The sequence below is a fragment of the Antedon mediterranea genome, chromosome 7 (genome assembly GCF_964355755.1).
Source record: "Antedon mediterranea chromosome 7, ecAntMedi1.1, whole genome shotgun sequence".
NCBI lineage: Eukaryota > Metazoa > Echinodermata > Crinoidea > Comatulida > Antedonidae > Antedon > Antedon mediterranea.
The window spans coordinates 18116519-18238414 of record NC_092676.1 but is presented as its reverse complement, the minus strand read 5'-3'; the positions used below and the strand labels follow the sequence as shown (position 1 = coordinate 18238414).

Genomic DNA, 121896 nt, shown 5'->3' with positions numbered 1-121896 from the left:
AGATGAGCTACTGCTTAAGTTCTCTTGGAGTGGAGCTCCTGTTCACGCTACAGTATAGACAATAATGACAAGCCAGTGGCGGATCTAGGATATTGAAATGAGAGACCCATTTAATATTTTGTAGTGTGCTTTTTCAAAATGTATCCCTCCCCTTTGTCTATGACCACTAAACAAGAATCCACCCGTGTCTTAATCAAATTCTTATCGATTAGGTGTTATCCGAGTTGAGTGACTTACAGGTAGGGTCACTCTGATCAAGTGTGTATTAGGCCTATATATGATGGAAGTTTGATAAGGTATCTTAAGTGCATTAAATACATAACCTAAATAACAAGTGGACGACTCAGCTCGTAATCACATGTAGCCTAATCTCATGTAAATATTTACTACTTCTGGTATATAACAAAAACCACAGAAGTATCGGAAATACGCACTCATACCATCGTAGCAAATTAATTGGGAAAAAGCCGGCTAAGGTGGGGTTTTATTTTACTGCGTATAATACAGTAGGCAGTGGGCATGTCAGAGGAGAGTTCAAATGTTTAGTTTAGATAACATAATGTATTTATTGAGCACGTAAAATCTTCAATACTACGTGCTGATTTATAGACTTATGGTGAGAAAGTATAATGTAGACGATTTTTATAAATCATACCTTTTTTCTCATTCCGGATTCAACACGTTGGTTTATAATTTACATTCTAAAAATGAATATTATTAATTTATGTTTTTAACAATTGTATATTTCAGATGTCGCACATGTACGAGAAAGTGGTGAGTGTGTTGTCGGCGCACCCCCATGCACGCCAGGAAAAAGACATCAACATTCTTGTGCCTTGGTTCAAATTAAAGTCAGACATATTCAAGAAATTAAAGACAGGTATAGGCCTCAAACGAATAATTTAGTTAAAAGTGTGGCATGCCTTACTGTTGTTAACAAGGCAACTTAACTAGATACTTGCATGCCTCGCTCGCATTCATTGCATAGCATAATAATAATGCCAGTTTTTTGCCCTATAAAGACACCAAAAATACAGAATACCGAATGTTACGTCAATGATTTCAAAATAAATTACAACATACTCTGGACAATTGATGTAATTAAATCGTGTGGTAGGCCAGTAGAGATATTAATTTATAGTAATAATAATAATATCTTTAAAGGTATACTACTAATCACCGACTTCACTCAACTCATCACCCTTTTTAGACGTGCCTAAATGGCTACCGATATAGAGGTATATTTCAGAAAACATCCGTAAAGTGTCAATTTATAGGCCTACATTTAAAATACTCGTGTTAATTAAATAATTTACGTATTTCCAGAAACATTAAAGGATATTATTCGAAACTGCGAGTTCAGAGAATTTGAGCCAGATCACGTAATAATTCGACAAGGAGATGAAGGTCATAGGTCAGTTAATAATTATTACAATAGTTTTACCGTAGAATACCATAACTAATAAAGGTCTGTTTTGATAGGTTTTTTTGATCAGCTATTTTAATAGATGGTTAAAACGATATAACGTTTTCAAACGCGATTTACACGTCAGTCTGTAAATGAATAATCACGAATGGCCGGTCTACATACCATGGAGTATAAATTACCTCCATCAATAGGCCTACATACAGCAGCAGTATTGACTAAACTAGGCCTATTACTTTAGCTAGGGCTAGCTATGCCATTCTAGTTAGTAAGATGGCCTACTTAAAAGCTAACCACATAGACATCTGATATTCAAAACATGCAATTATAATTCATAGATTTTACCAATTTAGTCAGAATTAATTTGGCCTGGGCATGGGCCATGACTAGTTATACTAGGCCAAGACCTACTACTGTAGTTAGCCTAGGACACACGATATAACACGTGGCTCACATCGCGCCATCGGATCGGAAGAAAAGATATGTTTTTGAATATTTACGCATGCGCATTTTATATAACGAGTTTAAAAAACCTGCCTGCTCCACGACAGGATATAATAATGCTCTTATATATTTTTAAAAGTAAAAGCAATGCTATAATGTTCAATCAATGTTTTGTTTTGATACTTCATACTGTTAATGGAATTAATTTGCGCACCAATTTAATTGAGGAATTGTTTCATGAAAACAAACATTAGACCTAAAGTCAATATGAATCAGAATACTGAAATACACATACTTAATAGAGGCAGGAAGAAACCGTGCACATATTGTTTAATTTTGTTTGTCAATCTACTTAACAGTGTAGGCATTTCATTTATTGTTAATACTGATTGCTTTTTATATACCGACTGATTAAGACCAGAAGAGTGAAGTTAAGAATGTGTTTAGTAGATTGTTATTTATGGGACCAAATCAAAAGAAAATTAATTACAATGAAAAATTAGTCTTATGTCTGTACAGAAGAAACGATCTGCGAAACAAAGGATAAAGGCCTATCAATGAAGTAAATCGAATAAGAAAAGTGGATAAACCAACCGCAGATTTAGTAATTCACAATGAGATATTGTTTTATATGATACAATGTATTGGTAAAACGAGGGAAGGGGAGATTCTTTCATGTCCATTTGAAGTGTTAAGTTTTGCCAAATGCAGAATTTACTGTGTGTACAGTGAGTACGTTTAGAATAAAATAAAACAACAAAACACACACTATTAATAATATTAATTAAAACATTCTTTATTCAGCTTTTATATAATATTGCGTGGTACGGTATCAATTTATATTAAATATACAAATGATGACGACAGCGACGATGGGGATACAGAAGCCTTGAATGATGATCGAGAAGGCCACAGGGAACGAGGGGGAGGAAGAGGAGCAGCAGCAGATACAACTGATTATACTGAAGCAGTGAAGACCAAACTTAATAGAACAGTATATGGCTCTTATATAAGAACACTAGGTAAATATTGATGAAATGTTGATAATGATGATGATAATGATCGTTTATGATGATGATGATGATGATGATGATGATGATGATGATGATGATGATGATGATGATGAAACGTGATGTGACGAGAATGATGGCATTTCTCAAGGATTTTTATGACGAGTAATTCTAAAACATGTCACTCGCCCCTGTTTTCTATAAATGCTTTAAAAGCTTTTTAATAAGGGTTGAGCTGCAGACAACATTGTTATATACATTAAGCAATATGTGTAGAGATCATAGATTGAATGTTTCATGCAGCGAATGTGGTTTCTTATTTTTTGCACCAAAATGATAAATCATATATAATAATTGTCTTGGTTTGGTGTTTTTTTTTCGTTACAGATAGTGCTGGATTAAGTTTTGGAGAATTAGCTCTCATAAAAAAGAGTAACACTAGGAATGCATCTGTGATAAGTGATTCTAAAATGCACGTAATCATTGTAAACAAAGATCTTTACAGTCGATCTTTACAGCTTAGCCAACAAAAAGATCTAGAAGAGCGTACTAGCTTTGTTGATACATATCCGCTATTCAGGTAAGGCCAGGACGCGATTTATTTTTCGTACATAAGTTGAGGACTCCTTATGTGAAAGATAGCCGAGCTACTTCCTAAATATAACTTAACCTAACCCCCTAAATAATCTTTCTCACTATAAAGTAAAAAGAAATGGCTAATAGGATTCGAACCCGACATACAAAGTCCATAGTCTAATCCACTCGACTACACAGACGGCTCGACGAAAAGCGTTTGCATTAGCGAATTGTAGTTCTTACGTCACACCTTATGGATATGCCTAAGGAATATTCATGTTTATTTCGTGACGTTTCATGAGGGGTCCCCAACTTATGTACGACAAGAAATATCGCGATTAGAACACCCTTTCTTGTTGATACTCTTGGTTTCCACTAGAGACGCAACACAAACACTACATTATTTCTCCCACCACCACTCTTTTCAAAGACATATCATGCAACGCGAATTGTAGTTCTTACGTCACACCTTATGGATATGCCTAAGAAATATTCATGTTTATTTCGTGACGTTTCATGAGGGGTCCCGACAAGAAATATCGCGATTAGAACACCCTTTCTTGTTGATACTCTTGGTTTCCACTAGAGACGCAACACAAACACTACATTATTTCTCCCACCACCACTCTTTTCAAAGACATATCATGCAACGCGAATTGTAGTTCTTACGTCACACCTTATGGATATGCCTAAGAAATATTCATGTTTATTTCGTGACGTTTCATGAGGGGTCCCGACAAGAAATATCGCGATTAGAACACCCTTTCTTGTTGATACTCTTGGTTTCCACTAGAGACGCAACACAAACACTACTTTATTTCTCCCACCACCACTCTTTTCAAACACATATCATGCAACGCGTTAGTTCTTTTTGTTGATATTTGTCATTGTTTCAATGGATAATTTGTTAATCTCGATAACAATAAACAGATAATGATACAATCCAAGAACAACTTTTGCACGATTGAATTATTTCTAATTGTCACAAAAGACATTACACATGCTCTTAAACAAAAAGTTGAGAACATTTCTGTGGATATCAACTATTTAGACATTTATTAAATGCTTTTTCGATAAACAACGGTTATTATACAGCATTCTTGCTTGTTCGAAAGTCGGTTTTTATTGTATTACAAATCTTCTGGTTTAATTGAAAGGCTTCCAGCATTCAATAATTATTGAATAATAATCGAATACTTAGTACCGCAGCACAGTTTGACATACCGTATGTGCAGAAATTTGATTACGTAATTAGGGAATTTCCCTTTACCGCAGAGTTTATGGAACGCTGCCAAAAATTCAGCCATCAAATCCGATTGACTATAATAAATAATAATCCTATCATTCAGTTATGGAAACCAATAGAATTAATTGAATTTAAAACGTAATGGAAATTTTGTGATGAAATACGCAGATGCAAATGCACCTAAAATACAGTGTGAGTATTTTCATTGAGAAAATGAAATGGAAAATGTGCAAAAACAACAATCAATGCTTTTCATTTAGAAAACGTAACCGAAAATTGCAATGACGAGTAATACTTCCATTATGAGTTTTTTTTTATTGAGAAAACGTAATGGAAAATTTGTGATGAAAATATACAGATGCAAATTTACACTTATGCGAGTGTTGAGAAAACGTAACGGAAAATTTACAATGACGAACAATACCTGCATTATGAGTGTTTTTATTGAGAAGACGTAATGGAAAATTTGTGATGAAAATATACAGATGCAATTTAAAATTATGCGAGTGTTGAGAAAACGTAACGGAAAATTTACAATGACGAATAATACCTCCATTATGAGTGTTTTTTATTGAGAAAACGTAATGGAAAATTTGAAAAGAAAAACAAAATGCATATCATATCCTATAGTGGAAAAATGTTAATTGAGAGAACCTTGACTTTATGGAAAATGTACAATGATAATAATAAGTGTGTTAATTACCCATTTACAATGGTTTAAATGAATGTTTTAATCGAGGGAATGGAGAATTTACAACGATGAGAGAAAACTGTTTGATGATGATTACGTTATTTACTGTTAATACTGTTAATAACTGATAATGGGGTGATGAGAATAATAAAATTATGACGTAATAATATAGTGATGCTATAGTAGCGACAATGAGATAAGTAGTAATAATTAGTACAGTCTTTTTAATTAATTTATATGTAATTTTACTTTCTATGGACCACAGATTCCGAAAATTCAATGAATGAATGAATGAATATGAGGCATATAAGGGGGATATGATGAAATATTTATAGATTCATTCATTCTTTATTTATCCTTTAACAAATCACATTACATTAAAGCATTGGTAAACAAAAACAAGACAGGAAGCTGGAAATCTAATGAACAAGGATAAGCGAAAGCAATTAGAATCGCTGTAGCTCACAGGCTTGCTTTTCCATCATCAAACAACCAGCACAAATAGATAAATAAACTATGTTGATGATTAAGAAAATGATGATGATAATGGCCATTATCATGACGATGTCTTTGATGATGACGATGATAAAGTAATAGGAGGATGGTACAAACAACGCAAACGACAACAGTAATGGTTTTGAAAACCGTTTTTCTTTATTAGGGACTGGCGTCCAAGGTACCGGTCAATGCTTGCAATGAGTCTTCGGCGAACCACTATCGAGTTTAATAACAATCTTGTGAGGCAAGGTGACCCAGTGAACGCATTATATTTTATCATGGGTGGACTAGCTATAATGTCGACTGACACTTCCCTCCATCGACAGCAGTATCGGGACAAACTTGGTGCTGGAATCGTCAGGTGAGCCTAACATGCAAGGTGCTTAGTTTGGGCACATATTGCCCCGCCCGCCCCTCCTTTCAATTCTCAAATATGTACATCCACGGGGGATGACTGACATAGGTTAAATATGGATGTCGATTCATACCGGCTGAATAAATGTGTTTCCGAATGTCTTTTTTCATTTACAGGCCAAAATATGGAAGACGGTCAATGTCAAAAACTTACTCATCTAGGAGCGTCTATGGCGCGTCAAACAGAATTGATCTTTGTGTCCTTGGAAAAGGAGACATAGCAGGTGGAGTAATCTCTCTCTCTTTCCTTTCGGTATCATTTCATTGTAGGCCAAATGCCAATTATGGTCTGTTGTAAAAATGTTAAGCCAAGGAAATCAACAGGATGATGAGCTCAAAGGGTCTATTCTGTGGCTGCGACACGTACAGTTCCACGCCATTTAACAGGCACCGCGCGCCTCGAAGAATAATGTGCATTACATCACAGTACTGTGGGTATTTGCCGCAGCCAGACATAAGATCAAGGGCTGTTCGAGTTCCTATCTTAGCAAAGCGAGGTCAGTGTCCTGTTGTTAGATTACCTTGGTTAAACAAACCTATCCAGTTTTCCACTAGGCGAAATTATACGCACAAGTCAAAAGTGTTCAATAATGCGCCTGCATTAATATTTTCGTCTACTTTTTGTGACGAAGAAAAACACTCATAATTAAGGAGTGTACTATTCGCGCTAATATATCCGCTAATGGAAAAGATGCTTAACGTGGCTTAATTTAGCGCTAAACACACAAAAGAACTTATTTTTTTCTTTAAGGTGACATTGAGTTAATCTTAAAAATACCTACAAACATGCAGACAATTCGATGTATCGAAAAAGTGGAAGTGTATGAGCTGGATCTGAAATATTATGATAAGTTGATACACCGTAAAAACCCGGGAACACTGAATATTATTCAGAGGTTGGCAGAAATAAAGATTGAACATAGGCTCTCAAGAATACCAAAAGATGTTGAGGTCAGTGAATTAACAGTTAGTTTTGTAACTTTATAGGCCTACGAAAGTTTCCTAATGACTTGAAATATTGCATATTACAAATCTAATATTCTTTCAGTGGCCTCGGGCATTATTCAAAAAATTATTCCACACTTTCTACGAAGGCCCAATTTGCACATTTCGACACAACACACATTCCAACACATTTCTTGTTTGTCAATCATGTTTTTTTGGGTGTCTGTCGAAAATAATGTGTTTTTAATAGTTATCATGAGTCCCGATGTATATGCATAGGCCCTAATGCTCATTTTGAAGTAAAATCAACACCGTAAACTTACTTTCATCGGAGTTTTAAGATTCTGTACTCACTCCATGACATTGTAAAGTAACAAAATTAACATACAGTAAGAAGTACAGTAAGAAAACACTGCATTGATTGTTCTTTATTAATTTTATAATGTAATATAATTTTATTTCAGGCTCCAATGCTAAAATGGGCTTTAACGAGGCTACGAGAAATAAACACAAAAGACAAAACTCCAAATTCAGAGGAAACACAAAATAAAAAGCTGAATCTTTGGATGACAGGAAGAAGACCTGTAGTGGATAGAACTGGACCCGGGTCACTTTTATATCGATTGAGACATGTTGAGAAGCAGCTTACCAGAAAAAGACGTCAACGACAACAGAGAACTGTCAATGACGCCGGTTTCCAAATAAGGAGTGTCAACAATCCTTCTTCAGACGTTTTCAAACCTACTGATGACTCAGAGGTTTCTAAAGAAGTTGACCAATTGAATGCCCATTACAAACCAACAGCTTTATCATCATTTATTAATTTACCGAATACGTTGGATTTGCAATTACCTAAGCTTTCACAAAGAGATTATTCCCAAGAGGGAAACACGAACGATGATTCCGAACAAACAAATGGATCGGTAAACTCCATATCAGAATCACTTTCAGATATCAATATACACAAACCAAGACAACATAAATCGTTTCCTTTGATTATAGCAATCGATGGACCTTCTTCCCGAGAGGAAGTCGTTAACCGATCTGAAAGTCAGTTATCGGAAAGCGGTTATTCATCCAACCCAACCCATTCATGGAATGATGATCAACCGGATAGACTGAAGTTACTATCCAGTTTACGGTATAAATAGAAACTTTTATTTTTGTATACTTTATCAATATTAGTATATTCATTGAAAATGTATGGTTATAAGTACGTCCAAAGCCTGGTTTTCCACTAGGACGTAAGCGCAACGAAAGCGAATTGACCAATAACAAGTGACAGTTCAAATAATCCATCGCTTGATTGGTGGTCAAATTGCGTCTGATGGGAACCAAGATTTTGTTGCATCGCATGTTTGTTTGAAGTTGTTGTGGGTACAATTTGGGTATATTTAACATAGAAAACATAGTATAGTACTAGTAAAGTATCACTTTCGTATTGCCTCAATCATTATAGGCGTTATTGTTTGACTAATCCACTTTCTAGGTTGGATTCCAGATTGTTAAAACTAAATTACTGGCAATTTTGAATGAGTGTGATTTAGTGATAATTCCCTTCCCACAAAATTGAAAGGAAACAAAGGAATTGACAAGCGGGCGGGTTTAGATGTTTATTAAATAAACAATACTATTATTCTGCCATGGGCAGATACATATTGATATAGGCTAATTCATGTCACTTAATTATAAACCAACTCATTATTTACCATTATATTATGTATGAATACTCTATTCATGTTTTCATAGAATAAGCAACATTGGTATTACAATGTGTTAGGAAGAAGGGAGTTGAGAGTTTTAATTGGGAAATAAACGTAATTCGCTCAGGAAAAAGATACGGCCCGACGCAACATTAATTCAAAATAATAGAATTTGGTGCCGCTGGGAGGCAACGCAGGGCCAGGGGGATGAAGTAAATGCAGCGAAAATTTTGACCAATCACGACGCATCTGAAATGTCGCTTGTGATTGGTCACTTCACTTGCGTTGCACGTAGGCTTCACTAGCAGCTGAAATAAATGATATAGTTCATTATTAAGTAGATACTCGTATGGGAAGTTCCCTTTGTCATACATTATTTTTAAACTTGCTAAAGTTCACATCAGGTATTTATGTAAGGCTCACCGGATAGAGTACCAGAAATAGACAAAAAACAAACCAGAATACTGGATCGAGACATTTCACGCCTCAGAGAGCGGGTACATGAAACCCACCAATTTCTAATTGAGAGTGTGAATTACCCAATACAATTCCGGTTACTTTTATTCTCTCTGTACTGTAGGCCTATCTATTTTTCATGACATTTCACTCAATCGCGTAATTTGAAAGTTTGGAAATGAAATGTTTGTAAACATAATGTGGCATAAACAAGAATGGCTAGAAATTGAAAAAGACATTATACAATGGGCGAAACAGTAAAACAAAATAAATTTAATATATTGTTATCTTACAGTGGTTCAAAGCTGAAGTCGATATTGCCGAATTGTTTGGACGAAACGGCAAGCAGTGCATCTATATTAACCAGTGAAACCACTTCTAGTATTAGTTCTGATGAATCTAGTCAACAGTTTATCAATCGTAAGGAAAATCTACCAGACCAACAGGACGCAGAGCCTATTTCTGACAGGAATAATACGGTATGAATTTAGTAGTACGGTCTTGACCCGCCTCAGCGGATACATAAAACCCACCAATCGAATCCAAGCTAACCGAAAAGCTTGAATTTCCTAATATATTTCCGGTTACTTTGATTCTCTCTACTAGGCCTACACCCTAACTCCCATCCCTCCTCGGATACGGTTTAAATGTTTAAATCTTTCCCAGTACAATTCCGGATACTCCATTAAAACCCCTAAACACCACCCCTTCCTCGGATACAGTTCAAATGTTTTTAAACATTCCAAGTACAATTCCGGATACACCATTAACAATCCCATCCTCTCCTTGGATACGGTTTAGATTTTTAAAACTATCTCAGTACAATTCCGGATACGCCATTAACAACCCAAACCCCATCTCCTCCTCGGATACGGTTCAAATGTTTAAAACCATCTCAGTATAATTCCGGATACTTCATTAACACCCCGACTCCTATCCCCTCCTCGGATACGGTTCAAATGTTTAAAACCAACCCAGTACAATTCCGTATACTCCATTAACACCCCAGAAATACGTGTATATAGGGATGGGGGATGTAATATAACTTGTCCATACTGTATTAACATGCTGGCGATTATGATAAATTATGACATAATGACGATGATAATAATCTTATTTAATCTATGACTCTCTATTTATAAACTTCCGTTGTTTTAATATTATCATGGAGCTATAAAAGCTCCATGATATTATTAACAACTTACGGTCAAATTTGATGAGCAATATTATAATTTCTCTTTTGTTAAATACAACTTAATCACGTTGTGGTAATGGAGTGGTTAATTAAAAACTTATATTTGTTCCTCTCTCAAAATGCTGTAATAATGGACTATTGTGTTTGGGTTATGATTAAAATCATGACTTACAGTTCCAATAACAACAATTAGCTAACTTCCTGAAGTGTTTTTTTTTTTTTCCTTTGACAAAGACATATTGTTCTCAAATATCCTGGTCACAAGTCTATATCCTGGTTAAGTTGACAATGTAATATTATTGTATAATTTCATATCGGCCTACTTTTAGTACAGGTTTAAAAAAAGAGCAGTATTTACGTTTATTGGGGTTTTTTCACCTAAACACATTCCATTATTTATAGTATGCAGGAATTACATATTGTTTATTAATAATTTTAACACACAGTAAAAAAATGCCTTTTATTTAATATTGAAACATGAACTGTTTGATGAATAGATCATCCCAGGGTCTTTAAATAGATGTTATATGCTTTCATCTAAATTCAAAAGGCGGAATTCTATAGATAATTTTTTTTTTCTGGTTGCGGAAATTCGGTACGGCATTTTGGATGGTTGGTCGGTAGCCATAGCTAAAATAGGTACACACGAAACAAAAATGTCTCATCATAAAATTGAAGAGTTGCCATACGTTGGAAAAATAGCTTTTTGATGTAGTGTGGCAAATGATGTAATAGGGTCCATGGTATAAGACAGACCATGGGAAAATACTATTTCTATTTGAAGTACACGGTACATTTATTACACAAAACAGTTGATCATCGTCGTGGTGCCACTAGTCATTTGATTAGTCACGTGCGGTGTATTGTTTTTATGCGTTTCTTTCAGACAATCCCAAACCTTCCAATTGTAAAAGTTGAGTAAAGTCATCCGTCGAACATTTTTTGTTAGACCTACTTAAAGGAATTATTAGTAGGAACTGAATGGCCTTAATGAACTTCCGAAAGTGAGAGTCTATTACAATAGGCCATCGTGCAATCATTTAAGATATATAAAATGATAAAATTAGTCAAATATTGTTCTATTGTGGCAACTGACTTAAACTTCTCTTACTTTTGTTTGATGGTATAATCATACAAAAAATACAATTTTTGTTGTTTTTTTAAACAGATCGTTCGCAACTCTTCCAATCGACGTTACACTGTGTCGGAGTATACGATTTTGAAAGAAGCACTTCGTAGAAGACAGAAACGACATACAAGATACTTGGAATCAGTTTGGTCACCACAATAGAACGTTCACAACGTTCTGTCCATCATCATCAGCAGCAGCATCATCGCCGCACGCCGTTTAACCCATTGTTCATTTCAGTCTTGATTCTTCAACTGTCACTAGATACATCTTAACTGACCAGCGCAAGTCATTTAGATACGGGGTTAGGCCTACGTACTTTTAATATTACGTTATCTCTGTTTCAGACTCCTGTTGCAGAGATAAAAGAACCAGACACTGGCTTAAGATGATACCTTTTCTACATAACTAATCAATTAAGATACACTTAGGCCTATATAATATTATTTTTTAATATAACATAGTGTACAGTACACAGGTTAATTATAAACTTGTAAAATTGAACTACATAATGAAAAACACTTGCTTGATTGCTTAATTATTATTAATTAAACTGTATAAATATGTTATTTATTATCAATATTATAATAAAAATATCGAAAGTAGACAATATTGTTATTATTAAATGGTTGGTGTTGTTGCTTATTCATCGTGATTGCATCATGAAACCAAATAATGTTTAATATTATATGTTAACTAAATTTGACCGAATGAGCATTAGGATGTTTATGTTTATCATCTGGGTTGTTTTTATTTTCCGTACCGGAAGCAATATAATGTCTCAAGGTTAATATGTTTTTCAAGTCTTACCGGTAACTACTACACTGTTACACTGTATCACAAGTTTTTTTTTTTCATTTTCATTCGTAATTTCCGTCAGTCGTTAAACCATTAAACATTTATCAAATAAACAATTTAATTTATATTATTGGGCCTACTAAATTGTTCCCTTTTTCGTTTGTGTAAAGAATACGGTAATAATCTCGTGTACTGGTCAGTAAGTGCCTATTGGTTGAAAATTGCTATTAGTTATATTCAGTAAATTTAATCCATTTGAACGCAATGCAAATGCAATTATGACAAGGGCCGTCGATTTATAAACATGAGACTAATTTGGTATTCCTTAACTTTACTTTTTATTTTGTGTAAGCCTAATCACGATCTATTTTGAAAATTTGAAACACATCTGACCCCTTGGTGAATTTTATTTCATGATTTTAATTTCTTTAATTATACAGTAATTATTTTCATTGTGTTGGAATTTCCACATTTCTATTAGTGAATAATATTATTCAATAATAAACGGTAATTATGCAATTTTTTGTCCTAATAAGGGACAGTTACCTCATTATGACAATCGATCCGCGGTGTGATTTCCACCTCCTACGCTTTACCGGACATTTCCTCTAACATGGCGGAAATAATATTATAGGCCTAACTAACTACTCTCTCAAATAGGAATACTTTTTGGAAGCATGTGTGTTTATTACGATGTGCAGCAACGTTCATTTCTTAAAACTTATCGCAATTTTGTTTTTGTGATTTTTCGCAATTGTTTTGTTATGCGCTGTTATTTGTTATGTATATATATGCGCTGCATGCATGCTTACTGTACTAAATAGCTTAAAAAAAGTTATTGTGCAAACGTCCATTGGTGGCGCTCTTTCCAATCAATATAAAAACAATTGTTTTTTACACCCAAATATTGCAAAATGAACACAATTTCAGAGACGGATTTTCGGCGTTTTCAATGCCAAATTGGCGAATTTCTTGTTACTAGATATCCTTTCTTTTCAGCTTTGTGCTTTGCATTAGTTTGTTCTGAAAGAGCATCTCATGAAAGGTCAGATATAATGATTACTTTATTCTAGTAGGCCAAGGTTAAGCCTATATAAAACTTCAGCTGGGCTAGAGGGCGGTTCTGCCCAGGGACATCTTTGCGCAGAGACGTTTCGGCCCAAATAAGAGGTGTGAGATTTGCCTTAAAGTTTAAAGCTTTGAGCAATACAACTAGCAAGTAAATGTTTTATTTCTACAAGACTAATAAAATCAAAACAGTTAAACAAATTTCAACCAGCTTAATTTAAGCTCTGTCTACATTATCATATTATTATCAACCTAATTTTACAAAAAAAATGTGTGATGAGTATGGTAGTTATATGCCCAAGTATGGTAGTGATATGACATCATCATGTCCATATATGGGCACATTATGTTTTTTTAACATACAATTTGATAGTGTAGACAGAAATTTAGGCCTATTAATATAATATTGAATATGAAAATGAATATTAATTATTATACTATTACTAGGCCTATCCTATGCTTGTTAAAAAACCGACTAATTAATTACCTAATTTAATTAATTAAAAATCTACTACTAGGTCTAAGAAATTGCTAGTTTTCTATGACAAATTTCGAATCTTGAGTTTGTGCAAATGTGATATGGCCAAAAACTTGTTTTCTTTCAAAAATATTCAGCAAAGTTAAAAATACTCTAAAAATGTATTTTATTGATAAATTGTCTATTGTTTTTAGGTATGAAGGGTTTCCACGTGAATACATATTTATTTACTGTATAGTAAGTGTAATAATTGGGAGTATGATGGGATCAAAGACGCAACGCTCTTTGTTTGCGTTGATAGGTTCAGCTCTTTACTTGATCAATTGTATTCTCACCCAAGGTGCTGATTTACAATTGAGCGAATGGCTTCGGGTAAGTTTGAAAGTTTATTTTTTTAACAAATAGAAAAAAAAACTCTGTAGAAACAGTTTTTCCACTGTCCCGCATTGTGCTATGCCTGGAATTCCAAATGATGTACTGTAGCTGTATACAAATGCATTTTTTTTGGTAGGATGGAAATAAAGCTCTGTCTACACTATAAAAAAAAGTGTGATGTGCCCAAATATGGTGGAGATATGCCCAAATATGGTAGTAATGTGACATCATCATGTCACATAAAATTTGATAGTGTAGACAGAGCTTTAGTTGTATTTTTCTGGAGTAATCACACTTACTACCTATCTCCACACACGCTTTAACTTAAGATAAATTCCTTTCTCCTGACATCATTAACTAAAATTTGATATTTTTTGAATTTTGTTTATGGGCCTTTAATTCAAATATTTTACTTTACAGGCTCGTCTCATATCCAGGGACACTGCTCTTATTGGTTGTAACTTTGTCATCGCAAGTCGCGCACACGAAAATCTAATACGACGCTACCGTCTACGTAACTTATATCCTGCTGGAAGCCGTCTACTCGCTCTTCATATTTTGTTTTATATTGCACTACTGTATTACAGTCCACAGGATAAGAAAGCGTTTTTATCACTCGTGCCACTTGGGAATATCACACTACCACTGTATATGTGCATTGGATTGACGTGCAGCATAACACAACTGTCTGACTTAAAAATTTCACTTACATCAACAATAATTATCATTCTACATCTGATCTTGGTAGTTTTTATAGATCTTGATTTCCGATACTGGACGTCGCGCAAAGTCGACTACTGGATGCAAGTTGAGATAGTTGCCAAGGATGTTACCATATTTGGTGGACTAATGCTGATAAATTATACCTCAAATTTGAAGAAAAAATCTTAGTTTAGCAGTTTCTATAATAATTATATTGCCCTGAAAAAATAATTTAAAAAAATCTTTTTGTTGAATACGCCATTTTAATGTCACATAATAGTTATTGACTTTGATCAAAAATTGGATTGAAAAAAAACAAATTATTTACCTGAAAAAACTGTAATTTAACACAAAAAAGACTGGAAGTCAATGAGTTTTTGGTTGAATTTAACTGTTTAATTTTGTTTTTTTTTATAAATGAAAACATTTTTTTCCCTACAGAAGTGATTAAATCTATGAAATGGCCTATTTAAAGTCTTTTTTTATTAATTTTCATTTTTCATATTTTTTAGGCCAATACATAGATATTTAAAAAGAGATGTGATTTTAAAGACTGGTATTGGGTTGAAAGGTCAACAAGTTTGAAACATAGTGGAAATACAGCATCCTGCTTGGTTTTTTTTAAATATTAATTCTCTTTTTAGCCTAAAAATACCATGCTAGAAGGCCTGTGATCGTATTTATTTTAAGTGGGAATTTTTTCTAAATAAATACTAAGTATTTCATTTAAGTCAATAAATATTTAAGGATTTTTTCTTAATTATTGTCCACCATAGTCAATAGAAAGTTCTTTCTATTGACTATGTGTTTACTTATGGTAGATTGAATTATTCAATTTGAAGGGTATTTTCCTTAATTTGGAAAGGTAAAGCATGAAAACCTAATGTTCTTTTTTCGTCATGTTTTGTTTATGACATGTCTTGAGTGGTTTTGCTTATCAGGGTATTTCCGAATAAATGTTTGGATACTTAAAGATATATTGTCCCCCTAAAAAGATATATTATTTTTAATATGCCATTTTAATGTCACAAAATAGTTATTCACTTTGACCAAAAACTGGAACAGAAAAAAAAAATTGATTTACCTGAAAAAAATAATATAAACCAAAAAATACTTAAATTATCTGTCAGACAATCGTTTTTGGTTAAAATTAACGTTTCTTTTGTCTTTTTATAATTTAAATAATTATTTTTTGGGTTTTTTTTTTTACAGAAGTGAATAACTTTATTAAAACTGAAAAAAAAACATATTTAAAGCCTGGTTTAATTTATCTTCATTTTTCATGGTTTTTGGGGACAATACAGCTTTAATATTTTATTATTTTTTATATCTTGATTTTTTTCTACATTTGTTCTGTTTTGTACTTTATAATTTTTGCAACTTATAAATCTGACGGGTCATTAAATTTGTTGGTTCTTTTGTTCACAAAATAAATAGTAATATAATATAAGTGAAAGGTGAAAACAATATCATATCTTATGCTAAAATAAACTTGTCTTCCATCAAGTCTTTATATATGGTTTCAGTATAAACTGAAGTGTTAACTACCACAACATACTATCTATAATAAAGTATATAATTTTTTCAAAAATCTCAATTCATAAATGCTTTGTTTATTGCATGTAAACCTTTTAAAATTATATTATACTAGAGGGTGAGCTCGCTTCGCTCGCTCCCCCTCTAGGAAGTGTAGACGATGGTTCTCGGAATGATAATGTTCTCCTTATACATTTTCTGTCGGTTACCATTATTGAAAATGCTTGACATTCGTAAAACTAAACTACTTTGTTTCACAGTGTTTTAGATGATTAATAACATTTTAAAGTATAGTTTTTATTGTTTGGTAGGGCCCTTTGGGGAGGCGGAGGTCATTTGAGGGAGGTGCTTTTTCGAGGGATATATGTTAAATTTTTTAGTTTTAATAATATGGTAACATTTATAATCAAATGAAATCCTCTCATAGATATGAAAAGTGGTAAAAAAGAATAACAAATGCTTGGTAAATTGCAGATAACAGTGCGGTGAATTCTACTACAAATAGTATAATTGTGTTATTATAAATATGTGGATGGACGTTTATTAGATAGTTGGGTTGTGGGGTGGGGGGGGGGGGGGTTATTATTCAAAGTGATGTTTTATTGGAGAGGCGTTTATTCAAATGAATACCATCCTAATAATTATTAATACATTATTTAATTTAATCATCTTTTGAAACTAACTGCCGTGACAGAGTGGGCCCAAGAAAGAAGACATTACGGCTTGCAACATGGGCAGACACCCGGGCAGACATCTCGGTCCTAACGGGACACAGGAAGATAGCCTACAGTTATTCCTGCAAGCTTACTCAATAAAACTCAGCTATCGGGATTTCACTCGAAAAATGTCTTATCAAATCTCCCTATGTAATTTTATAATACTATTCCCCACAATATATTCTGATTCTTTATGGCGTATATTTAATTTGATCTTTATTAATTTGCAGTATAATTCCTATTATTTAACTACTGTACCTTCACACACGTGTGGTATGTTTTAAAATAAACAAAAAACTGAAATGGCTATGATTAATGGCCAATTTTTTTTTCGTCTTCCAAAGGGACACTGTATTGATTGATGGAAAGTGCCTGTTTCCAGTCACCTTTAGGGTCAAATCTATTATTTTAACTGCTCCCTTGTGTATAAAAGAGAGAAAATATTTGAAACTAAGGTGAACTTATCTTAAACCCGGAAATTACTTTGACCGGGAAGAATTGAAATTGAGAGGAAAATCCAATGTTGAAATCATAAATGTTGTTAAAAAACTCTTTATAATATCTTCCTAAGATATAAATATGGAACAATAGCGTCGGCGTGCACACTAATGTTATCAAATCTACGTTTCGCGGTACATATCGGATAGATAAGGTAGGTATCTAAGGCGGAGATTTGTAGAGAAGTTTTTGCATTGTGCTCGCCTATGTCAGAATTAACCATAATTTATATATAGATTACCTGATTTTCATCACATATATTTTTTCATACTATCTTTATCAAAAACATTTTTTACTATTTTTATTATGAGGCAAAATTACAGTATATATATATTTATTATTAAAGGTTTCAATATAGTTATACTGTACTCACTTGGATGTTCTTTTCCTATTTTCTACATTTATTATATATTTTTGTTTTCTTCTATTGCAATTATAAAATAAAAAAACAGTTATTCTGACAAGAAGAACAAACATTGTGTGGCGTGTACTTTCAGTTCACTATGCTTAAGGACAAATTTCATAATAAAGTTACACAATATCTGACTCAGCGAACCATAACATATTTCCTCTGAACCACCCCCCAGCATACAGACCTGGCTTTTTAACATCTATTTTGCAACTCAAAATGGCGCCACTGATTCTACATATATCCGATATGTGGCAAATGAATAATGATAACAATATTGATACATAATTATAATATAATAATTATAGCTCCACTCAACCCTTTGAGTGTGCCTAGATGGTTTTCCACTATCTTATAACACATACACACAAGGAGAATCTTTTTACTCTGTTTTTAACAAAATATTTATTTCATATTCAAAATGTTTACTGTACATCAATTTTTTAATTACTGTCAATATATATATATATATTGATTTTTTTTTTACCTTTTGTTTATATTTCTATAAATACTCTTTATCTTTCAAAAATTTAATTGGCAGTTTTAAACAATAAAAGTACATTAATTCATAAAAATCATAATCTCCAATTAAAAATCTTTAAATCCTTGTCTGATAAGGTTGCCAGAAAATGATTGTTATTGCTGTAAAATGGGCAAACGTCAAGTACATTAGCATTCACTTGAATTTTTTGAAGTAATCTGCCGCTACCCGCATCCCACAGGTGGGCCTGAAAAAAAATATAAATATTATATTATTTTTGTTATGTTTAACTAATGTGAAATCCCTTTTTTTTTTTTTTGACACAATACAAATACCACTTGTACAGGAGGATGAAAATAAAACCCAAAATTTCTGAATTTATATCTTGGTCGCCATTTTTATTGTTTTCATTTAAATCTTATTTCTGATTGAAAACATGATTTGAACCCACACCCTTGGTAACTGGCATGTTAAACACCAAACTATAGTGTCACATCTGTTCATTTTGAAAAAAAATTAGTGCAAAAGGTACAAGAAATATACCATTATTGGAATGCAATAAACTGCCCAATTACAAATATGACATATTTCCTTAAGTTAAGCTCTATCCACACTAGTTTGACAAGAAAAAATGTGACGTGCCCAAATATGGTAGTGATATGACATCATCGTGTCCACATTATGGACACATCACAGTTGTTTTGTTTGTTTGATACAGAGTTTCAGGTTTAAAAAACTTTGAACAATTCTTACAGATCCACTGGCTTCGTCCCCTCCACAAACAAGCAACTTGTCAGCCCCTGCAGGGCTAGGGAAGAGTCGTGAGCGCGTCAGTTGTTTCATGGTTGACCCACCGTAGAATGTTTCTATAGGAGTACATGTCACCATTCTTGTATCTGTAGCACCAACAGATTGGCATTGAAAGTTATACATCTGTAAAAATAAAAATAAAATATTATATATAAATATTATTTATTTAATTTAGGGATTTTTCAGTGGGACCCCTTAATAGATGATGTCATCATTCTACAGTATTGTAGTAGTGTGATGTACGAACAGTTGAACTTGTTTGTTTTAATATCGTTTCGATCATGGAAGCAACGTATGTATCGTGCACACCGCACGTAGTTAAAAAAGCGCATTGCTATGTAGACCCTTTACTTGCAATGACCGTCGACCATTTTAAAAATATTTATTGTCTAATAAATATAACTCTAAATTTACCATTTTGTTTTTCTAATTTTTCTGTACAAATTTGATAAATTTATTCATGTTTCGTTAACATTTTGGTCAACTAAGGTTTTGACCAGATCTTGCATGTCATTATATAGGAATTACATTTTCCCTGAAAACTCCCTGAAAGAGTAGTTTAAACATAAATAGAGTTGTGCATATATAACTCAGTAACTCAAAGTATCCCAATGAAGTTTAGATTACGTAGAGCCTCCTGCAGATACAGTATGTTGTCTTTTTATGTTAGAACTACTTTCCATTTGTTGACCACCGTGGTCCCTAAGTAATTCATTGTAACAATTCCAATGTTTTTTAGGACATACCACGCGTCTTGTATGTCGTACTCCATCACTTGCACGGTAAGAAGCCAATAGATGCCGTGTTCGTTTCTCGAAACTCATCCCAGTGCATCTCCCTAACGACAAATTAAATACAACATTTATTTAGAATTTATATGAATAGAATTTAGAGATTGAAAGACTATTAATTTTCCTGAATTATTTTACTTTTAAACAAGAGATTGAAATAATAATTGAATGTAAGACTTATAAATAGATTATAAAAGGTTCCTTTAGGCTTATCTTCAACACTACTGTATGCAGCAACATATATGTATCAAAATATAGCTTAAATTCAGTTTTAGTAATGGCCAATTAGTTTGTGGGAAGACGTGACATGCTTGATTGCTTCTTACCACTTCCCAAGTACCTCTAACGCTCTGTCTATACTATCAAAGTTTATGTGAAAAAAAATGTGATGTGTACATATATGGACATTATGTCATATCACTACCATACTGGGTAGTTTGATAGTGTAGACATAGCTTTAGGGATATAAACAGAAGCAAAGAACAAGAATCTCCTGTTTGTCCTGAAAGTGTGCAACATAAATTTAAAAATGCACTGCGGGATAGAATTTCAAGTTTGGAGAGAGCACTGTGAAAATGGCTCTGAGAAATGGGAAATGACGGAGGCCAATGTAAGCTAAAATCACCCTGTACCTTCGATACAGCGTTTTGAATGCGAATTGATGGCGCGAGGAGATTCTTGCATAATATATTCTCTCTCATACCTTACATCTCTGCTATGAGCTTTTTATATATGGTATATCAATGTTAATAGACATAGGGATTGAAAAGAGCACTGCTCCTATTATAATAAATGAGTTTTAGTAATGGAACTCACTATCCATATCCAGATTGTGGCAGAACCACTCAGCACCTTCCTTCTTTTCCCAAAATCCATTCGTTTCCAACGTATTCATTAGTAATCCAGAAGCCCTATATTTTAGAAAATTAATATTATGAATGAATATTGTATGATTCAAATAGTTAAATAGTCAAATAAGTATTAAAATGTATACAGTACCAAAGACTATAGGGACTTTGATTTGAGTGAACATGGGTCGTAGTCGACTGTTACTCATCGACAAATATATGAACGTTTAGATTAAGTGGACACTAACGTTGACGTGCCAGTGAACGTATGACGTAATGCTCTTTGGGTCTGACCTTCAAATCTCTAGAAGCCCTCGTCCATGGAGCTATTTCACCGCTGTGTTGGTGGAAGTACACAGACTTAGGCTAATTGTGTAGCTTAGGCAGCCTAGATCTTTAATTTTCTGTACAATGGTTGGCATCCTAGTGATCCAGGTTATAACCTGTTCTCAAATTTGCCAGTCGATGTACCAGTCGCCTAGTGCATGCACATATCATGAAAATGGCGTCGTACAGTAGGGTAGCAGTCGACATAGTGGAGGCGCAAATCTAAAAGTCCCTAATATTATATGTAAACTTCTTTAGGCTTTACTATTTGTATTAGTATTTTCATTTCTTTTCTCACTTTTGACTTTAATAGATCTGTAATAAAAGTTTTTTCTTTTAGAATATATAATACATTAAACTTACGAAGATGGTCCACCAACGGGTACATATACCAAAGACACCATAGGAGTTGAATAATTATTATTGTTAAGGACTTGAACTGCCTGATTGGCTTGCCTTGTATCATAAACCAACACAGACCCATTCTGCAAGCCACCATAGATATAGTTCACATCATCTGTGTTCCATGCACATGCCCAGAATTGGAAATCAGATTGGAATCTTAAACAAAAAAAACAACTTTTTCAACATAATCCTTTATAACACATCATTTAATCTCTGCCATACGATTGGTTAATTTAGCATTTTTCTCCCATTTCAATAATTAAAGGTACTATTGCACCAGGATGTAAAAAAAACGACAGGGCCTAAAAAAATTGTGGAATGAAGTCCTGAATGTAATATTTTGCATTATAATTTTCGAAATTAAATCAACTTATGTACACTATCAGCTTTTGTAAAGAAAAAATGGAGTAGGCTTGAATATGTTGTGATGGGAACACGGGAAAACACCTGTGGAGTGCACTGTCTATAACTGTGCTTCAAATATTTGTGGGGCCTAAGCTTTCAACATTCGGTTCAAGATGGATGCAGCGAAATAATTGAATAAAAGTTTACTCTAAGAACTGTAGGTGTGTTATAAAACAAATAAAAACAGAGAGATTTCTCCCCATTCATTATTTGTATACAGTAATAATAATAGGAAGGAAACCCCTAAATTGAGGTACCACTTTTGTTGTTTCTCTACCTTCAATTGAACAATTGGTATAACATGCGCATATAGAATTGAACTTTGTACAGATTAAAACAACAGATTTTGGAACATACGTTTGAACAGTGTTGAAACTGCTAATGCTGGTTATCTTCATTGTTTTATCCGCAGATGCAGTCAGTAGCAGGCCATCTTGACGTGTGTTACAGCAAAGATCTCTAATCAAATTCTTGTGTATTGAAATATAGGCATTGCTGTTATCAATTGCACTAATCTATATAAGTAATAGAATTCAAAATAAAGAAATTAAATATTTAATGAAAGCACTCAGAAACTTGGAAGTACTTGGCAAAATATTGCTACAGACGCATGTTGATATTTTGGCCCGTGTTAAAAGAATACAAATTGTTCTGTTTTTTATTTGTGATGTAATTAAAGAACCAATTTTGTTAAATTTCAATAGGCATTGATCTGTAAGGATATAACTATTTTACACCAAAAAAATTCAGAATTATTAAACAAACAAAGCAAAGCAAAAACAAAAATGCAAATATAAAATTAAACTTTTTACAAATATTAAAACAGATTTTGGAACATAATTACAGTATTATTCCTATAGGGGATACCTTCAGGACTCAACAAAGTGTCTCCACTAAATAGAGGTTTGCTGTAGTGTTAAAACATAATAGTTCCCTGTTTTGTTTCATGGAAAGTGTTACTATTAATATGGGTATTCTCAAGGAGAGGTTTTAATGGAATTAAATGAGTAATAAACACATTGATGATTTAGTTTTATAATTTTTGATAAAAGACTGGGATAGTTATCAGTACATTTTTTTGACATTGTACACTGGTAGAAAGTAGTAAATTTAGGCACTCCAGTTTTGTAATCAATCTGAGAGAATTAGAGGTATTTTTCAAACCTTTTTGACACCAAAGCCTGGGAACAGTTGCTGTGGTGATGGCAAGGAAACCAGAATGGCATCATATGTACTATCAAAAGTCATCACTCTACATTTTCCATTCTAGTAATTAAAAAACAAAAACAAACATTTTTTTTTACATCTAAGTGCAAGGGTCACTCAATACCTGAGAACTGATATTTTTTTACATCTGTTTTATTTATGAGTAATTACAATATTATTACAGAATTGTATGCAGAAATAGTATTATGAATAATATTTTAGTTTCATTCCATAAACTATACAAATTCTACAACTTTATAATCTACTCTGTATATCTTTATCACTATTTACCGTATATTTCGGTGTATAAGTCGCACTTTTGACACGCAAATTTGACCTCTAAATTAAGGGTGCGTCTTATACACCGAACATAAATGCCTCACCACACACAGAGTGTACATATATATCATCACCTCGTTGGCTAGGCCTAGCTACAGTGTACTAACGTAACGGCAACCTGCTTCTGCCTAGTTTTCAAGGCATTTTAGCGTGATGTTATACTAAATATGATGAAAAGATTTGTTTATTATGGAGCTGTTTTAAACGCTCCGATAAAATTTCATTTGTAAACGTTTACGATCGATTGGAATAGTATTTATTTATAGTTATTCGCACGATCGCCGACCGCCGTACCCCCAGCGCAAGCCCTTCTTGGCGGCCACATGTTGTACGGTATTCGACTAATATTCTCCAGGTGATTATAGCGTGGACCTAGCGTACACACTTCTCGGATACATAGATACTAATCGAATACGATTGTCCGTGAAAACGTGCGCCCTCTCAAAATGATCGAGCGAGGCTAGCCCACACACGTGCGTGTTACACACTCGGTCGTGCACTCGATGTTGGGGGTGCGAAACTCATGAATAACAAGTTAGAAACAACTTGTTTAGGCTGGGCGCGGCCGAGCCTAGGTAAGAAAAAACCTAAATAAAGGACGTCGTTGTAGATATAACAAAATATATTATTACAATAATATTGATTAGAATTTTAAAAAAACATTGTTTTGATGAAATATAAGGTGCGTCTTATACATCGACAATATAAAAAATACCGATATTTTACTCTCAGTTAGGGGGTGCGTCTTATACACAGGTGCGACTTATACACCGAAATATACGGTAGTATCTATTAATTTGTAAAGAATTTTCAAAAAATATGAAAAGATTTTTAAAAAATGAAATAAGTTAATACATAGTGATAAAATAAACTTTGATCAGTGCTTGTAGTAGGTCAAGTGTAGTTGACACTTAAAATATCCATACATTAAAAATTAAAATGTGTATTGGTTTTATAAAGGAGCAAATAACCTACCGGAGATACTTGAATTGTCTTTTGTAAAACGTATTTGCAGACAGCTTCTGAGGATGACTTGCTATTAGTTGAATTATGCACCCTACTTCTAAAGAAAATGGATATTTAATTGCATTTTCCCATTTGTATTAATGCATCAAAAACAATACTTAACTGTTGCATTAGTGGTAAATGAAATACCCAGTACTGGAAGAGAAATCAATACTCCTTTTCAGTACTGTGTATCAATCAAATATAACAAAAGTCTCACAAATAACTGTCTATTTTGTTTTTAAATTTATACTAACAAATATCTTTTTATTAATATTATAATAATAATAATATATCAAAAATGTATTAAATAATATTTCTCGCATAATATACAATCTACAATAATTTAATTAATTGATATAAAAAATTTATTAAATAAATAACATCATTTGAATAAAATAATCAATCACACATCTACACATAATCAAACATCGTATACTCTATCTCTAACAATTTTTTCAATCTTCTATCGACTAAAGCCGAAGTATAGTCGTTATCTCGGGACCGTTCTATGGTTACCACCAGGTAGGCTTTCTTCATTAAAGGTTCTATGAATGGATGTACTTGCTGGGAGCAGGAACGCTAGTAGACCATACCCAGTACCGTTTTGATTACGATCAATCGGGAAATTACCTCACGACCTTTAATAGCAGTGTCCCCTTAATAGGGGTTGACTGTAGTGTTATTAACATATTGCACCTCATTTGTGTCCCTGAAAAGAGGTGTCCTGAAGCAGGGATTCTTAATAAAATACTGTATAATTAATATTTCTATGATATAGCCTTATACCTGTACGTACTAATTTTTTTATTATATTATTATTATATTATTTAACGTTGTTTTATATCTTTGTATATAGTGTCTATAAGATGTATATAAATGGTATGAATTAAAAGGGTATGAAACAATACGGTATGTATATTGTCTGTGTACAATGTGAATAATAACAAACCATGAAAGCAGGAGGATAATATTAGAAACAATATGTGAAAAACTAAAATTTACAAAAATTACTGATATTTTTTTTTGAGCAGAAAAATATAAAGAAAAATGTAGAATATTAACGGAAAACAATATAATTAAAGAAAGAACATATGAAGACAGATATTACTGATTTATTTGTAATGTATTTAATTATGATATGAAAGAATAAAGGTGGTGGTTCACGCCACAAAAGAGAAAAAAATTTTTTTTTATTATAAAACAACAATTGGGTAAAATCTTAAACCTGAAGTATGAGAGCAACGTCTGAGGGTGACTGTATCCCTGCACTAGATGATAATAATATTTCATACCACAACAAGCTAATACTCACTTTTGATTTAAATGTATACCACTTTCATATGCCTTCATCTTCATTTTCATATTTTTACTCTCCTCAATTGCCATCTGATATTTCAAACGAAATTGTTCGGCCTTGATTTCAGCGCTTCTCCGCATTGATTTCTCATTTTCAAGATCCTTAAGTGCCCTGTCCCGTTCAGCTGTGTCCGTCACTTTCAATGCTTTAACATACAAGACACGAATATCTCCCTTTTTGGCCTTTGCATTGCATTGTGGGCATTTTCCATTATTTCCTTTCAACCATTTTTCAATACAACTAAAAAAATAAACCATGTTTTATATGAAAAATATCATATTTTATTGCAACGATTACAGTATCCTTTTTGAATATATAATATCTGACATAGTGACAGATAATTGTCGCTTGGACATTGAGAACATTTTAATTTTTTGCAGTTTTTGCCATTATACTCTATGTAAATCAGAATATAACAGGCCTGGAAAAGTCAAACAATATTTGTGTATAAATATTTTCTGCTGCCAATATTTTTTTTTTATCTTATGTTGTCTTTGAACGCTAATGTTTTTTAAGGCTAACTCAAAATACAAGCAAATTCTCACCTTTGACCAAAGACATGACCACATTTGAGGGAAGCAACACGATGCGCTCCAGAGTTGGTCCATGCTTCGTAACAAATGATGCAGCATTGCTGAAAATAAAAGACGCATTTTATTATGTTGTTTTTTTCTTTGCTGAAAATCAACACATAAATCACTACTCTCTACTCACTCAGGTAAGATTGTAGGCGGGTGATTGACTGAGTGGTTAAAACAGTGCAACCCAAATCCATAGCCATAATATCGTTAAAAAGAGTCCGAGGCTGACGCTCTTTATGGCTCTGGTGGTAGAACAAGTCTTCTCCGATAAGGACTATAAACCATAGGTCCATTGTACACAAAATGCTCACATGCACTTTAAAGAACAAAATACATCTTTTGGGACGAATAGAGGGTTACACCAGTGTACTAGTTCATACTGTACACAGCCACTGTTACACACATCGGTTTAAGGGATCGTCTCCTCATCATCATAGTCCTGTATGTTGGGCTCTCTGGGAGAACAGTTTTTGACTGGAGAGGTCACTCAGTATAAAGGTAAATAAATAAGAACCAATAAATATGTAGCTATTCAATGCTGTCTTGTGCTTTTGTATATGGAAAAAAAAAAGATACAGTAAGTAATCAATCAGAAACTATGGCACGATATGGTCTCTCATTTTGGGACATTTGCTGATATTGTATAAAATAATATTGCTATAGCTACTAACCCCTTCATCATCGCTACTAGTGTCCTCTTTTTCTTTCTTTGAATCTTTCTTCACTGCAAAATCTAACAGTGACTCATTTACAGCTGTGTTTACTGGAGCATTTACTGGAATATTCTCAACCTCCATTGGTACTTCAATTGGAATCTCTGTGATTTCTACCCGATTTTGATTTACAATAAGTTGCGACGACATCGGCGGGTCAACAGTCAAAGGTTGAGAAATATTAAAACGTCTATTGTTAACAGGCATCATACTATCCCCAACTTGCCCATAATTGTAGGCCGAGGATGTTGTTGCTGGTAACCTTGGAACAGACTGAACATGGGTAGACTGAGCAGGTACAATTAATTGTCTAGCTGCTATTGAAAAATTCTGTCCTGGGACAAACGACGAACCAGAAGGAAGCATGGGCTCCCTGACTTGCTGCTGAATGACAGGCTGGTCCGATGGTGCTGCGTTTCTACTAACAGGTTCATCATCAATGTCAGTCTCATCAGATGAACTCTGAAAGAGATCCGTTTCACTGCCAGAATCTTCAGCATTATTGTGTGGTTCTATTATTTCTACGTCTGTATCAGAATCTATAAAGATTAAAACATATACTTAAACTTACAAATACACTTTGAGCGCTGCCTTTTCGATTGGTTTAGGCCATCTAAAAGTAGGTGTGTTAGTTAACAAATAATGAATGTTTTTTATTCATACAATGGTACAAATAATTGCATTCAGTGAAAGATTGTTTATATTTCATCTTTCACCTCATTATTTGTACCATTGCAATAATAAACATTTATTATTTGTATATTTCATGACCTGAGTGGGCTCATGTTACCCTGAGCTCTCAAATAAAAATAAATAATGTGTTTTATTTCTCTTGATTGTAATTGCGGTTTTGTTTATCAGTTGTCATCGATGCCCAAACACAAATTGCAAATAAAACAATTATTTCCACACCAGTCTATAAATGTTTAGAATAACAAATATAAAGCATTTTCTACACTATCAAACTAGTTTGACAAAAAAGTGTGATGTTCCCAAATATGGTAGTGATATTCCCTAATATGGTAGTGATATGACATCATGTCCATATATGGGCACATCACATTTTTTTGCCACAAAAAGTTTGGTAGTATAGATTGAGCTTTAAACAACCTGAAGATTGCAATCGTCTTGATGGGCGTGTATATAATCCTCTGGTTTCGCCAATCATTAAGACGCTGTCACTATCAGAATCAGAATCTTCATCATCTGGTATTGTGATGACCTCTTGCTGACCTTGTTCCATTTTAAGAACATCTCTCAATTTAAAAACTCTTCAAACCTCAAATAAAAAAAAAAAATGTATTATTGCAAACAAAATATAGGTGGGCATTATTATTATGTGGGTATTCTTGTTTTAAATTGCCCAAAACCAAAACACTAACAAAGGTTTTTGGAAAAGTGTGTTACATACTAATCTATGCCTGGGTTTTATGACATAAAATGACATCAAGTACATTTTATTAATATGTTTTAGTGAGTGGTAAATTTAACTTATTATATTTATATTTTTCTTTTTAGAAATGAGTTAAAAAATCAAAATTTTCATTCGACGCAACATGTCAACAAAACATCACTTATCACAGAGGGCGGTCTTGAGTTTCAGAATAAACCTTACATCATTATTTTTACATTAAAAATGTAAAAAAAAAATGTACAATTAAATATTACAATAACTTAGAATAATATTAAATATAAATTGTTAGCATGTACAGTATGTAGTATAGTAATGTATAACATTTTATAAAAAACCACCGGACGATGATTAGTACGACGCTACCCTACTAAACTACTAGAACTCACTAACTAATCCGCCTGGCCCTAGCTAGTAGTAGAGTAGAGTCTAGATGGCCTCCTAGACATAGGGTAGTTTGGCCAGATCCCGCCTAGCTAGCCTACTATAGTACTACTTCTACTACTAGCTTGTTTGTATATGTTATGCATGATTTGAACGATTTGCGTAATTTGAAATTGCGCAATGATTTTCTTGCGCAATTTAAAATTGCGCAAATAATTCCTTGCGCCATTTGAATTGAAACATGTGTTTCAAATTGCGCAAGCAACGTATTAAATTGCGCAAGTAATCTGCAAATTGCGCAAGGTTTTTCGACAGATTGTGAAATCATGCACACCCATATTTTTTTAGTAATTTCTAAGAATGATTCAAAATTGAAGATAATATCGCTTTTCCTTACCCTCCCGGGAGCCTCCCTCCCGTATTTTTTTTCCGAATAAAAAAAATCTCGAATTCCCAATGGTTCTATAAAATACCATATTCACACATAATATGAGGAGAAGGCATAAATAAATACCAATAGTAATATAATAATTTCAATTCAAATATCAGTACTAATGACGATTATAAGACTAAACGATTGGATTTTTTTTAGAAACAATAATTATTACGAATTATTAGACGTTTACTATTTAACTTAAAAATTAAATTTAATGACAAAAAAGATCGACCTTTGGTACCATTCTCAACAACAAATGAGTACAATAATAAAAATAACAAACAGTTCGTTTTCAAATTGCGCAAAGGTGTCATATTGCGCAAGTTGATTGCGCAATTTAATATTGTGCAAGAAAATCCTTGCGCAATTTTAAATTGCGCAAGAATTCTTTGCGCAATTTTAAATTGCGCAAATCGTTCAAATCGCGCATAACATATGTAAGCTAGCTAGGACTAGGTTCTCTCCTATGGGTGCCTAGCTAGCTAGTAGGTTAGGCCCAGCCAGGGGCCGCCTTACTTTTTAGTACACACAGTTCAGTCAGTAACTTTGGCCTGGGCAGGGCCTGGTTCTACCCTCTGCCAGGCAGGGGGGCCTGTCTAGTAGGCTAGGTGGGCCTACCTAGCAATTAGGCCTAGGCCTAGGCCTAGGCCCTAGCCTTCTTAGGCCTAATTAAGGCCCTATTTAGGCCTAGCTAGTAGTATTAAATTATTAGTTAGGCCTAGACCTAACCTAATTTATTTTACTTCCCTACTACTAGATCTAAAAAAATATTGGTCCTTGACTACTTTACTTCATTTTGATTTAACATTAATTTTGTAAACAGAGGAGGTGACTTTAGCGCGCTAAACAGCTATGGATGACTGCACAACAGCATGCATCCATGTTGTTTTTAATTTTAACCCTCGGACTTGGCTAGGCCTATATTTGTTTATTATATAGGCATACAAATAACTAGTGTATCACTTAGATATGTATTTATAGATACTAAAATAATATTTTCAATATAAAATATATTTTAGTATACATATTAGTATTTTTTATTGTAAAAATCGTTAACATTTATTTCTATAAAAACAAAGTTATAAAAGCGCCGAAAAGTTCCACCATGGCGACTTCCAATGATTGGTCTGACGTCTCAAGACAGGTAAATAAAAACATGTTTGTGACCTTAATACGATATACATTCTCCTCATTTTCAATTTGGTATAATTAGATAAGATAATTTTATTCGGTGGTATATTTGTTGGCTATTTTGGTACTCCAAAACTGAGGTAGCTAGGCCTACCAGACCTCTCTGCTGATGACGGTGTGAGTGCGCAGAGTGAGTGGGCGCGCCAGTGAGTGTGTGAGGCCTATTAATTAAGTATTAGTTAGGCCTAGCTAGCAGCTAGAGTGCTCCTATCCGGATGCTAGTCAAGTCGCCCATCGCAAAGTCACCCCTTTGCGATGGGGCGACTTTGCGATGGGGCGACTTGACTGGATCCCCTCCTATCCTAGCCTAGGCCTAACTAGATTGGAGGTCTAGGGCAGGTCTGAGTAGGCTGGCCCTCTCTGCTACACGGCAGACTAGCCTATTGCTATAGGCATGGGGCGTACTATCTACTAAAAAGGCCTAGGCCTACACTGATCATGGAGGTATATACCTCCATGCACTGATGTTGCCCACATTCCACAATTTAAAAATATTATTAATCTTGAAATTTAAAATGTTACTGTATTTTCTCTAGTCCGATACTTCGGCTGTTATAGAAATGACCGATTCAATGGAAGATTTTGATAGTCCATCACGTGAACCAGCTCAGCTACATACAATGGACATGTACGAGGGTGATGGTGATGATGAAGAAGAAGATGCAGAAAGTGGAGATTTTATGAAAGCTATGCGCAGCCAAATTGGAAAGGAAGTTGCAGGAACTGTAAGTGTCAAAGTAGTCTGGTTCTCACACCTCCGAAGTCTCCTGGTAATTGTCATGATAATATATATTACTGATAGATACACCGCCCTCTATGTCTAATAAGGATACATGAATAAAAAGTACACGGATGTAACATGGCCGACTAGAAACGAACCACTTATTGTAAATTGCCTCCTACCCCTCCACCTATATGACAGTAATCGCACAAGTTTCTTAGTTTCTGGATTGTTTTGAATATGGAAGAAAAAAAAATCTTGATGATTTATAAATTTAAATATGTAGACCACGTGCATTCCTTGATGCATTTTCTGCCTTTACCGCGCCTGACAAAACACACATTGTATCACTAAATACTGATGCTGTGTCTTGTGTAGTGAAGAAATACGTTTACCTCCTTTTCACCACAAAAAATTTTGCCTGTTAACCTCAGCTTACCTTAGAAGCAAAGTTGCAAACAGATTTATTGTGAGTTTAGTATTAAATAAATAGAAATAATTTTGAGATTTATTTTTAACTAATGATTCTACATAAGCTTTTGACTACCAGAAATGAACATGTATTTACAACATCTATTACTAAATACCACAATATACATTTTTCCAATGTCCTAGATTTCCAGTGTTCATTACTTTCTTCTTTTATTATTCTAGGCATGGAAAGCAGGCAAAGACCAGGCTAGGAAAGTATTTGATTTGTATGCTAATATTGATATTCTGAGACCTTACTTTGATGTTGAACCAAAGGTGGTTGTTAGAAGGTTAGTCAAACCCGTAGTTTAACTTAAACTAAACTGTAACATTTTTCTAGTTATGTAGTGTTATTTTAATAAATATTTGATAATAAAATGTAATTAAATATTTTTTTTTTAGATTGATATTTTCTCTTGTTCCAAAAAGACCATCGGGAAGACCACAGGTATATGGCACAATTGAATATTAATATTATTATATATTATAAATGCACTATTAAGGAATACACTTTGAACTATAATAATTATTAAGTATTTAAAAAGAGGTGGAAAAACAGCTATTTAGTCAAATTGAATCAAATCTTCATACATAGAATACAAAAATAATTGCCTTCTTAAAAATAAGCTGAATGTCTATTCCTCTGTGTTTTAATTTTGCTCCAATGAAAATGTCAATTTAACTGACATACAGTATTAGGGAGGTTTCGCAACCTTACGATAACGACAACGGATACGTCACGCACACGTATTCGTTTTTCGTAAGCCAGTAAAAATCTGTTTCGCATGGCAACGAAATATTGAGGGTGCCGTCCAAAATATGACTGCGGTAAATTTGAGCGAAGCGCAGGTACGTGTTGCTTGGTGCTTGGCTGCCTAGGCCTAGCGTAACATCAAAGCGAGTGAAGACTTTAAAAACTGCTATTTATCAAAATTGACCTGGAATTTTAGTAAATTACTTTAGTAAATTACTTTCAATAAAGGTATAATTATATTATAGTCATGAATCATTCCTGTTCAAATGCAAAATGTGCAAAATAGATCAAAAACTATACTCGTTTTGTAGTTACGAATATGACTGGTGATATTCGTCAACACGAATACGCTTTACGAATATGAAATGGGGATCAGCTCAAAAGTTTCACAAATGTGTGACGTATCCGTTTTCGTTATCGTATTCGTAAGGTTGCGAAACCTCCCTATTATTAACCAATCAGATTACGTGAATTTAAGAATGTTAATCAATATATATATATATAATTATATTATCTAGAAGTTACCAACAGAGTTGTATGGTCCATTGATGGTTGTTTTTACACTCATTGCATTTCTTTTAATGGAGATGAAGTCATCTATGCATGTAGTGGTAAGATGTTGTAGCATTGTTATTTAATTTTAAAAAACCTGTGATGCTGATAATTGTTGATAAAAGTACATACACTTATGTCGTCACAGAACACAACTCAACTGAAAGGAACAAGAACATATATGTTGTCGACACGATTCAGTTCCGTTTGACATTAGCATACCTTAATGTTGAAAGAGTTAGTTGATGCCATTTCATCCCAATGGGACATACAGTGAAGCCACTCTTGTAGTTTCCATAACAAAATGATTAAACTAGTAAGGACCAAAACACAGAAAGATGCACTGGATTCATGCACACAAGGCAGATGTGTACTATATAATACATATTGGACCTCCAGCTTCAAGTCTTTTAATCCGAGGATTCTACCATCAGCACCATATTTCAGTAGTGCCTTAAAACTGTGTGCCAATATTATGCCTCTTTAGTCGCCCGCCTTACTCCACCGTCAGACCCATTAGTACTGCCACCTTCTATGATGAATTTGCAGATATTCTATCGTTACATAGTTCTGTAATTTTTTCAGGTGACTTCAACTTTCATATGAACAGCAGCAATGATCCGGATAAAATAAAATTTGACGGTGTACTTGATCTTGATCAGCACGTGCCTTGCCCCACACATCGTTCGGGAAATACTCTTGATTTGCTAATAACAAGGGGTAACAAGTTACCGGAGAGATATTCTTACTGTGCGGAATGTTTCTCTCGGTACACGTTCAAGCACCAGCAATGTTAACCTGACAATCCCACGAACTAAACGAAAGACATTTGCTGACCGTTCGTTTGCCGTAGCAGGACCCAAAATTTGGAAAAGTTTACCAAGTCACATTAAATACTTAAAAAACATTTAAAGGCACTATATTTCAAAGAATGTTATGATACCGATTGATGTGAAGCGCCGCTGATTATAATTAAATGTTGTATAAATGTGCGCTATACTGTATATGTTGATTTGTTATTCTTACAGAGAGAAGGGACATTAATGGGTACTGCAATAGGGCTATGTTTTGGGTACTGGTTCTTAGCTTCTGGATTGTTTTATACTGTTGCGTACATTTGCAATACTCATATTACGCCATTACAAGTCTTGTCTCTAACAGTAAGTAATATTAACTTAATGCCTTTTTTGACTTGGGGTACCCGAGTCTAGTACTCTCTCATCTTCTCCTCTTCTTTTTCCATCTGGACACTATCGAGTAAAAAGTGCGATTTATAAAGTACTACTCCTCCCTTATTAATTTTAGTATTGAGCTGGGATTTGGCATGAATATACTACAGGGACATGTCCTCAAAGCTATAGATTTCAAACTGGATGCAGCCATATGACGTCTCGAAGACGGTACCGTATAGCCGTATTTGGTAGCGAGGTTATTGATGTGTATGTGACGTCACATCCGGTCTTATGACGTCATTACAGCTTCTTTTGCTGTACCCCGAGTATCGCACATTCGTGCTTGTTTCTGAAATAGTTTTTAGTATATTGCCTAGAAATGTCATGTGAAAAAAAAAGTATAATGTTTTAAATCAGAAAAAGATATATTTTTCTATAGTACATAAATGTTGTATCTACCATTGTATACTTATTTTAATTATTCAATATGTTTGTTTTATTTGAAGGGTTATTCACAGTTTGCTAACTGTATTGTAATATTTCTTGGAACTGCGTTACACAATTTAGATTCACATTTCTTCTTCTACATGATGTGGGCTATACTTGGAGGTTTATCCGCTCTAAAAATGGTTAGTATGTTTATGTACTGATTATAGTAAACCCATTAATCTTTCATAGTACAGAGGTTTATATTAACAATAGAAGTTCACCTCGAAATATTAAATTACTCGGTTAAAATAAAAAAGGCAAAGCATGACAACCAAGCTGCCAATAAGGTTTTTATTAAATTATTTGTCATAATTAAAACAAAAAGTATATACACTTTTATTTATGGTGTGAGCACCTTCATGTCATTGTCAATTACATTTTAGCTTTCACCCAATCTTTATGATATTCCCCATGGACCGCCTGCATTCTCACTCTAGAGAACAATCAAAACATATTGTCGAAATGTCAAGAACTACAGCGGCAAACCGAAAACTAATATCATTGTATCAGAGATGCCAACCATTACAATTTAGGCGTAATTATTACGATATGTACTTCTGATTACGATATCCATTCAAATTATTACGATCTCAGACTACACCAAGTGATTTAGAACAGAGGCCGTTGAACTATTAATAACTCAATGAACTACTTATTTTATCTCTCATTACCTGTATTCACTATATGCTCGCGAGGCCCTTAAGTGGGCACTGACATGCTACTAGCCCTTTCTTTATTGGGTGATTACCAGTGACACGCTTATCTACAGTATTGGCTAATCAAGGCCGTAGCGAGAGTTTAAAAACAGACGTGAAAAAGATGCTTTAAATATAATTATTTAAGATATGACGATCTCTGCTGTGGAATATGGGTGGCTGGTGAAAATTGAAAGTTTCAGACGTGACGAGCGCCTTGTCCGTGCTGGCTACGGCCCTGCTCATGCAACTGATTACTAATTAAATAGATGTTGTCACCTCAACGAGCGCCTTGTCCTTGCTGGCTACGGCCCTGCTCATGCAACTGATTACTAATTAAATAGATGTTGTCACCTCAACGAGCGCCTTGTCCTTGCTGGCTACGGCCCTGCTCATGCAACTAATTACTAATTAAATAGATGTTGTCACCTCAGTTGTATTGTCAAATTCATTATAACTTTATTATATACTTTTATTGAATAACAAACATCCTTATTCAGTACTATTTGTATTTCAATCCGTTTATTCAGGTTAGTGTGTTTGTATCAAGAACAAGTGGGAAAACTCAAAAATTAATCATATCTGGCATCGTAGCTTTTGTACACCTGGTCTTCTTGCTGTACCTGCACTTTGCATATCACCAGATTGTCAAAGGTAAACTTTATTTTGTTCAATAATTTTGTTGATAATAAAATAAAAGTTGAACAAGTAAGCTTAGTTATTTTTTTTAAAATGTATTCATATAAGTGTATTTTAAGCCAAGTTTACACTAGAAATATAGACCAGTTCAAAAACTTCAGTTAACAAACTTCAGCCAACTGCAGTTAACAAACTTCAGCCAACCACAGTTAACAAACTTCAGCCACCTGCAGTTAACAAACTTCAGTCAACTGCAGTTAACAAACTTCAGCCAACTGCAGTTAACAAACTTCAGCCAACTGCAGTTAACAAACTTCAGCCAACTGCATTTAACAAACTTCAGCCAACTGCATTTAACAAATTTCAGCCAACCGCAGTTCACAAACTTCAGCCAACTGCAGTTAACAAACTTCAGCCAACTGCAGTTGACAAACTTCGGTCAACTGCAGTTAACAAACTTCAGCCAACTGCAGTTAACAAACTTCAGCCAACTGCAGTTAACAAATTTCAGCCAACTGCAGTTAACAAACTTCAGCCAACTGCAGTTAATACATTTTAACCAACTGCAGTTAACAAACTTCAGCCAACTGCAATCTTCTCCAAACAGAGTGGCAAATGTGGAGTTTGCTAACAAAGGTTTGGCAGAGTCTTTGTTAAGATTTTAGATAAAGGAGACCTGTACAGATATAGGCGCAGTCATTTGATACTTTTTTTTTCTTCTTTTTTTCAGTAGGGTAGCCCTCTCAGTAATAAAATAAAACTGCTCTTCCGAGGGGCCCTACGGCACATTTAAACAAAATTTGAAAACAACTTAAACTAAACTTAAACTAAAACTTAAACTAAAACTAAAACTAAAGCCTCAAGAATAAACTTTAGAATAAGTATAAAACTGAGCAGTTTTTTTTAATACAAAATGGTTTATAGTTGGTTTGTGCTTGCTTTTAATCCATGTCTTTATTAATAATAATAGATAATTACAGCTATTGCTTTCTAGAGCACAGTAGATGATAGAGATTTGCACTGCATAGAATATACCAAAAATCTAATTTTCCATGCAAATTCAAATTTAAAATATTGTAGAAATCTTCTTTAAACCACAACTACAAGAAAACCAGAATTTATTACACAAGAGATTTGAGTCAACCAATTGTGTCCAGGTAAACCTCCCTTTCTCCAAACTTTAAACCACACCTTGAAAAAAAGTTTCTTCCTATTAATTATTTCTCCGAATCTGTAGTGCTAACATCCTAAATCTATTTTTAGATATTGCTAACATAATTGACGGTGGGGCACCTGGTCACCATCCAGTGCTCGACGTCGTAGAGCGCGGCGCTGTAGATGAGCATGTTAACAAAGTAGGACTGCAGAATGTTGAGGTTGCTGATCACATTGTCCACGAGGCCGTTAATATAGTCACAAAAGCCGCTAAAAGTAGGTGGCATGCTAACATTCAGTAATGTCATTGTATTAATTTTTTAAAGCACCATTTTATTTATCTATCATATTTTACTAACACTCTACATATCATTCTTGGAATGCTGCTAATTTCAACATTTTACTGAGAATAGTTTCAGACCTCCCAATTTGGAAAAATGAAATATCGGATGGTTTTAAGTAACTATAGAGGGTGGTATAATGAAGGGAAAAAATGAATTAGCAAAAAATGCGTTGGCAACTCATTATATCATTCATTAAATGAATAGATTAGAAACATTATACGGACCGATATTAGTATTTTTTCTATTCTCTTATCAATATCTAGAGTAGTATAAATTAAGTTTTAATATAATATAATAATAATTAAATGTAGGGCCTATGCTGTATATCGGGAGATTTTTTTGGTTTATCCAAAATATCGAGAGAAATTGCATTTTAGCGAGAGATGACTCAAAATATCGGGAGACTCTTGCCATTATGGGGAGAGTTAGGAGGTCTGTACTTTTTTTCTTTTTTTGACACCCACTGTCATACCGTCTCCATGTTTGCACGTTATATGCATGTACAATTCTACCCCACACTCGATTTATACATATTTTTAAGAAATAAAAGAAAAATTACACTAGGCCTAAAGTAACAAGGATTGATTTCTATGTACATTCCTAACACTAGGCAACTATGATTTGTTTTATGACGGCTTTATTTTGTGAATTTTGTATTCTTTATACTATATTGCTGTTCTGCAGTCTAATCTAGTAATAGACAACCGATAATGACCAAACTTTATTGTGTGCCTGTTGGGTTTTGATGGTTTTTGAGTACAGGTAATCACCCTTGGCACATCGCAAATCAAAGGTTTTCTTTTGAAGATTAGAGTTAGATCACCAGTTAAAGACCTTTTTATTGTACTTCACCTTACTTGTATAGGTTGTAGTCTAATTAAAGATGTATTGTCCCCCAAAAACATGAAAAATGAGGATTAATTAAATCAGACTTTATTTTGTATTTTTAATAAAGTTAATCACTTCCGAAGAAAAAAAAAAAGAAAAAAAATATGTTTTCACTTATAAAATAACATAATACTGTAAATGGTTAAATTCAACAAAAAATCCATTGGATGGCAGCCAATTTGACCATATTTTGCTTTAAATTCCATTTTTTTTCAGGTAAATAAATTTTTTTTCGATCCAGTTTTTGGTCGAAGTAAATAACTACTGTATTATGTGACATTAAAATGACATATTTAAAAAAAAAAAATTTAAAAATGTTCAGGGGAACAATACATTGTTAACAGAATATCTAAAAATGGAATCTGTAAAATAAAAGAGTGGTTGTTACTGATATTAATTGTACTAACTTTTTTATTTGGTATGTTGTATCAACAGCTTCGTCACTGCATGTACATAAATGCTATTTTTGTCATTTCAATTTTTCAAACTATAATTTATACAGTATCTAAACTACCTTTAGGTTTGTCAAATCACCATGGTAATGACCAACCAATGATAGGCCTAGACGCCGATGCAGGAGACACAATGTAGATAAATATAAGTATCTTGTATGCAAATGTTGCGATAACAAAAATGTGAGTGAGATTACTTCAGTTTGCATGAAAACGTTTGTTTCTTGGTTGTCTAGCCTTTGTTATTGTTTATGTTTTGCATGCTTGTTTTTGGACATTTATATTTTTGTATATAAATATTAGGAAAACTAGTTTATTTGTGAATTAAGTTTATAACATAACTATGTGTGACTTGTATTAGTACCGGCTAAGTCAGTTTACCATGGACTGTGTGCAAAAAGAGTCTGAAACTTAAGAAAAAGGGTTGTTTTGTGTCCAGAGTATGAGAACCAACATAGATCAACCATGCACATTTGAGTACAGTTACTCTGTCAATAATTTATATAAGATATATAGTAAATCAACAAGTGTTAATATCAATTGGTGATGAGTGATTGTCTGAGCTGCTAAGACAGTGGAACCGTAATCTTTAGCCATAACATCGGTAGGGGTTCGAGGCTCGGTCGCTCCATGGTTCTGGTGGTAGAACAAGGACTACAAATTGTAGGTCCAGTGTACAGTGACACAATGCTCATGTATGCATTTTTAGTACATCTTTTAAAACAAGTAGGGGGTCATCGTATTGCTATATTTTATACACACGGCCCTGAGAGAACTACAAAATATGGCGTTATTCACACTACAGATAGAGAGTTACACTATTTTAGTGTATGACGCTGACAAATTTTATGTACTTTTATGTCAGTTTTAGCATTATTATTGAAGAAGAAGCAGTCAAGTGTACTCTTCAAGTGTAATTGATGTAATTCAGTGTTCAGTGAACTTTTCCTATTACGACAAGAAGCATGATCCCAAAAGGATGTAACTTTCATTGTTACGGTTTTACCATTGATCTCCGTTTGACCATCCTCTTCCCAGTTCCCCCCCCCCCCGCCCCCTCCCTTTGTGGTGTATGATTAATTGAATGTATTTGAAATTAAATCTATTATAATTATGTATATGGCCTTATTTTGTTTGATACAGTCGTAAAGGGCTTGCATACATTTGTTACTGTTTTGTTTTTAAATTACCAGTCAGTCAATTGATTGTTTTGCTTTTAATAAAACCCTTTTAAAATGTTTTTCTATATTGCCATATACATCTTGCCTTGTTAATCTTGTTTTTCTTATAATGCCATTGCACCCTTCGGCCTGTGTTCTGCTAATCTTGTTAAATTTTGTTTTACTTATAATGCCAATGCACCCTTCGGCCTGTGTTCTGCTAATCTTGTTCAATGTTGTTTTGCTAATTATAATGCCAATGCTCGTATTCTTAAAATGTCATTTTGTTTATACTGTAAAATACCATTGCACCTTTTAGCCTGTTGTTCTAATCTTAATAAATATTTGGCAGTTTGATTTATTGCTGCTTCTTTGACCCACTTCACTTGGGTCAAATGCATGTTTTGAATTATATTACTATTTTTATAGTTTCTATGATGATTATTAAATTGAATTAACAGTTTTGCTAGCATTGAATAAGGAAAAAAAGAAATAAGACAATTTTATTAAATAATTATATTTTATCAAATATGACAAGAATGTATAATGTTAATGTAAATATCAATCAAGGTGTTACATTACATTTTAAAAAGATATCACTTGTTTCATCTACAAGCAATTAACAGAACATTTTTTTGCTTGAGGCAAAGAATAGTTTGTGTTTCATAATGTGAAATTGTATCATTCCAACCATTTCATGCTAACACTCCTGGTTTGGCTGAGAGACTCCTGTATTTCTCCCAGCCTAACATCATGGTCCTGTTTTTTTTACATACAACAAGGACAATTTCTATGTGTATATAGCTTGTTTTTCTCTTCAATAAAATACTACAAAAAGCTCCAAGACAAGCAAATTTACTACATTTAATTCATTGTACAACCATCTGTAGTCATAATTTATACATTGTATTCCCCACTCATTGCCTGGTCTATCGATGATAAATACCCTATGAAACCGACCACCTCTGTTTTTTCAACTTAAGATGTTGTCATGTATTTTCCAATAATATTATCAATTGTTTACTGTTATAAATTTGGCACGGCTTCACTTCAATAAAATCTGTACCATATTATACCAACAGAGTGACTTCAGGATGATTAGAAAGAGGAAGTCAAATAGGGTGTATTTGGGTCCTTCCATAATAGATACAAATTATTAGAAGCCCTGTTTTCTTTTTAACCTTTCAAAATCGGATGGGGGAAGGGCCAGCTTGGCTCTCCTCTGTATCCACCTCCTATGTCCAGTGCACACAATTATCTTTGATCTAGTCTCACTAGTAAACAGCGTTTGACAATACTATTAAACAGATATTGTTCTTCTAGCTTCAAGGCTTATACACTAATTAATCAACATTCTCTAACTCGTGTTTCTCCTCTATTTACAGTTGTGAACCCAAACTGAGTTTATCTATGGCCTAAAGAAACACTGAAAGCAACAAGTGAAAGGACTACTTAGAAACGACCAGAATATCTGCTGATTAGTTGTAAATAAGAACTCCAAATAAGGAGATATTTCGACGCTTTTATTTGCATGTCCTTTTTTTTATTAATAACACACATAGTGGTACAGTATCTGAGCAGTGGCGTAATGGCTATGAGCACTCACTGGCCAACCCCAGGGGCCCCGGAGGAAAAAACCAGGCATCGGAGGCCTCCAGTTTCTGAATTATGCCACTATATATTAAATCACTATTATAGAGAAATAAGGTACAGTATGCAGCCTATTTCTCCATCTCCCTCAAGAAAGACCCACTGCATTTTCTTGTCCGTGAGTATAAAACAACGTACCCCACCATGTCTGACTTGTCCGGGTTGGTTGGTGGTGGTCATACACAATCATGTTTAATAGAATTATGGAATATTGTGCACTTGGTGTCTATATAGTGTGAAATAAATTACACATACTCATTTGTAAATATATTTTATTTAAAATGTTTTTAATATATTTAAATAATATTGTAGTGTACATAACGATAAACAAAATAGTTTTATTAGCACATTTACAATATTATGTTTAACTCAAAAATAAGAATTATATGTTTGATGGAACTTAAATGAATTCATTTTTAATATTTTTTATATATATTAAAAATATGTATATTGGTCTGTGAGGCTAGACGCCATCGATCATACCATGTTATAATTTCTTGTAAAGAACATTTATACATACAGTTAGTTTACACTTTCTTTTACAAGAACCAGTATTTTTTGGCACCAGAATTTTTACAATTATTTATCAATTTTTGTCCATTTTGGGTACTTTTTAAAAGTACTGGGATTTCTAAACAATAAAGTTCTTGTTTCTCATGATTTGTGTTTTTATTGTAAACTGTATTCCTAAATGTGTGCGACAGTAGCATGATTTACATACAAAATATCATGCGTTTTTATATGACGGGTCACTTCACAGTCCCGGTGTGTGTGACTGTACACGACAAATTTGCCAACTCCTGCCTACAAAGCCTCACAAAATCCAGATCTACACATTTGGGAAGAAATGATTAAATTTTAATCCAGGGAATGTCCCAAGATCTTCCAAGTTCACATAGGCCCTGTTTCTGCTGCCAACTAAATACCGTATATTATACGGTATTTTTTGAATACTGTATATATACGGTATATTTTTGGCAGCAGAAACTGCGCTCATAAAAAATATACCGTATTTTGTATACCGTATTTTCCCCACAAAATTTGTGGATAAAATACGGTATTTACAAATTTATACCGTATTTTTTGTACCCGTTTCTGCTGCCAATAAAAAATACCGTATTTTTTTTTTACATGACAAAAGGTCACCATTCGTGTTTTTATTTTCTGTCGCTGTTAGCTGCTTTACACACATGTATAGGCCTAGATATATTCGGCGAAAATGTGGAGCGAATACGTCACAGTTTTACTAAATAAATGTGTGTGGGGAAGCTAAAATGTCTGACCAACTAAAAGGTAATAAAAGGGACAACCACATTTATAAAGACATTTCTAAAAAAATAAAGCAGGAGTATGGAATAAACTTGTCTCCAAAGCAAGTAAACTCAAAGCTGAAGAGCCTGCGAAAGCAGTACAACATTGCAAAATACAATAACTCGGGGAGGGAACGAATTAATTGTCCCCATTACGATGTTTTCTGTGCTCTCACAACATCTCTATCACTAGGGCTAGGCTGTTGAAAGTGAGACGTAAAACTTCCTTTATTGCGACTTTTAATTATCGATCAAATAAATGAATGGCAATTTGGGTAAAAAAGATGAAATTTAACACGACCACCCAAGAAGTATTGTTAGCAGAAACGGGGTACTAAAAAATACGGTATAAAAAATACCGTATTTTATACCGTATTTTTATACCGTATTTTGAGCAGTTGCAGCAGAAACAGGCCCTCACAAGTTTTAAAATTTTGTTTCCCCAAGAACATAATAAAATATTGACATCAATCAAGCAGAAAATCTGTGAATATATCACTTTAACAGATGTGTTTTAAAGCATTTTTTCACACTTTAACAGCATGACTAGTGTAACAAACATCTCCAGGGAACTTTTTAAGAAACTCAAAAGTTACAAGAGAAATGTTTTAACAGATGTATTCAAATAATTGTGGTGATGTAAGATTAATATTTCATATTGTAGTAATGCAGTAAACATCAGTTGGCGTGATTATTGATGCATTAGCTATAGTGTTAAAAGATGTTATTTTTCAACCAGTTTGGTGAGGTAGACCTCCCATTTTGAAAATGGTTACTGTAATTATGGTCATCAAATTAAAACATGCAAAAATTCATCTTTAGCATTTAGAACAATAAATCTGACTACTATACTTATTTGAATAAAGGCTTCAGGCTGTTTATTGTTGGGGAGGGTTTTTAAGGGGAAGGGGGGTTTATTTGAGGGAGGTGTTCGAAAGAGGCGTTCATTTTTTTGGGTGTAATATGGTTACATGTATAATCAAATAAATTCTCCCTAAATATGAAAAAATACAACACAATTAACATTAACAAGTGATAATAAAATATAGTACAAATTTTACCAAAATTCTTGGTCAATTGTAATCATGGAAGTCAATGAATTCTACTACAAATAAAATGCGTTACAATACAATATTGTGTGTATATGCATGTGGCATGCCGTTTATTAAAGGGGGTGATTATTCCAATAGATGTTCAATGGGGGTGCGTTCATTTGAGGGAGACGTTTATTTGAATAATTAATGCATCTATAAATTAACTTCATTGTGTTTTTCTTTTCTCATTCTGCTTCATATTCAATCCGTTATAACATTACAGTAATTTGGGGTTTTTAACCCTTGTTTTAACTGGTGATCATGCTGTATATTTGTTGTAACTTTTTTACATCCATAATAATAAATAGCGATTTAGAATATTTCAAAAAGAACAAAATATGGCAGGTCATGTTCTGCTGTAGTATGCTTTCCCTTGTTTCTCCTAATAAATTAGCCCACTAAGCAAGAGTTTGGAATAAATATGCAAATCAAGTCTGAGCTTTGGCCTGCTCTGCTGCACTGGGAATTTTTGTTCACTTTTATGTACAGACTTTCTGTCTGGATCCTAAAATTATGGCATTTAATTACATAAATTGTATTATTACCTTTCAAAGTTGATTTTTAATACCAATTTCCAAAGAGTTTTCAAAATAAAACACTTAACCCATACCTTTTTAATCACAGATAATAACATGCTCCAACAATAATTAACAAGACAATCAAGTATTTTAAGACAAATTTCTTGTTTTATTTATAATATTAAAAAATGGTTTATATAACATATTTAAAACTAAATTTTAAAACATTTAAAACATCATTTTGACAACTGATCTTGTGATCATTTCTTTATAGTAGGACCTGAGACTTTTTTTGTCCAAAATATTGTACTTTACAGTATATACGTTTATACATTATTCTACAACTTAACAAAAGATAATAATTGCTCTGTAATACATACTACTTTGTTTACTTATTTATTTGTATTTATATCCAGTAGAAACCTTATTTGGGATTAAGGGGGAACTTTGATGTGAAATGAACAAGGGGAAATATTTAAACACTATGACCACCTTTACACAGGGACACCTTTAGGGCTCAAGAAAGTCACTTCTTTTATTTTTTTAAGGGGATAGTATCCCCTTAATATAATTTTTTTAAAGGGTGTTTCCTATTGTTTTGTTCATGATCTTTGATTCTGAAAATTCTTTGGAAAGAATGGATGGAAAATGTCATTGGCCATAGTAGAATGCATTGGCTTAAGTGAGATATTTCCCTTAAATATTAAGTATTTCACTTAACTCAATAAATATTTCCCTTAGATTGTATTCACTTTGGAGATTTATTAATTTTAAGGATAAGTGTTTTCCTTAGCCTAAAGGCCAATTTACACAGACAAGCGGTAACAGTAATAAAAATATAGAATCTATGTTATTCCTTATGACCATTTACACAACACGGAGCGGTTTCCACATAAGATAGATTCTACGTTGGACATGCTACGCAGTTTTCTGCTTAACGTTACCGCTCGTCTGTGTAAATTGGCCTTAAGTGTAAATGATGAATACAGCCACATTAAGCATTGCTTAAATCGTCTAAACACATAAGGCGAAACTTAGTAATTTAACAAAGCCTTTATTATAAAATACAAGTCTACTGTACCTATATATAAATTTAAATATTTGAATATAAATTAATATACTATATACAGTTTAAACTGCGATTGAGGTTTTACAGATTAAGTGGTAAAATAAAATTTAACAATTTGAAAACTCAATGCAACTTTAACATTGACTTGAAATTGTTAAAATAATGTACTGTATTGATGGTTCCAATTATTTTTATGAGTGTACAGTAAAGTTTTACATTTGTCTTGCTTTTTCATTTTAAAGATGTATTGTCCCCCAAATACATAAAAAATGAAGATTAATTAAATCCGACTTTGAATATGTTATTTTGTAGTTTTAATCAAGTTAATCACTTCCATAGAAAAAAAATGGAAAAAATGTTTTCACTTACAATGACAAAATAAATGGTTAAATTCAATCAAAAATCCATTTTTTCCTTTAAATTACAGTTTTTTCAGTTTAAATACATTTTTCTTTAATTCAATTTTTGGTCAAAGTGGATAACTATTATGTTATATTAAAATGGCATATTCAACAAAACAATTTAAGAAGGGGGACAATATATCTTTAAGCATAAACTACTCTACAAGTTCAACAACTTCCCAGATTAAATCCATTTGTAGGTGCAATTTATGGTTCAGCTAACATTTTGTTTAACTTCTAACAGCTGGTTTGTGATAAATAAATTCCTTTGCATTCAAACAATTACTCATCATCTTTGGTATTCATCATACATTTTTGACTAGAATTTTAGAAAACAAGTGATTTGAGAATATTTATTTTTTTATAGGAGACTGTTTTCACCATTCCTAGTGTAAAAGATATATAAATATATTTTATCTCAGAAGTGACAAGGTAGGCCTATATACACTGTGTAAGCCTAAAAGGTTTTAAATTGTGTATAAAAAAATAAAAGTTGACATACAAAATAAAATTACTGTTAGTCATGTACATTAAATACATATTTTCATCCAATGAATCCACATACACTACTTAATCCAACTGCCTTTCTAAAATAAAACTTGTTTGTTGATATACATTTTTTAACCCATTTACATAATGATAAATTCAGTTTATTGTTTAATTAGTCAAATTATTTGTGTCCTTTCTTATAAAAAGTACTGTATACAAATTTAACTAGCAAACATGGAAAAGACATAATAATATCAGAGATTAAGATGTAAGCTGTAATAACACACTAGTAAAGCCCCTAGGCTCACTGATAGCATTTCAAGATGCAGCCCTACATCTTATAATTTTTAAAAGGTTAATTCGTTTTGAAAGTAAATATACAAATAAAAATTCAGAAATAGAAAAATCTTTAGAAATGTTTAAAAAATTGCTAGTTTTGGATATTAACGTTTTTAATATTCAATGCAAAATCATGTATATTGGGGCTTACTTTTATTTTGTACCATATTTAAAGAGAGGGTGATCCATCCAGCAATTGCTGATCATTAGGGACCCTCTGCGGTTCACAAGACAAACATATACACACATAACAAAGTCTTATTGAGTCTTTGGGAGTGGAGTTGTAATTTTTTCCTTGCAAAAAATACTTACATGTGACGGGACTTTACCCAGGACCCTTGGAGTGGTAGCCAAACATCATAACCACCAACTCCAACTACACTTATTTGTGAATGTACAATACCTGTATTTCAATACTTGTAAAATCAATTATTTGCATTCAATTTCAATTACCGTATATTTCGGTGTATAAGTCGCACCTGTGTATAAGACGCACCCCCAACTGAGAGTAAAATATCGGTATTTTTTATATCGTCGATGTATAAGACGCACCTTATATTTCATCAAAACAATGTTTTTTTAAATTGTAATCAATATTATTGTAATAATATATTTTGTTATATCTACAACGGCGTCCTTTATTTAGGTTTTTTCTTACCTAGGCTCGACCGCGCCCAGCCTCAACAAGTTCTTTCTAACTTGTTATTCATGAGTTTCGCCGCAACATCGAGTGCATGACCGTGTGTGTAACACGCACGTGTGTGGGCTAGCCTCGCTCGATCATTTCGAGAGGGCGAACGTTTTCATGGACAATCATATTCGATTAGTATCTATGTATCCGAGAAGTGTGTACGCTAGGTCCATGCTATAATCACCTGGAGAATATACTAGTCGAATACCGTACACCATGTGCCACCAAAAGAAGGGCTTGCGCTTGGGGTACGGCGATCGTGCGTATAACTACTGTATAAATAAATACTATTCCAATCGTACGACGTAAACGTTTACAAATGAAATTTTATCGGAGCGCCATAATGAACAAATCTTTTCATCATATTTAGTATAACATCATGCTAAAATGACTTGAAAACTAGGCCTAGGCAGAAGCAGGTTGCCGTTACGTTAGTTAGTTACTGTAGCTAGGCCTAGCCTACTCAGGCCTAGCAAACGAGGTGACGATAGCCTAGGCCTATGTACAATCTGTGTGGTGAGGCATTTATGTTCGGTGTATAAGACGCACCCTTAATTTAGAGGTCAAATTTGCGTGTCAAAAGTGCGACTTATACACCGAAATATACGGTACTTATGATAGGCACTTATATAGGCACTATGTATATGTTATGCGCGATTTGAACGATTTGCGCAATTTGAAATTGCGCAATCAACTTGCGCAATTTCAAATTGCGCAAGAAAATCTTTGCGCAATTTTAAATTGCGCTGCACAATTTGTAAATTGCGCAAGATAGTTCTTGCGCAATATGACACCTTTGCGCAATTTGAAAACGAACTGTAAATTTTCCCATACATGGCTAGGCTAGGCCTAGGCAGAGGAGTTTAAAATTTAGTATTTTATTATATAAATAAGACCATTTCAATGAAGATAATGTTTAATACTCACTTTTTAAGTTTTTAATATTAGTTTAAGCTAGGCCATGTAACCTAGTCAGTATCAGTAGTCCAGACCCTAGCTAGGCTAGAGTAGTATAGCCGGCCGCCCGCGCCGCGCCTGCCTGGTGGAACACCACCGCTTCGTTTTCCTTCGTCGGTTCTTCGACGGTATGCTAACTTATAACAATATTTGCACTACTAAAATAAGGAAATGCGATATTTATCTTTTAATTTTGAATCATTCTTAGAAATTACTATAAAAATATGGGTGTGCATGATTTCACAATCTGTCGAAAAACCTTGCGCAATTTGCAGATTACTTGCGCAATTTAATACGTTGCTTGCGCAATTTGAAACACATGTTTCAATTCAAATTGCGCAAGGATTTTTTTTGCGCAATTTCAAATTGCGCAAATCGTTCAAATCGCGCATAACATATACATGTTAATAATGTATACTAAAAACATAATATATAAAAAGAAGAAAAACACGTTTAGTTTTACAAATTACTTTCATAATATTTCTTTTTATATCGTTTTCTCCTGGCATCATCTTCAAGATTCAAAGAGTTTCGCTGTAAAGCATTACCGTTTGTGTAGTTATTTTCCTCCACTTGTACGACAACAGGGTTGTCGTATGCAGGCGGCGAATTGTACGGTGGTGGCGTATTCCCAACTAGAGTTCTCTGATTATTACCCCTAGATGTTGGCTCGACCGTAATGATATCCATTGCATGAACATCGGAATCAATCTCAAATCTATCGACATCAAGTTGATCAGATGCGACTGCCGATGATGACGTTCCGTACTTGCGAAACCCTGTCAATTCTACCGAGTTCCTATTATTTGATTCCGTACTTGTCATACGCTTGTATTCCAATTCTGTGTGCGCTGTAAGCGTCCCAAACATTTCTTCTTCATCACGAGCATTATTTTTTCTTCTGTGATTCATTAAAATTTCCGGCATTATCTTGTCAATTGTTCGTATTTGTTCTTTGGTCCTGTCCACAAGGAACCATAATATTAACACAACCAATGCAATTAAAATCCCAGTAACAGAAAGACATGCAAAAATCACATATTCCTGGTGCTTGTTGTGACCTGGTTCTTCTTTTGGGGGAGCATTAGCCCTGGCGTTTGCCTGACCATCGACTAAAATTGTCCACAAGCAAAGTATAAGTAGCAAACTTCTTGTCTTTTTGAAATGCATATTCATGTTGTACTATCACTATCCAAATCCACTTAAACTCTATAAAAAGTTCAAAATAACATAAATACATTTTTATGAACATCTATTCTAGTTTCATCTAATTACTAATTATTTACTGAAGTTTTAGTTATAGAATTCTGTCTTGGACCAAATTTATTAAATGTGCTTGTGAATGATTTAGTCCAATCAAAACTTCTCACTCAATCTTCTACAACAAACTAATTCTCTCATAATATTAATTTATCTTGCAGTAGAACATGCAGTAGCAATACAATGATTTTGACATGCCTACTACTCTATGCAAATATTATTTCTTCATCGTTTTTTCCTAAATGAGAGGCAACCCCCATATTAGAGATTAAAGCCCCATTCCCTACGTTTTTTAGATCTAATTTAAGATCACAAACTATATTTAATGTAAAAATAATACTATATGGTCCTATTGCGATAACTTTTTTCGTCTTTAAACTGTTAAAAATGTGAAAAATAAGTCGATTCTAATAATTATAGCGGCCCGCTATAAATCCCAAAATGCATTGCGCGCGGATTGATATTTTTGTTTTTCACCTGTAATTCGCCCACTTTTCGATCGATCGTGAGGCCAAAACAAATGAAAGACTCCTAACTTTTCAGCGAAAATACCGGGTTTTCCCCAATTTGTATCAACGGAGTCTGGCAAAAATAGAAAGACAATTAATGCAACAACTGTACAACGTCAGGCTAGTAGGTATATAGCTCGCGTACGATGTTCGTACGTTACCGATGTTTACCAGCTAGGCCTACAAAACTAAGCCTAGCTAGGCTAGGCCTAAGACCGTCCACGAGAGGTCGATCGCCGCGAGCTACTTAGGTAGTGCATTGTTTCTCACTTTTTATCATAATTTACCATAAAAGTACATTTAAGACAAGAAATGACATGGTTTAATGTTTTTAAAGTGATATATATGTATTATTTTCCAAAAAACGTCCAAAATTGCAGGGAAGGGGTCTTTAAAACCAAGCTTTTTGGTTTTAGGCAATACTTAAAACTGTTTAGGCAATACTTAAAACTGTTTTAACCAAAATACATGAATACTTGTTTAACGTTCTAATACTTCCTTCTTCCTTTACATTATATTATAACAAATACATCAACTTTAGGAAATAATATTTTCAATTACAGGAAACTGTAAGCCAATGCCACCATAGCAAGAATAGTAAACAAAGAGTATTAGGGTAGTTCAAGTTTGTAGTTGAAAGAATTCTTTCCTATGTTGTTACTTTCGTTTGTTTTGATAGAATAACTTAGTTTAAGTACTGTGTATTGAGGAAATCATTTAAAATCACTAATGTTACAGAATTACATTTATCAAACTATCGCATTGCACACATATATACATTCAAATAATTTGAAAGAAACTTATTTTTAGGCCGAGATGATGATTTTATAACAGCCACTTTGAGATGCCAATCCGGGGCACGGAATGAGGCCAACTTTTAAGTTCATCTCCTCTTACTTACACCGCGCCCAGTCCATTCATCTTTCTGGTCTCACTGATTTAAATAAACAACATTATTTAACGCCAATGTTACTTTATTCGCCCTTTATTCTACATATAGAAACAAGTATTAGAGACTTACAATACTATTCATCTGAAATTATCCTGATTTTTGACGCCAAATGTGCGTAAAGTTTCTCTCCTCGGATGATCACGCTGTCAACTGACTGGTAGTACATTCCGATCTCAATCTAAACATCGTTGTGGTGTGCGTTGAAGCGTGACTGGTTTATATTGAGCTTTTCAATTTTAGATCAAATTTCGTGGGCTTTTGGTGTCATTATACAAATACAGATAAAGTCTATAAGTCAAGTGAAAATAGAAGTAAATTCTTGATGTTTATTCATGCGTCCGCTTTTTGTTTATTTATATATACACGCTAATAACATTGCAAATGTTTGGTTGTAAATTAACATTTTGTACAACACTTTTATTCCGAGAGTATCAATCTCCTGTACCGCTAATATTTCTCCCGATTTTGTTGGATTGGATAAAATTCCAATATACAGAATCTCAGGGTGTTATGATTCTACTACTTATAGATATATATAAAAGAGAATATAGGTCCGTACGTCATATGTGTTTATTATCAATTCATGCATTGTTCATTAAGTGAAATAATGAGTACACATAATGAATACAAAACAAAGTATAGTAAAAATGTACTAAATAAAATCTGATGATAAGCTCCTTCCTCCTCTTTTCAATTTTCTTAATTTTGCAATGTCGATAAAATAGTTATTGAGTCATGGAATTCAGTGAATCATTATTAATTACGACATTTCGCGCTCTTTTCAGGCAAAAACTACCAAAATATTTTCACACCGTCTTCATCAATCTTGTCATTTTCATGAGAATTATAAAATGTATCAAACATGTCTAATTTGCTGTCATTTTTATAGGCCCTACATATCCACATATAAATTGAATAATTCCTGATACGTAGGCCTATATTATTTAAAGCTGGACCATAATTGATGGTGAATGATGGCCATGTCTTCGTCCGAATTATACCGGTAATTTACATTTTTGTATTATTATCAATATTCCAATTTGCAGTTCTATCATTCAAAGGTTTGAACGAACTTTTAATTTTAATCCAGCACCTTCAAAATTAGCCAGGTTTTGATTTTAATGTTTTATAGATGTGGAGAATCTCCATTCATCTATTATTATAGAGTAAAGTTTTCTTAAACTTCTGTCTTTGTAATTTGAAAGGGTGGTGAAAATATTTTTGATTCACAATTACACTTAAGAAAAATCGTTTATACAAGATAGATAGAAACTAATATTATAAATGCTAGATTTTTTAACAGCGACCTCTATTTTCTTAATATGATAGTGCCCTCTCTAGGTTTGGACATCGATGTCATTTTTCTAAGTTGGAGGTTTGGTGTTCTATTCGCGGGACAGTTATGAGGCGGAAAGTGGAATGTATTATTATTATTAAATCGATGTGAAATAAATGTCATTAGATTGATCATACTATCATACTTATTCAATTTACCAGATGTAATAGTTATATAAAAATAGAATTTTAAATTTTAAATCAATAGTTTTTGGACCAACCCTACATTATAATGGAATAGTCGAAGATTAATTGATGATGTGCAATCGACACAAAACCACACCGCCGCGAGACAACATGACCGCCGCGGGAGAATAGCGCGCGGGTTGTCAGAAAAAGGTACAATAAATAAAGTTAGTTTGGTGTTACTACCTGGAGCCTCAGAAGCCTGCTTAGCTACGCTAGCCTACTAGGCTTGTAAAGCTAGCTCCGTGGAAAACGGTAGTCTAATAAGCCTAGACATAGGCTAGCCTATTTATTATTATTAGTTAGAGGGGCCTAGCTAGTAGGGCCTAGGCCTAGGCCTAATAAATTGGCCTAAAAAAAGAGGCTGCCTAGTAGTAGTGGTGCCCCTGTGTCTATAGACTAAAGTATATTATAAGCCTAGTAGGCTAGCCTAGGTCTAGGCTTAGGCCTAGAGTTTCGCCCCTAGCTAGGCTAATAAAGTAGAGGTTGGGTTGTTAGGTGGTGGACATCTGTTAAGTTAAACTGTAGAGCCCAGCCTGTGCCATTTGAAATTGCTGGGAATTTTCATTCACAATCACAAAACAATATGACTCGCCATCACCTCTTATTTTGTCAGTGGGTGAATGGTTTTAACTTTGGTTAAGCTCGGGAGATTGAGGTGCGAGGGGAGTAGTGGCAAAATCTTTGTACGCCACAATTTGACATTATGCATTGCGCAATTTCAAATTGCACTGCTCAATTTTAACACAACAAAGTAACAAGGAAGGTAAACATAAAGCCCTGATGAGGATTACCCATCATGCACTCTGGCCGATAGCACTGTTTTGTTGTGGTGACTTTTAAAAAGTGTGATTATTTGAGGGGCCTTCTATTGATATTACACTACAGTGCTACCGCTAACAAATTGTATTTCTTGTTATTTAAATGCATACAAATTTTACTTTTCATAGCAATGTATGTTTTACTGTACTGAGTGATGTTAAAGTGAGTAAATCACAGTAGTTTTACGTCAGTACCTGTATTGCAGCCAACTGTCACCATGCTTTTTTTACCAGCTGATGTTGCCAGACTGGTGTTAGGTATGTACATACAACTACGCTAATAATTTCCTACTGCACTTTTTTGTAAATTGTCCAATGCAAACGATCTCTAAAACAAAGTTTAGTTTGGTAACGCAGCAAAATCTACTCGTACCCGTACCATAAACTTGACTTGAAAAGTTTGACCCAGACATTAATTGAATAACTAAAAAAAAACAAAAAGTGTAGAAATGTGCAGATGTCAATCAAACTGACCAATCATAGGACACAGAAATATACCTCCTGTATAAAAATCAAAATTCCTCACGATTTTAATGATAGTCAAGGGTAATCTTGTTTAATGAAGTTTATTTATAGCATATAAATTGAAATTATTTATTATTACCCTGAAATATTATAACACAAAATCGTTTCATTTATTATTTTATTATTTCCATTTTGCTACCAGGGTAGCTTTGAAATAAAACAGTAGAGAGAAGAGTTTTTTATTTTTGTTTATCTTTTGCAGACTATCTGGGAAGTGAAGGCTATGAAAAGTCTTGTGAAACATTTTTACTAGAATGTAATCATGTGGCAGCCATTTCTGATTACATTCACCAGAATAGTGCAGATATTAAAGATATTTTGGTAAGAATAAAACGGTGATAAAGTAAAGTTTATGGTACAAAACGCAATTCCAGGGTTTTTTTTCAAATGTAACTACATTTGGTTATCCAGAGGTCCCAAGTTAAAAAAACAAAATTTCTGTATTTATATATATATAAAATTTCTCACAATAGGGTGTTCTATAATGATTTTAATTATACTGTATAAAGTGCAGTATATATGCTAATAATAAGCTATACAAAAAATCTTTAACATACATCATCTGGGGATATCCAATACCAAATTTGCTACCTGGCTACTTTCAGTAATAAACAATGGATAATTCCAGAAACTTTCAAGCATGGTATAAGCCTAGCCATTTAGGCATTTTTTTTTTCAGACCATTACGCAGTAAGTGTCACTTTTTGGCATCACCAACAAATTATTTTAATCAATCCTCTACAATTCCTTTAGAAAATTAATAATTACCATATTAAGCTCTGTCTACACTATTTTTTTGGTTAAATTGGTTTGACAAAAAAAGGGTGATGTGCCAAAATATGGTAATTATATGCTTATATGTGGTAGTGATATTATATCATGTCCATATACATTTTTTTTGTCACATAAAGTTTGATAGTGTAGCTTAAGTCATTGATTGTATTGTGTTAATCATAAGTATTTTATTATATTGCAGCCTTTAGCAGACAAGAGCCTAACTACTATACTGCATGAATATTCAGTTAACAAGTTAGCCTGTGAGTATTTTTAGAGTTTAATTTACATTAACAATTTCTTTTAAATACATTTAAAAAACTAGTCATTTTTCTTTATTAACTGACTTTAGTTAGAGATGTCAATGTTTCGGCCAATGTTGATTATTTTAAGTTTTAACGAGATACTTTTAATACCACTACACTACAACATCATCATTGTCTTTATCACATAATTGAAGATCTTGGATAAACCACCTTTGCTATAAACAAACTTTGCCATTGAAATCCTAACAATGTTCAAAAAATATTATAGTACAACTATATGTTTCTGTGAATTTACAGTATCTTACATGCAGGGAAGGTATATTTTTAGCTAAAACTCATTTTACGCAGGTCAAATAGGGTGTCATCTTAGTAAACTAAAGAATAGTAAACTAAAGAAGAGACATGTGAGGCATTGTGTGATGTCATTCTTTTTTTTTTAAATCCACTGTTAAAGCTGGTTAATGTATATGCTTTTTGTGTTTTTTACATTAGTAAAAAGAAAGAAGAAACAACAAAAGAATAAACAGGACATTTTAGAATTACATAATGAAAGGTAAGTTATTTAGAATGATCTAATGTTCTGTTCCTGTAGACAAGATGAGATGGAGGGATGAACTAACAACACATGGTGGCATTGCATGGCAAAGAGTTGCTAGAGACAGAAGTTAATGGTCAATTGATGAAGAGGCATTCGTCCTGCAGTGGAAAGAAATAGGTTAAGAAGAAGAATGTTCTGTTCCTGTACCACCTCAAACTTAGATCTAAAGTCATAAGACCTTGCGAAAGTCCTATCTTATACATAACTAATATCATAAGCTGTTTTGGGAGGTTTAATGACTAAATCTTACACGGTTGTTCTAACACTCTTAAGCTACTTTCACATCGGCCCCGCATTCAGTACCGGCGCCCTGATATATTGTGAGCGTTGGCCATGCTGACTGTTGATTGGTCAAAAGAAAGCAATCATATGATTCTAGAAACAAATGACTTCTTGATCAATCCCTCCAAATTCAAAATCTGAATCAGGTACAGATTCAAATCCTACAAATTATCTTATTCTTTACCACTGAACCCATTTTCCATGATATTTTTCTCAGGACGCCGGACAGAATCCAGATGATATGTGAAAGTAGATTATTGCAATTTATTTCTGGTTATAATAAACTGTTCATTTGTTTCTTTTACCTAGTGAGATTAATTCCGAAGCGTTCCTAAAACCTTTTCAAGGAAGAAATCAATGTAAGATATTGTTTCTAAAGCTCTGTCCACACTATCAAAGTAGTTTGACAAAAAAAAGTGTGACATATATAATATGGTAGTGATGTGATGTCATCATGTCCGTATGGGAACACATTTTTTTGTCACCTAAAGTTTGATATTGTGGACAGAGCTTAACTAGATCCTCTGCAAAATGTTTCTAAGCTTACATGTGTGCTATCCAAACTTTATATATCTGTACAAATCAAATAGCAGGTAAATGTCTGCTTTATTTGGAATAGTTAAATACTTTTTACTTTGTGTTAAATCAGCTTTATACTTATTCAAAAAAGTGATATCAATCTGATTGTGAATATAGTTTTTAAAAGCCCAACTGAAAGTCTCTAAATCTCTGTTTACATTATCAAACTAACACTGATGTCATATCACTACCATATTTGGGCATATCACTACCATATTTAGGCATAACCCTAACCCATATCACACTTTTAGTTAGACAAAGCTTAACAACACCCAACATTTACAATTACAGTAAAAAGTTATGTTTTTGTCAATTTATTTTTTCATACAGGCTTTGCTATGAAAAAACTTCAATTGCTTCGCCTGCAACAAGAGAAGGATGCTAAAGCTGCAAGGTTAAAAAAGCGAAACCCTGTTCTACCTTTGACGATTACATACTCTGACATTCCACCAGGCGCTGTAATCATTGACCCACCTGAAACTGCCAGTCATTCGAGTCAGAGGTCAAACAATGTTTCTAGGAGTTTACAATCACAAACTGGTAACTTTAAAATTCACTCAGTCAAGTATGCCTTCATCTTGGAAAAAATCATTTAGTTATTAAAACTTTATCATTTGATCTTTTACATAAAAAAATTAAATGTGATGACGTTGAACTTTTTGATTTATTTATTATGGATACAGCCCTACAATATGTATAATAGGAACATAATACACACACCGAAAGTCTGTAAATTTAAATGATTAGTATTGTATTTATTCCTTGTTTAGCTTCTACACGGCTGCCATCCGAAGGCTTGCCTGTTGTGCCATCAAATGTTGACAGAATTGTGGTAGATCCTGCAAATTTTTGTAATACTCGACAGTATATTACAAGTGAGAGTGTATCTAGCAGTGATACTTTGAATCCGGCAGGAGGTCAGAAGTCAGGATCAGTAACCAGTCATAATATTCATTTAGCAAATGATCAAAGTTCAGTAATATTAACCAATCAGAACAGTCATCTATCAGCCAATCAACTGCCTGATGAGACAGTTAATCAGTTTGCTGATCTGGAAACCAGTTGTATACAATCATCCAATCAATATGCAAATGAAGTACAAGAAATGGATTACATTAGTGCTTCACCACCCATTCAACCTTCTCCAGAAAAACTATGTGAGTTTTATTATGACAATAACAAGTAATAACAAGTTGAGGGTTCTATATAATTTATTTAAAGAATATTTTAATTGTTTGAATGAAATAATGCACTTTTAAGATAAATCTGCTGGAGGGTTTTTTTACTCATTGCAGAATTATTTTTATTGTCATCTTACTTTTGTTTTTTTTTTTGTCGTGCTACATCAATTCATTCTTTGTTTTGGAATTACTTAATACAGTACAATTTTTTAAAAAGAAAATTATGAAAATTATCACCATTTGCTATTTGATACAAAGTCTTGTGAAGAAAAAGAAAAAAACATGAAAAAATACCCTCTCAATAGAACAATTAGTTTGTGTTAACTAAAGCTTGATTCCCACTATGACACAACAAGAAAGACGTAAGTGCAACGCAGGTAATTTGACCAATCACAAGAGATGGATTATTCAAACCTTGCGTTGCGTCTTAGTGGGAACCAAAAATAAGTTTTTGTTGTGAAATCACCTGGTAGAGTGTTACTAAATCTGCATATATCATTTTTATTAAATCAGATGAATCTAACCAGAAGAATACAGACACAGTCATTGGCCGACAAGCAGATAAAGATAAAGAGTGAGTAAAACTCAACTAAAAATAATTACATTAGAGAATTAGATGCATTAGAACAAGCAAATAGTCATGTAAGGCTTGGGTTTGATATCCAGCCTTTGTTTTGTGCCTTATTAAATTGTATGAAGAACATTGGGTCTATATACACAAGCCCGTAGCCAGGTTTTGTTAAAAAGGGAGTGGGGGTTCCACTAAAGGTGCAAGAACTCGTCATCAGCAAGGCTAGTTTAGGCCTCTTTACCATCACATCTGCTGCTAGTCTCTAGTTTGAAAAGGGCAATTCAGAAAAAACATCCTGTCTATGAGCTTTGTACAAATTAGACCTTAAACAGTGATGGCGAACCCTGTTACATAGAAGCAATAAGCATTTCCTTCTTTTTAAGAACCATAGTATACCTCATTGTCATTACATTTTAGTAAGGATACAAGCGTAAAGACTGGAGAGGATGGCACGAGCATCAGCCTTGGAGAGGATGATCTCAAAGAATTTCCAATGTTACTTGAAAAGTTGCTTAGTGACTCCTACCTACAGCAAAAACTGGCAGAAAACATTAACAAAGCTCTTCCAAGGTTTTTAAACAATTTTTATTTGTGATTAAAATATATTATAGATATATGATTATATTAGGTATTTAAACTTATTCAAGCTTGAAGCCTCTGTGACCTAAAGGTTAGAACACCTTGTCAGATAGAGGTCGCAGGGTGATCTTGTAGTCCTAATTGGACTACACACAGGTGTGGACGAATACTTTACAACATCTTTTAACCTGCCTATTATCATGAAGCTGCCACCAAATGTTACTCATTTGTCTGTCCATAACAAGGGAGGCTGAGATGGACCAGTACTGGGGTAATCCCCAACTCTACCAAATGAGCATATTGTTAGTTACACCCTGCTTGTTCACGGAATACTGGAAATATCTCGTACATAATGACCAATCGGATTACAGACTTCACGTACACTAAGAGATAATACCATTTATTTATTTTACTCATATAGTGAAAACAACCAGCCAACAATTTCAACTCCTATCAAACCACTGGACCCGCCAGAAGTAGAAAGTCGGAAAGTGTTTACAGACAGCTTCTTGGATGCTCACCTTTCTGAGGACACTATTCAAGATATTGTAAATATGACGACAGTTGACCCAGCATTTGAAGGCTTGTTTAATTTATTCAACATCAGTAAGCAAGAGTTTTTGCAAGAACACCTAAATCAAAGAGAAAAGTCACTTACAGATGGTAATTTTATGAATTTTATGAATTTTAATCTTTCAAGACCAGTTCCATAAAAAAGTTGATATGTATTATTTATTTTAATAACTTTTGTAGCAAAATATTTTATGTATTTGCTTTTTTTTTCTTTGCACAGATAATGTTTTAGCTTCAAATGAAATGAATAACACACAGCATTTGTCGCCTACAAAATCATTTTTATTTAATGAATGCAGTAATTCAGCATTGATACCCAACTCGCCAGAGAAACCCGCCAGTGGATTGCTAGATAATCCCTCTACTAGTGGTGTTCTAGATAATCCCAGCGCTAGTGGCTTGCTAGATAAACTCCCCACTAGTGGTTTACTAGATAAGCCTACCACTAGTGGCTTGCTAGATGAGCCAATCAGAAGTGACCTGTTAGATAAGCCCACCACTAGCGGCTTGCTAGATAAGCCTACGAATAGTGGCATGCCAGATAAGCCTACCACTAGTGGCTTATTGGACAAACCACTGGAAGAATCCAGCGATGTACCCGACAATTCAGGACGTAGGCGAAAATCACGCAAGCCATCTAAAAAAGATGTTTTAGGTAAAATAAAGTTTTTGTTAACTGTTTTTTCATGTTGTAACATTTTATATCAACTTTATCTTTGCCTTTTCAAGCAATTTTTGGTCCTATTGAAATATTATTTAGCCTATTGGGTGTTGATCCATCTATACTTAGACTCACCTATTCAAAACACATTTTCTACTATCCATGGCACATACAGTGCATTGTATATATGCTTAAAAGTGTAATTTAGTTCTGTTTATACAAGTCCTGCTTTATACCTAAAAAATATTTTTAATCAAATAAATGTTTTATTTATATATTTCATTCATTAATATTCTTAATAAATATTACATTGAATCTTAAAGCACATTATATACAAATATTTTCTTTTCTTAGAACCATCGAGTATTGTGATGATGTCAACAGGTACACCAAAGAAACAAGAAACATGTGCTCGAACCTCACCATTTACTGCTAGAAAAACTAACAGTGTTTTACCTAAAGTATCAGATTCTGAAGAAGGCAAGAAGAAATTAAAAACAAAAGAGAATTCACCAATTGACTCAAATTGTTATGAAAATATAAATGCGAATTCTGAAAAAAGGAGTAATTGCAATCAAACATCAATGTTGGATATTCCTCATTTAAATGAAAAACATATTTCAAGAAATGTAAAACTAACAAAATTATCTCAAGAAAACGTTGAACCATCAGAGAGATGTTTATCTTCTAAAAACAACAAAATACAAGGCATGAACTTACAGTCAAGTACAGAAACCACTGTTCAGGCAACAATAACTGAACGTGATAATAAACTCAAAGGTTTGAAAGACAAAGTAGAAAGAAACAAAACAAGCAGTTCTTTAAAATGTTTTGAAACATTTCCAGAATTTAGCCCAATAAATGAGAAGAACAGTATTCACAACCAACAGGGCAAGAGATGCACAACAACTATTTCGAGGTCTGTTTGCAGAGATCTTTATTGCAATAACTCAAAATCAGACAATGAATTTGCTTTAAGAAATGGAGATGAAGGAAGAACAACTTCCAATGATCTTCCTTCAGAGGTAAAAGAAAGTACATCATCAGTGTCTTTTGCTGCTAAAATTCTTGCTTGTGCTATGGAAGAATCTAGATCTCCGGTAAAACTAAACCAGATTTTGAAAACAAGGCCATCTCCAAAGAAAAAAGTTGCGGTGAAAGAAAATACAACACCAAGTCAAGAAAACAATGAACCTAAACTTAGTTGTTACACAGATGTATCATCCACTAGTGGTTTTGAATATAAACCATCTGAGGTGAAAACAGCAACAGGATCTATTCAATCCACTGGATGTAATAATCAACTAAAACCATCAGATGTTTCAGCAGAACTTGTTCAAACAGACAGTTGTGATTTTAAGGTCTTGGGAGTGACAGCAGAAACTGAACAAGTTCAGTCTGAACCATGTCATGGTTTAAACAAAGCGTCTGCAGAAATGGTACCAGAAATTGTGCCAGTTGATTCAAGTGGTTGTCATTTTGAAGTTCCAGTAACTGAAACTCAACCTGATCAATGTCATAATTTAAGACCATTAATGTTGTCAGCAGAAATAATACCAGTTCAGTCAGAAGCTAATTATTATGAAGTATCAGAGGTTGCTGCAGAAACTGACCATGCTCAGTTAGACCCAGCTCAATTTAATTATGAATTAAAACCATCAGAAATGTCAGCCCAATCAGGTAGTTACTATGAAGTTGCAGATACTGAACAAGCACAGATAGGTCAATGTAATAATTTTAAACCTTTAGGAGTGTCAGCAGCAGTTAACCAAAGTATATCATTGGCGCCTATAATTAACATTTCTCACAAGTCTGAACCGCAAATTGTATACAGCTGTCCTGTAGAAGTTGTGAATACATATAATTCTGTTATTCGTCCAAAAACCGCTGCAGATAACCCAACACCTTGTACAAAGTCTCTAACTTCGATGAACTATCGGAAAAGGTGGCAACAGCAGGCTTCCACACATTTTAAACAAAGGCCTATATTACCTGCTGGTTCGCAATTAAATTCAGTTAACCAGGTAATCAATATTCCTTGTCTTATCGATCCAATTTTGATTGGTCCATCTGAACAAGCATCAGCACCAATTCCTATCTCATACATTCCGCATAATGGAGATAGCAGCAGTCTTGATAATTCTAATATTTTCTCTAAGATTTCAAATTTTTCTGTTATACCGTTCAGCCAAAATGAGTCATCTTTTACTATCCAGAATTTAGCATCTAATCCTACTAAAACAGGAGTAAATATATCAAATTTGGAGTATGGAAACAGTAATGCATCTAACATCATCTCGTCTGTAGCAAGTAAATCAGAATTGTTCACTGCTTTGAGAGTAAAAGAAAATGATGCCTTAATGTCTACCAAACTGAACAAACCAGTCAAAAAATCAAACCGTGGTAAGCGCAGAATAAGACCGATTCCTGTGAACTCTGAAAAATATCCCCATAATTCTGTATTTATGTCCGCTGTGGAGAAACCAGTTGTAGAAAACAAGAATACTAATAAACTGCAAACTATTGATCTTATGGATCTGCATGCCATACAAACTGCAAGTTCTCAAGAATGTATAAACATCATTCAGACACCAGTTAAGGTAGTGGTAAGAAGAACATTAGATGGCGTTACGTCTTTGCAAGAGGTGAATGCTGATACTTCACAATCACCTTTGGAGTCTTCTCCAAATGTTAGTCAAGGTAGTGCAAGTAAAGGTCGAGTAAGGTTGCGGAAACAAGATTTATCTAGCCACTCTCATATTCGAATTCTTGATTTTGAGGATAATGATCCTACATTCGAGGACAAAGTAAAAGTAACTAAAGGGCGAAAAACAAAAAGAAAAGGGAATACAAAGAAACAAGTTTCAAATAAGACTAATAAAAATTCTCCAGCTGAAGAGAAAAGTATCGTCATAAACAATAATGAGGAGATAAAGACAAATACACCAAAAAAATTGGGTGAAGATTTGCCTTTTAAAAAAAGACCATTGCCAGATAGTACAAGTGATTTATGTGAAACAACAATTGAGAAAAGTCCTTTTAAAAGTCCTAAGTTAAAACAAAGTGTAAGAAGATCACCCAGAAAGAAGGCATCACCAACTGAAAAGTCAAAATCACCTGGAAGAAAATTGAAACCGGAAGAGAAAAAGACTAAAAAGTCTCCAAGAAAACGGTATAATAAAAAGACTGCGTGTCAAGCTGTGGTAGGTTCTCCAGCTAAAAACAGAAATAAACCAAATGTCTCTCCTGCTAACAAGAAACTTAAAGATTCTCCTGTTCAAAAGGGAAAGAAATTAAAAAGCTCACTTAGGCAGACTGAAAGTGCACCACCAGAGTTGAAACATGTGTCATTTGGGGAAGTTGACTGTATCACTTTGAACTCACCAGATGTTAGTCATAATATTGACCAAGAGGTCAACGAAGCAGCTCAACTGCTGATGGACATGGCCTCATCATCCCCAAGTAAATTTATGCAGGAGAAAAATGAGCAGCTGTATACCACTGCTCTTCACAAACCAAAAACACCTGGTGAGCCACCTGGATTAATATCTAGATTAACTCCTGCAGTACCTATGATATCTAATGTGACGCCTGGAATAGAAACAGGAGGGATAAAAAAAAGCCCAAGGAAACAGAAAATAAATGAAGATGTTCGTGGAGCAGGACAAAAGAGGAAAAGAAACTCCAAGACTGAAAAGGTACAGTGAAAACCCTCATTTTTTTCGAGATGGGCTTCTTTTATGGTATTTTATCATTTCTGAAAACAGAACAAAAGTAAATCAATGAGGCAGGATAACCTAAATGTTATAACAAAAATAACAGTCGAGAGTCTCTCCACATAAAAATACTTCTTTTTAGATCTAATTCAATAACAAATATTGCTTTTTTATACACAGAAATCAACTAAGAAGAGGAAAGGATTTCCAAAGAATATGGATGTTGATAAGTTTTTGTCAGGCTTGAAATACTGTGACTGAAAAGATTGTCAATGGAAGATGTATATCAAATCTTATACTTGCTTTTAACTGGTAGAATAGCAGATAATCCAACCAAGGCAATCTAATAACAGGATGCTGAGCTCCGGAGATCAAAGGGTTTGTCTGTGGCTGCAAAACAATCAGTTCCTTAAGAGAATATGTACATAGTACTATTGGTATTTGTTGCACCCAGACAAAAGACGAGTTCCTATCTTGGCAAGGCGAGCTCAGTGTCCTGTTGTTAGATTGCCTTGCTCCAACAAGCATTTGGATCCTGGGTTCTCAAAAGGGTTAGCTTGCAGGCTACATCTGTGGAAGCCTGCAAGTGGAGGAGAGGGTGGGGGCACAGTTCAAAATTGTTGAGAACTACTGATTTAAATACTAGTTGTTTAGTTATACCAAATTTGAAGAGAATATTTTTTCTGCTTATAGACATCATGAACGATGTGTTTTATATCAGAAATCTTTTTTTTTTTGCCAGAGTTTGTGTTGTTCAAAATTTTATATTATAAATAAAGATATTATTTTATAAAGCTAATCTGTTGGTCATATAATTTATTTTTATTTGTGGAAGGCTCATTGGATAATTTTTAAATTTTATGACTTGCTCAAATATACAATAGATTATTTGAAAACTGTCAGCATTTGTAAAAACATACATAGCCTTCATATAATATTTTATGGAAAATGTGTACCAAAATTATATTCTGGTATAAATGGTACTAATAAATTATAATAGTTAATTTAAATAGCTTTATATAGTACTAGTGCACAAGAGCCATCTTATTCTGACATATTGACATTTGGTCATTTGCATACTTGGCAGATGTAGCTTTTCCTTTGTTGATTAATCCCTTGTATATGCGTACAGCCTTGACTACCCCTAAATTGCCCAACAAACACTGGTGTGCACACCATACAGAACACCTGACACCCCGGTGTCTGGAGTTTGCTGGGCTACAGTACATGAATGGGCTACTAGTGTAAAAAAAATATGCTTCTTGCACACAATAGTACAGATTTAGAGGGAAGCCATAGAAATATACACTGTATAGTATATCTGAAGGATGCTTATAACTTAAAGGGTAGCTCCAGGCATAACATTTCTACTGTCTATTATAAACCCTTGCAACAGCATTGATAATAACTCCATTTATTTTATGTGGTAAGTGGAGTTTTCAATGCTGTTGCAAAAGTTTTATATCTTACAATGAACAATAACAATTTCAAACCTGTAACTATCCTTTAATGGTATGTTAAACATTACATTTCATTACTCTGTTGACCTATAGTTTGTTTTTTATACTGTATTATAACTTCAGTAGAAGATAGTGTATATTTAATTTTTCAAAACTGTATAGAAATTGTAAATAAAAGGAACTTGACAAGTTTGAAAGTTATTTTTCTCTACAGCTTTTAGTAAAACTTGTTTCCCACTAGGGACGTAGTTGACCAATCAACACAATTAATAAATGTTGTGTGCTAGTGGGAACCAAGCTTTACCCTTTAACACCATGCTGAGTCCCACCCAAAAGTACTCTCAAATGTCCTTTTTAGTACAATTACATCACAGTAGGTAATAAGTATATGACATTAAAACAGCCTACTTTTAATATAATGGGATAATATCCAATTCAACTTGTATTATATTTATTCATGTGCTTAAAATTTAATATACCCAAAAGTTTTAAAACCCCTACAAATGTAGCATAATAATATATAGATTCTCTACTCATATTTAATTTTCTTCAACTAGATTTTCTCATTTAATGTTTACCGTTTTGACAAAAGCGTCACATTTTTTAACAAAGGTAATTGAGGACTTAAATTGGTAGGTCATTATAAACTTGAAAAGATTGGTAGCCTATCACATATGTATCACAGCTTTGCTATTGCTTTTTACTACTTTATCTACATTATAACATATACCATTAGTCGTTGGGAACTTTCGTTGTCAACATAAAGATTCCTTGAGTATGTTCTGTATTCAAATGGTAAATTTTAAACGGATTGTATTCAACAGAAAATCATTCGAATAGAAAATGTTAACAATGCAAGCTTTTTCGTTATGAACAGTCTCAATGCTCAAAATACTAATGTTAAATAAGTACGCAACGGAAGAACTATACTCAACGTTAAAACTCCCAAGCAAATACGACGACAATTGCTAGTTATAAAATATATCAAAAATATTAAAATAGACTCAAGATACTAGCCAATTCATATTATTAAACCATACCGACCAAGTGCATGATGAGAAGGATACCTGGGATGGCACTGACATCAAAACTATCTTAAGCCTGTCGTTAACAGTTCAACGACGATCGTTTGAAAACGATCAAGTTGAAATGATGACAATAGCGAGTACCTTTTCCTGTAAATCGTTAACATTTCAATGTTTACGTAGAAGATCGCCGATTATTGTTAACGATAGCGTCGACTAATGTCGACAGGAATACAGGCTTTAAGGAGCAACATGTACGTGAATACTAACACAAAAATAATAGTCACAAACATTAAATGTGTAGACATATTCGACTGATTGCTTTGCTATTCGAGTTCCTTAAATTGCAAAAGATCTACTCGCTTGGATAGTAATAGCGAGAAGATCTTCTAAGACCAGTCGAATAAACAAGAAAATCTATTTGGTAACTTTCGAAATATTGATTCATTTCTGGGGCACTACTTTGACCAAAGATTAATATATAAAAGTGCTTGCATGATACTATCAATAATGTTTACTTGTATTGCATGGACATTTAGTCTAGGTTCTAGACCGAAATTAATAAAAGATAAATATTTTGGCACACATGGCGTTTCATACTTGCGCTCACAATTTTGGTATTTTCAGACAAAAACCAAACGCCAACTGGTGAACTAACATAAAAAGACAATAACTACTTGGGGCAAGTCTAATGGACATTGTGCTTATGCATCAAACTTTGTGCCACAATTCAGTTCTTACTGCTATGGTATGGCCAATTTTATGAATCTGTATATTATTTATATGTATTTTTGTGAATAAAATAACGAGAATATTAATAGATTAACAGTGGTCCCAAATAATGTATGCCTGGACTAGTCACATACTCTGCATACCTTATATGGAATCGAGTAGCATATCTTGTGATTTATATTACCATATTCATTCAATTAAACGCCCTTGGGCGTTTATATTTTAGGAGGGTTTTTAGGGAGGGTGTAATATGGTAACATGTATAATAAAATAAATACCCCTAGATATGAATAAATACAACTCTTTAATATAATAATACAAATTGTATCAATACTTGGTAAATTGTAGATCATGCCAATCAATGAATTCTACTACAAATAGAAATGTGTTATGATACACTATTGTGTATATATGTTGGGGGAAAGGGGGAGGGTGCGTTTATTTGAATAAATATGGTGTATTCAATAAAATATTTTATAAACAAGTACAATTATTAAGTACAAAAACCTAATTGTTAGCATCCCACATTTAAAGCTCAATTTTTATAAAGATTTAAGTATGATTGTGCGATACTCGGGGTACAGCAAAAGAAGCTGTAATGACGTCAATCAATAACTTCGCTACATACGGCTATACGGTATCATCTTCGAGACGTCATATGGCTGCATCCGGTCAGAAATTAAAAAATCCGGCTCTATAGCTTTGAGGACATGTCCCTGTAGTATATTCATGCCAAATCCCAGCTCAATACTAATACTACGAATAAGGGAGGAGTAGTACTTTATAACCGCACTTTTTACTTAATAGTGTCGGATGGAAGAGAAGATGAGAGTCCTAGACTCTGGTACCACGAGTAAAAAATGATTATAATATACCATATAACATATCAACACTACACTTCCACAATGTATCTACCCATCAAAATTAATTTCTCCATGTTAAAAATTAGTTGTAAAGATGGTACTGTCTTTTAAATTGTTCCATTTTCTTAGGTATATAAATTTTAGTTGAAGGGCATCTCAAACTAAATCTTCTAGTGCTTGGTACAAATGGGTTAACCATATAATGATATATAGCCTGTACAACATAGTACAGTATACTGTATATAGCCTGTACAATTATAGCTCAGATATGTGTGACTTTAAATAAGTTGGCTTGAGAAATGACTATCAATAATTAATATAAACTACAGTATTATCTAATAGAAGCATTTTTTAGTGAGGGTGCTACAACTGGTCCTAATTTGGTTACAAGTTGATGGTCCTTCCATTGTGCGATACCATTAGATGAGGTTTTTAAGTCAACCTGAAAAATATATGAAAATAAATTGTAGCATTAAATAAATCTGTCAGTACCACACAATTATAAGATACATAAAAATCATCTATAAATTAAATTGATTTAAAATCTAAGGAATGAACATATTAATCGTTTATTTCATTTATTCAATATATTTTCCACACATAATAAAAAATAAAACATAATAATTGCATTTTATTTGTCAGGAATTTGTATGATTTATTTCTTTTTATTTTTAAATGCGCCTTGAGCACTCTTGAGTGGTATGTGAGCTATAAAAATCTTATTATTATTATTATTATTATAATTATTATTATAATAATATTAAAAAGTTTGATAGTAATTAAAAACATGGAAGGAAGCCTAAATAAGTTATGTGGTTATGCACACTAAGAGAAGAAGAATAAGATATTATATTACACCCTATACACTCAACTGTACCTATTCTCTTTGATAGTCATAGCGCCGCCATCGCTAAGAGAAAAAAGCTAATGCGCACGCGTAAGCAAGGAATTTTCGTCTTAAGACATAATTTGCTGCCCGCTAGAGTTTAATTTTGCACATGTGCAAAGTAAAATTTACCTAAGACAATTTTTCTGCTAAGACGGTTTGATAAATAAGATTAAGTTATTTGCTTAAGCACTTCTTAAATATTTCAGCTTAAGCAAAAATATAAGCAAATATTGATAAATGTCAACACAGATTCTCAATATAAAGAGAGTAGAACTCCTCCTATTTAGAGGACACTTTAACATGAAAAGAATGAGGGACAATTTGTTTTTTTTTTTTATATTACAGGCCTAAACTTTGTCTCCACACTTGATTGGGTCCTAAAAGTGTCTCCTTATATTAATAGGAGTTCTACTGAAAAAGCTTGGGCCATGTGGGAAAAGGTTTAAAGCATACTACTCTTGCAAATTAAGCCATATTATTAACCTGAAGTTGCTCAAATACTTTCTTCTTAGGCTTAAGCTCTGCATCAGGTTCTCCAGAACTGTGACCTTCAAACAGAGCTACCTCTCCAGGGCTACTGGCCTCTGGAGGACTAAGTGGTTCAATTGTACCATCCTCACTGTGAAACAAACAAAAATATAGAAAATGTTCATACATAATGAAATTTTATCTTAAGCTCTGTCTACACTATCAAGCTTTATATGACAACAAAATGTGATGTGCCCATATATTGACATGATGATATCATATCACTACCATATTTGGTTATATCACTTTTCACACTTTTTTTTTGTCAAACTAGTCTGATAGTGTAGACAGAGCTTTAGTTTTGTAATGTTAACTTGGACAAGCAATATGGTAAGTGGGTCCAGAGTAAAACATCTAAAGCTAATTATTCAAGTGGCTATTAAGATTTGAATGATAAAAAATCTCATAAGTTTTCTTACCTTACAGCACATAGCAACATTGCTTGTGATTCAATTCCTCTCATTTTCACTGGCTTAAGATTACATAACACAACCACTAATCTATCTCTTAACTGCTCCAGCTCAACCTTACCAGCTAGGCCACTGATCACAGTTCTCGGCACATCTTCTCCAATATCAATTTTCTCCAAGTAAAGAGTATCCGCATCAGGGTGCTAAGCACATTAACAGAATAAATAAAGTCTTTTTATATTTTAATGTATCTTTCCTCCATAAAGAATATTGGATGTATTAATACTTGCTAGAGAACTTACCATTTCAGCCGAGACAATCTTCCCAACTTTGATATTAAGTCGTGATGGGCTTAATTCTTCACTTGCGCCAGACTTGGCACCTTTTTTCACTTCTGAAATTAACATTCCAAAAAAAATTGAAAAAAGAAATTCTATCTGTTGTTGTTAAATTTCAAATTAATCTTTAAATAAACTCTGTGAGCATGATCAGCCTATGAAAAACTGTTGTATTAGAGTAAATTAAATTAATTGTTTTTGTTCAAAACAACTGATCATGGTCAACATTCTGGTCGTCATAACCCAATATTAATAATGATAATGTATAAATAACATTATTATTATATTAATCTGAATATTTAAATTATATATTAACAGAAATAGTTCATATCTTTATATAAATTGTTTATTTTTTAACATTTATTTCAAAACACAAATATATCAAAGAAATTTGCAAATTAATCCAATTAAAAAAAATAAACAAGTTAATAAATACATTTGTCTTACTTGTTTTTGGTTCTACTGGATATGCCTTAGATGCTAGTTCCTTTAACTCAGGTGACTGGAATTGCTTTCTAATTGGGTCAAGTAGTTTATTTATTTCCCGTTCTACTGCTTGCTTTAGATCTCCAGGGTGCACCAGCTACAAAATTAAACCAAAATAATATTTAAAATTTGTTTTTTTCATTTTTTATTTAATACACATCCAACAGCAAGCAAAAACTCACCAATTACAGGATGGATAAACTACTTTATAATTTATCGTGCTTATAAACTAAGTCTCTTTTGAGGCTTAGGGAGTGGAGTTGAAAGAGTTGTGAGTTATAACCCTGGCAGGATTGAACCCTGGACCATAAGATTGGAAGGCAAGCATGTTAACTATACCAAGCTACAGTTAAATTTTTTTTCAGTTGGAGTAGTTGTAAAAATCAACACATGTGTGTGACTCTTAAACTTAATGAATTGAATTGAAATTTATATTTATACTGGGTAACCTCTTCAGTCAAAGACTGGTCTCCCAGAGGGCCCAGTTGGTGATCAGTGGCTGTGATGTACTAATACACCGGGGTAACCACCTACTCGTCTCGAAAGATGTACTAGGTTCTTTAAAGTGCACACGAGCTAGAAGTGTACACTGTACCTATGGTTTATAGTCCTTATCCGAGAAGACTTGTTCTACCACCAGAACCATGGAGTGAGTGAGCCTCGAACCCCTGCCGATGTTATGGCTACGTAATTACGGTTCCACTGTCTTAACCGCTCGGCCACTCACTCACTCTGTTTTATTCTTAGTATTGTATTTTATAGATATAATATATTAGACCTTCTGATTCAAATGTAACTAAAAGCGAACAATGCGTTGCTAATGTATTCCAGTGTTTAAATATAAAATGTTGATGCACAAGAGTTTTTATATAGCACCCTCTATTGTTTGGTCATGTTTCATAAAGTCTATAGATAATTAATCATTTCAAGTTGAGACATCTGCTTTTATGATGTAAACTGTATCAGGGAAGAGCGAGATTCTGGGAATGTATTAATAGGTTGAATTGAATTGGCAAAGTCAATATTACTATTTTATGGATAACATGGGCCGATTGCTATAAGCGGTCTATAAACGGTCTTAATTCGGCTATAATTTGTGATGTAGCAAGTATATAGACAATTGCTATACTGCGGTTTAACCTTTAAGCAGTCTTAAAACAGTCTAAAACCTCTATTTTTGTCTATTCATAACTGATCATGAAAGACAATTGAACAAGCTTTAAGCAAATAATTAAAAATAATCTCTATATAGAATAGATTTTCTCACGTAGAAATGTACCTGTTAATGTTATAATTGTGAATTGAGCTAGCATGATGAATATGACCTTATTTGGTATTCTACATGTAAATTGCGCCCCCAATTTGTTACTGTACGCGGTTTTAGATAAGACTGTTTTATAGCAATGGTCTAACAGGGGTGTCTTTAGTACGACTGTCTATCTGATAAAGCCGGCTTTAATCAGGGAGTTAAGACCATCAGTTAAGGCTGTTTTACAGCAATCCTCCCCATAACATATAGAAATTTTACTACAAGCTACTGTAGTATTCAAGACGTACAGTATCACTATCATTTTCTGTCTGAACCTGTGAGCAATTTCATTGGATGTATGGCACACAATATAAATGTTTATTATTATCATTATAAAGTATGTTTATAGAAAGTTTGAGGTACACCACGTATATACTTATAAAAAGACCTGTTTTCTAACTACTGAGTTCCTCGATCGTCGTAGTGAGAATTATAAAGTAGAATAGCAATTTACCTCTTCTCCAAATTCTTTTTCAAGACTCTCGTAATCATCGTATAACTTGTTTCCTCCGAATTCTTCTTTGCGTTCAATTAAGAAAGCTACATTAAAAGATGAAATTAACATTTAGTATAAATTTATTGTAAATCACTAAATCACAGATAGTAAGTCTGCAAATACCCCTCACAGACAATATATACTGTATATATAAAGCATGTCAAAATTAAAAATGTAATAACAGAAAATAATGAAGATAAAAAAGAAAATAAAGCTACGAAAATAAAAATACCACTATCACAAAATACAGTACAACATACTAGCAGTTGTGTGGGTCACAAAATTAACAATGTATCAATACAATCGGGTCATACTAATCTCCGCCCGGTGTCGCCCGGTGTTATTGTTAGGGTTTTATCAAGTACATGCTAACATTGTATTTATTAATGTTATTGTGATATTTAATTGTACGTTTTATACTATTTTAATGTAAAAAACTGTTAAAATACTGATTAGGTTTATTCTGAAACTGAAGACTGCCCTCTGTGATAAGTGATGATTTGTTTTTGTTGACATGTTGTTACAAATGAAAAGTTAAACAATTTTTAATTAACTAATTTTAACTCGTTTCTGGAAAGAAAAATATATATAAGATAGATTTACAACTAATGCATGTTAATAAAATGTACTTGATACCATTTTATATCATAAAACTGTACCAGGCAATACTGGGCCCCTACCTGGCGATACCAGGCCTAGATTAGTATGACCAAATACAACTACAGAACTATTATCTCAAAAGAGATGTTGCCCTTACGTTTTCCTCGTGATAGTGGAAACAATACATGCTTTGTAAACGATAGGATTCCATTTTCAGTGACATTCCCTGGTTCACAAAATGCCTTCTTTAATTTCTTCTTTAGTGATGATGGACTGTCACAAAGGTCTATTTTCGAATCCTAAAATTAACCATTAATACAAAATTTTTTCTATTTATAATATATAAATACGTGTACAATATTCATACTGTATAAAAAAAAATTAAAGTGGTCTAGTGGGATGCAGGAGTGATATTGTTTTGGGCATTCAACATGCAGTGTCCATAAGCGCTAACTGTATACAGTCAATAGCCACCATATGTGATCTAGTATCATGGTTACAAGGACCAGTACCAGTATCTTTAAAAAACTACATACATATCTGTGTTTTTTTTATTTGTCTCAAAACAAGGCCAGTACAGTCAAAATAAACGGATAAAAAATAACAGAGAAACATAAGAGACATGAAAAACCAAAATGTAAAAAAAAAAAACAACTAATTCACTGTCGAGTGGGAACCCTTAAACATACTTAAATTAAAACGATGCATCTTGTTTTTGTGTAAGGATGGAAAAACAACACCATTATGCAAATACCAAACACTGAATCATTTTGTTCTAATATGCCGTTAATACACCAATGAAAGAGATATACTTTATTTTACAGTTATGTAGGTCAATTTTGGTAAATTGACAATATAGTGTAGGTAAAGCAAATCATGTCTAAAAAAAATAATTTTTACCTCTTCAGATGAGCTCATTTTTGTTCCTGTGAGTCCAGGTACTGAAAACAACAATAATTGTATTATTTTAAATCTATTTTCCATTGAAACAGAACAAAATCAGCACTTTTGGTAATGATTACAGGAGTAAAGTTAGAATATTATGCCATAATAACAATAGCAGTAATATATATTTATAGATTACAAAAACTAATCACAGCAAATAACTTAATTAACTTAAGCTCTGTCTACACTATCAAAATAGTTTGACAAAAAAAAAGTGTGATGTGCCAAAATATGGTAATGATATAACAAAATATGGTAGTTAAGTTAATGACATTATCATGTCCATATATGGGCACACCACATTTTTTTGTCACATTAAGTTTGATAGTGTAGACAAGGCTTTAGTCTTACCCATTGGATTCATTAAATGGATTCTCTTGGCATAACCTAATGCTGGCAAGTACTTTAAAAAAAAAACACAAAAAAAACAAGAAAATGAAAGAAACTGACTGAAGTACTTGGCAAAATATGTTGGGGAAAAATATTCGGAGAGGGCTCACTACTTGATATTTTATTTTTGGTCTATGTTAAAAGAATACAAATTTTTATTTTTATTTCTGAAGTTTTTACTAATGAACCACTTTTCTTTCAATGGGCATGTTCTGTAGCATATACTTATTTACACAAACAAATTCAGAACGATAACTTTCTATTTTGCCAAGTAATTAAATAATGTTTTTTTAATGTTCAAATAATGTTTTTATTGGAACATTTTTATTAATGGTTCAACAGAATTTAAGCATCACTTATTACTAGACGACATACAGTATATGATTTATACCAAGATAAAACAATTTGCTCCATTTTTGACAATAATAGTAAATCATTTTTAATTAAAGCTATGACCAATAAGTAACCAATAAATATTATTATTTATTAACTACAGTTAACATGTTAATGAGCTTAACCAGCATAGTAGTCATTTGATGGAGTTTTTTTAAAAATTAAATGTAATATTGGATATTCATTCAATGTAATCATTAAATATACAGATAAAATTACAGTATATTAAATAAACAATAATTAGTTAAACATATTTAGTATTTTTCAATATTATTTTCAGAACTTACTTTTTCTGCAAAAGTAAATATTTTTCTTTGGTCTACCCCTCCAAACTGTGCATCCACTTTCAGGTACTCTTCATCAAGTGCTTGTAGGCCTGGGTAGAGCAGCCCGCTGAGTAGAGGATGATCAACCTGTTTAACAACCTCAGCCCCAGCTTTCTTAGCATCATGCTAGAAATAACAACACTTCAATTATTTTATAGTTGAAATCAATAGTAGTAGTGAGGGACACCTGATCTCAATTTTAGAAAAAAACCCATAAAACATATATACATACAGTATTAGGTTAATGCTGGCACAGTAACAATGGCAAGGGGATAGGGTTAGGGTTAGGGCCTAAAAATTGTAAAATGGACTGCTAAACATAATATAATGTCCTCTATCTTTTGTATTACAATGTTTTGAATTTAGGGGGTCCAGGCTGGCGGTCTGAGGAAGAAATCATGAATAATGCACGTGTGAGATTAATTATTTTCTATGTTAAAGAATTACAAGATAGCCGTCTTACTTCTGAAATATAATAACCTTGCAATACTGTCACATTTTAATGTTCTTTTTTACATATGCCTTTCTGTATGTTTAAATTGTACGTGTAGTTTTGCTATGTATCTGTCATTTTCAATGTTTCAATCTTTGTAATACAATATTTTCAGACTTTTGTCTGCTTTTGTAAATTTGTTATACCTGAATAAATAAATAACTGAATTTAACCATCTCAATCAGCATTCTGCAAACGATTTATATCGCGGCCTGAAATCCGGTTCCCGGACCATGGAGTTTATTTCTCCATGCCGGGACCAAACCGCGGCCGAACTATCTAAACCAGGTGTCATATTATTGATGTTGTGATTCTCTGTGTTTAGAGAAGGATGCTTTAGACCAGGTCCGCCTTATATTAGCCAATCAAAATCGTGTAAATTTTGGAGGGAAAATGTTATCCTCCTCTGAAGCCTAAAATTTGCATATCCAGTATAAAAGTAGAATGTAATAGATATTTAAGAAAGAAGAGAGAATAAGATCAGAGTAGATAAACGGAAAGATGATAAAGAAAATATTAAGGCTTGACTGGTAGTGGTAGAAAGATGTATTAATCGAATTACAAGGAATAAAAGTTCTAGTTGAGTTAAATATACTTTTTGTATGAGTTATCATTCAGTGACAGTTGTGTACGTCGCGTGGAAATATATACGCCTGAGAAAGCTCGGAACCAACTAAGATATATTCACTACACCAGGCCTGATCTAAATAATCTCTCTCACCTAGTAAAGAACATTAAAGATGTCAATAGACATCAAACTCAGTTTATATCATTGATCCACAGAGCTGGTAACCGTTGACGACACAACCTATTTGATCTATGTTTGTATAGCGCCCCCATAATGCCATAATTTATGACATAATTCATTTTAGGAATTATTTAGGTTTTCTGCCACATACGACGTCCAAAATCAATAAATTAATGAAAATGTAAAATACATAATATCAATGGCTGGCTCCCTCAACTTTGTATTTAAATTATAAAAAAGGAGAATAACCTGCTACAAAAATAATAACAACATTTTTGGGTATGATGCATGTAATATTCTTGGTAATATTGGTTTATTTTGTTTTAATTGTTGTTCATGTGTTTCATAAATTAATTTACCTCAGTAACAACAGAGCTAAGTCGATAAACATCCAATGTGTACTCTCTACAAGAACAATAAAGAAATCACAAAGTCAGTAATATTGTTGTAGTAAATATAAAAACACGGAATTGGCATTTTAAGACCATTAACATGTTAAGATTCATATATAGGTTGGATGGTACACATTCACATAACAAACCTTTTCATCGCACCATATTTTTTAATTTGGAACAAAAAATTGGGTTAAGCTTAATCTTGAACCAAATGGATCATTCTGGGGAAAATCACTCAAATAAGAAAATTTCTTATACTTGCTTGCAATCAAACCATGGGCAGGTTGCTACACAACAGTCTTAACTGATGGTCGTAACTCTCCGATTAAAGCCGGCTTTATCAGATAGATGGTCTTACTAAAACCACCCTGTTAGTAACCTGATACAGTAATAAATTAATGCTGTACTTTACATGTAGAATACCAAATAAGGTAATGTTCGTCACGCTTGTTCAATTTACAAACAGTACGTACATTTCTACGAGAAAATATATTTTATAAAGATCATCTTTATTATTTGATTCAACACTTACAGCTTGTTCAATGATCATTAATTTGGTATTGGTAAGTAATGCCTGGGCTGAAAATTAACTTCTAAACCATAGTGGCTAGTAGGGCCAGTTGAAATTAAAGGATTGTCCTTATCAAAAATTGCTGGCCCTAATGGGTTTTATTATTTTATTTATATTCATTTCCTGCACGCCCTCCCCTTTCAATCACAATAGGCACACTAAAAAAATATTTTAAAACTCAATCGCAGAAGATATGTGACGCCATATGATCTTGTACATAGCCTATTCACAAGGTGTTGAGTGTCGCTAAATTAAACTTATAGTTTGGGTCATTTATCATAGAATATCTTATTTTAAACGTCAATTGAAGAAGGATTTATCAAGCAGCAAAGCAAGTATACAATGTTCGTTAGATAGAAATGTACCAAACAAGCTTGTATGGCAGGCGATAACAATAAGGGTTTTTTTGTTTTGCCGACTTGTTATTCGAGCGTAGTGTGTGCAATGACCTTCGTCCGCGACAGAGAAAACAGAACTACTGTAGCTTATATATAGCCTAGCGTGGTTAATAATAACAGATAGGTGGATATGGTTTATATAAGTTGCCAGACGGGTCGACCTTCACAAAATTAATACTCTCCCTTACTAAACGAGTGCACGGCGAACGTTAACTTTCAGCCCTGCAACTAAAAGAAAGGGTTAAGACTGTTTTAAGACTCCTTCGTGTAAGCTTTAATCTTAAAGACTGCTTAGAGGTTAGACTGCGGTATAGCAATGGTCTATAATAAAGATTACTTGCTATGTCACAAATTATAGCCGTCTAAGCACTATACACTATACACCGTATATAGACCGCTTAAGCATGGTTCCCACAAGCGATGCGACATAGTGCAACATAAGAAAATGCCCCTCCAATAATTGTGTAAATCAAACAGGCTAATTGCACATCAACATTAGTTGCCGTAGACTCAACCTGGTTCACCCCGCGTACTTAGCGACGTGCTGTACTATGCGTTTTCTAGTGTTCTTGCCTTGTCAAACTGATTTGGTTTCCCGTAGCGATAAATTCGCAGCATCGGATCCCACTTGTGATTAAATAGAGCGTTGATATGTTGCAGTGTTGCGTTCTAGTGGGAACCACATTTTATACCAATCCGCCCCATTTCATAGTGTAGCCATTTTTTTTCTTTAAGTTGCTGGGTGCAATTGATTTTACATCTGACCTTGAAAATGAACACTAACCTGCTAAGCTGATAGTCCGTTCCTTTTATAAAGGTAAGTTTGTCAAGAGGAACACCAATAGACTGCAACATAGCTTTTATTACATTCTCATAATATTTAACACGCAGGTTCAGTAAGCTCCAAGGAGCTTTCATGTTGTCTAGGTAACCATGGAGATCAGCAAACAAAATTGTGACCTTAATGAAAAACAAAAAGATATGTATTTAAAAATGTATGTATGTACAGTTTCCAACAGTAAAACAAACATCAATATGCAAAACTGTATTTAAAAGTAAACAAAAATTAAGAGCATGTAATTAGAAAACCATGTAAAAAAATGTACTTAGGGTCTCTCCTGCATAGCGCAGAATAAACAATTTATTTCAAAATAGATTTAAAATTTATTTTTATATCGACTGCATTTCTTCTCAATTTTTTGCTAAATATCTCTGGGTGGTCATTGACGGAAATCCTTAGATGTACCCAAAATGCAATTGGTACTGGCGGACAATTCAAACATTACTGCAGTGTACTGTAGTTCACAGGGTCAGCGTCTGTCAATCAAATAACCATTATTTTGCGTTTCAGCTAAAAGTTGCACAGCAATAACCGGTTAAATGGCGTTCTAATAACACTGAATTGAATGGGCATTTTTAACAGTTATTTTGAGGCTGCCATTTAACCAGTGTTTGAAAACATGTCCTGTTTTTCAGCTCCCAAGAAATTGGGGGTAATTTATTAATAATTGGTTAATTTTTGCATTAGAAACAGGTTCTTAAACGTTGTTGGTAATTACAGTATATATATGTGTGTGTGTGTGTTTTCTGGTATAATGGCTCATCAACCATGAACTTTAGAAGTATCTCTTTGAGATTAAATAACAAAAGGCATGCTAATCCAGAAATATTTTTATTTATACTATACTTACTTGGCATCCAGCTTCAAGGAAGTCAGCAATTTTACTGATCGGAACAAAATAAGCAATGTGGGGTTTGCCCGTTGTTGCAGTCCCCCAGTATATACGCACGTCCTGTCCATCATCCAACAATTTAGTCAAACGATCTTCCCCTAAAGTTTCCTACGCCAATGAATTAAAACAATAGATAATACATCAATATGCTCAATTGATTAGTGCTAGTGTGGTGCCTATTATGGGATAGTCCGAGAATTTCGACCAAAATTTTTTTTGCAAATTCATTATGTAAACATGGAATTATAGAGGCAGAGACATTAAATCAATTCAAAACCGTTTGGAGAAACATTGGCACTATCACTGACAGCAGTTCTCGGCGTATAATCGCAGTGATGGAAATATTCACACAAGGTTAAAGGTTAAGAAGTCTTAACATCAAGGTAGGTACAGTAGGTAGATAGTCAACTATACTTGTTTAGTGCCAGTGATAACTTTTAACTTTTTAATTTCCATAATCAGTTTCATTTAACACAATAACAATTACACAAATTTAAAACAATGGTGTATTATAGTGCCTACTGTACCTGTAAATTCCTCTGAATGAGACCCAATCGTCTCTTACTGTCAGGATTAGCCATTCTGAAAAATGTTTGATATTTTTGTTAAATGAAAGTTTTATCAATTGTTAACTAATACCCTTTTCACATCTACATAGATTGTTACAACTTGCGAACCGTGAGGAATCTCGGGAGAAAACATGCTTGCACGATGTTTGATTACTATAATTTGTCAGTTTAATAACAGGGCAATACATGTGCGCGCAGTAACAACTATGGACATCTCGAAACAAAAACAGGCCTCTGATCGTAGCCATAACATCGGCATGGGTTCGAGGCTCACTCACTTCATGATTCTGGTTGTAGAACAAGTCTATAAAGGTCCAGTGTACAGTGCACATCTAGCTCACATGCACTTTAAAGAACCTAGTAAGTAGTAGTACCCCGGTGTATTAGTACACACACAGCCACTTATCGTAACTGGGCCCTCTGGGAGACCAGTCTTTGACTGAAGAGGTTACCCAGTATAAATAAATAACAAATTCATGATTCCAATCGGTGTTTTTCTCCAGAAAATTGTTCTCACACTATATATGCAAACCTGGTTACAACTTGTTACAAGTTGTTAATTTTTGCAGGTGTGAACAAATATTATTAATATTAGTTACTTTGTTTATTGAGCTGTGGAATATGAAGAACTTCCAATGACATAATACAAAAAAAAAGTATTCTTAAGTAGGCCTATATAAATAGCATAATTATTTGAATTTAATGGACCTTTTTGAAACTCTGCTTTAAAATATTATTTAATAAAATAGGCCTAACTAATAATATATATAAAAAGAACAATTTAATTTTTAATTTTACAACATTTTGTATTTAAAAAAAGGAAGACTTGAAGTTATCATATCATATAATCATATTAAGTCTTTATTTTAAGGCGCAGGAACCCTTTTAACACCTTCTTTCCAATTCACCATTCCTGGCTGATGCAACATCTTGTATGATGTGAAAGGACTCTATTATATAGCAGCTAGGCTAGTAAGTAGACTAGGTCTCCTCTCTGAGCTAGACTTGACTATAATTTATAAATAGTAGGCCTAGAGTAGGCCTAGGCTAGGCCTAGCCTAGCTAGAAAGGGTTAGGTTTGTTAGTAAGTTAAATTGCTCAGCCAAATTTGGAATTGAATCTACATAATTCATTAATCATTTAATATAAACAATAACTGTATTCCACCCAGCAAGAAAAAAATAAAATACCTAAAATTCTACAATATGTTGATAGAATAATAAGCGAAGATACGTCGACTCGAAAAAATACCGGCTTCGTTCCACATGATTGACTTTCATGCTTTCGTTTAGGAATATGGTACGCTGCAATTGCCTTTTTTAAAAGCATTAGGCCTAACAAATTTTTTTTCGAGAAATTATGCAACCTTAAAAACCGTATCTTCACATTTCCGAAACACTATATATTACAAAATAAGATCAGTTGTTTAACTAATATTGGAGGCGATTACAACTAAATGCACACGGATTTATAGGAAATCTTGTTGTCGTGTATCGTCGTAGACAAATTAATAAGTACGTTGAGATGAGTATAATAATGAACGTATTTAATGAAACCAACTAGTAGTCATGAACAATAGTATAGAACGTTTTGTAGGCTAACCTCGTCAGACCATATGCGCAGTACGCATATATATATGTGCGCGTGCATATACTACACTCCTCCTTTCTTATTTTAACGTTAACATTATATCAATAAGCACAATAAACTTTCGTTAATTATTTTGTTAATCAAATAGGTTAATCATCGTGATTAAATTACTGCTTCTATAGTTCCAGATAGTTCTTATTTGGTTCCTCATAATAATTAACAAATGTGAGTAATTCTCACCATTATAATTTTGTGTAAAAACATGAACAACATAACTTTAACGTTCATAATAATAACATTGTTCACAAGTTCTATATCTCTTCGATAAGTCGTGTTGGCTTCCTTCGAAGTCGCGTGGAGCGTCGTGGAATAACCTCAGGCGATGAAGACAATCTATGTTCCTCTTCAACCGGTTGGTTGGTGGATGTTTGCTCTTTGTTCGCAATCGTTTCGCTCGCAATCGTTATTGGTACTGTCTGTTTAATCTTGTGTTCCAACTCGCTATGTGAAGTAGGGGTTTTACTCGCGTAAGCGTCCGCGTCTGTCGCTTTCAACTGGTCAATGTGTCTTTTCCACACTCGGCCATCCTCAACACTAATTACGTATGATTTTGGAGCGGTACGTTCTATCACGGTACCTGGCCACCACTTTCCCTCTTGTCGGAAATCTTTCACTAATACCATTTCACCTGGGTAAAATTCTCGTAGATCTTTCGTTTTGTCGTGATGAAGCTTCTGATCACTCTGCTTGTTAAGTACCTTGTTTTCTGTACTGGGATGTAAAAGTGATACTCGCGTTCTTAACTCACGGCCCATGAATAACTTCGCTGGCGTTTGTCCCGTAGTTGCGTGTTTTGTTGTGCGATACGATAAAAGAAATCTGTCCAAACATTGTTGGAAATCCTTCCCATTAGCTCGGCTTGCCGCTAACGATCTTTTGAAAGATTGAACCATTCGTTCTGCTGCTCCGTTGCTTGCGGCGTGATAAGGTGCAACCTTTACATGTTTCACCCCGTTTTGCTTTAAGAAGAATTCAAATTCGTCGCTAACAAACTGAGGTCCATTATCGCTTACAAGTTGAACAGGCAATCCGTATCTACTGAACAACTCTCTCATCGCTTTGATGGTCGCTGCACTCGTCGTACTGTTCATCTGAACGACTTCTGGCCATTTCGAATATGAGTCAACCACTACTAGATAATCTCGTTTATCTTTCTGCGCATAGTCAATATGTATTCGTGTCCAAGGCTGATTTGGCCAGATCCAGGGCATCATTGGTGCTACGCTTGGTCGACTTTGTGTTTGGTGACAAGCTTGACATTGCTTCACCAATCGTTCAATGTCGGAATCTATCTGGGGCCACCAGACATGACTTCGCGCAATCTCTTTCATACGCACGATTCCGGGGTGAGCACAATGAAGCTCCTCCAGAACTGCCCCTCTGAGTTTCGGTGGAATCACTACCCTGTATCCCCACAGCAAACAGTCCTGTTCTACACTCAATTCGTCTCTTCGGTGTAGGAATGGTTTTAGATCGTCGTCGTTTTCTGACTGCCATAAACCTGTCTGTACCATGTATAACACTTTGCTCAATAGCGGGTCTTTCCTGGTATGCTGTTGTACGTTCGTACTCGTGACTGGCAAATTGTCTAATGTATGCCCCGCTATGTTATATACTGCATCGTCTTCCCGTCCTTCGTATGGCATTGGGAGACGTGAGAGTGCGTCGGCAATTACGTTCTGTTTTCCAGGAATGAACTTTAAATCGTATTCGAACGCTGACAGTACGATTGCCCATCGCTGTAATCTCTGTGCGGCCAGTGTCGGAATAGCTGATTTAGGTCCTAGAATGCGTTCGAGTGGCTTATGATCAGTTCTTATCGTGAATTTCCGTCCGTATAAGTATGTTCTAAACCTTTGAAGTCCAAACATGATGCTTAGGGCTTCCTTGTCTAGTTGTGCATAACCCTTTTCGTGTTTATGCAGGCTTCGCGATGCGTACGCGATCGGTGTTTTGATATTGTTCTCGTTTACGTGGCAAATGACTGCGCCAACTCCGTATGGTGATGCGTCCGTGTATAGTTCCAGTGGTTTTAATGGGTCATAATGCGTCAACATCATGTCTTCGCTAATAATTCGCTTTACCGCGTTAAACGCTTTACTACAGTCGACAGTCCATGACCATGGTTTGCTTCCCAACAGCTCATTCAAAGGATGTATCATCGTCGATAATCGTGGAATAAATGACGCGTGATAGTTAACTAGTCCTAGCCAGGATCTTAGTTCTGTTGCATTCTGTGGTGCTCGTGCATCCTTGATGGCTTTCACTTTATCGTTTGTCGGTTGAATTCCTGCTGCTGATAGCTTACGTCCCATGTAGACTACTTCCTTTTGTACAAACGCGCATTTCTCAGCTTTCACTCTGAGACCATACTTGTTAAATCTCTCAAATAGTTTCTCAAGATTACTAATATGCTCTTTATCAGACGCACCTGTAACAAGAACATCGTCCATGATCGCACATGTTCCTTTAAGTCCTGCTATCACCTGTTCTATGAATCGCTGCCATATGGCTGGACTGGACGAAATACCAAACGGTAACCTCGTGTATCGATATAATCCGCGGTGCGTGTTGATCGTTACCAACTCTTGCGCCTCGTCTTCCAGTACTAACTGCTGGTACGCACATTTCAAATCAATCTTAGAGAATCGCTTTCCACCTCCCAACTTGGTGAAAACTTCCTCTGGGGTCGGAATTGGATATTGGTCGCAATTTAAACTCGGGTTGACTGTTACTTTATAATCTCCGCAGACACGTACCCTGCCATCGGCCTTTGGAATACATACCAATGGGGTTGCCCACTGACTAAAGTCTACCGGATAAATAACTCCTTCGTTTTGCATTCTGTCTAACTCTACCTCAACTGCGGAGCGTAGCGCAAATGGAACATTTCGAGCTTTGCAGAATTTTGGGATTGCGTTCACTTTTAGATGTAATGTCGCTTTGTGTCCCTGAACCGTACCTAATTCCGTTCGGAAAACTTCTGGGAACTTCCGTTTGAATGACTGACCGACATCGTTATCTATTTCTACCGAATTCTGAGCAAGCGATGGTGGAAATAATGACTTCCAGTCCAACTTAATCACTTCTAACCAGGTTCTTCCAAGCAAGGGTGGTGAGTTTCGTCGCTGTGTTCTCACTACTATCAGTGGGAGAACGTTACTCTGGCCCCTATAGTTCACGGTGACTTTAATTTCTCCTGCTATATCGAGCTTAGTACCTGTGTATGCGTGAAGTGTACGTTTTACTGACTTTAATGGTAGATGGCAAAGCTTGCTTTCGTAATCGTCAAAGCTAATTATCGATACTGCTGCGCCCGTATCTACTTCAAAATCAATATCTATATCATCAACTCGCATCTGTACCGTTCTTGGTGGTACCGAATTGTCCTGCTTAATGCCTACGCAAAACATTGTATCTACAAAATCGTCATTACCTTCGTCGTAATCCGGTGCTTCTACTTGCTTGATGGATTTAGGTTTATATTGTTTTGTTGATTTACTCGACTGCCTGCATTCTGATTTTAGGTGTCCTTGTTTGTTGCATTTAAAGCATGTAGCGTTTTTGTATTTACACGTATCTCTTGTATGATTGTTCATACCACAGCGGTCACATTTCTGCGTTCGTGTTAGGTTTGACGCTTGATAAGTTTTCGTAGACTTCCTGCTGTTAGACGTAACGTGGTTGATTGGCTTGTCCACATCGTGCGACATACTTTTCATATTCGCTGTTGCTGCCTCCGAGGCTATGGCTATGTCTGTTGCTTCCTTGAACGTATGGTTCTTTGTCAATAATTTCTTTTGGATGCTCTGACTTATTAGTCCACATACGAACTGATCACGCAGTGCGTTTTCCAATGCCTCTCCTTCAAAACCACAATGTATCGCCTTTTTCTTTAGATGGGATACAAATTGAGAAATAGTCTGTCCCGGTGTCTGTTTTACATTTCTGAATATAAATCGTTCAGAAATCGTTATTCGAGTAGGTTTGTAATGCTCTTTGAGCTTGGTTGTGAGCGTATCGTACGATTTTGTACTTGGTTTATCAGGAAAACACAAATCTCGTATCGTTGTGTATCCAGTCTCTCCTAAACTACTCAATAATATCGCTCTTTTCTTACCTCCGTCATTGATATCTAATGCCACAAAATATTGTTCCAGCCTGTCCACATACGTATCTATGTCTCCATCCTGGACGTTGAATTTCTCGAATAGAATTCTGGTATTAGCCGCTGCCATTACCGCGCTTCGCTCTGTACGTTCAGGGCGCTCAGAATCGTTATTAGCCTGTGCGGTTCCTTGGTTACGGTTGCCGTTGTTGGAAAATCAAAAACTGCTAGCCTAGGTTTTAGTTTTATAATATTATTATACTTCCGTTTCTCTCTATGTAAATGTGCCTGTATCCTCGTCGCCAGTGTCGTGTATCGTCGTAGACAAATTAATAAGTACGTTGAGATGAGTATAATAATGAACGTATTTAATGAAACCAACTAGTAGTCATGAACAATAGTATAGAACGTTTTGTAGGCTAACCTCGTCAGACCATATGCGCAGTACGCATATATATATGTGCGCGTGCATATACTACACTTGTAAATTGGATTAGTAAATATCTGACAGGCAGAAAACAACAAGTTAGGCCTAATAGTAGGAGATTGGCAGTCAAAAGCTGTTATGTAATGAGTGGAAGTGGGTGCCAATGATTTACTGGATGAACTACGCTTGGACTTAGGTTCGCAGACGACACCTAATTAATCTATACTTACAATAAAACAAATAAATGGTCTGAAAAGTTTCTTCTTAAATTCAATGTTAGACAAATGCAAGGTTCTAAATATCGGAAGTTAAAATTGGTATTGGTTGGGAGAAGATGTTTCGACTAAAGCAAACTTGAAGAAAAAGATCTTGAAGTCTGGATTTCAGACGACGGCAAAGATTCCACCCAATATAGGCCCTACAAAAGCAGCAATGAATCACCCACTCATTATTAAGAACTTTTGAATTCATTGATTGCGAGTCTATTCACATTTTATTTAGATCCTATAGATCTCACTTCGAAATATTGTGTGCAAGCATGGTGCCGACCCATAATACAAGAAAGATATTGAAATGGTACAACGACGAAGAGCCACCATACATAGTACAACGACCTTCCAAAGGAATTGAGGCTTCAACAATTACATCTCTCCAAATGTTCCTATATTCGCGACTCTGCTTACTATGTCGGTCGGTTGGTCGGTCGGTCGGTTGGTCAGTCGATAAACACTAACTCAAATTTGATCACGCGACTGCAGCCATGTATATGGCCTTGTTTACCCTAAAATAAATAGATTTCAAAAGAAATGCAATAAGAAGGGATTGGAACTGAGAAAATATTTTTTTAGTTTGCTTAGCATAATCGATCATTAAAATCGCACTGCCATATGATTTAGTAAACGCAACATCTGTGAAAGTGTTTGAAGCAAAATTTGACAAGTATTAGTCAATTAAGAACTTAATAATATTATTTTGGGCTACGAGGAATAACTGATTGTGCACAAGAGGAAAATTAGCCGATGCTTTATACCCACACCAATAAGTTTCAAGTTTCTTGTAAATCATATTTGGTGTACACTTCACAGAAACCATACGTCAGGAACATCGACTCTTGTCCAGTTTGGTAGTCTATCTAAAGACACCAGTTGTTGCTGATATTGTTAGCCTATGATAATATTCTATCATTTAATATAATATACAACATTGTTTGTATTTCTTTGTTATACCTAACTGCTAAATAGAAAATAATGATCGACCGAACGTATCTGGTTAGCAAGTGGGTGATAATGTGAATAGGCGTCACGACATCGCGAGAATCACTTTAACTTATAAATTATTAATATTGTTATTTCTAAGAAATTTTGATTGTTTTGCAGTTTATATCAGGTTCGACGACCGCCATCAAGTGATTTTTCCCTAAAATTAAAATCCTTAACTATGGTAGCTAGTATGATATACAAGCACGGAGGTGGATGCCTAGTCGATATAACCAGGGAAGCGTGTAATTTCACTCTTCCCTGATATAACGATGTTTTTACCTTTGTGATAAATATTCACAAAAGGCTCCAAGCTAAATAAGGTATAGTGTCCTGTTTTAGTAAATTCAAATATAGAAAACAGCTTTCACACCAGGCGACATCCATAGGTTCTAAAAAAATGCTTAGGGAAGGCTGAAATGCGCATAGCTACTCACATCTTCAATAATAGGCTAGATTTAGCCTATATTTATTTAGCCTGTATTATACTAATTGCTATGAGTATGTTGGTGGATGTAAAATGTATCGTAGATCAGTGTCTAATCGTAAGTGGCACCCTTGGCAACCAATTGCAATATAATCGGTAGGCCTATAAACAGTATATCAGTACGGTAATTCTAAACACAAAAACCCTAAAATAGGCCTACTAGAAGTTACACCACGTTTTTATTTGAATGTAAAGCCTGTTTGCCACCGAATTTTAATTCGCGGCAATTGAAAAGTTGATTTATGCTCAATGCGTCTAGGCTAGGCCTATTTCTATGAATCACAAGGCGAAAACATGCGCAGTCAATCCACTTCTATGGTACAATCAATTCCAAATTATTTTTTCCCTGATGATTGAGTGAAAATAATGGTTTTGTAATAATGGTATCTGTTACAAACATTTATGATCTGTTTTACAATAAAAAATGTTACCATTAGTGGATGATATAGTCATAAATTATGCAAAGTTACGTACGTAGAAGTCCAGATAGAGAACGTGCAAACATCACACAAAGCTTATAATATGTTCGTTAGTGAAATAATTTGTGAATAGAGCTGAGCTAGGAGGCATATCTAACAGTTATCATGAATGAATAAAATACGATCAAAATATTTAGTTTGATTTAATATTTTGTTATTGTTTAGAATCTATAAATATTTGCGTAATAGTGGGGCTCCTTAGACCCAAAATACACTCATATAGACTTAGCTTCTCCCACTCCTACATATATTTTTTGGGGGAATGGCTCCCCTTATTTTCAATGCAAAACCCCATAATGTTTTATATGTATTGCTGTAATATTGATTATGAGTGCAATTTCTAGCAATCTGGAGGCGTAGTTTTCTCATATTTTTAAAAACAATTATTATTAGGTGAATTTACCAAGGCCGGTGTTGTTGATTATACAAAACATTAACAAAAAAATCCCTTTTTTTACCTCAGTCTAAACCATGATGAGGCTGAGGTAGGCCTACTAATTGTCTCTTCCACCAAGTCCATCAATCCCAAAACACAGAAACTAAGTAATTCCAAAGTTCGAAGTTATCATGTAGCAATTTGTGCAGATTTTGCTCATCCATGGTATAGAGTATGACCTGCTACTAACAAAAATATAGGCCTATAGTAAGTACGAGCCCCTTAATATAGGAAATGAGGGTTAGGGTTAGAGTTATAAATTAAAGTTGTCCCCCAAAGCTGGACTGGTGTAATAACATTCAAAAACTCTATAAAAGAGGACAACAACGGCTGTTAAGACAACTTAGGAAATCTAATGTTAGCAAACAAATTCTTATAATGTTCTACCATACAGTCGACCATACTTAGTGTTATATCTTTTTGTAGATTTATGGGAGGCTTGCTTATTATGAAAGATAAGGAATTATTAAAAGTTACCAGAAGGGTTGGGTGGATTATTGGAGTTGATGTATCCGTACTTAATTTCAACTATGATTGCAGGTATTCTCTCCTTAGTCCAGTCCCTAATGGGAGAAAAAGGGGTGGGATGTTACCAGACTGGATACAAATTTTTCAATATAGCAGTTTGGTAGAGTATAAGCCTAGTGTGGAGATGCCAAAACAAAGTTACTGGAAATCTGATTTGACCTCTGTGACCTCTGACCTCAATTTTTCTATTTTTCTATTATATAGCTAAAAATCGCCATATCTTGACAACGCATGGACATTTTACATTAATTTTTTTGTCAAAATACTTGGAATATATATATTTATATTCGCTATAATGAAATTTTTTGTTTTTAAATGGCCGCAAAGGCTTTATTTTTCAGTTTGACCTTTGACCTTGATTGCCTAATATCTCAATAACACGCAATCTCAGAGATTTGAGAATGGGCTCAAAATGTTAAGAAAATAAATCTAATATTTAGTCTAATAGAAACTTAAAAAAAAAACTACCATAAATTAAGCTTTTTTGACCCTTGACCTCTAATGTTTGAATATGTCGATATCTCGGTAACTATTTGTCCTAAAAAGTTCAGTTTGGTGTCAAATTGTTCAGAATATACACATTTATACTTGCTCTAACAGAATATTTTGTCAGAATTCAATTGGAAATGTCAATTTGAGCTATGACACATCGTTTTGCATATATTTAGCAATTAATAATCTATTTAAAAAAGGGGGGAGGGGGTTGGGGTGGATGGAGAGACATTTTTTTACATGTTACACAAATGTTAAACTCTGTCTACACTATAAAACTTTATGCGACAAAAAAATATGATGTGCCCATATATGGACACGATGACATGATATCACTACCATATTTGGACACATCACACCTTTTTTGTTAAACTAGTTTATAGTGTAGACAAATATGTAAAAAATATGTGTCTTTCCATTACCCCAACCACCTCCCCCTCTCTCGCTTTTCCAATGCTACTGCATGCATCTATACACATCAAAATGGCCGGAATTGTACTGGAAAGTTTTTAGCTACATTTGAAAATAAGTCCCAGAGGATGGGTGTATTGTAATGTTATCAGAATTATGGCAATTGTTTGTAATGGGAAAGTTTCAAAACTAAATTTGAAATATTTGCTAATAGTATCACAGGCTATTATAGATATACTTATTTTCCCCTGACAAAGTAATTTTGACAAATATTTTTGTTGAATATGCAATTTTAATGTCACACATAATAGTTATTCACTATTTCACCCATAATTGGATTGAAAAAAAATTATATAGTGCATACCCAAAAAACTGTAATTCAAAGCAAAAAAATAGGCTGGAAGTCAATGTGGTTTTGGTTAAATTAACTGTTTATTTTGTCTTTAAAGTGATATTTACTCTATTTTTTAGATTAGCCCTTTGATTAAACACCTCTTCAAATGCAGTGAAGATCTCAAGTGTCGCCTTGTCTTACTAATCTTCCTTAACTACTCTTTTAACGATCGTAATCAATATTTGTTGAGGTATAATTATTCCCTCTAATAATGGTAATGCCTGTTTTATTGAGTCAAATGCTTTCTGATAATCTCTAAATCAAAGATTTGGTGATATTCTCTTCCTTTTTATTTTAGTTGATTGACAAACTGTATAAGATGGTCCTACTGTATGAAGCCATATATATTAGTTTATGTACTTCTAGTCAGTCTCTGATTTTGTTTTGATTGATTTTGTAAAATATTTGTGTACATGTGATAATGTTCGTTTGGTCGGTAATGGTTGATGTCAGTTTTGTCATGTTTTTGTGTTTAAAAGTATATCATTGCTTCTCTTCATTTCTTCTGGTTTCAAAGATGTTGTTGTATAGTGTTATGAGCTGGATGTGTTATTGCCTCATCAAGCTTCATCATCAGTGTTGGAGCTTTGTTTTCTTGCATTTGCCTTAAAGCCTCTTTCATTTTCTCTACAAGAATAGATGGTAATTTTTTTGACTGCTCACTGGTTCGTTTTCCTTTTATATTCCACTACAGTATGTTCTTGAAAAGAAATCAGCTTTGTAATTAATTTGTCATTGATCCTTTTCAGATTTCTAATATTTCAAACATATGTTTTTATTTTTCACTCTTTTTCTTCGCTTTTTCCTCACTGTTTTCAACATTTCATTTGTTCAACATACTTCAAGCAATGAATTGATAATTAGGTTATGTGTTTTAAGAGTATCAAATCGCATTGGTTAATTCTTCTTTTCTCTCTCAGGGGTGAGGGAATTTCAATTTCTTTCACTTGTCCCCGGACAAGTACCTGCACGGAATTCACTTGTCCGAGAAAAAAATTTACTTGTCCCTCTTTATTGCGCAATAGGCAAAAAATTACACAAGTGTCGATAAATGTCACGCAAGTGTTTATTGTCTATTTAAAATTCAGCAGTTTATAGGCCTAGCCTAGACTTTTTTAGCCTGCTCAATATTTTGATAAAAATAACGGTCATTTTTAGGTTTTATTTTATTAACACAACAGTGTGTAGAGTACTGTAGGCCTAATTCATAAATAGTAGTTAGTAAATAAAAAATAAAAGAATTGAATTACCAAAAAAACTGTGGTGTCTATTATATACAAACGTATCATAGCCTAGTCATACATGTGAACTGATCTTTGCCTACTGTAGCTATGCCGGCTAGCTAGATAGTATTAGTAGGTATATTTAAATTATTTTTTTAAATAATGTTTATTTTGTCCAGGCATAATTAAAATTATTTTTTTAAATAATTGTTATTTTGTCCAGGCATAATTAGTTAACAAATAATACCGAATTAATGTAGGTCTGGCTAGGCCCAATACTAATTAAAGCTTGCCATCCAGACACTAGGCCTTAGACCGTCACCATGGAGAGAGAGAAAAATACCTCCAGGACCCAGGCCATCCTTACTCTAGAAGTTAGGCCTCCTACTCTACAACGGACGGAGAGAGGATGTTTTTGTTATTATCCAATTCACTAAATAAAATAGCTTGTTGCATTTCACAGGTAAATTTATAAAAAACATTCTTTTCCCTATGAAACCACTTATCACGTATCAATTGTCCGTTCCATGCACGATGTACAGAGAAAAATTAAAATACTGGGCCTACCACCTCCTCGCGTGCATACAGCTTCCATCTTGATGCATGGTATTTTTGATCAACAATACCTGGTAGAGTCCATTAATTACGGGGGTTCTTTTTAACTGGGCATTTTTTTAATTACCCAGTTAACCTATGTCTCAACCACTGCATGGTCCAAAAATGTTTTAATTACCTCCCCAAATAGAAAATCGTGTAATCTATAATGATGTGACTCAGGTCATTGACCAATCAGTGATGTATTAAATGCACTGGGTTTAATGTGCTTTGAAGAAGCCTGCTATTTTTATTAATGCACATGGCTAACTGTGTTGGCACATGGTTTTCTGTGCTCTTAGTTTAATTTCCTGAATTTCAAAAGTGCTTGTCCTCGGACAAGAGGATACGTTAAATGTGGTTGTCCGACCGTAAAAACCACTTGTCCCGGGCGTCGGGCAAGTGGGTTCGCTCAGCCCTGTCTCTTTAAGATCTGGATTTTAAAAAAATATTATTCAACTTTACGGTGTAGGCCTACCATGCAATGGAATTATATATTGAAATTAAATTAAACATTAAGTTTTAAGAAAATTGTAAAAGGTAAACTAAATAGGATATTGAATGTAGTTCTGGTCCATTAAATCTATATTTTAGGTATATTATTATAAGTATGACACACGCACGCTTAACAGTATATTCTGATCATACCTCAAACTGGCATTTCCAGTAAAAAATATGATAACATCTTCTATTAGAGCTAATATAAATGTTTACATTCTGAACAATTTGACACGAAATTGAACTTTTTATGACATTTGGTTACAGAGATACAGACATATTTAAACATTAAAGGTCAAAGGTCAGTAAATGACATTTCCTGTGAATTTGGAAGAACATGTTTAATTAGAGTATATATAAATATGTATGCTCTTAACCATTTGAAACAAATTGACCAGTAGTTATTGAGATATAGTAAGCCGAGGTCAAAGGTCAAAACGTTGAGAAATTACATTTCCGGTCGTTTTTAAAAAAAAAGTTCTATTAGAGCGAATATAAATATGTACCCTCTGATCTATTTGACACCAATATCACTTCAATTGTCAAACCCGTTGCGGAGATATGGCTGTTTAAGTAACTTTGTTTTGGTATCTCCATATCATGTTCTATCAACATGCCAAAGGGCACACTTGTATCCACTATGGTAACATCATTTCCCCTTAGGGACCGGACTACCTGGGTAATAACGTATACTCTAAAGGTCAACACAGTCAACATATTAGTGCATCTTTTTCCATTTTGAAGGTTCGCACAATAGGTCCAGATCTTTTTAAATAACTCCTATTAGTATTGAGTTAAGTGCATAAGTTTCTATCTAAACATGAATAAAAAGTAGTACTTCATTTGCCATTATTTTCGTGTTTCTAAGATGTATGGTTTACGAGTATTGAAGAATCAGACATTTGAATTTGAATCGACCAAATTTTTATAGAGCTAAAGAACCCCACTATAAGGGTTTTTATGGATAATTTAAACGTTTTTAAAAACATGTCAAGTGAATTGCCTAGGTGACGCCGGAAAGGTTTTTTTTTATTTTATTGGATTTATTCAATATCGGCTCATAACAGTTACAACAGAAAACATAAAAATATATAATGGAACAAAAAGCCAGGATTGTCACAAGCGAACCCAACCACTGACTTTCCTTTAACATAAATAAAATATAATATAAATATAAAATAAATGACGAGAAAAAATAAATTAATAAAAATCAAAGACATTATGTAAAAAAAAAAACAGCAGGGACCAGGTAAAATCAAAAGAAAAAAGTGTTGGCAAAGACTACAGTAGTCTCGAATTCTCGAAACCTGCCAAGGAGAGCAAGCTCACTTAATTCAGAGGGAAGACCATTCCAAAGTTTACAGAATCTAGGAAAGAGTGAAGATTAAAAACAGACAGTTTGAGCAAAGGGTGGCCTGAATAGAAGATCAAATTTGTGACGAGAAATAGGAGAAAAAAAAGAAGAAACATCGAGATCAATAATAGTGTATAAACATTTGACAACAAAGATAATAGTTTGGAAATCAATCCGAGAAGCCAAAGAAGGAAGATGAAGGCGTAAGTAGGACGTTCAAAGTGTTGCGACTATTAATTGAGAAAATTGCAATTTTGTGGATAAAATAATAATTATGCAGTCAGATGGATAGGTTGTAGACATAACAAGCCTGTTGTTCACCGCCAATCGATAAAGTTACTATCTTTGGGCGGACCAATCAGCTATAAGCTGAAAACTGATTCGTCGATTCTTCCTTCGTGTTTTATGATTCAACACGTGGTGTACTGTATGTCATGACATGACATGTATCGATCACCAATAGAAGGATAAAGCAATACTTCATTCGATCTCGTCTTCCATTACGTATCTGCTTTTGTCATTACTATCAGTGGATGCACTTAAAACATGTAAAATTAAAACACAATGGAGTCGAACATTTTGGGATCTGAAATAATAATCAAAATCACACCTGTTGATAATTATTTGCTATTAATAGACAGTACACAAGGCTAGTTATTATTAATAAATTAACCAGAGCCTGCTAAAAGTAAATATAGCCTGACGCCACAAACATGCGGCCATTTTTTTGACCTACTTAATTTTTATTGTAATCATTTAAAATGTGTCTTTTTCTACCACATTCAGTCATCATGCATTCATTTAAAAAGTTTACGACACATTAAAAGTTGAGGGCGATATTACAATTATTTGAAAATGATGACTAACAGTAACACGTGTTACAATTCATATCTTTAAAACCTTTCAGAATTATTTAAGTAGGCCTATAGTCAATCTCCTTTTAAGTTTTCTTGTTGTAAGTTCAGGTACCGTACTCCAGTTTAAAGGCATAGGCTCTCCACTTTTTGCCTAGGCCTGTGCTTTTAGTAGGGTTAGGCCCTAGCCTAAATAGAGTCTCTGCTGGTAGATGCTACGCAGCTAGGCTAAGTATTAGGCCTATAGAATAGGCCTATATAATGCCTAGCTAGTAGGCCGTAGTAGAAGGCCTCTCTCAGGCCCTACAGTACCTGACTAGGCTAGGCCTAATTAGGCATAAGCTAGAATCACAGGCCTAGGCAAAACAGTGAGCCATGCCTTTATTTAGACGTTTGAAATTGGTTACATTTTATGGCCTAGCTAGGTAGGCCCAATAATGTCTATTTTAATACTAATAGCAATTTTTGACCTAGTTAGGCCTAGTCTGGTAGGCCTACGGTTTGTGAAGGCTCGGTTTACAATTCCTTTTACTGGGGACTAATAATAATAGGGACTTTCGAAACATGACAGTTAAAAAGGGGAGGACGACGATTATCCTGTGTTCGCTATACTATAGCGTAAAATCATACAGTCAACATAGCCTTTTATTAGTTACACACTCGTGCGCAAAGACGTCACGACGACCGACAGTATCTCTCATCCTCCCCTGTCTCGCTCCGCCAACTTTGTTAAAGCTCTTGCATAAATTAGTCATGAGCACCATCCTGTGGCTTCCCGTCATGTTTCGTAAAGTCCCTAATACTATAGCCAGGAAGGAGAGGGTTGAACCATTTAGGAATAATAATCGTAAAGTTTTGTTCCATAGAAAATGAAAAATTTGTCTATTTATTTCTATTTTCAGACTACCACCTAACTCCCTAAAATGACGGTCCGAGTCTCCCGATATTTTAGGTCATCTCCCGTTAAAATGCAATTCCTCCCGATAAATAATAATAATTATAATTTATAATACTGCTCTAGATATTATTATAATTGAATAGAAAACATACTACATATCGGTCCGTGTTTATCGATTCATGCGTTTAATATTTAAGTGAAAGGATTCCTTTGGCACGCCTGACTACCTATGTTTACAATTATAGATGACAATATATTTAGGTTTTTCATAGCGTCCTCTATGGCTTGATGTATTATTATAGCACTCTGACATTTCATTTTTTCCAAGTTGAAAAATGTGTTATGATCACATCAATATGATTGATGTTTGTTGCGTTTTTGTCAGTTTCAGTTTTATTACCAGCAGTCTGATTGACTATCTTATTTGGTTTAAATACACAGAATATATTGACAAACACATTTGAAATTTGTTGCATCAATACATCAGGAGTATTTAAATAAAAAGCTTTGAATCAAAAACAAAGTTTGAATCCAGAACCTGTAGAAAAATAGAAAATAATACCAACAAGCACATTTGGCCAAGTTTTAGAATCTCGCACTGCACCACAAAAATTACCAATATGCCACTGAGGGTAACAGACAGATTGGATCTGATCCTCTTTAAGCTCGCAGAATCCGTTACCTTCAGTCCCAGGGCAACCAAAAATATTATTAATGCAAGAATCTCAATTGACAATTCTCTATTTTATAATATCTTCAGTGTTATGTTAACTGATAAATAACATGGTTCGCTTTGCTTCCACTAATACACTTGGGGCCTGTTTCTTTCTTTTGAATAAACCGTTTATTTAAAAGCATTTTTTTACCCAATTACAATGCAACCAGGTGGTCAAACAATTGAGATACTACGGCTGTCAATCAAATAACCGTTATTTTTTGTTGCAGTTGTTGTTGTTTTTAACCATTATTTTCACGCTGCCATTTAATATTCTGCTGCCAAATTTGGGTTCATTTATTCACACGGTTATTAACTGTTATATTTTTGTAGCAGAAACAGGACCAACCATAATCAAGACAAATAAATTTCTAATGTTTCTTGTATGTATGAATGTAAATTTATATTTTTTTATAGTTATCAGCACCTTGGCGGATAACTCCTTGTTTCTTTTCTTTGTTAGGGCAACTTAAAAATGGTCAGTCCCGATGGGAAAATAAGTAAAACCTAAAAAAACCTTTTTAACAATGGTTCGCATCAGTTGTGCAATACAAGTCTCATACAGTCTCTATTCGATTTTTTATCATTTTGGCTGCCATATTAAAAAAATTGAGAGGGCAACAATATCTTGGTCACTTGTAGTGAATTTCTTCTTGATTTTGCGAGGCATGCGTCTGGACTTATAAATACACAACTACTGTAGTATTTAACAGTATTTGATTTTAAAGATAAATTATTATTTTGTTCAACTTTAAAATGTCTTTTTTTTTAAACCTATAGTTTTGTTGTTACACAAATGGAGGAAATGTTAAAATGAATTAATAAACAAATACCATATTGATGAAGATATTCTGACATCCACCAAGATCATCATATCCTGTTTATTAAGGACAAATGGTCTGGTGTCGTGATTTACTTAAATTTTTAAAAAGTTTACTATTAAAAATTGATGAAGTATCTTTTCCAATAATGTATCTCGCATTAAACCAAATCATTGAATTAAAGGTTATATTACGATTTGTGTGGGATTTCTATTACGATTTGTGCAGGATTTCTATTACGATTTGTGTGGGATTTCTATTACGATTTGTGCGGGATTTCTATTACGATTTTTGTGAGATTTCTATTAAGATTTGTAGAGGATTTCTATTAAGATTTGTACGGGATTTCTATTACGATTTGTGTGGGATTTTTATTACGAGTTGTACAGGATTTCTATTACGTTTTCTACAAGATTTCTATTACGAGTTTTATAGGATTTTGATAAAATGTTTACCTTGCAGTGCATTATAATTTTTGTTGGATTCAAATTGTGTAGTTGTTCCACAAATGGTATGATTCATTTATTTTGATTGTGTAGCAGCAGTAGGATTGATTCACTGTTTAAGAACAAGTTTTTTTAACGTTTTAACATTTAAACTGAAAGATGGTATTATACAGATTTAGGGAAAAACCTAATTTTCAAAGTTAGTGGTTAGCAGGTTTTGTTTGACCATATTATCTGTAGGTCCCATAACTAAGAAATAACATGCATGTCTATTATGTAGTCATTACTTTTTATGTCTTTGTAGTAAATGCAGAATTTGTACTGGACTACCGTAAATAAATGGTAAAAAGATTTCTAATTGGTGAATCCCCTTAAAACTTTAGTCTCCAATCAAATATATTTATTATTTTGTATAGCATTTTATTTTGTTATTTGGAAATGAATTGTACAATTTCCTTTTTTTAAATGATTACCTTTACAAATCAAGTAGTTTAGTTAAGCTTTTTTGGGTTTCTTCATAATTTTCTTTTCATTCCGAGTATTCAACATAGTTACTTTCTATTTAAGTATTAAAATGAGATTGCCTCTTTTACTGTACATGGAGTATAGGCTGTGGTGAATAGAAATAATATAATCAAAGATAGTGTGTGTAATTCTCACTTTAACAGTTTGTTTTATTTTGTTAGGAACTGATGATACTATGTGTAACAGCAATCCATGTCAGAATGGAGGTACATGTCACATGTCAAATGATACATGTGTTTGTCCTGATAAATATGTTGGTTTTCATTGTGAAATCAGTAAGTTTAATGAACCTTATACTTGCTTAATGCTGGTATTTAATGACTAGTTTCTTTCATGGTTCTATTACTAACTTTTAATACAATTTAATGACTGATATTTACTTCTAAATCCCTAACTGCTATCTAAAAGTCGTTTAATGCTGTCTCCAACCTATACTTCATTTTGACCTACACTTCCTTTATACTGGCATACAGTATAAGGTATCCACGGAATGTTCAACTGAATAAATAAAACATAGCAAAAATAAAAAATATGTATTTAAAATGTAATGATATATTCAAATGATTTTTTTTCTGTTGTATTGTGTCTGATTATCTACTGTATGACGATTTCACTTCAAAATTGTTCGGTTTTTTTTTTGTGCTAAATTTCTGTTTCTATGGCCAATCAGGTGATCAGAATGTCTTTTAGATAAAAATAGCATTGTTAATGCAAGAATGTTATTAACATCTCAATTGACATTTCTCCATCTAATATCTTAAGTGTCTACTTGTGTTACTTGATATATAACATGGTTCACTTTGGCTTCCATCAATTCAAACAATATATAATATATAAAAAAATTAGAAAGAAGAAAGTACAAAACCAGAAAGATGAAATACACATCTTGTGGAGGGCGTATCTATCATAATCAGGACAATACCATCCCTATGCTTATGTAAAGTTCTATTTTTTTTAAATATTTATCTAACATTTGTATTTTAACCTCAGAATGTCCAATTGATTGCATATGTTATGGAAGAGATGAATACAATTATTTTGACATCAAGTGTGTGAAGAAAACAGTGCCATGGAGTGACATAGCAGCATTGATCATTAAGATGAATAAGTATAAGCCTTTAGAACGCATGTAAGTATACAATGTTAATGATTCTTGACACTCCTAGTACTAACATTCATAAATTAAATTTAAAAAAAGTAAATTTTACAATCAATCTTTTGAAATAGTTTAATATTTAGTGAATTTTGTGTGCTTGATTGTTGGTTGTGTCAAGTGCTTTAATCACTTTGGTTTATAGAAACAGAACACAGTTCAAAGTATTTTAGCCTCTAATAGATGTCTAGTACTTTACAACAGGTTTATAGAAACAGAACACAGTTCAAAGTATTTTAGCCTCTAATAGATGTCTAGTACTTTGCAATAGGTTTATAGAAACAGAACACAGTTCAAAGTATTTAGGCCTCTAATTGATGTCTAGTACTTTGCAATAGGTTTATAGAAACAGAACACAGTTCAAAGTATTTTAGCCTCTAATTGATGTCTAGTACTTTGCAACAGGTTTATAGAAACAGAACACAGTTCAAAGTATTTTAGTCTCTAATAGATGTCTAGTACTTTGCAATAGGTTTATAGAAACAGAACACAGTTCAAAGTATTTTAGCCTCTAATTGATGTCTAGTACTTTGCAACAGGTTTATAGAAACAGAACACAGTTCAAAGTATTTTAGCCTCTAATTGATGTCTAGTACTTTGCAACAGGTTTATAGAAACAGAACACAGTTCAAAGTATTTAGGCCTCTAATAGATGTCTAGTACTTTGCAACAGGTTTATAGAAACAGAACACAGTTCAAAGTATTTTAGCCTCTAATTGATGTCTAGTACTTTGCAACAGGTTTATAGAAACAGAACACAGTTCAAAGTATTTTAGCCTCTAATTGATGTCTAGTACTTTGCAACAGGTTTATAGAAACAGAACACAGTTCAAAGTATTTTAGCCTCTAATAGATGTCTAGTACTTTGCAATAGGTTTATAGAAACAGAACACAGTTCAAAGTATTTTAGTCTCTAATAGATGTCTAGTACTTTGCAATAGGTTTATAGAAACAGAACACAGTTCAAAGTATTTTAGCCTCTAATTGATGTCTAGTACTTTGCAACAGGTTTATAGAAACAGAACACAGTTCAAAGTATTTTAGTCTCTAATAGATGTCTAGTACTTTGCAATAGGTTTATAGAAACAGAACACAGTTCAAAGTATTTTAGCCTCTAATTGATGTCTAGTACTTTGCAATAGGTTTATAGAAACAGAACACAGTTCAAAGTATTTTAGCCTCTAATTGATGTCTAGTACTTTGCAACAGGTTTGTAGAAACAGAACACAGTTCAAAGTATTTAGGCCTCTAATAGATGTCTAGTACTTTACAACAGGTTTATAGAAACAGAACACAGTTCAAAGTATTTTAGCCTCTAATAGATGTCTAGTACTTTGCAACAGGTTTGTAGAAACAGAACACAGTTCAAAGTATTTAGGCCTCTAATAGATGTCTAGTACTTTACAACAGGTTTATAGAAACAGAACACAGTTCAAAGTATTTTAGCCTCTAATTGATGTCTAGTACTTTGCAACAGGTTTATAGAAACAGAACACAGTTCAAAGTATTTTAGTCTCTAATAGATGTCTAGTACTTTGCAATAGGTTTATAGAAACAGAACACAGTTCAAAGTATTTTAGCCTCTAATTGATGTCTAGTACTTTGCAACAGGTTTATAGAAACAGAACACAGTTCAAAGTATTTAGGCCTCTAATAGATGTCTAGTACTTTGCAATAGGTTTACATGCCGTGTTCCTTCCCTTTACCAGCTAACCCGTCATATATAAAGCTATAGCGGGTCGGCCAACCTCAATTTTCACTAGGCCTAAGTGACAACTAACCTTGGTATCAAAGTAAAAAGCTGCGATTTACGAGAGCCAGTTGCAATAAATCACAGCTTGTGGTCTGACAGTGCAAGATAAACAGATACAGTGTATATAGCAAACGAAATAAAATGAATGTTTCCATAAAGAAAAAAATAAAAGTATTCATACAGTTGTATTCATTATAAAAAAATATTGTTTTTACATGTTCGAATCGTGAAAATCGGTTAAGTTTACGTGGAGCTAGAAGAAAGTTAAAATACATTTTCAATCATGTCAATGAGCGTAGTGATAGTAATTCCTCGATGATGCATGCACTAGGCCTACATAAGACGTAATGCTGTTTTAGTATATCTATTTGTAACACTTAAATCACGTTATTTTGCAGTAAATATTGTTATATTATAATGTCAATATTATGATTATATTAATTATTGAGAAAAAACGATTTAATTTATTTTGATGTAATAAAATTTCCGAACTATTTTTCTTGTGCGTAATTAAGTGACCGAGTCGCGCGGCTGCTAAAAAAAAATACAATATTTTTGTGGCCGCTGCACACAAGGTCGAGAGCATGTAGATGGTTTACTTGATTGCATGGCGTATTAATTTTATATATAACAGGGCTCGAAATTCACGCTAGCAAACTAGCATTTTGCTAGTAGATTCTTGATAATTGTTAGTTGAAAATGTCAAAACTAGCAAATGTTTGCTAGTGTAAGTTTAGCTTAGCCGCCGATCGCTATGTCGACAACGGCTAAATAGTAATAGGAACCAATTTGGTAAAATCAATTGTTTCATTTACGCGCCAGCCAATTTACGCCAAGAAACGCGAATAGCACCGTGAATTATGTGGCAGCATAGATGTTAACAATGTGCATTATAAACAGCAAGCTTTTTCCCAACACATTAAATCATGTGCATTTAGTAGGTCGCTGAGAATTACATCATCAGTCACGTGATTACAGAATACGCAATTATCAATTTAGGGTGGTGGTGGTGGTGGTCGAAGCGCGTATTTAATATGTTCGTAAATAGTAAACAACCCCATACTTAATGGACTCTACCAATTTTGTTTACGATGATCTTCCGCTCGAGAAGAAAGTCTCTCCTCGGCACACCACGAGGTCCTGTTCCTGTGCGATTGGTTTCTTATGCCTATTTGTTTTATCTGTGGAATAATTACACACACTTTTCGCATCACAACTTTAATTACTGATTTACACAGCCTAGCAATGGGCAAAGGATTCATCAAGGAAGAATACGTTGAATAAAAAATCACTTAAGAAATGCCCTAAGCTGTTTTCAAACTAATAATCAGCCCACTATAAATTGAGACCAACATCATGCTTCTCGCGCGTTGAATAAAAAATCACTTAAGAAATGCCCTAAGCTGTTTTCAAACTAATAATAATCAGTCGATCGAGAGACGGCGGACCATGGATGGCCGATGAGTGAGGCGGGCGTAGCTTGGACGGATTAGTTAGGGTCTACACTACAATTTCGCTCGGTGGCAATTAAATTTATAATTTTAATTACGTCTGGATATAAACAATATAAAACTCAGTTTTGTCATCGGCAATAAAATTTTATACATACAATTTTGTTCTGCTTAAAATTATAAAAGTTTGACGTTTCGACATAAAAAAAGTGGGCCGAAACGTCTCGGGCCGAAACGTCTCGGGACGAATCGTCTCGGGACGAATCGTCTCGGGACGAATCGTCTATAGGCCGAAACGCCCCGGATTTGACTAGCATGAAAGCTAAAATGGATAGTACAATGTTTCCCAATTGGGTAGAAAATTGCAATTGGTAGAAAAATGTTTTAATTAGGAGTTGAAATACCTATAAATGACAATAACATATTCAATATTTTATTCACTTTTTCAAGACAATATTTTATCTCTGCCAAGGAGGAGGTATATGTAGTCCCATAAGATATTTACTTTGACCAAAAATTGGATAAAAAAAAAACAATTTATAGAAAAAAATAATCAAATTGACTGAAAGTCAATGGTTTTTGATTGAATTTACCTTTTTATTAAAGAGAAAACATTTTTTGCATCTGCAAAATTGCGTATTTAAAAAATAAATAAAATATTCATTGTTCATGTTTTTGGGTGACAATACTGTACATCTTTAAATATAATAAAGCACATATTATTATCGTAGAAAAAGAAATCCTATAATACAAACATAACACCAGAGCTAATGAATTTAGAAAGTAGTTCCAGCTTACTTGGCAGAGAGCACTAGCTGACCTTGCTTAAGCAATAAACTTCCTAATCTAAACAAGCTATTATCGTAATCCAATTAAAATGCAATTAACAGTCCTAGACCTTAATCCCTAAAATGATGGTCAGAAATCAGCAAAATTGGTAAAGGGAAGGAACACCTCATGATAGATACATAACACAGTTTAAAGTATTTAGACCTCTAATATATGTCTAGTACTTTACAACAGGTTTATAGAAACAGAACACAGTTCAACGTATTTAGGCCTCTAATATATGTCTAGTACTTTACAACAGGTTTATAGAAACAGAACACAGTTCAAAGTATTTAGGCCTATAATAGATGTCTAGTACTTTGCAACAGGTTTATAGAAACAGAACACAGATCAAAGTATTTTAGCCTCTAATAGATGTCTAGTACTTTACAACAGGTTTATAGAAACAGAACACAGTTCAAAGTATGTTAGCCTTTAATAGATGTCTAGTACTTTACAACAGGTTTATAGAAACAGAACACAGATCAAAGTATTTTAGCCTCTAATAGATGTCTAGTACTTTACAACAGGTTTATAGAAACAGAACACAGTTCAAAGTATTTAGGCCTCTAATAGGTGTCTAGTACTTTACAACAGGTTTATAGAAACAGAACACAGTTCAAAGTATTTAGGCCTCTAATAGGTGTCTAGTACTTTACAACAGGTTTATAGAAACAGAACACAGTTCAAAGTATTTAGGCCTCAAATAGATGTCTAGTACTTTACAACAGGTGTATAGAAACAGAACACAGTTCAAAGTATTTAGGCCTCTAATAGATGTCTAGTACTTTACAACAGGTTTATAGAAACAGAACACAGTTCAAAGTATTTAGGCCTCTAATAGATGTCTAGTACTTTGCAACAGGTTTGTTGAAACAGAACACAGTTCAAAGTATTTAGGCCTCTAATAGATGTCTAGTACTTTGCAACAGGTTTATAGAAACAGAACACAGTTTAAAGTATTTAGGCCTCTAATAGATGTCTAGTACTTTACAACAGGTTTATAGAAACAGAACACAGATCAAAGTATTTTAGCCTCTAATAGATGTCTAGTACTTTACAACAGGTTTATAGAAACAGAACACAGTTCAAAGTATTTAGGCCTCTAATAGATGTCTAGTACTTTACAACAGGTTTATAGAAACAGAACACAGATCAAAGTATTTTAGCCTCTAATAGATGTCTAGTACTTTACAACAGGTTTATAGAAACAGAACACAGTTCAAAGTATTTAGGCCTCTAATAGATGTCTAGTACTTTACAACAGGTTTATAGAAACAGAACACAGATCAAAGTATTTTAGCCTCTAATAGATGTCTAGTACTTTACAACAGGTTTATAGAAACAGAACACAGTTCAAAGTATTTAGGCCTCTAATAGATGTCTAGTACTTTACAACAGGTTTATAGAAACAGAACACAGTTCAAAGTATTTTAGCCTCTAATAGATGTCTAGTACTTTACAACAGGTTTATAGAAACAGAACACAGTTCAAAGTATTTTAGCCTCTAATAGATGTCTAGTACTTTGCAACAGCCATATCAATGATAAATGATGCGTGAATGAAAACCAACTTGTAGCGAGTGTGACATCTATAACCGTTTTTTTTTAAATGAGAAACTTTTCTGCAATACAATAGCCTCATCAATGATGCACATCGATTCAACATTTAAGTGACAGATTAATGAATTAATCAAAATTTAGTTAAGAATATAATGTGTTTTGAATGTTTTATAGTTTTATTGAAAATGTTCATGAGTTGAAAGCCTGATGGTTGTATTCAACTCAGGGTTCTTTTTTACACTTTTGATGTCTATAATATACATTAATTTCACAATCAGCTTGGCTATTCTACCTAAGATGTTCAATGTCTTCTTACTGCTAGTTTCCTTCAGTATTGCAAACTCACCAACAAACAAAGTTTCTTTCCTGCAATTTCTCAAATAATATAATATAGATTTATAAAGAATTCAGTAGTTATGTTTCCAAAGTAAATACAAACTAAAGAATTAGAGAATAATACGTACTTGAATTGAAATGACCAACAATCACCAACCATTTATTGTGAGGTTTTTTTCCCGATTGATCGCACAATTAAAATGGTATTGGGTATGATCAACTAGCGTTCATGTTCCCAACTAATCACAGGGCTGCAAATTAACTTTTTTACTTGGTAGCACTATCAAATTTGTATGATGGCTCATAAAAATTTTTGGTAGCACCACCAATTATTTTAGTAGCACCTTTTCATCGACAACTAACCCCCTTCCCTCAAACCCCATCCATGATGGGGGTCAGGGGGCCGCCAATGGCCCCGCTTTGGGGGGGGGGGAGATTTTTGAGTAATTATAGGTTGTTTCAATCGATTTCTGAGCACATAAAAATTCAGCACTGAAGAATTCAATTAATTTGGGTTATGCACATTTAGGCACTGGTCCTGATGCGCCACTTATATTCACGCAAGACAGGGCCGTAGCCAGGATCTGTCAAGGGGGGGTTCGGACACTAAATATTTGGGTCAACCCCCCCCCCCCCCCCCTGGGGGTGGGCCCTGATGCGAAGCGAATTTTGTTAAATGACACCCCTAGATGGCCGGAAAAGACACTCTCGTGCAGCATGCTACCAATGAGCAAAAAGATCGTACTTTTTTCCTCCTTCTCAAACACGTCGATAATTTAAAGGACAATAACTATTTGTTGCCGTATGTTAGATGCGCATGCTCTGTGCGGAACCGCCGATTGTTTGATCATTTACTTCGTATTTTGTTTTGCGTTCAAGTTCAATGCGAACGTACATCTAGGAGCAGCCCTGAAAAAAGCACACTGGTTGAAGGCAAATGCTATTTGCTAGCTCTATCTATAATATTTATTTACAGCAATTTGTTGAGGAATATAAATATTTAAATAGGTGATATTGATACATTTTAGTACGTATCGGCTGGTGGTCTAGAAAAAAATAATCGGATGCCATAATGTGAACTACAGTACTTGATACCATAGATATTATAGTGTAAAATATTAATATTCACTATAATCCTCTATGATACATTATACTTCATAGTCACACATAAATACTGATGTACGTCGGAAGGCTATATACTTTATGCATGCTGCCTGACTGCCAGTGATCTGGCGGTGTCCTTAGTACGAATCGTTCGTGCCCCAGTTCGCTATGAGACGCGTCAATATCATGTTACATGCAGGGACCAAACATTTATTTTTCAGGTTAAAATCGGCAATTCATTTGCTGCTTTTAGAAATTTACAGACACGTATCGCTAGTTGACGCTCATACAGAGAAGAAGGTTCACGAACAAGTTTACGAATTTTTCAATTTACAAACAACTTTTTGTACTGTGGGGCACGTATTTGGAGGATTTTTGGAGATGAGGGTGAGGTATTGGGCATGTCGGGGATGGGGGTTCGCAGTCGGTTAAGGGGGTTTCGCTGTAAAGGGGGGGTTCGCCCGAACCATAAAAACCCCCCCTGGCTACGGGCCTGCAAGATCTATTATTTTTACGGTACCGAAAGAAATTACTGCTTTGTATATACGCGTAACCTTTCGTAGCCTACGCGTAAATAGATCGTAGGTCATTGTTCGCTAAACATATCCTGTAATTTCCAAAGTATTGTTCGTTGCCATGCCTACGATTTTATGATAATATCTACGCGTCGATCGTAGGGTGGTTCGTAGGGTTAGTAATTTGTAAAAGTAAACACCAATGTCATCGCCTTTAGTTAGGAGCATAAACAATGGAAACAAATATGTATTGTTGGCTAATTAAAATCCTAGACGTTAATTTTGTAGCCGCCCTACACATCGGTTGTCCTAATTTGGCAGGACATCCGCCGACGAGACGAAATCGGGCCCGAGGCCCTCAGCTCACGCAGAGAGAGTTTCGGCGGCCTACATGATTCAATCCTACCTTGGTTTAGCGAATTATAAAAACAACAACACCTTGGCTAGGACACCAACAAAATATATGCAAAATAAATATATATTCCATGTTAAGATTTAACATAGGCCTTTGTAAATTATTATTACGACAAAATACCCGACCAGAATTTGGAGGGGAAAAACTGTTAGGTTAGAGCTGTATTACGTTTCATGTGACGCAAAATTCAGGTACACTGTTTTGTAGCCATCCCCCTCGTACCGAGTAAAAAAAAACATGCGAGAGGTTTGCGGTGGTAAAACAGAGTATCGCGTTTCATGACATGTGACCAAAAAACTAGGTCTGTATTAATTACGGTCTTCTGTCGGCAGTCTTTTTGAGCGACCAATTGAACGTTCTGATACTATATTTAGAATGAATTGTTTACGATCTTTTTGTTTGCATCTTTCTGGATCGACTGGACGTTCGCTATATTATTTTTATTAGTTGGCATAGTTCATTGTGTTGGATCGTGTCTCTACGTTTACATTGTGGGAAATTTATATTCGCCGTTGAGAGTAAAAAAACACACACGAATGAAACATTTACGAATAAAAACTATGATATTATATATTTCTTAGTAATGTACAAATTGGTCCTCCTCCGCCAGTCAAAAATAACACATTAAATAATAATTTTCACACCTTGTTACTTACTAAGAACATCGTGAGGTTGTTTATTGAGGTTACTAACGAAGCCAAACAATGTAACCTACAAAGCCAACAACGTAGCCTGTTTATCTACGAAGCTACTTCGTAGGAAAAGTTGTGGTATTTTCTCTGATATATAATTTTCGATAATCAGAATCTGGAATAAAATATTTAATCTACTGATAAACAATACTGCTGTTTAATCTATATAATTAATAGATATTATTATATATATCATTAATTACATTATTTATTAATCATGATATAACCATTTATACTGCCTAAAAAATGCTGATGACTGCGCGGCGACAATCCTTTGTATCTACCGCGCCCGCCCTGGCTAACTTCTGTGTACGGCGGTACAATTGATTTTATATTCCTTCTTTAAAACGGAGGTGATTTTCCACGAGGTTTGTGTCGTCCGCGCGTCACACTGTGCTATGTGTTTGTTGTCCTTTTGTGTGATTGGGTAAGGCAGCATGCAATAAATGGACGAACTTCCAATCTCAACGAGTGTAAAATGTTTAGGGGCTTTGTACGCTTGAATGAACCTGAATCCTTTGCGGCGGCGGTGACTAGTTGAAACTCCTGAGCTTTCCGTAGTAGAGAGATTAAATTACACAGTGTTTGAAATAGGGAAAACACACCCGACTTCAATTTGTTTGAAACAACTCGCACAAGCAGACGATCTTGTCGCGCTATGCGCGACCTATTCTGTTTCAATAGTCGCAAACAGAAAAATTAGGTCGCAAATGCGACCAAATACCCCTTAATTTGCAGCCCTGAATCATTCATTCATAGAAGTACTGATGAAGAAGTCAATCTGTGGCGACAATAGAATGGACCCCAGACCTGACTTTCTTCAACTTTAAATGATAAAATTTTTGAATTATTTGTTAGGGTATGATGTATACGTTTAAAACATTTTTAGAAATGTATGATGTACAGCTTTTGACCCTCCTCAGCACTCCGCTTCTTTTGTGTTGTTTGATTGTTTGTTTCTGTGGTTTTTGCTGAAAGGAATAAAATAAACCATTTTAAGTGCATTTCTCACTAAAGTCTGACTTATGTATGTGTAATAAATAAATAAGGTGAATAAATGAATTTACAGAGAACACTTTATACAGGGTAGTTTTTACTGTCTTTTATTCCTCTCATATTTCATCATCGTTGGAAATAGTATGTGAAACAGAATCAACTTTCAACTTTCCCAAAAGTAGTTAATTAAGATGCCCAAAGATAGTTGTCGATTGTTCTTGCATGTATTATACCAAAAACTAAATTGTGCATGTAATGATGGAACTGATTTTTTGTGTCACCATAAAATCAGCAAGATCATTCAAGACAATAAAAGATTTATTTATGGTTTTACAAATTGTTGCAAGTCTTGTAATTTTATTATTTCATAGGTGGCTGCAAGAGTATGATGAGAGGGTTTTAAATATCTTTAAGGCTAATAATTTATCAAGTCTCCAAGGGATGTAAGTTCACAATTTACCTATGTGTGATTACAGAATAATTTTTTGTTCTCTAAAGATATGTTGTCCCCCTGAAAAAATAATTGTTTTACATTTTTTGTTGAATATCCAATTTTAATGTTACAAAATATTAACTCACTTTTACCAAAATTTGGATTGAAACAAAATATATATTTACCTTAAAAAACTAAAATTTAAAGCAAAAAATAGTCAAATTGGCTACCAGCCAATTGGTTTTTGGTTAAATTTAACTGTTTATTTTGTATTTATTTTCTACAAAAGTGATTAACTTTATTAAAGCTACAAAATGGACTACTGTATAGCCCAAAATGTTCGCGCACCCTTTATTTTCGCGATTGAACAACGATCGCGAAAATAAAAGGCGCAAGAAAATCGCGAAATTCCCTACGATGTTGTTTAGGCCTACAGTCGATCAGGCCAGCTCTAGCCTAAATATAGGAAAAATGAAAATAAAATAGGCCTAGTTACATTTACAAACCCCAATCATTTACAGTATATTGTTTGTTCAGGTGTAATTAAAACATTAAAATAAATCGAAAATGCTAGCTAGGCCTGCGCTGCCTCGCTCAAAACAATGATAAAATTCCTCCTCACAGCAATCGACACGCGTGGCGCCGTGGGAAGATTGACTGCTAAAATAATTACAATTATGTAATGATTACAATTGCGTATTCTGTAATTTTACTCTTAGCTATTCAAACGTTGTTTGATGTTCATCGCTGAGGCAAATTACATTCGCCAATTTGGTTTAACAAATTACACAAGAAACTGTGGCGAAAATAAAAGGTCGCGAAACAAAATCGCAAACATTTTGGGCTTTACAGTATTCAAAATCTGATTTTATTAATCTTCCTAAATTATTGTTTGGGACAATACATCTTAAAAGGACAGAATGTTTTCACTCAGTTTAAATATATTTTCTAATGTTTAAAGTTTACATCAAATGTAATCCAGGTGATTCACCTCCACCTCTCACTTTAATTATTAATGTAAACAATGTATTAAAAGTAAAATGTTGAACTGTCAACTGAGATTATTATGAACATTTTAATTTTCAACAAATGTGTCAACATTTCAACACTATAAGAATTTCCTCAGATGGTATATATATATCCTAATAATAGCCCTGTATGTTTTCTATTTATTTATTTAGAATACACTATTTTTGTTATTATTATTATTATCACACTTATGTTTTATGCCTATCATTTCTCTTTTCTTTACGGCATTGTAATAAGACAGCAACACAATTTCCCAAGTTGGGATGAATAAAGTTTCCTTGTATCCGTGTATATTTCAATTCATGAAACAACTTGTCAATATTTTTTATTTTAAGAAGATTACTTCTCTCAAATCCAGTTTTGAAAAGTTATTGATTGCCTCTTTGTTTTCAAGACCAAAGTAATAAGCTATCACATACCAGTTGACAATGCAATACAGTGTTGTTGGCCTCTTTCTGCCAACAAATAAAGTTATTAATTGCCTCTTTGTTTTTAAAACAATAAAGTAATAACTTAGTTGAGCACCCTCTAGCAAACTATGTTAACAATGTTTTTTTGCTTCCTTATATCTATACAAATCAATTTTTTGCTGTTGGCCGAAAAAAAATTAAGATGCTTGGTCAGTACATGGGCAAAAAGGTCAATATGGTCAAAGTCAGGACTTGATAACTACTGGGTGTATTGGAATATTTTTGTGCCAAACTACTCAGAAGACCCATATTTCTAGTCACTCTAATGGGTAATTTTTGCCAAAAGTGAACAGAAACCCTTTTCTGACCACTGGTCAAGAAATTGGCCATATGAATATCTCATCAACCACTGGTCAAAAAGTGATAATTGTGGTCTCAAATTAGTCGCAAAGTATTTGTTTGTATTTGTAATAAAAATCATAAAACCGTCAATAAACTCCTAATTTTCGCCTTTGACGAGGATCATATAGAATGCGTTCGCGTTTATATGCTTAACGCGCTGCGTTGCGTATCGTTCTCACGCAGATAGGCTCAACACAGGCGTACTGCGTAGGACATATCTGATTGGTCGATTGCAGCCGCCATCTTGTTGGTTCCCTCTCCATGGAGAATCAATTCCTGAACTGCGATAACACTATAGATTGCCATCCAGCCTTCGGCTATTACAAATCACTGGATGTAACAAAACGTGCTTGATATGGACGTTCAAGTCTGTTCCGCTCATGCACGTTGTCACTTTCTGAGGCGCACCCCAAATCCAGTATTTCATTTTGTAGCTTACAGATATTTCAAAGTAAAGGAATACTCCGTGTATAACAAAATCAATGGCGGCAGGCCGTAAATAGTTTCAAATTGTATTGTTGACAATTTGTTTGTTTAACAAAAAAAACAATTTGTCAGGGGCTGGGAAGCGATTTTTTTTTTTTCGTACGGAAGTAATCTCTCTCACTATAAATTAAAAAGAACTTGCTCATAGGATTCGAACCCCATACATCGACATGTAAAGTCCATAGTCTAATCCACTCGACTACACAGACGGCTCGACAGAAAACCTTTGTATTAGCGAATTGTAGTTAGCTGATCATTTCTAACGTCACAGCTTATGGACATGATTAAGGAATATTCATGTTGATTTTGTGACGTCTCATGAGGGGTCCCCAATTTAATTACAAAAGTAGCAAGTACGTAACAAATCTGCCATTCAAAAAAATTGCAAAATATCAAAACCAGTGAAATAAAAATAAAATGTAAATGAATAAACTTAACAATTCGTGTTTCTGCAGCAATGTGTTTTTCATTCGATTTTTGTCCACTTTTTTTTATCTCTACGTATCAAATAATTAATACAACGCGAAAAAAACCTATAATAATATAGTTTGGCATTTTTATACGTTCGTTGTGTGTTTGCGTGCATCATCTAATTTACACAGCACAACTACATATATTTTAAAGTGAAGGGATAGTGTATAACAAACCAATGGCCGTAAATACAGTTAGTTCCGAATTTTATTCGTGATACAATTTGCTTTCATTTTAATAATTTGTCAAAGTACTTTTATCAAAGTGCGTTGTTATTATACTTGTCCATGCAAAGTATATAACAACATATTAATAAGGCAGAAAAAGACCGTGCGGAACACGGGTTACTGCTAGTAACATGATATTTTGAGAATTAAATTTTCAGGTCATGTACATTTTTGTCCATTTCTCATGGAAATTCCCAGCTGATGTATTTGATGCAAACGTTGTATTTGTGTGTTTTATACTTATAATAGTTATTATTACTCTAATTTCATTAATACGGAAATAGTTGCAAAATAATTTATTAATTAATTAATTGTGAAATGATTAAAGAAAATTTTGCAACATTCTTTTCATGTAAATAAAATATATTTAAGGCATTGGTTTTAGCAAAAATGAAACAAATTTTCAGTGTTCTCTTTTTTAAGATATGAATTCTGTTATAAAAAGTTATAAAAATGTTTCTTATTTGAAGATAAAATAAAGAAAACTAGTGAAACCATGTCTAACATAAAGTAGAGAAATTTAAATTTTAAATGTTGGTCATTTTATTTTTGCAGATGGTTGAATAACAACCAAATTAGTAATTTACCAACAAATATATTTCATGAATTGATAAATGTTCAATCATTGTAAGTATGTTTTGAACTTATTGTATTATTACTTATACTTGTAATAACTAGATGGCACGCTCGCTTCGCTCGCGTACCATCTAGGGGTGCTCACAGATGGTTCTCGAATACAGTAGAATCCACGGACGGGGACTTTTTTGGGACACTAAACAAAAACGGAAGTGTCCCCCTAATTGGGGTATTCAGAAATAGAGACAACAAAACCAATACTGGATTCCATAAAGGACAATTAATTTATGTGGATTAAAGAAATTAGGGAGAAATGGAAATGTATGTACGGGAATTGGGCGGCAGCACGTGGTGGTGGTGATGGAACCGCAGTAATAAAGTTGATTGTATTTATATATTATAAGAACCAAACTAAATAAATAGACCTAGACATTCTGCGAAATGGAAATCGGAAATTCAAGCTCCTATTCAGTGAAAAATTAAACTGTAGTCTACCTAAATATTTAGGGCAAATCATCGGTTGTGGTGTTGAACTTCCTGTAAACATTTGTGTGAACCAAACTGGGTCGAATTTCTGTCATGAGTACTGATTTGTTGGCCTGTGATTTATGACGCCTAAGGGATCTATCTAGACTTATTTTTTAGAATAATGTACGTACCTGTCAGATACAATTGTCTTGTGTCGTATAATAAATAAGTACTGTAATAGTTACTGAAGTTACTATTACAATCTCGTCAATGAAAACACGAAAATGTATATGCACTTATGAAAACGTATACAGTATTATACTCAGTTATTGAAACAGTAGGTTTAAAAAAGTTTCGTTTGTCTGTAAAATGATGTAATCAAGCTGTTTACATGAGTCTTAATTTATAAGCACATCAATAATAAAATAGTTTATCTATCCTGTAATTGCCGAGATTATGGTCGCTGTTGAATGAAATAAAGCCAATCGGTATCATATTTGTACAGAAACGTTTTCGCGGCCGAAGGGTGTAACCTAAATTCGTTGTATTATTATTATCGTCAAGAACTAACTGTAACTACATAGAAAGTAGGGTATCATAAATTTGGCCTTAGCACTCGGGGGAGTGGCTAAGATGAAGTCCGTGGGACTACTAAATATAAATTGTAATGAACCTCGAGGGACATAAATAGGAATATTTCATGTTTCATTATCAATGTATAATAAATGGAAACTGTTTACCGATTCAAATAATAGAAATTGGTTTTTAACATTTTCCGAACCTATTGCAAGTTTATTCTCAAAGGGCCCATATATTTACCTACCGTATGTGTTAAACCAAGGGCTCATAAATTTACCTACAGTACTTGTGTTAAACCAAACTACTGGATGTTCCATTCATCGCAAATCAATACATTTGTATAATCGTATATTAAATCTATCAAAATAGTATTTTTTAAAGAAAATCGGCCTGTCTTCAACATTATGATGGTGTACTCTAGCAATCTATCAAAATAGTATTTTTTTAAAGAAAATCGGCCTGTCTTCAACATTATGATGGTGTACTCTAGCTGTTCAACCGGTTTTCAGCTATTAAAAACAATTATCGTAGGAGGAGATAGGAAAATGCGAAGCCTCCTCGCTATGTAACATTAGGGTTGAGGGATGGGAAAGCGGATAGGTACAAAGAGGAACAATTTTTAAATATATTCTTTATCCACTGAGTAACGAAATATTTTGTTCATGTTTTATAGGCCTATAAATAATATACCTCTAAATACAGTAGGCCTAAAACATTTGCGATTTAATACTTTGTTAAAATTGTCACTGTCATAATCGATTGAAATATTAAAGTACATGTCACGATACACCACTACGACGTTTATATTTTTGGTAATTATTAATTAATACAAACGTTGAGAAGGAACTGTCAGTATAAAGTTTATTTGTATATCTAACAGTAGAGCCTATCCACAGTCTCAGTAATAAAGTTTATTTGTATATATTTTTATATTACATCTAACAGTACGAACATTCACAGTAAGAAATGAACCTCGAGGGACATAAATAGGAATATTTCATGTTTCATTATCAATGTATAATAAATGGAAACTGTTTACCGATTCAAATAATAGAAATTGGTTTTTAACATTTTCGGAACCTATTGCAAGTTTATTCTCAAAGGGCCCATATATTTACCTACCGTATGTGTTAAACCAAGGGCTCATAAATTTACCTACAGTACTTGTGTTAAACCAAACTACTGGATGTTCCATTCATCGCAAATCAATACATTTGTATAATCGTATATTAAATCTATCAAAATAGTATTTTTTAAAGAAAATCGGCCTGTCTTCAACATTATGATGGTGTACTCTAGCAATCTATCAAAATAGTATTTTTTTAAAGAAAATCGGCCTGTCTTCAACATTATGATGGTGTACTCTAGCTGTTCAACCGGTTTTCAGCTATTAAAAACAATTATCGTAGGAGGAGATAGGAAAATGCGAAGCCTCCTCGCTATGTAACATTAGGGTTGAGGGATGAGAAAGCGGATAGGTACAAAGAGGAACAATTTTTAAATATATTCTTTATCCACTGAGTAACGAAATATTTTGTTCATGTTTTATAGGCCTATAAATAATATACCTCTAAATACAGTAGGCCTAAAACATTTGCGATTTAATACTTTGTTAAAATTGTCACTGTCATAATCGATTGAAATATTAAAGTACATGTCACGATACACCACTACGACGTTTATATTTTTGGTAATTATTAATTAATACAAACGTTGAGAAGGAACTGTCAGTATAAAGTTTATTTGTATATCTAACAGTAGAGCCTATCCACAGTCTCAGTAATAAAGTTTATTTGTATATATTTTTATATTACATCTAACAGTACAAACATTCACAGTAAGAAATGTTCGATTCAAATGAAAAATAGTTAATAGGTATTTACAGTATTGTCAAAGTATTGCAAGTTTATTCTCAAAGGGCCCATATATTTACCTACCGTATGTGTTAAACCAAGGGCTCATAAATTTACCTACAGTACTTGTGTTAAACCAACTCTGGCAGACTGAGAGATTGGGATGTTCCATTCATCGCAAATCAATACATTTGTATAATCGTATATTAAATCTATCAAAATAGTATTTTTTAAAGAAAATCGGCCTGTCTTCAACATTATGATGGTGTACTCTAGCTGTTCAACCGGTTTTCAGCTATTAAAAACAATTATCGTAGGAGGAGATAGAAAAATGCGAAGCCTCCTCGCATTTTTTTGGCGGGTATTTTTCAAGATGGACATCCATTAGACAGTGTATACCACGATCGGAAAAAAATCTTTGAACCTAAATTCGTTTTAATCGTCAATAACTAATTATCTAACTCAATTTAATTAGTAAACAGGGTTACATCAGGCGGTTAAAATAAGTACCGAAAGTACGAACCAACTTTACATACCATCGAGTGAAAATTCTAGAAGTAAGGCGCGATTTACCGAATTTTGCCCTTACGTAAATTTATATATAGATACTTACTATTACTCTATATTCATTAATAATTGTAATTTAATATAAAATTTATAACAAACCCCTTTTCTCTTACTCAAATTATAACAAGATATTCATAGTGCTCTCTTTTGTAAGATATGATGAATTATTTTTCAATTTGTAATGTTATAAGTTTCCCTGAATAAAATAATCATACATAAATTATCATAAAAGATTGGCTTAAAAACTATGTTAAAATATACTAAAGAAAACAAAATAGTGAAACCATGGGTAATATATAAAGTAGACAAAACCATTGGTAGTGTATATAGTGGGCAAATTTCACTTTTAAATATGGTTCATGTTTTTTTTTGTGGGACAACCAAATAACAAATATAGATTTATATAACAGCACAAATGAGGAAAAATGGAACAGAGTTATAAAGAGAAGACGCTTGACATGGTGTGGACACTTTCTTCATCTAGACTACGATATCCCAGCGCAATGAACTCTATCTGAATCAATGAGAAAAGTCAAGACACGACCTAAAACCACATGGATAAAAATTTTAGAACAAATAAGTCTATGTACACTTTGGCCAATAATCTCTCTGATTGAAGAAGTCTTAAGTGCACTATGTCACATGACGTTCAGTGTTCGTGATGATGATGAATAGCAATAATTGGAATTTATTATAACATTTGTAAAATTTTTGTGAAATGATTAATTTAAGTTAATCATGTTAAATAAAAACATTAATTCTTCAACTTTCTTTTTATATACTTTCTCTAAACAAGATCAAACATAAATTTAAAAAGTTGGATACAAAATTATGTTAAAATAAACTAAAGAAACAAAATAGTGAAACTATGGGTAGCATATAAAGTAGACAAACTTCACTTTTAAATGTTGTTCATTTTTTATTTTTGCAGAGGTTTGTCGGACAACCAAATTAGTAATTTACCAGCTGATATATTTCATGGATTAAACAATTTGCTAGTGTTGTAAGTATGTTTTGTACTTATTGCATTATTATTACTCACAATTATTAATCATAGATAATAATAGCAACATAATCAATTTTTTTTCATGGTTTAGACGGCGCCCTCAATATTTCGTTGTCATGCGAAACAGATTTTTTACTGGCTTACGAAAACGAATACGTGTGCGTGACGTATCCGTTTTCGTTATCGTATTCGTAAGATTGCGAAACCTCTCTATTATACTGAGTGGAAAACAGTTTTTACTTAAAATGGTTTTAAGAGTTGAAATGTCATTGTTTTTAAAGCTAGACCAGGAATGATTCAATTTGTAAACTCTGTCAATCAAAGTACGAACAAGCCCAATTTTGTAAGAAAAGGAATTGAAACTGTTAATATTAGTTAGGAGACCCGTGAAGGTAGGCTTTCTGAAGACCGAAGTTATGACAGAAGAACCATTATTGTTTAAAATTATATCTAAAAATGGAAGACGATGGTCAATCTCATTCAATTGTGAACTTTATGTTGGGGTGCTGATCGTTAATATAGTCAAAGAAAGTATTTGCATCATCTTTTGTATTGAATAAACAAAAAATGTCATCAACATAACGACGGTAAAACATGACCGAAGCTTGTGAGAAGTTCTTTAACCATGTTTGTTCATGATGACCCATAAATAAATTGGCTAAAACAGGTGCAATCAATCAATATGTGGCGACTGATTCATTCACATTTGTGAAGGAAATCCAACATGTTGACACACAAATGTATGGTGTCATTTGATGTTGTTAGTTTGTTCACGAACATCCCCCTGTTTGAATGCATTGACATTGCTGTTGACTATATCACTAATGATGTCAATTATAATATGAGCTTAAACAAAAGCGATTTACGCAAATTGTTTTTACTTGCTACGGAAAAAACCAATTTCAAATTCAATGGTGATATTTATGATCAAATAGACGGTGTGTCAATGGGATCCCCACTTGCACCTGTTTTAGGCAATTTATTTATGTGAAATGATTAATTTAAGTTAATCATGTTAAATAAAAACATTAATTTTTCAACTTTCTTTTTATATACTTTCTCTAAACAAGATCAAACATAAATTTTAAAAGTTGGATACAAAATTATGTTGATATAAACTAAAGAAACAAAATAGTGAAACCATGGGTAGCATATAAAGTAGTCAAACTTCACTTTTAAATGTTGTTCATTTTTTATTTTTGCAGAGATTTGTCGGACAACCAAATTAGTAATTTACCAGCTGATATATTTCATGGATTGAACAATTTGCAAGGATTGTAAGTATGTTTTGTACATACAGTAGAACCTGTGTTTTACGTACCCTGATTTTACGTTCCCTTGATTTTACGTACGCTTAAAATAACCGATGACGTCATCATTTTCTTACATTGAGGGCGCAATTTAACAACAACAAAGCACAACAACAAAGCACAACAACAAAGCTGTGGCTGTGTGTGTGGAATTCTGCTGTGTGTTTGAGACAAGCTACGCACGTGCATTTAAGCAGCGACTGTTTTTATTGATAGAAAATACAAGAACATTGATATTTTACACTTTATTTAAACATCTCACAGCCTGTATATACTGTACAGTACTGTACTTTTCTAGTTAGGCCTCACATCTTGCTAGGCCTGCTAGCCTGGCCTGAATAGTCTAGGCAAGGCCTAGCTAGTGACAACCTGCATGCTGTTCAGTAAAGTAGACAAACAGGGTAGCCTTTATAGCTACGATCTCTACGTATTTGGGGTCAATTTAAGGTCAACCTTGATTTTACGAATCCTTTGTTTTACGTACGCCTTTCGGTCCCGTACCGTACGTAAAATGGAGGTTCTACTGTATTGCATTATTATTACTCACAATTCATTAATCAAAGTTGATAGCAACATTATCAACTGAAGGCATTTAACTTAAACATTAATTATTCCAAATGGCCTAATATAATAACAAATATATATTTATATAACAGCACAAATGAGGAAAAATGGAACAGAGTTATAAAGAGAAGATGCTTGACATGGTGTGGACACCTTCTTTGTCTAGACTACGATATACCAGCACAAGGAGCTCTATCAGAATCAATGACAGAAGAGAACAACCTAGAACCACATGGATAAAAATTATAGAAAATGATGCAAATTGGTAGCATAAATAGTGGGCAAATTTCACTTTTAATGAATATGGTTCATGTTTTTTTTTTGCAGAGGTTTGTGGGACAACCAAATTAGTAATTTACCAGCTGATATATTTCATGGATTGAACAATTTGCAAGTCTTGTAAGTATGTTTTGTACATATTGCATTATTATTACTCACAATTCATTAATCATAGTTGATAGCAACATAATCAACTGAAGGCATTTAACTTAAACATTAATTATTCCAAATGGCCTAATATAATAACAAATATAGATTTATATAACAGCACAAATGAAGAAAAATGGAACAGAGTTATAAAGAGAAGACGCTTGACATGGTGTGGACACTTTCTTTGTCTAGACTCTGATATCCTAGCACAAGGAGCTCTATCTGAATCAATGACAGAATAGAACAACCTAGAACCACATGGATAAAAATTATAGAAAATGATGCAAAAAGATAAAATAAATAAGTCTATGTACACTTTGGCTAATAATCTCTCTGATTGGAGAAGTCTTAAGTGCACTATGTCACATGACGTTCAGTGTTCGTGATGATGATGAATAGCAATAATTGCAATTTATTATAACATTTGTAAAATTATTGTGAAATGATTAATTTAAGTTAATCATGTTAAATAAAAACATTAATTCTTCAACTTTCTTTTTATATACTTCTAAACAAGATCAAACATAAATTTAAAAAGTTGGATACAAAATTATGTTAAAATAAACTAAAGAAACAAAATAGTGAAACCATGGGTAGCATATAAAGTAGACAAACTTCACTTTTAAATGTTGTTCATTTTTTATTTTTGCAGATATTTGTGGGACAATAAAATTAGTAATTTACCAGCTGATATATTTCATGGATTGAACAATTTGCAAAGATTGTAAGCATGTTTTGTACATATTGCATTATTATTACTCACAATTCATTAATCAAAGTTGATAGCAACATAATCAACTGAAGGCATTTAACTTAAACATTAATTATTCCAAATGGCCTAATATAATAACAAATATAGATTTATATAACAGCACAAATGAAGAAAAATGGAACAGAGTTATAAAGAGAAGACGCTTGACATGGTGTGGACACCTTCTTTGTCTAGACTCTGATATCCCAGCACAAGGAGCTCTATCTGAATCAATGACAAAAGAGAACAACCTAGAACCACATGGATAAAAATTATAGAAAATGATGCAAAAAGATAAAATAAATAAGTCTATGTACACTTTGGCTAATAATCTCTCTGATTGAAGAAGTCTTTTAAGACTTAAAAGTGACTTAATGATGATGAATAGCAATAATTGGAATTTATTATAACATTTGTAAAATAATTGTGAAATGATTAATTTAAGTTAATCAA

At 33.7% G+C, this 121896-nt stretch overlaps 8 protein-coding genes across 11 annotated transcripts; 5 read left to right on the top strand and 3 right to left on the bottom strand.

The window, feature by feature from the left end:
• Nucleotides 1–280: 280 nt before the first annotated feature.
• On the top strand, nt 281–12893 carry LOC140055465 (uncharacterized). Its single transcript, XM_072100803.1, has 11 exons — nt 281–286; nt 751–880; nt 1327–1414; nt 2675–2892; nt 3268–3460; nt 6055–6252; nt 6423–6529; nt 7057–7256; nt 7715–8391; nt 9705–9888; nt 11773–12893. Exons 1-11 carry the CDS (start codon nt 281–283, stop codon nt 11893–11895), a joined length of 2124 nt encoding a protein of 707 aa, XP_071956904.1. The 3' UTR covers nt 11896–12893.
• Nucleotides 12894–13369: 476 nt separating this feature from the next.
• LOC140054115 (transmembrane protein 101-like) lies at nt 13370–17251 on the top strand. Its single transcript, XM_072098991.1, has 3 exons — nt 13370–13576; nt 14272–14449; nt 14873–17251. Exons 1-3 carry the CDS (start codon nt 13446–13448, stop codon nt 15341–15343), a joined length of 780 nt encoding a protein of 259 aa, XP_071955092.1. The 5' UTR covers nt 13370–13445; the 3' UTR covers nt 15344–17251.
• A 1552-nt stretch (nt 17252–18803) lies between these two features.
• Nucleotides 18804–30691, bottom strand: LOC140054136 (E3 ubiquitin-protein ligase rfwd3.S-like). The gene is made up of 13 exons (XM_072099020.1): nt 30606–30691; nt 28695–28863; nt 27543–28123; nt 26836–26924; nt 26246–26530; nt 24901–24988; nt 23545–23646; nt 22738–22895; nt 21934–22131; nt 21212–21306; nt 20351–20442; nt 19548–19727; nt 18804–19041 (listed from the first exon to the last, which is right to left on the bottom strand). The coding sequence occupies exons 2-13, from the start codon at nt 28825–28827 to the stop codon at nt 18889–18891; spliced, it is 2154 nt and encodes a 717-aa protein (XP_071955121.1). The 5' UTR covers nt 28828–28863; nt 30606–30691; the 3' UTR covers nt 18804–18888.
• Nucleotides 30692–30912: 221 nt separating this feature from the next.
• On the top strand, nt 30913–42808 carry LOC140054554 (protein YIPF3-like). Of its 4 annotated transcripts, XM_072099585.1 has the most exons (11): nt 30913–30959; nt 31543–31731; nt 32382–32488; nt 32601–32646; nt 33471–33563; nt 34533–34664; nt 35183–35305; nt 36391–36514; nt 37763–37930; nt 39407–39521; nt 41884–42808. In XM_072099585.1, the coding sequence occupies exons 1-10, from the start codon at nt 30921–30923 to the stop codon at nt 39475–39477; spliced, it is 1092 nt and encodes a 363-aa protein (XP_071955686.1). In that variant the 5' UTR covers nt 30913–30920; the 3' UTR covers nt 39478–39521; nt 41884–42808. The 4 variants fall into 4 exon arrangements, with proteins under 4 accessions (XP_071955686.1, XP_071955689.1, XP_071955688.1 ...); XM_072099588.1 differs by lacking the exon at nt 37763–37930; XM_072099587.1 differs by lacking the exon at nt 39407–39521.
• A 6602-nt stretch (nt 42809–49410) lies between these two features.
• On the bottom strand, nt 49411–52093 carry LOC140054785 (uncharacterized). The gene is made up of 2 exons (XM_072099876.1): nt 51807–52093; nt 49411–50225 (listed from the first exon to the last, which is right to left on the bottom strand). Exon 2 carries the CDS (start codon nt 50190–50192, stop codon nt 49476–49478), a length of 717 nt encoding a protein of 238 aa, XP_071955977.1. The 5' UTR covers nt 50193–50225; nt 51807–52093; the 3' UTR covers nt 49411–49475.
• Nucleotides 52094–52869: 776 nt separating this feature from the next.
• LOC140055200 (uncharacterized) lies at nt 52870–65837 on the top strand. Its single transcript, XM_072100454.1, has 14 exons — nt 52870–53411; nt 54209–54337; nt 54807–54925; nt 55581–55641; nt 56137–56197; nt 56834–56883; nt 57434–57643; nt 57874–58260; nt 58798–58858; nt 59273–59425; nt 59856–60097; nt 60228–60662; nt 61023–64366; nt 64565–65837. Exons 2-14 carry the CDS (start codon nt 54298–54300, stop codon nt 64643–64645), a joined length of 5244 nt encoding a protein of 1747 aa, XP_071956555.1. The 5' UTR covers nt 52870–53411; nt 54209–54297; the 3' UTR covers nt 64646–65837.
• A 194-nt stretch (nt 65838–66031) lies between these two features.
• LOC140055201 (tyrosine--tRNA ligase, cytoplasmic-like) lies at nt 66032–81739 on the bottom strand. Its single transcript, XM_072100455.1, has 15 exons — nt 81672–81739; nt 80440–80494; nt 79871–80020; nt 78964–79139; nt 77175–77220; nt 75536–75700; nt 74817–74868; nt 74421–74461; nt 73678–73819; nt 72879–72964; nt 71077–71212; nt 70594–70685; nt 70301–70494; nt 69837–69972; nt 66032–68906 (listed from the first exon to the last, which is right to left on the bottom strand). Exons 2-15 carry the CDS (start codon nt 80491–80493, stop codon nt 68796–68798), a joined length of 1581 nt encoding a protein of 526 aa, XP_071956556.1. The 5' UTR covers nt 80494; nt 81672–81739; the 3' UTR covers nt 66032–68795.
• Nucleotides 81740–98711: 16972 nt separating this feature from the next.
• Nucleotides 98712–110429, top strand: LOC140054833 (uncharacterized). Its single transcript, XM_072099926.1, has 4 exons — nt 98712–98751; nt 99239–99352; nt 100068–100206; nt 110254–110429. The coding sequence occupies exons 1-4, from the start codon at nt 98712–98714 to the stop codon at nt 110327–110329; spliced, it is 369 nt and encodes a 122-aa protein (XP_071956027.1). The 3' UTR covers nt 110330–110429.
• The last annotated feature ends 11467 nt before the right edge of the window (nt 110430–121896 follow it).

Coding starts and splice junctions, on each gene's coding strand:
- LOC140055465 (XM_072100803.1), top strand. Junction 1,415..2,674: donor CAAGGAGATGAAGGTCATAG/GTCAGTTAATAA, acceptor TTCTTTATTCAG/CTTTTATATAATATTGCGTG. Junction 2,893..3,267: donor CTCTTATATAAGAACACTAG/GTAAATATTGAT, acceptor TTTTCGTTACAG/ATAGTGCTGGATTAAGTTTT.
- LOC140054115 (XM_072098991.1), top strand. CDS start 13,446: ATGAACACAATTTCAGAGACGGATTTTCGGCGTTTTCAATGCCAAATT. Junction 13,577..14,271: donor GAAAGAGCATCTCATGAAAG/GTCAGATATAAT, acceptor TATTGTTTTTAG/GTATGAAGGGTTTCCACGTG. Junction 14,450..14,872: donor AATTGAGCGAATGGCTTCGG/GTAAGTTTGAAA, acceptor TTTACTTTACAG/GCTCGTCTCATATCCAGGGA.
- LOC140054136 (XM_072099020.1), bottom strand. CDS start 28,827: ATGGAACAAGGTCAGCAAGAGGTCATCACAATACCAGATGATGAAGAT. Junction 28,124..28,694: donor AAGACGATTGCAATCTTCAG/GTTGTTTAAAGC, acceptor TAATCTTTATAG/ATTCTGATACAGACGTAGAA. Junction 21,307..21,933: donor CCCGTTGGTGGACCATCTTC/GTAAGTTTAATG, acceptor TCTAAAATATAG/GGCTTCTGGATTACTAATGA.
- LOC140054554 (XM_072099585.1), top strand. CDS start 30,921: ATGGCGACTTCCAATGATTGGTCTGACGTCTCAAGACAG. Junction 33,564..34,532: donor AGTCATCTATGCATGTAGTG/GTAAGATGTTGT, acceptor TTATTCTTACAG/AGAGAAGGGACATTAATGGG. Junction 37,931..39,406: donor AGTCACAAAAGCCGCTAAAA/GTAGGTGGCATG, acceptor AACTACCTTTAG/GTTTGTCAAATCACCATGGT.
- LOC140054785 (XM_072099876.1), bottom strand. CDS start 50,192: ATGAATATGCATTTCAAAAAGACAAGAAGTTTGCTACTTATACTTTGC.
- LOC140055200 (XM_072100454.1), top strand. CDS start 54,298: ATGCTTTTTTTACCAGCTGATGTTGCCAGACTGGTGTTAG. Junction 55,642..56,136: donor TTCAGTTAACAAGTTAGCCT/GTGAGTATTTTT, acceptor TTTTTACATTAG/TAAAAAGAAAGAAGAAACAA. Junction 59,426..59,855: donor ATTAACAAAGCTCTTCCAAG/GTTTTTAAACAA, acceptor TTACTCATATAG/TGAAAACAACCAGCCAACAA.
- LOC140055201 (XM_072100455.1), bottom strand. CDS start 80,493: ATGGCTAATCCTGACAGTAAGAGACGATTGGGTCTCATTCAGAGGAAT. Junction 77,221..78,963: donor ACGGACTATCAGCTTAGCAG/GTTAGTGTTCAT, acceptor TTGTTCTTGTAG/AGAGTACACATTGGATGTTT. Junction 72,965..73,677: donor TCCACTATCACGAGGAAAAC/GTAAGGGCAACA, acceptor CTTTTAATGTAG/CTTTCTTAATTGAACGCAAA.
- LOC140054833 (XM_072099926.1), top strand. CDS start 98,712: ATGGTATTATACAGATTTAGGGAAAAACCTAATTTTCAAA. Junction 98,752..99,238: donor GGAAAAACCTAATTTTCAAA/GTTAGTGGTTAG, acceptor TTATTTTGTTAG/GAACTGATGATACTATGTGT. Junction 99,353..100,067: donor TGGTTTTCATTGTGAAATCA/GTAAGTTTAATG, acceptor TTTTAACCTCAG/AATGTCCAATTGATTGCATA.